This window comes from Acipenser ruthenus, chromosome 3, assembly GCF_902713425.1.
Source record: "Acipenser ruthenus chromosome 3, fAciRut3.2 maternal haplotype, whole genome shotgun sequence".
Taxonomy (NCBI): domain Eukaryota; kingdom Metazoa; phylum Chordata; class Actinopteri; order Acipenseriformes; family Acipenseridae; genus Acipenser; species Acipenser ruthenus.
In genome coordinates, this window is record NC_081191.1 from 21,779,118 (window position 1) to 21,886,994 (window position 107,877).

A 107,877-nucleotide genomic window follows, 5' to 3' on the forward strand; every position below is an offset into this window, starting at 1 on the left:
AGTGACTTTTCAAAAGATACACATTAGTAAAGTAACCTTCAAATCAAGCACTAGAAGATGGCAGTTCCTAAAATAATCTCAAATATGATTAATTGCTTTTTCTTGATGCAATATTTCAAGACAGGATAACTGAGCATGTTTTCCATTTTCAATATTAAAAAAAAAAAAAAAAAAAAAAAAGAGATATACTTTTGAAAAAGAGTGTCATTAGTAATTGCCCTGCGGCTCGTTTCAGAAACAATGTTTCATAGATTAACAAATGTGTTCACAGTTGGCATAGCAACCATTGCTGTAAATTTTCACTTTAAATCAATGTGCTGGTCCATTTTCAATTAAAATATCAAACCCACGCATTTGCTCTGCAGAACATGCACCATCCTGCTGCCTCTTCACATAAAAATTACTACCATTAGTTTCACAAATGAGGCTTGTGACTGTGTTCCAAAACGAAGTGAGGCTAAAATATAACTTATATAGACCACAGTATGTTTGGAGAAAAAAGGTCTGATCATTATAGAAAACTAGTGACTCATCTTCACTCCAGAACTGCTTGGTGCCACAGCTCTGCTACAGGAGAAGATGCACTGCCAGCAAACATGAACATCTATCTTACAAGTGCTTCTGGCACCCGCAGAGCGTCAGAACAGAGAACAAAATAAGGACAAAACAATCTAAGATGGTTGAATCTGGCAATTCAAAAGGTGGTCGGGTTTCCTACGTGATTATAAGAAATAACCGTTTGAACAACCGCTGAGTACCGTGTGTATCTTCAGGGGTTAAAAACTAACAACAGTGTGTGTGTATATATATATATATATATATATATATATATATACACACACACACACACACAGTGCCTTACAAAAGTATTCAGACCCCTGACCAATTCTCTCATATTACTGAATTACAAATGGTACATTGAAATTTCGTTCTGTTTGATATTTTATTTTAAAACACAAACTCAAAATCAATTTTTTTTTTTTTTTTTTAAATTTAGTCGTCGCCAATTATTTTTACCCCGGTTTTCACCCCAATTTAGCATGCCCAATTATTATCTGTATCCCCGGCTCACCGCTCGCAACCCCCCCGCCGACTCGGGAAACGGAGGCTGGAACACGCGTCCTCCGAAACGTGCTCCTTCCAAGCCGTCATTTTTCGCACTGCAGATCCACAGCAATGCCACCAGACCTATAGTGCCGGAGGACAACGCAGATCTGGCGGCTCCGCTGCAGAGCCACAGGCGCCCTATCTGCCACAGGGGTCGCTGATGCGCGGTGAGCCGTGGATTCCCCTGCCGACCTAAGCCCTCCCTACCCAGGCAGCGCTCAGCCAATTGTGCGCCGCCCCCTAGGAACTCTCGGTCACGGTCAGCTGTGACATAGCCTGGATTCGAACCTGCAATCTCCAGGCTATAGGGCACATCCTGCGAGGAGTGCCTTTACTGGATGCGCCACTCGGGAGCCCCCCAAAATCAATTATTGTAAGATGACATTGGTTTTATGTTGGGAAATATTTAAGAAAAATAAAAAAACTGAAATATCTTGCTTGCATAAGTATTCAACCCCCACACATTAATATTTGGTAGAGCCACCTTTCGCTGCAATAACAGCTTTAAGTCTTTTGGGGTACGTATGTACCAGCTTTGCACACAGTGTCGGAATGATTTTGGCCCATTCTTCTTCGCAGATTTGCTCCAGGTTGTTCAGGTTGGTTGGACGACGCTTGTGGTCCGCAATTTTCAAATACTGCCACAGATTCTCAATGGGATTGAGATCAGGACTTTGACTGGGCCACTGTAGGACATTCACCTTTTTGTTCTTGAGCCACTCCAATGTTGCTTTGTGCTTGGGATCATTGTCCTGCTGAAAAGGTGAATTTCCTCCCAAGCTTCAGTTTTTTAGCGGACTGAAGCAGGTTCTCTTGCAGTATTTCCCTGTATTTTGCTCCATCCATTCTTCCTTCAATTTTAACAAGATGCCCAGTGCCTGCTGAGAAGCATCCCCACAGCATGATGCTGCCACCACCATACTTCACTGTAGGGATGGTGTGTCTTGAGGCATGGGCAATGTTAGGTTTGCGCCACACATAGCGCTTTGAGTTTTGGCCAAAAAGCTCTATCTTGGTCTCATCTGACCACAAAACCTTTTCCCACATCACAGCTGGGTCACTCTCATGCTTTCTGGCAAACTCCAGTCGTGCTTTCAGATGGTACTTTTTGAGTAACGGCTTCTTTCTTGCCACCCTCCCATACAGGCCAGTGTTATGCAGAGCTCTTGATATGGTTGACTGGTGCACCATTACTCCACTCCCAGCCACTGAACTCTGTAGCTCCTTCAAAGTGATTGTTGGCCTCTCTGTGGCTTCTCTCACAAGTCTCCTTGTTTGAGCGCTGAGTTTTGAGGAACGGCCTTTTCTTGGCAGTGCCTGGGTGGTGTGATGCAGCTTCCACTTCCTGATTATTGATCCAACTGTGCTCACTGGGATATCCAAACACTTGGATATTATTTTGTACCCTTTCCCTAATCTATGCATTTGTATTACTTTATCTCTAAATTCTGTAGAATGCTCTTTGGTCTTCATTTTCCTTCAGATTCACAGCCTGACCAATGATCCTTCAACAGTGGGGTTTTTAGCCAGAAAATGTGACAGCAACTTTAATGGTTCACAGGTGGAGGCCAATGGTAAGGTAATTGTGTCCTCGTTAGGGCAATTTCTTTCATCGGTGTAAACTGGGAGCTTCCACAGCACAGGGGTTGAATACTTATGCAAGCAAGATATTTCAGTTTTTTATTTCTTAAAAATATTTCCCAACATAAAACCAATGTCACCTTACAATAATTGATTTTGAGTTTCAGTGTTTTAAAATAAAATATCAAACAGAACGAAATTTCAATGTACCATTTGTAATTCAGTAATATGAGAGAATTGGTCAGGGGTCTGAATACTTTTGCAAGGCACTGTATAATTATATATATATATAAATGTGTTTTTTTTGTTTTTTGTTTTTTTTAAAACGTAAGAAAATGGTAACAAAAATATGTAGAATGTTAACCTTTATTTTATTTTTATTTTTTATGTTGGATGATTATTACAGTGAGACCAGATTCGGTCACATTAGACAGAGTGGCCAGAAAGCTACTAGGTAATAAACAAACTGGTACACTAACAAGGCCTGGGTGCACAGTGCACAGCGTTAAACGTTCAACCAGATGTCGTATTGCCGTGTAAAACTGAACGTGGTTGTGCTTTTAAAATCTATTTTTATTGCCGCTTATCTTATGGGCTCTATTATTAACATTGTTACTGGTCCCGATTTTATATTGTGCTGATCAGGGTGTTGATTCAAAAATTGGATATTTCAAATATAACTTTATTGGGCCAGCAGTGTGGAGTTGTGGTTAGGGCTCTGGACTCTTGACCAGAGGATCATGGGTTCAATCCCAGGTGGGGACACTGCTGCTGTACCCTTGAGCAAGGTACTTTACCTAGATTGCTCCAGTAAAAAAAAAAAAAAACTGTATAAAATGGGTAATGTACATAAAAACAATGTTTAAAAAAAATAATGTAATTGTATGTAAAAATAATGTGATATCTTGTAACAATTGTAAGTCGCCCTGGATAAGGGTGTCTGCTAAGAAAGAAATCAACAACAACAACAACAACAACAACAATACACGTCTTGTGCTAAAGAAACTACACAGCAAAGATTGGCCAACTCATTACATAAAGATTTTATGCTACATGTTGTATGGTAATTGGGTTAGTCCATCCTTCTAAAGCCAAGGGGAGAACAGTCTACATGTTGCTAGAAAAATGTAGAATGAAATCTGTTGCTTCTGCATTGATCCTTCAAATTTCAGGGGACACTATTCTACAGTATGTAGAAACTGTAGATAGAATGTTGATGGACAATACAGAGAAGAAAATACATAGATGATATTTCCTATCAAAAGGTGTCCACATAATTTACCAGCATTTTTTTTCAATATAATAAAATACATTTTATTCTTAAATGTAAATACAGAATTGCATCAATAATATTTACCATTACCCTCATCGTTTTTTGTTCTGAATTTGTTATTTTTGGCTTGAATGTTTTTCTGCTGTGTAAATAAACGTGTAAATAGAGAAGTTGAAATGTGATTATTCTAGTTTTTATATGATTTTGAACAGAATTCTTAATGCCAGGTGAGGATTTTTTTTTTTTTTGTTGCTACAAATCAGATATCGGTAACTGTGTAACAATATTTGCAAGCTGCATTTGTTGCACTTCAATGTTCAAACGGCTTTAAACAAAAAGTAGGACTTGCTTTATCCATTACTGTTAAGCTGTATCAAATGAAAGCCTTTATTTGAGACAGAATGACCACTGAAAACACAACTTGGGAACTAAAACATAACATACCATTAACACACCGCTGCACTTTAAAATGAACGCTCTAATGCTTCAGCATCAGTACCACACTGGCTTTAATTAATTTTTTTGTAATTTCCAATAGACTATAATGCCAACACAACATTAAGTTTAAAACAGTTCATCATAGTAAATGGCTTTTTTCAAGGAATATAGTAATAAGGGTGTCAAGTTTAATGCCGTTAACTGGCAAATTGGTCATTAAATAACCAGGATGGACCGATTAACACTTATTTACTTGCCTATACCACCTATAAAAAAAAAAAAAAGAAAGAAAAAAAAAAAACAAAATCGATAAGGAGAGTCTCTCACAATATCCCACACCGGCTTTGCATTCATTTTCTCCATTTGTTTTTTGGTTTTTTTGCCAGTGAAACTAGTCACATGACTTTTTACATCACTTTCATTGGCTGATTTATTCTATGATGTAATGTTGCTTCTACAAAAATCAATAGTCCTTTCATACAGTTGCTTGCAACAAAGTTGCCTGAAACTTGTAGCTTACACATCACTTTCTACAAATATGAAACAGGCAATTAAAGATTGTGTTGTATTTATAGCTTAAGGGGGATTATTTATTGATAGGTACAAAAGGTACAAACCTTTTCTTGAATGTAATGTTTGTCTTTTACATTCAGTTTTACTTCAAAATTATTTCTCCCTTGCATTCAAAACACCCCAGTTATCTTTACTATGGATAAACTTTCTCCAACAATGTAATTGGTGAACCGCAGAAGGTCCCCTGAAAAGGTCCCACAGTGACATGCAGAGCTCTACAAGAACGCATCCAGTTTAACAAGAAATACAGGCACCAATATATCACTATTTGTTTAATTTGTTTCAAGTAGCACTTTGATGGTGTAATTAAAGTAATTATCCAGATTATTAGCTAAACATGCAAGTAGATTTTATTTTTAGGTTGTAGCATTTTTTGTTCCTCACAAGCTAAAAAAAAGTGCTTAAAATGTATTCATAAACATAATCGCAGTCTATGATTTTATGTATCCTATTTCTTCAAGCGATTTACTGTGTGCATATTTAGTTTTAAAAGAAATTACTATTCACCATGTAGTGTCACAGGCAGAGACAGATGGACAGACACAGGATTAGGCAAAGTTGTAAAAAGAAAAAGGCAGACATGATGTTTACAGTTACTGCTAGCAGTTCAAATTGCCCTTCCTGTTGGGCACATCTGTTTTCACTGCAAGACGAACACTGTATATAAAACATATCAATATTTTATAATGGCAACTTACTGCAGAAGCAGATGTACAATAGTTTAAAAAAAAAAAAAACACCTTCATACCAGTATGTCCATGCATCTGAAAAAGCTTTAAAAACATTTGTAATTCTGTACAGTAATTGCAGCTGTGTCCTCCAACTCCAAGATTGGAATTCATTTTAAACATGACAATTAAAACTGTGCATTTCATTTCTTTTTTTTTTAATAACATGATTAAAGGAATATCAAATGTGTGCCTATTTTTACTATGCTGATTTCTTCTTGTTTTGAATCACTGAGCAACAATTGCTGGAGGCAACGTTGAAATGACCGAACAATGAAGTTTTATTTTGCAGTCTGATTGTGTTTCCATTAAAATCCCAGGACAGAGATATGGGACCTGCATTCTAATGTCTTATACCATGTTTTGCTGTGTCTGGTCTGTCATGTTGTATATCTCTTGTGGGTTTACAGTTCTGCATAAAAGCACTTGCCATGAACTGCATTATGCCCGTGTTATAGTATTAATGCAGCTGTTTGAGAAATACCCTTGCTGCTTAAATGTCTAACTGATGTCATGAGCCAGCTCGATCGCCCAAAACAGCGCAACATCCAACAAGTTGTTGATGCTCTCTCCGAACTGACCAAATAACATTGTAAATGAATGTATTGATGGTGTTTTATTTGTTTGCATCATTAATATTTGACACAACAGTAAATCCAAGACAACTTAAAAGAAAGGAGAGAATCTCCGACAGCACGAGCCTCCTCAGATCACTCCTGTCAAATTGTAACTGGCTACTGAGGTCAACTTCACAGTTGCCAAGTCCGCTTAGAAGAAGCAGAATTGGGCTTGTTTTTTGAGAGTCGCTGGTTGGAACTTGCATAAACACCCATACTCTAACATGGGTCGCTTGTTTTGAAAGGCAGTGTTGCTTTTTTTTTTTTTTTTTTTCTCTCGTGAGACTTGGCAACACTGGTAACCTTCCCCGTCTGTCTCACAGCAGGCAGTGCCAATTTTGGGAACGAACTAATGCTGCACTTCAGTCAGTTTCATCAGTATCCGCCACCTCCCTTTCAAGTGCCCACTACCCGTATTTGCCCAAGCGTGGTGTTGAATGCTTCCTCAGCAGCTGACAGTCATCTGGACAGGTAGGGTTTCTAAGCCAGGGTAGTATACACAGCATCACCTGATCCCCTATATGCCATATTGCCTGAATGAAAGGGAGATATTATATTATATATATATATATATATATATATATATATATATATATATATATATATATATATATATATAAAACTGCAGTGTACAAAATTGAAGGCATATGAAAGAAAAGGTTTTTTTTAAATGTACACAAAAAAGTTTAAAAGATTAAAATATCTTCAGCTGTTTAAAAAGAAAAGTAAACAGATATAGAGATAGAGATATAACATCTCCGCCGGTTTTCAGCCATGGTGATCTGCAATACCTGTTGGTCAGTTTCATTTTATACCTCCGAGTTTATTTTTAATTAATGAGTTGTAAGATACATTAGTTGAAACAGTATACACTACTAATGACATTTAAAAAAACTATTTGGGCAAGAGTAGTAAAACACATTATTAACCAGCCAGGCACAAGGTATTTTGTTTCATTACAGCAGCTTAGATTCACTCGTGTACCAGTTCTCTGCGCATGGAAACCGTCTGCAGAGAATTCACGTCTTGACATGTAACTCGCAAGTATTTCTGGGGGAAATCAGTAGTATTTCCTGCCCAACTCATGTGATAATACGGGTAACTCGGAAAAGCATGGAAACGTCACCTTTTTCATCAACTCGAGTTCTGGGAGAATTCATGCCAATTTGAGCCCACTCGAGTTGCCGGCAACAAAACATCTTCATCTCTATTCTTTTGAATACATAAATAAAAAAAAATAAAAAATGGCACAGGATTACATTATCTGGTAAACATGCTTGTGCTTTGCACAAAAATACATTGTCCTTTAATGCAGCCAGGTTGGGGGAATGCACCAAAATTATTTTATGTGTTATACAGTATGTTGGGGGACATTGTTCTGTGGCATATTTTATGTTCAATTACAAAAAAAAGCATACAAATTAAGTTATAAACATGCTCAGTAACTTGTGTTACTGAACTTCCTTTTAAAAGCAAACCTTTTACTGATTACGTCAATTATGTCAAAGAGATTTTGTTTTATCTTTTACTGATTACGTCGATTATGTCAAAGAGATTTTGTTTTTAAGTTTTAGTAATGCCACTTCACTACTACCGTATGATCACCTACCTGCTTATTTTAAATACAACAGTTTTGAGAGCAACCTTTTGAAGATAAGGGTTCTGCAATACTAAACTGCTTGCTAATGTGCAATGTGTCTTAGAACAGGCCTGTTCATTTCAGGTAAAGGGTAATCACTCTCTCAGCCACAAGCATAAGAGACTCTAGAACCAAGGCAGAGAAGCCTTGTGAACAGACAATGATCACCTTTCTTAATGGATGGACACTGGTTTCTGAAATCTTGAATCTTAACACAGTTCTGCTTTCCACTCCAAAGAAAAAGCATTGATTAGAAGGCTAAAACTATGTGAAAGTTGCCGTAGGTACCTGCTGTGCTTTCACAATGTTGTCAGAAATGTTTAGTCAGAAATGGCATGATTCTCCATTTTACAGAAGCATTCAAATGGAAGACCCATTTAAAACTGGGAAAACGTTTAGAACTATGCAGCAACTGAAACCTTTTTGATTTATCTCTGATCTCTTTTGTACCCTTGTTTTCTTCAGAATCAAAATGCTAAACCTGTATGGTGGCTCATCGTTGAGTTTAACAACAGTTCGTTGAGCTCCACCTGTTGACTTTAACTACTAACTAAGCTACTAACAACCAAACAAGCAAGGGCCGAATGGCATCCCCTTGTTTGTAAACGTTCCTATGTTCTTAACAGTTCGGTGTGCACAGAGGCTCACCGGTGAATAAAACAATGCACCCTATATCTGTGTTTATGTGTGTGTGTGTGTTTTTATGTTTAATACTATCAACTGAAAAGAAAGAAAATCACATTCATTTTTTATAGTCAACCTGCGTCTAAATTACAATGTGCGTTCCCACAAGCAAATCTGTAGTCGCGCTGTAGAGCCCTGTTCCTTGGGAGTTCACACTCAACAAATTAAACTTAATGATTATACAGAATCACCCGGCAAACTCGTTTACTTTTTTTATACACATTTATATATAAGTGTCATTAATAAGAGACATGTGTCCGTATGTTGCACTTCAGAGTTTTGCATACAGACTGATGAAACCTGCTATGACCTTCTTTAGAGAGTTACTGAATAAAGATATTAGGCATGCAATGATAAATTATGTAATCAGTGAATCATAACTTTGTGTTCTTGAAACTGTCTATATTTAGGTAGGTTTGTATCTTGATTTGTGATACACAATCAAAACCTCATTGCAATTCTCCAAGTGTTTCTTGAATTAAGAATAAAATAAGTTTTGATAGTTTGTATGAAAACATACTCTCTCTAACTAATTTGAGTTAACAAAAGCCATTATTAAATCAACATTTGATCTTGCTCTACATCACACAAGTAGGCTATCATGACCATGCCATCTAATACATATTAGTTTTAAATCTTTTAAAAGATTTTTTTTTTCAGTGAAACTTTACATGTCATCAGTATAAATAACTTCCATACAGTATCATTAAAAAAAAAAAAACACACACAATGGTTTGAAAACATATTCGTAAGCTTTTCAAAACAGTTGTTTAACATGGTGTTTTTCTGTATAAATTACTTGTATGTTACAGATAGCTTTGAAACATTGTGGGACTAAGTCGATTAGAATATGAATTCTAGAACTATGTCATGGTTTCTTAGAAAGTAATACAGTGCAACACCAAACACACGGATCAGTGTAAGTGAACAGTATTTCTACCCCAATGAATCCATTAAGAATTGTGAGTTTCTAGAGGGCATAACAAAACGCACATCAGCTTTCCTAAAGCTACTGTTAATACGTCAGGCTTTACTTCACTTTCAGACAGTTATGTTTAAGAAAACAAATAAAATCGTAGGCCTATCGCTATGTGTAATTCACGTCATCTGTGAGAATACACAGCTGTAATTAATATAATTTGGAGGAAAATGCATAAACGTTTTCTAGTATTATCACGGCGCAAACAATAAATCATCTATATTTCAATCAGACAGAATACACTTTAAACTGACACACGCTACTGGCATTATACCGGTATCCGGAATATGGGCTGTGTAGAGCAAGAATGGAATTAGAACCACATTTTGCTTCTATGGGGAAAGAGAAGCCGGTTTTATTTTTTTAAAATAACTTTCTCGACAATAAAGCCTGTCCTCAATTTTTTTTTACAGACTACAGTTCAATAACGAATGTAATAATTTACCTTGAATAGTATAACGTTGCATAACACTGTAGATAAACGTTTACTTATTTTTAATTTCTTCCCTCTAAATCCGTAATGAAAACCGGGGAGGTTCCCCAATGCTTTTAAACTCATAAATGGCAAGTGGTCTACCACAAAAAGAAAGACCGTATAATTACATTTATTTTCAGAACAAATAGAGAAGACGGGAAATAATTATCACAAACATTGGAACAATCTACAATAGCCTGGCCACATGTGCAAGTGGTATGATTCTCTAGTCTTTCGCGGCTACTCACCAGCCCTTCAATCTGGATCTGCTTGACGGGGGAGTCGAGGGTGTTACTTGGGGTTGGAGTTGGGGTTGGGGTTGAAGTAGGCGTTGAGGTAGGGGTTAGAATCGGAGTCGGAGTTGATACTTCATCTTCAGGTACAGCAATTGCCGAGGCCGAATCTTTGCAAGCTGCCATCTTTCCTGGTTCAGAAGTTAGAAAGGGGGAAATAGTCACCGGAAAGAGTACCTGTAGATATAGGCCAGACTGAAACAAATGCCTTCAGACCTTATTTAGTTCCTTAATTTAAACTAATTGTACTATATAATATATATAATATGTCCCACCGAAATACTCAGCACTAGTATATTATATTAAATACAGGTAGGACACAGGAAACATTAAAATAATAGTCTATCACTATTACAAATGTGTTAATTATTATTTTACCAATATATTTTCAACCGCTGCATAATTATCATATGTATGTTCTTTTGGTTTAGTCATGGGTTGTAGAAAAAAAAAATCCGAACCCGAGAACTCGAAATCAGTGGTAGGTACTGTATTTACTTTAAAGTATGGTGTTAAAATATTCATATCGTTCAGCCGGGAAATTTTGTCCGAGGGAAGCAATTTGTAGGAGCACAGCGGAAGCACGTGTTTCGCATGCTCGTGTATGTGTGTGTGTCAGTTTCGTGCTGTTTCAATATCTGAAGCAGTTTTTCTCGTTACATTAGTTCGGTTTTAAAAGTTTCCTTCGGTATATGACATGTAAATAATAAGTATATTGTGTATAAGACTATATAAAAACAGTTTTTGTTGCACTGTTTTAATGATTTCTGTCTTTAAAATAACATTATACCGGTAGTTTAGTTTAAGAAAAAATGAAAATAACTCGCCAGAAACATGCCAAGAAGTATATTAGTTTTTATAAGTACAATTTTAAATTCCGACCTCCTTTCCAAATACTGATTGATGGTACCTTCTGCCAAGCTGCGCTGAAAAATAAAATTCAGATAAAAGAGCAGATGCCGAAGTATCTCATGGGGGAAGTGCAGCTGTGTACTACAAAGTAAGTTTGACTTGCGTTACACTTCTTGTCTTTACCTAATAATATGATTTGTTAGTTTTACTTTTAGAAGGTAGGTATTCACCCTACATGTTATGCTAGTGTACCGTATTTCAAATAAAACCGTATTACACTTTCTGTTTATTTTTGTTCATTTAATATTGTCTATAAACCTTAGAAATTGTCTATAGGTTAGGGTTATAATGATTTATTATTATTATTATTATTATTATTATTATTATTATTATTGTACGTCATTGGTTTTAGTAGAACTAGAAGTATTGGTAATTAAGGTGATGTTTGTTACAAATATGTCGAAACATATTGTAGCAATGCATTTTAAGCCAGTTGAGAACTCAAACTCATTAAATTGAGGGTTGTTTATATGTTTTGTAGGTACTGTATTGTCTGTAAAATCTGATGGCAAAAATATCATTTGACTAGTTGTGCTGCTCCGTGAATGTGTCATTTCTGGTCTTTCAATACTGTACAATCTCTATCCCTCAATGAAGACCATGGAGTAGTACAGTAGCAGGATCTGTTTTACTAAGTGTGTGATGTCATGTTTAAACAATAGTTTCGTCTTGCAGCTGTGTTTTAAAGGAACTGGAATCACTTGGGAAGGAGTTATATGGAGCAAAAATAATTTTACAGAGGTTTCAGGTTCGGAACTGTGCACATATTAAGAGTCCTGTTGGTGCATCTCAATGCCTGCTGTCAATGATTGATGACAATAACCCTCACCACTACTTTGTAGCCACACAGGTAATTACATCTTTGTTGTATTGTACTAATTTGTGAAACTGATTTTTTTATGGCTGGTCTGCATTTCTGTCATTAATAGTCATTGAGGAATCACATAGGCATTTTTTTGTATCACCATATTCATTTATTTTCATCAGCAGTTTAAATGTGTTTTTTTATTAAGCTAAGTGTGACAAATGAAGCTGTAGTGTGTTACTTAGATGTCCTTCAACTGAAATTAAAATGGTGCTGCTAAGGTAAGTATTCTTATGTACTCAAATGGTTTACTTTGCATGAGTTTCATGGCTCACTTCAAATATAATTTTTAATATTTCCTTTCGGTAGGACCAAGACCTGACAGCATCAGTAAAGAGGATACCAGGGATCCCTCTGATATTTATCATACAAAACACAATGGTTTTAGACAAACCTTCCCCTAGTTCTACTGCCCACGTCCAGGCTGTGCAAACTGGACAACTGGTGACCGTTCAGCAGAAACAAAGCATTCAAACCCTGAAGGAGGAGCAGGGGTTAGTGAATTCAACAGAGCGCAGGGGCAGGAAACGCAAAAGGAAAGGTGGGCCAAATCCCCTGAGCTGTCTGAAGAAAAAAAAGAAGATCCAGGGGCCGCAGCAGCAGAAGCCTGCTGGGGAGAAGAAGAAAAGGAAACGCCACAGGAAGCGTACAGGAGGGGGAGGTTTGCAGGTGGAAACCATCGCTCAGATTGAAAAAGCTTAATACAGAGACTGGGGATGGTTTTTTTCCATATTATTAAATTGAAAACTCCCAACCGGAATACATTATGAAGACTGCGACAAGCTATGGTTTAACCACCTTTCTGATTTCATGAGACCACTCTAGGTAAACCAAACCACACAAATCTGTAAAAAGCTGATAGGTAAAACTATAAGAAATTAATTCAAGAAGACAAACGTTAAGACTAAAACTGATGAAAGCATTAGGCGAAACAATTGTCTGACCAATGTTCTTATAATGTACTGTTGTGAATGTTTAAAGTTATGTATAAACAGTTGAGAAGCCAAAGGTCTTTATCGTGAAGTAATTTATACAATGCTGCTGTAAAACAACATTACAACCCATAGACAAATAGTGCCCCTATAAGCAGTTGTTGCAGTGATACTTGGAGTCCTTGGATACCAGACCTATTCTTACCCTTTGTGGTTCTGGAATTCTGTTGTGCCTCCACATACCAACTTTAATTTCTGTGCCATGAATAGTTTTTCTTCAATAGCAGCAAGTTGACAACTAATTCTGTAAATCTTTCTAAAGAGTAAAACTCTGTACACCATTGCTGTGCTATTTTAGGGGTAGCAAGATTCCATCAGTTTTTGTATTTGGTAATATCAACATGGGGCTCATTCAAGATGTGGCTAATAAAAGGTGTAATCATTCACCAGATGTGTCGGATTGTAGGAATCAGGCTCATACTAAATCTTCACTGAATTTGTAATCCCTCCATGGTTCCCTGGACCTTGTCCAACATTTAATCAATTAAAGGCACACAGACAAAACTTATTTCTGATCAGTTCAGAGCAGATTTAACTGGAGCCAAGTTGTTTAGATTTAGTAAAAATAATGAATCTCAACAATGAAGTAATAAAAACAGAACATGATTGGGTGCAGGATCTCTGTTCACATGCACTATTTTCAGTTGATCTAAAGTGGCTAATCTAAATATTGCTGCTGTTAAAATATGGAAATAATAAAGGACCCAAGGTTCTGAAAATGAATGATCCAAATGTGCATCTAGTTTCCGTCGTATAAATTATGGCAGTATTTAGGTCAGTTGAAAATACTGTTAACTTAATTCTATAAAATTAAAACAAAATGCTAGTGTCTGAAACCTTTTAGACCAGACACAGGCAATCGAATGAGTGAGTGAGTGATTGGCAGTTCCTGCTTTAGCGCATGCTTGTTAACAAAGCAAGTCATCGATAGGCCGATTCAATCCACGCCCCCTCCTTTCGCTCCTACTGGAAGGGAGGATTTTTTCATATTGTTTTCATCCATGATTTTGATTGACTGTCTCCTCGTGTGTTTGTTGAAATGAAAGCATAAAAGTAAGAGCAGTTTTTTTTTTTTAAATATATATTTGGATGTTTTTTACGTGTTCTCTTTAGTCTAGATAAGTCAGTCTAGTAAGTTTGCGCACCCTCCTATCTTTTCTGTATAAAATGCCTTAAATTCACGCTGATCTAGTTTTACGTTACACCAAGAATGATTGTGTAAACTATTTGAATTTGAAATTCTGAAGTGAAATACGAATTTAAAAAAATAAAGTACTTCAACTTTTAAAAACAAATTGTTATAAACTTTATTTTCTGCTAAATTAAACATAAATAAAGGCTTTTTCCCCCCACATATGCCTAGTTCTTCTCCATAACTATGTGTGTCACTTTAAGAGTGGACAGGTGTCATATGAATGACCATGACATTTTGTGTTGTCACTGGTAAAATATTTAGTGACCAGTCACGGTGACTGGCAGCAGTTTTCTTAGTGGAAACAGCAGAGCCAATCCTTTTGTGGAACCAGCCCCCTTTCCTTGTATCTATAGTAATGTGCAACTGCAGTTCGGAAGAGGTGGCTATTGCCAACTTAAAGAAAATGAAGAAACTAAAAAACTTTAAAAGCAAGTAGATTCCCCTCACCCCGACATCAACATGGGACGAAAGTAGTGTTGAGGTGTCTGTGGTGCCTTATGGTACAGGCAGGGGGGTTCAAAATGACTTTTAAAACATTCTCTGTGGTGCAAGAGTGCAGCAGCGCTACAAGCCATTGAGTTTCCTTGACGCTTGGTTGGTCAGCTTAGACGGCACAGGAAATGAAAAAAAAAAAAAAAAAAATCTCAAAATATCTCTTACCTTAAATAAAATGTCGAAGAAACTGAAGCAACAGTCAAATCTATTTGCATTTGGAAAATCTACATCTGGCCAACTCCCGAGGAGGAGGAGGAGTTAACAGAGTGTTAGTATTTTAGCCAATAACTGAAAAATAAAGAAATGTGTTCACTTCCCTGGATTTTTGATGTAGTTGTCTTCCCTGGCATTTGATTAATATAATTATATTTCCTGGTATTTTATGTATATACTGTACTTTACTCACTGGTATTTCATGCACACAGATATGTTATTTATTGTATATAGTTCCCTGTCATTTTTTGTACAGAATAAAATTGCTGCTTTAGAAGGCAGAGCAGACTAACGTGGATCTGCACCTGGTGATGCTCAATCTGAGGAACACACCAGTGACAGGTATGGAATTCTCACCAGTACAGATGCTTATGGGTTGAGTCTTGAGAAGCACTCTCCTGCAACCTGCCGCACCCAAAGGAATTCACACCAAGCTGAGATATGTCCAAGCTAAACAAGAAACGTACTACAACACGCATGCTAAAGCACTACCAGTGTTACACCTAGGCAGTACTGTGTAAATGGAGACTGCTCAAGGCTGGCGGCCAGAGAGGTCTGAGCCACGGTCCTACAATGTTGTGTCTACGTTAGGTCAGTGCTACAGGAGAAACAGATGACACCTGAGGAAGACCAACACCAACTTCAGAGTGAATTCAAAAGACGAGTGTGACCAACAGGATGTATGTGAACAACAAACTGTCCAAGATGTTGAGCCAAATTCTGAACTAGTGTTGGCGGAGACACAGAGAAATGCAGAACCTGAGGCTTTCCAGAATGCAGGGCCAGTTCAGCACACTATAAGCGGAAGGGCAATGATTCCTCCTTCCAGATTCCATGATTTTGAAATGAGCCAACGGTAAAGGTTGGGCACCAACGGGTCATGTGCTGGCAACCTCTGACCCAGAGGCAAGTGCTAATGGACATTCAGTGAAAGGACTTGTTATGGTCAATGTTAAAGGGTTCATACAGTTGGTAAAAAAAGGATTACAAATAAATATATTAAAGTTGTAAGGGGGAGATTAAAATTGAAAAGGGGGATGAGGGCAATGTACCCCCTATTTATGCCCTCGCTCGATCCCTGTTCCACGCCAATCACTCACATCCATTCCTCCCTCTCCTAGCATGTACTCAAAGTCAGTCACCCCCAACTGCATTTCCCCTACCCCTCAACCACTCACCCCCTCGCACAAGTTAACTCCTGAGGGACCCCCATCCTCCCTTCGATCGTCACAATATATTTAAAACAAAAAAACACAGGATCAACACAGCAGCTCTTGAGCCTCTATTTGAAAGTTTTAGACAGCAAAAAGTAAACAAACCAGAGTATGCTCACACAGGAATAGTGATCTCTATGGAAAGCCATCTGGGTCAAAAATGCGTTGTGGTGCAGCGAGTCAGAATCTCATGGGGCAAAAAAAAAAAAAAGGCAAGCACGTAATTCTGAAATGCTGCGCTTAAACAGTGCCCAACTTGCTGGAAATGTTGTGTAGTGATTTTTATATAGATTGTATATATTACATATGTTTTGTTGCGACTTTCTGTTATGTGGAATGTAATAAACGAGAACCAAAACGGTGAGTTTTTTCCCCTTCATTTTACAACGCCATTTCCACATTTGTTTTATTTGAAATGTTTAACGTTAAATTTCAATTTTCATTTGATTGTTCAGCTACAAAAAGGCACAAGTAAACCTCATGTTATGACTTTGTCAAAAAAAGTAAAAAATAAATAAAATGCAGTTCCTCGTGTTCCTCTGTCGAATAATACTGAGCAAAGACTAATTGAAGACATGTCAGATGATAGAGGTTTGCAGGTGAATCAAAAACTTTGCTCTCCAAATTGATTCTGAACAACAGTATGTATTTATTTATTTATTTATTTGTATTTTTTTATTTAGGATGCCCAATTCTTTTTACCCCCGATTTTCTCCCCAGTTTGAAACGTCCAATCATTTCCACCCTCAACGCAGTGATTCCCCACACAGCTGCTCAGTAGAACTGACGGTTCAGTGGGTGTCCCCCGGTACCATGACTGAACCAGCTTCTACACTCAGGAAATCGAGAGCAGATGTCAGCGAGCTACCGACCTCTGAAGGACAAAGGCCCTGCAGGTGTCTGCTTTTGAGCGCACTGGGCACCTGGCCCGCAGGGTTCGCTGTAGCGTGATGAAGATTAACAGCTCTTGCTAGTTTTGCCTCCCTAACCCACAGGACCGCCAAAACCAATGCAACGCTCCCTTTGGGATCCTTAGTAAAGACTGGCTACTTCTCACCACCAGGATGAGAACTTGCGCTGTATGCACACCGCACAGCTCTGCTTTTACCAGGTGAGCCACTCAGGGACCCCTCAACAGTATGTATTTTTATAGGTACTGTAACTTCACTCTGTTAATACTCAGTACGTGTTTCCTAAATAATACGGTATCCTTATTATTTAGGTACCCCTGAATATATACCAGAATGTTATCAAGATTTGAATGACAAACTTAGTATCAATCCCAGACTTGCTGTGGTGACCCAAATGTGTTTTTTTGGGGGGTTTTTTTTACACACCAATGCAGAGCAACTTAATGGGATATTTGTTCATTATTTTATATGGCCATTGCCAAGACTGTACCAACTTTCCTTTATTCATCAGGATAGTTTACATGGAGCCAATAAAGCTGATTAGGGCAAACATGTATAGTAATTCCCCCTAGAAAAATGCTTTAGATCTTGAATTTGTTTCAGGAAGCTTGTGTGAACGCTCACACTTATATATTTGTTACGTGTACTTGACAATGGCTATCATCGTACAATTAATATCTATGTGCAAGTTACTGTTTCTTTCCCCCAGCTACATAATCAATTGGTTGTCCAACAACGTAAGATGACACAAGTGTAACGGCATGATTATTTGCCATCATGATATTTACTGGACAGCAAATACAGTGCAGTGTTAAGGATGGTGATTAAGTATGACATGACTTGACATGCTGTTGCTTATTTGCAATATACATAAACATCAAATGAATGCTACAGTAAAAACCACACCTTAAGCTTGGTATATTAGGTGCATCATGTAATCATACTCACCTACATATACTAACGTTAAGATATGATATCCACATTCCAGTCCACTTCAGACACCACATATTTTTTTATAAAATGACCATGCCTCAATAAGCCTATTGAAAAATACTGTAATACCCGACTATAATGGGTTCTGACAGGTCGATGGTGAGAATAACCAGGCAGAAATAAATACATAAATAGGAACAAAAAATCCCTTTGACATGACACTTTACAAAAGAAAATGTAACAAATTAACCCCTGGGCATTATTATTATTCTTTTTATGTTCTAAATTACATAAGAACATAAATTACAAAGACTTTTTTCTAGCTTTAGGGACAACAAAGTATTTTACCAAATCTAAGTATTTTAAATTCAAGAATTTTGCTCAAATTTGACCGCTGTCAAATGAGACAATCTTTGAGTTATCGTTGAGTGCAAACACATCTTGATCAACTTCAGTCTGGAAAAGCTACGCTCACCAGAACCAACTATCACTGGAATGAACTTCAGTTAGTTTACGGTTTTGTGTTACAGGTAATATTTTACAAAATGTACCCCGTATCCAATCACATCCATATTTGTAATAATTTGTAAAAAGGAAATTCTGCCGCATCTCATCCATGGCGAAACTCATAGCAGCCTGTAATATTTCTCTCTTGGGGAAAAAAAATAATTTGAAAACAAACATGTACTTGGAGGGAATTTTACATATGGGTACATGTACTTTTATTATTATTATTATTACTACTACTACATTCAGAAAGTGTTGCTGGGTAAAAAAAAAAAAAAAAATCTAAACAAAATGAATAGTATTAGAAACATTGTGCTGTGTATGTATATGTATATGTGTATGTGTGTGTGTATATATATATATATAACATAAAATCTCTTAACACCAAAATTGCTATATTAAGAAACCTTAGACAGCAGACCTGAGTAGCCCAAACATTCGACATATTAACAAAACAATAGCTTGTGAATTCAGCAACATTGAATTGTATTAATGGATTAGATTTACATAGCTGCAACAACGGATTTGGTTAACATAAATCTGATTATATGCATCTAACCAAAGCATGAGCATTTTTTAAACTAATTGTGTTTATAAACTAGAAAATCTTAACTTTCGTGGTAAATGAAAAGGCTTGCGAACACAAAATATTTTACAATGTATTGTTACCTGTTAAGTCTACTATTGCCCACATACCTTTTTGACTTGCGGAACAAAGACTTAATTGATAACTGTGTAAAAGTGTGCTGCGACTTGTTTGCTACCACTTTCCCACACGACCCGTCTCTCCTGTGTATGTGGAAGTCTGGATGGCTCATGTGAGTGTCCAGACCCAAAGAGAAACTATCATCTATGGTTGATAAGGAATAAAAAATAAAACAAATAAAATAAAAAATTAACATAGTCTACTGGCGCCAGATTTTAATGTTGCTTGTGCTATATGGGTACTCCAAATTTGCACCCCTAAGCGTTTTGAGCGCACGTAAGGAGCACATTAAATCTCACGGCAGTCCGGTTGAGTGCAGGGGGCCCTAGGCGGCTGCCTCACTCGCCTTGCCTTAAGGCCGGCCCTGTACATACATAGGATACACTTTGGAGCCATAAAAATCAAAGAAAATGAAGACAAGTATATTGTGAAACTGACCTTTTAAAAAAAATGGATTTAAGATTTTTTTTATTAGAAAAGTTATACATAACACAGCCGCTATTTTAGAAACAGTAAGTTGAGAACTAAATAAGCATTAAAACAACTCCATCTACCAAAACAGTTCTGTCACACTCGCAAATGACTATCCTTTCCATAATTAGCAGTATCTACATGTTCTTTTCACTTGTTTTGTTTTACAACAGGGGGGACATTGTTTACAATTCAAAAGCTGCATGATGTGTTCAATTATTACAAAAAAGTACTTTATAAAACATTACATGGAAAACAATTCCACCTAAAGGATTTTCATACATTTGTGGGTTCTAATTTGAAACTGCTACCATTAAATGATAAGAGTTGATTATCAAAAAAAAAAAAAATTTAAAAAGGTAAGTGCAAATGCCAAGAAAGAACCTTCACTTAAAGTATTTAACTTTCAAATTGTGGAAATATTAAATGGCACTTTACAATGTATGTTTTTCCTCTTAATAAAAATTTGCTGCTTGCTTTAAAATAAAGTACTTTTAAAATATGTATTTAAAAAACACCACGAAACACTGCTGACAAGGAGTTTATATGGAGAATGCAATATTAGAAACAAAACAAACAAAAAAAAATGCTACTTAAATAAGTCTTCTTGAATGTGTAACTATGAAACACAGCGCTTGTCTTCTGCATAGATAAGCGTTTGTGTCTTCATTAACCATGAAGGACAATGTTAAAGCTAGGTTCCATAACCAAGGTACGTTTAATACTATGATCAACTATGTGAACTGACTAGGCAGAAATGTTGTTTAAGCCAGCCATGATCCAGGCCTTATTGACAACCACCTTTAATTATTGTTTTAAAATCCCAATATTGCACACTCCATCTGAGCTACAAAACAAAACACAAAGAACAGTTTTACTCACTGACCATCTTCATTTGAAAAAAAAAAAAAAACTTCCCTATCCAATACTCAGACACGTTTAACAGAGATGAAATCAAATAAAAAATAGAAAAAAACAAAAAACAAAACTTTATACAAACAAATAAAATAACCTTATTAAATCTGCAATGACCTGGAGGAACCCTTCATACAGGGCAAATGCTCCTAGTGTGAAATGTACTAGCCATAAAGAATTATACTTTTATATAATATGGAATCTTGGTCCTGGTGTGGCGACGATATCACTGTAAGGTTCTTCTTGTGTGAGCTCAATGGCCTGCTGCTTTTTAAGTACCAAAAAGCTGTAGAATTTTGCTGCCGCTTGTTTTTTGTTGTTGTTTCGACACAGCTCGAGAAGACTGATTGATTCGGCTCCTGTTTTCGCCAAAGCTCTCTGTGAAAGATAAAATGACTAATATTTGCAACAAAAACAGCAGATGACAAAACGGCTGCAGTGCATGAATTACAATTTATCTGCCAAATCCCAGAAAACTGCACCCTAAGATGTTGGTCTACCTTCTTGGATTAGATATTCCACTTCCTATTTGGTCAGTGCAGCTATTATATACAGGTGACTCAACACTAAATTTCTATTTTCCCCATTTAACTATAAAGAAATTCCATTTAGCAAAACGTTCTCCATTTTATAGGGGATCCACATGTTCCGACTAAAGTGACGCAAAATCTTCAAGCTGACTTTGCAGCACAACTGAAGTTGGTGCAATGTGCCAATTTATTTAACCAGCCATTAAGTGAAAATGCAGTTGTGTTTGAAATACAAATGTTAATAATTTGAATAGCACAGTACTTGCAGTAAATTTGTAGGTGTTCAATGTTGAAATATGGCTGCATTGTCTTAATCTTCAATGTGATAAAATGACTTTTGGGGGGAGGGGATTACAAATCCCAAATACAAGGTACAGTTGTGTAATTTAACATTTGACCATAGGAGCTACAGGAGAACTCACATCCTCAACATGGCCGAGTCAATACGCCATATTTACAATACATTTGGTACTAGAAACTGTGCGATTTACTATAGTACTGAATTACCAAGCCGTATGATGTGTAATGTATTTAGATCTATGCGGATGGCAAAACAAAACTACAGTGAATTATGTTTGGAAGACCAATCACGCCATCATAGGATGTCCACAAGCCAGCACATCTGGAGCACAGCAAATGTAGCCTTACATGTCATTGTCGTTTAAGTCGTTTAACACAGTAGGGATACATTTATATTGTTTAATATTGCACTACTATAAAATGTGAAAATTGCAGATGGTTGATAGTTTTTGCAGGTGGTGTTGGTTTGCACCAATTCTGCAGTTAAATTGTCTGTGATTATGTTAAATATGAAAAAAAATAACACTAGCTTGTAGTATTAGAGATTTGTTATAATTTTAGCAGTGATTAAAAGGTATTTGTTGAATTTTATCATCAAGTTTTTGTTTTACACATTAATAGGCACTGTACTTGCATGTATAGACAACAGTATATTTAAACTTTACTTAACTTTTTTTATTGTAGCCTTTGTAATTTTCATGTTTTTAGTTTTGGACTTTTGTCTTCATGGTTAGGCCATATAATATAAATATAAAATAATGCCATTAGCCTAAATTAAACAAATCTATAGATCCTGCTGTTAATGGTTTGTGCCATATATTTTGACACTAAAGTAATGGTTGGTTTTTAAGTGCTAATCTTGGACTACTACGCAGTGTTAATTTAGGTAAAGCAGTCCAAGACTAATGCTAATCGAGGTCTGTGAAGCCAGCTGTAAGAGTTCAAGTTTACCTGTAAACCATGAAGCATCTGCTGAGTTCTCTTGTTCCATCTTCTTTCCTCTTGGTCCTGGTCACCTCCTTGAACCTCTTCCTCCTAAAATAAATAGACATACAATATTGAGGATTACGACGGTTGGGATAATAAAACGCGGCATTTGCAATTATTGTGGTGTTTGCTAATTTAGATTTTGCTGGTTATACAAATAAAATACAGTAGTCCTTCGCTAAACTGAGCACAGGATACCTGGTTTAATTAAATCTTTGGATTTAAAAAAACAAAATACAAAAAACGCATGCATTAATACTGCTCAATTTATTTTAAATGCATTTCCGTTTTCACTAAAATACCTTTTCTGTAATGTGTTCTTTGTACACACTACATTAACCCTCTGCAGTCCATTTATTAAGTGCGCGTCAGGTCCAATTTATTTTCACACGCGCAGTTTATTTTAGACGCGCTGTTTAAAAGTATTTTTTTTCACAGTAAAACAGGTTTAAAAGGCACTGCATATCAACAGGACACTCTGTAATGCATGTTGGGAAATGAGAGTTCAAAATGCCCAGCCAAAGATAAAATTTTAAAAAATATATATTTTTTAAACAAAATCATTCAGTATCATGATTACCCATACAGAACACCTGATACAATCAACATAACTGAGACACACATTTCCAACATTATATATATATATATATATATATATATATATATATATTTTATATACACACACAGGATCAGCACAACGCATTGTGCTGCTTTAGATCGAGTCAGAATATCATTGGACAGAAAAAAGGCACGCACGATATATATTATCAAGGCTCAAAGTTAACATCTATTTGGTAGCATTTTGCTACCCAAAACGCTTAATTTGCTTCTAGTTTGTTATGCAGTAGCATTTTTCTGATAACTTACGCTGCAATACATGATAGGAGTCCTGCATTGGGTCGGGTACCCACAAAAGCAGATCGGGTACGAATAACGTATCAGAAGATAAATGTACCGGTATTTCCTGCACTAAAGCGGGAGGCGATTAGGAAGTGTCAGCTGACTAAGCAGTTTTGTTCTTGCTTGTTTGATACGTCGCAAGATATCTTTATCATGTCTGCTCAGTGATATTAAAAATGTTTGTGAACGAGGTGAAACAAAAGCTAGTGCTGGGTTTATATCATGTAGTGGATAATAGTTTGAGAGGTAAATCAGAAGTGTGGAATTATTTTGGAATCATAGCAAATTAAAATAATGAACGTGTCTGGATTCGTTGCTTGTAAAACCTGTCATTATGTTTTTGTGAACGACAGCCACAAAACTGGTACATCATCTCTGTGAAAGCACAGGTGTAGCTCCCTTTCAACTGGTGGCACGAAAGGAATAGACAGGTATTTTATCTGTTAGAGTTAAAATATATCCAGACCACTAGAAAAAGCTATCACGCTGTACAGCCTATTGTGTAAACTCAATCTATGGAGAATGGTAGAGATATGTGTGTGAATGTGAGAGGGTGAGAGAGTCAGTTGATGCAGGCAATAGGTAAAGGACAAACACTTGCGGGTTTGGGTCGGGTTGCAGGTCTTATTAAAGCGGGTCGGGTCGTGGGTAAGAAGACGGTGTTGCAGCGGGTTGTGGGTTCGGGTCAGGACCTGTAGTAGCGGGTCCTGGTCGGAAGCGGGTCATAAAAATTGGACCTGAACAGGACTAATATATGACTGACCCCGAGTGAACATGTAGATAATTACCAGTATGAGGTTTTTTTTTGGTTTGTTTTGTTAAACGCCTACATTATTAGTATTTTCCATAAAGCAGGAAACTATTGCTAATAGAGCTTCCCGATTCGTAGAGGACTGAGGTTTGCACCGCCCCATGTAGATACGCACGAGGCCCACAATGCAAATAGTATATTAAGTTTATTCAGTGTCAAAGTCTTTTGGTGCTAATTTAATCTGTGATGGAGACTTTTTTGTTATAATGTTAACCCTGGTTTCACCCATGCTAAAAATGAACACATAATAGGTAGAGTATTACTTTTATCAATTGTGACTACGAAAGAAAAAAAAAAAAAAAAAAACTAGGGGCAAATAGCTAGCTATAACGTTACCATGATCCAAGTAACATCGTCCTTGTTTTTTTTTGTTTATCAGAACGAAGACTAAATACAATCTTGAGGTGCGTTAATTTATTTATTGTTTTTCTTTTTATAATAGATTATCACTACCTTGCATACTTCACCTGTTTAACTAGTGAAACGTGTGCTTTAACACAAAATGTATTTATATATATATATATATATATATATATATATATATATATATATATATATATATATATATATATATATATATATATATATATATATAAAATACATACAACCGTTTATCCGCCATGATCAAGCTCTTCAGCAACGCCACCCATGTGTACAGCGCTAATGCAAAGTGACTACAGGAAAGCGAATTGTGCTTACAATTTAATGTTATTTTTTGTAAACCCATACATTTTGCTACTGTGTAAATTACCAGACACTAATATAAGTGCATAAAAATTCAGCTGTCATTAATTGTAATACCCAATAACGAATTTTTTTTTTTCATAATGCAATTTATCGTGACTTCTGTTCCATACGATATTACCAAGTTATCGTAAATCGCCCCAACCCTACATTATGGACAATATGTATCCCCTTAAAATAAATGCTATTATAATATATAGCCCATACATTACATACATAGAGATGTGACTGTCTGTGGTCACGGAACCCCTGAATTTTAACATTTGTTCCCACTCAGTGTGAAAAATAGAAAAGGAGCTTTTGAATTGGTTTCAGTGCAAAGTTAAAGCGGACAGCAAACGTCAAATCAAGTTGAATATTTACACAGAACTATAAAAAATGTTCCATGAAAGCAGAGGGTGAAGCTTTAATGAGAAACAAACTTCAAAATTAACTGAAGCCTTTTGTGCAGAAAATATACCTCTGCATACATTTGATAATGCAAAACCTAACGGGAGGACGGTTTACAGTTCTGAAGCATGAACCCCGATTTGCAGATCTTGCAGTCGTTCCGAGGTGTCAACCGTGTAAATGCAGAATGATCCTTCTAATCTTGTAATAGCAAAACCACAGCTGTGTTTAAATAGACATTAATGAAAAGTATATTGTAAAATTCAATTTACAACCTAAAAAAAACTAAAAATGTCAGTGTTCAGATTACAACTTTTTTTTTCATGTTAAATAAAAAGGTAAGCGTGTTCCTGTTACGGTTGTTACTAGAAGTGTAAAAGAAAACACATTAAATACATGTTCACTTTGCACAAAAACAAAATTACAGTATATTACATGAATATATTTTTTAAAGTTCAAATCATTGTAGCCGTAACTATTCCATGATTGTCTATTTTTAGCCGTGACTGTGCCGTGATTTTTACCGTGACAAAACACACGTCTCTATTCAGAAGTATCAAGATTTAAAAAAAAAAAACACACACAACCCACTCTAATCTGTTAGACTACTTTTTCACCAACATGGAGGTACACTAAAGGGTGTAGAAGTTCCCTCACTTGGTCACAAGATGGCAGCAGACTACGCTGCTCCAAACAAGGGGTATTCATAGTTGTGTGTATTAAAGCATTAAACAAATATATCACAAAACCCTAGCACACCCGAGGTGACCTTACGTGCACTGGTCTGTTGAAAGATGTGTCACTAAATCTCTACATTTACTTTTTTGGGGCAAGATATCCCTTTAAATCAGGAGGTAGGTAACCTGACCAGACCCTTAATTATTTAATCAACCCTGTTGGAGTTCAATTAAATAATTAAAGGTCCTGTTGGAACAAAGTCCTGCAGTGGGATGGATTGGAAACATGGTTGCCGACCCCTGATTTAAAGGGATACGTTTGTCATACTTTAGTGTTTGCAAAGATTAACAAAAATACTGTTTACTACAATATAAACCACACCAGGAGGTTCCATAAAGGCTCCATTTAAATGCATTTTAGGTTCCAACACCTAAAAACCTAGTTTATAATTTATATTTAAAATCCAAACATCCATTTAAATGAATACAGGGACTGGAGGAGGATATCTGAATATTATTATTATTAATTTCTTAGCAGACGCCCTTATCCAGGGCGACTTACAATTGTTACAAGATATCACATTATTTTTACATACAATTACCCATTTATACAGTTGGGGTTTTACTGGAGCAATTTAGGTAAAGTACCTTGCTCAAGGGTACAGCAGCAGTGTCCCCCCACCAGGGATTGAACCCACGACCCTCCAGTCAGGAGTGAATAAATGCCAAACACCCATTTAGTCTCATTTTAAATAACAGGAAGGGAATTGGGCCTTATTTTAATACAAAATATTTGGATTTACTTCTCTCGTAGAGCACAAACTGCATTAGGCCTCTTGGCATAACCGTTCTTAAATATCAGCAAGTAAACAAAATTTGAACCCATAATATTGTATAAATGTATTTTTCTGAAGACCTCACCTCCTCCTCCTCGTCATCCTTCCCTTTCTCTTTCCCCTTTTCCATCAGGATGTCCAGCTCAGGGATCAGGTCAGTGATGTTCTGTTGCTCCTCTGGGGGGAGCACCACAGGTGGGATCTCTAGCTGTGGTGGTTGCTGCAGTAGTTCTGGCTGTTGTTCGAGAGCACCAAGCTATAGTACAGCATAAACACATGATTTACACAGCAATCAGAGCAAAAGAGACTTACTTTGTGTCAATGTCTATTTAAAAGATCAATTAAAAAAAATTTAAAAAAAACTGATCGCAAGGCACACCACCAGGGCTGCAGAATAGGCTGCGAATGTGCACTAAAGGATTGCCACCACCGCACCCCCTAAGATTGCAAGTATTTGAATGAAATGTGCACGTATTTGCATACTGGGGGAATACAATAAGAAAACAAAAATTGCACCATTGAACAATAAATTGCATTTTCATTTAAATCGTGGGGTGCTGTCTTTCTGTATCATTTGCCATTTAAATGGTCGCCCATGGTATGTTGATATTGCTAAAAACATTTTTAAAAAAATTCAGAAAGGAACTTTTCTTTGGCCCATCAAGTTTTAAACAATTACACTGAGGAAAACAGGAGCTTGTTTACACTCCATTGACTGTGTGGTGGAAATGCAACATGTGCTAACATAAGAGAATCTTTTTTTCTCAACCAAAAGTAAAATATCATGAACTGAACAAAATTACATCTCTGGGGACTACAAGCACTTTTACAGGAAGGCATGTGAATATTTCAAGCTATACAAAAAGCATACAGTGCCCTCACCCCCACCCATCCCATCGCATGCTTTGTGTTTTCAGAAAACTTCTATAATTTTGGCCTGCCCCTAAAACAGGTTTGTGGATTGGTGTTGGTGCTCATATTAGTATAAGCTAACTTAAACATATTGTTAAAACAGGCATCCCAAGTATTGAGCTTATTTGTCAGTTAAAATAAATAAATAAATAAATAGTGTATGTAATGGTGTGTCCCATTCCCTTGGCTGCACAAATGCAGTTTGGTTTTTCATTTTTAAACTGTCATTTCGGTTTTACCGAAAACCGATAGGACAAACAGTTGAAAGAGTTGATAAATAAAAAAATACGATCATAACCAACTTGCGTCCTTACTTTAAATGATTAATATTTTACAAATGGTTGGAGTCTCTTCTTTTCAGTTACACTTACAGGTAGGGCTGGCTCAGACTCAGATTTGCGCTTCTGTCCTCTTTGTTGTGAGGGTGGTGGCAGAACAGACTCATCAAGGGTGGTCCTGCTGCCCTCCATCACAGAGTCCTGCAGACGGCTTGGTTCTTCCAAAATAGTCTGGTCTAAAATTGAAATAAATACTCATTTCAGTTTCATCTTAAAGCAAGTATTCTGTAACAGTCAGTGGAATACATCAAAAGCATGTTTGACGACAAACGTGTCCATATACCCCCAGATTCTCAATAACGTGCCAAGAAATGTCCAAACCAAGTTTCCCATAACGTACAAGTCATAACCTGCGCCATCTTACATTACACATAAAAGTACCAGTAACATTCGCAATGGGACTTGTATAAATAAACAAATCCCCCATTCACTGGATCTCAAACTATTTTGTAGTCATCATGTACCAACTCTTGACAAAAAAAAAAGCTCACTTGTGTTTTGGAAAAATGATCTTGTGCAGAATTAATGTGTTGTTTGAACCAACAGGGAACGACTACTTTTATACCAGTAACCAGAATATTAATACCTAGCAACTTCAATTTGCAATTATACCATTTAGCAATCGTGTTCTCACCAATGATGTCTCGTTGCTGCAGTTGCTCTTCTCTTTGCACCTCTGGATTCTCAAACTCCTTGAGGAATTCATCCAGACTGTCCGCTTCCCCACCCTTTCTCCTCTTTCTCAATTCATCTGGTACCAGTGGAGTAAGGCAGCGTGTAAACATCTAGAGAAAGCATTTTTCAGTTAATATTCAGTTAATATGGGCGTTTTTTTTCTGTCACAATAGTAGTAACTCGTCAGTACTTGCACACTTAGTTGAACCTTCTTTCCTTTGCTGTCTTCCGCAACAAAATCCTTATGGTCACAGGCACATGCGCTTTTGTGTGTCTAGGCATCTTTTTTTACATTTCACCACAATTTGCAATTCTGTTTAAAACTTATTTATTCATTTAGTAAATAGGAAAGGGGTAACGTCAACGTGTATCAAGTAACTATTTCCAGTGATTTTCAGTTGTTTATTGGCTATACACAGATTTTATTTATTGTTTTTGTATCGGGGCGTTTTATCATTTAAAACCGAAAACCAGAAGCCCTAATTATGATTAACCCTTTGCAGTCCATTTATTAAGTACGTGTCAGGCACGTCAGGTCCAATTTATTTTCACACGCGCAGTTAATTTTAGACGCGCTGTTTAAAAGTATTTTTTCCACAATCAAACGGGTTTAAAAGGCACTGCATAAAGCACTCACTAGGCATCTCCAGCCCCGCCCCACCCTTTCGTTCGCTATAGCTTTCACCTATGTAAGAAATAAATAATAATAATAGTCGTACATACCGATCAATCATCTCCTGATCACTCGTTTTATCACCAAACTCCTCAATAATGCGATCCAAGTCATTATTTTACTACTATAACATCTCAAAATAGCTCTGCAAATGTCAGTGTTCTCTGTGCGCTGAGGCACCATCAGCCAGCTTGTTTACTTATGACTGCCCCATTATCTGATACCAGGGCCATGTATGACTATTCATAAGATACGCCTTTTTTTTATTTATTTTTTTTCGACTTGTCTCAGCTCCTGTCGCTCCCACTCGGCCATTGAATGGTTTTCTCGGCTTTTTCCGGAGAAAAAACGACTAGAAACCCGTTTTTTGCGTTTCTATAATGATGTCGGACAGGGTCCGACAATGGACCTGATAGGAATAATTGCAATGTCGGACCAGGTCCGACAATGGACCGCAAAGGGTTAAGGTACTAATAGTACGACACAAGGTTGATATTGGTCAGTACCTTAAGTAGCCTGCAATTCCACAATGGCTGTGCAGGCAGCGAGAACAGCTTCTCAACACCACCAGTCTCCTTCCACATCATAAGCTTCTTGGTTGGAGGAGCAAGGTCAAGTGTTGTGACAATGTCGGAGTAATCGCTGAGCTGTGCACGGATGGATTTGCTGTCCAGTTCCTTTACACTGTCCACAATCAGTTTCCTCTTCCTCTTAGCTTTGGTCTCTTTAACTGTAAAATACAATTCAACTTTCATTCAAATCTGCCTGAACACCTCCAATAAATCAGCAATGTACCACTTATATATTAAAAACTGGGTCCCATTCTTGAAGAATAAATGCTTGGAAGCACTCACCCGTGATATCAATGGGTTCTAGAGCAAAAGCTTCCTCTTCATTGGGTACTAGAGTTGTCTGGTCAGTCATAGTTGGCAGGGGCTCAACTGGATCCACGGAGTCTGGACTATCAGGACCCCCAGCTTGAGGACACACACAAAAAAAATGTTAGTTACATACATTCCACAGCATAGTAGTAAAACAAAATCAGAGCCATCACCGTTGGACCACCATGACCTACATCCACTGTATTCTGAGAACTTGTAATTCGATTTTACCACAATTGGACAAACAGATTTAAGTAAAAATTTAAGTGCAATACATGTACACACATTGACAAAAATGAAGTACCTCAAAATCTGGTAAGCTCCCCATATAGGGGATGTTTTAAAATGTTAAGTATTAAAATCATAGCAATTTACCCATACCTGCTTTTTTGGGAAATATTTAATCTACTTGTCTGCCTCCAATTACATACTCCACAGAAACACTTACGTGACATATCAAAATCATCATCATCATGTGCATGTTCTTGGGGCATCATCACACTTTCTGTCATAGCAGGAGGGTCGTCAAAAATACCTCCGTCTTCATTCAGAAGTTTGTCAACTGTAAAACAAAAGGATAGTTAACACCTAAATAATTTATTTAAATACCCTGTATAGTTTACTGACATCTTGAGAAGAGAAAGAACATATAAAAATAAGTGTTTCCTAATTGTAGGCAGTGCATTCTCTAATTTATTTACAAATGGAATCAACTAATGCTTAGCAACGTTAAGAATTGTATTTGGAGTACATAACTGAAGACAAAGTCTACTCACTTTAGCATGCATTCAGGGGAAGTGGGGATTTTAAATGTTACAAATAGATACAAAGGCCTAAAACCTACCCAAGATCCCGCCATCATTAGTATCCATGGGATTGTCTCCAAAGGTGTCGTCTTTATACTGATCATCATATTCCAGGTGGTTTGTCTTATCGTTCAGCTGACTTATGTTGGGCTCAGGCTCAAGCAGAAGATTGGAGGAAGTGCCTATTATGTCAACTTCAAATGCACTTTCTTCTCGCATCATTTCCCGATCATCCATACCAAAGTCAGCTGCAAAGTGAAATCTGTATTAGTTTCAAGTTACTGTTTTAAAACTGGACAATATACAAATTAAGTTAAAAAGCTGCTATATCTTATTTTGGGCTTGCATGTTAAGCACAATAGTCCACAAAACCTCAGTCCAACCATTAATCTTACAGTAAATGTGTCCTAAAAGTTTAACAATGGACCCAAAGCATAAACTTATGCCAAAAGTCTTGTAAGCAGACAATGTCAAATGAAAACACCCTGTATGTGTTTTTTTGTTTATTTGTTTGTTTGTTTTTAATAAAAAGACAAAAGGCTTAGATTTCTTACCAAAGTCATTTTCTTGCAAGAGATTCACAGTTCCCACTTCCTCTCTCATGGTGATTTCTTCCACTCTGCTCTGGTTCAGTGTAAACTGCTGTGCAACGTCAATATCACTAAAACAAAAAATGCAACAAGTTTCGTCCCTGTAAACCAATCATTCTCAAACTTTTTGGACCTCGCCCCCTTCCTCTTTTCTGTGGTACTGGCAAAATCAGCTCAGTTTTATACGGTGCAGAACTAATTAACCCTTTGCGGTCCATTGTCGGACTGGGTCCGACATTGCAATTATTCCTCACAGGTCCTTTGTCGGACTGGGTCCGACATCATTATAGCAACGCAATAAACGGGTGTTTAGTCGTTTTTTCTCCGGAAAAAGCCGAGAAAACCATTCAATTGCCGAGTGGTAGCGACAGGAGCCGAGACAAGTCGAAAAAAAAAAAAAAAAAAAAAAAAAGGCGTATTTCATGAATAGTCATACATGGTATCAGGTATCAGATAATGGGCGTCCATAGTAAACAAGCTGGCTAAGTGCGTCAGCGCACTGAGACTATCATGGACATTTGCAGAGCTTTTTTCAGATGTTATAGTAATAAAATAATGACTTGGATCGCATTATTGAGGAGTTTGGTGATAAAACGAGTGATCTGGAGATGATCGATCGGTATGTACGACTATTATTATTATTATTATTTATTTCTTACACAGCTGAACGCTATAGCAAACAAAAGGCTGGGGAGGGGCTGGAGATGCCTAGTGTGTGCTTTGTTGATATGCAGGGCCATTTAAACCCGTTTGACTGTGAAAAAAAAAACTTTTAAACAGCGCATATAAAATTAACTGCGCGTGTGAAAATTAATTAGACCTGGCGTGCCTGACGCGCGATTAATAAATGGACCGCAAAGGGTTAAACAATTTGTTTATGGACTTTGATACCTGCATGATGGATGTCTTCAGTAATAGTAGTATCTACAACATATCGACAGTGACAAATCAAACATTTTGTTACAGACTTTCTAACAAGTGTGGCATAAACCATTTTGGCTACTTAATTAAACTAAAATTAATTAATTTTAAAAAAATAATAATAATAAATGCTTAAAACAAAAAAGCAGTCCTATTGCAGTAGCAGGCGTAGTTTACACTGCTTCTGGGTTTCTGATCACATCAATTCCTTTTAATGTTTTCAAGTAAACTGGCTTCATCACTGCCACTCTCATATCCACTTTGACATCTGACACATTATTTCCCTCGTCCAGTGCTTCTTTAGCCTGTTCTATATACCAGTCTGCCAGAGGATGATATCACTACGAGCACTGTATGCAACCCTCTGATTGGTGCAAGTATTATTGATGATCCAATCAAAACCGCCAATAAATCCAAAATAAATTATCCGCCCGTTATATGGTATAGGTTAAGATGTGTGCTGAATTACAAAAAATAAATAAATAAAATCAAAAAAATCCTGAACCTTCCAATGCCTCCTCATAATACAGTCTGCACCCCCCCCCCCCCCCCCCCCCCCCCCGTTTGTGAACCACAGCTGTAAACCATGCATAAAATGGCACACATTTCCCATTTAAAATACCAAGACAAACATTTGGACAAAGTATTTTTCAATGTTGAGTGGTTGGTTATTTAAAATACATGCCAGTCCACAATGTTGAGTGGTTGGTTATTTAAAATAAATGTCAGTCCACTATTCTTTTCCAAACATTCCATATCACTTACTCTAAATCCGGTAAGGGCTGGTCGAAATCATGGAATTCTTCAGGCAGTGTGATTGCATTGTAGGCTGCCTCTCTGTTTTCTTCAGGCAAATCCACCACACCTGAAAATACATAGCGGAGGTTAGATCTAAGGACAAGCTGGTCCAACTGATAGCTGTACTAACTGGGTAATCATATAGACACTTATCGTGGAAAAGTTATATTAACCCTTTGCGGTCCATTGTCGGACTGGGTCCGACATTGCAATTATTCCTCACAGGTCCTTTGTCGGACCCTGTCCTACATCATTATAGCAACGCAATAAACGGGTGTTTAGTCGTTTTTTCTCCGGAAAAAGCCGAGAAAACCATTCAATTGCCGAGTGGGAGCGACAGGAGCCGAGACAAGTCGGGAAAAAAAAAAAAAAAAAGGCGTATCTCATGAATAGTCATACATGGTATCAGGTATCAGATAACGGGGCGTTCATAGTAAACAAGCTGGCTGAGTGCGTCAGCGCACAGAGACTTGACATTTGCAGAGCTTTTTTCAGATGTTATAGTAATAAAATAATGACTTGGATCGCATTATTGAGGAGTTTGGTGATAAAACGAGTGATCCGGAGATGATCGATCGGTATGTACGACGACTATTATTATTATTATTTATTTCTTACATAGGTGAACGCTATAGCAAACAAAAGGGTGGGGCGGGTCTGGAGATGCCTAGTGAGTGCTTTGTTGATATGCAGGGCCATTTAAACCTGATTGACTGTGAAAAAAAATACTTTTAAACAGCGCGTATAAAATTAACTGCGCGTGTGAAAATTAATTAGACCTGGCGTGCCTGACGCGCAGTTAATAAATGGACTGCAAAGGGTTAAGTGGAACTTGCACAGGATTTAATGACCTGCAAAATAAAAAAATTAAAAAACTGTAAAAGAAGCTTTAAATCACTGTCATATGTTACCTGGACGAAAAGCCATTTTGATCTTGATAAATGCTTCATTACAATCTGCAAGGAGGTATTTGGCTTTCCTGTGGTAGATTCTTACAACCCCCAAGAGAAGGTGACCCGAGGTCCTCAGGGCCATTTTGACCTGAAACGTTAAATATACCACGAAACATCTTTTGAACTGTTAAATGTCAACATGTTACTAATGACCAGATCAAACTGGTATCAACAACAATAAATACTGGTCATCAGTCAAAATATGGATTATTATGCATTAATCATATCTGTCAGCTTGTCACACTAAATGGTGAAGACAATAGTGGTGTTCAGCTTTCAAAAATTGTATCCAAACATTTTTTTTTTAAACCCAAGAAATGTAGTCTGAAACTGAGGGCCTCATATGTGTGCATTTGTTTTCCTACCTTGACCAAGTGTAAACATATTAGACAAAATGCAGGCAGCAACTGCAGTATTTTAGTATTTTGTTTTCAAACGCTGAATGTAACACTAATTCACAGACCTTAATACAACTGGCTTCAAAATTACTAAATGTGAAAAACAAAAGGTCTTACCTTGGGGGAGATGATGCTTTCCACACTGCTCTCCAGATTACACTCAAACACATGAGCTTTGGTGAGTTTCTTATCCCAATGGGCCGCTAACCAAATTTTGGCTAACGGCCCTCTCTTGCTTAGGACAAAGTGAGCATAAAACATTGTCCCAGCTCCTTTTCACAGCAAGAGGGAAAACCTTACAAAAGAAGCAGAACATCCATTACTTTTAATTATAAAATTAATTCCATTATAAGAAACATGACAAACAAATGTGTGTGTGCGTGTGTATATATATATATATATATATATATACATATATATATATATATTATAGATTGATAGATAGAGATAGATAGATAGGACACACACAGGTCGCGATTATGCAAAATGTTGCACCCTAGACGCAAAATATATCCATTGGACGGAAAAATATTTTGTCTTGCGTTCAAGGGACGCACAGAATGGGAAAGGGACCCAGACACGCATATTTGTGGCAATCTATTACACTGCAGCTAAAAAACTGTGTCATGCAATATAACAGCATTGATTAAAGTCCTGTCCTGTAGGTGGCAACAATAAGCCTCATATATATGGTTTACGCAGCAATATTAAGGATATATTTACTTTTAGGCCAGGGTTCCTCTCAGGAATTCTGTACAGCCGGGCGGCAGAACATTATAGCAGGGAGCACATTCAACGGAAAAATAAACTTGCCTTCCCCTAAATATATAATACGACAAAAACATTTGAATAATGTGTTGTCTTTCGTTGACTATATCTGGTCGCTCTTTTATGTTCTAATTTTTTTTCATTAATGTTTTTTATTATGGTAAATTACCATGCTTATTTAGGCACTCTACGGTTTGACTCGAGAAGGATAATGTAAGTTTATTGGAATTAACAAAAAAAACAGTAACCTCTTTACTTCCTTTTTTAGTTTAATTATTGAGCTTATTGTTTCATTTATATTGTTTTCTTTAAGTATTCAGGGCATTTTGTTAACACATTTCTATTTTTGTTTTTCACTGTTCTACATTTTTTTTAATGCAATTGTTCATTTTAACCTTTTTTTTTTCACACAACAGCACTCACACACGTTTCGTCACCATCAGAACGGTTGCATGAAACCGGAGTGTAATAATCCAGCACCTCTGCAGCTGTATCAGCTAACAAGTGTTCAGCTGATATCACACCACACCATTCTTCTTAAAGGATTACAGCCTCTATACATGTTTCATATTTTATCCTGGTTATTATAATGCCAGCAAAACATTAAACTTAATTTGTGGAATGCTGTACATAGGATTACTCTCACATGACACTGCTGGTCTGTTACTAAACTGTTTCATATTTTCTATTGTTATTGTAAATGCCAGCAATAAGCTAAACAGGTCTTTTCAAACCACCTTTATTTGTAGATTGAACTAATGTGTTAGTGGAAGACTGTAAATAGGATTCTCACAACAGTGCTGGGCATTTGTTTTCTGAACTGTTAAAATATAATTTTTAGGTTTTCCAGCTTATTTTAATGCCAGCAATGAGCCAAGTGATGTCTATAAACATTGACAGGTTTGAAGTGTCTTCAGGTGCTTTACTTACTATTACAGCAACAAGTCTAACTGAAAAAAAAATGAATTGTGGTAATTTACTAAACTTACTTATTTGATTTTAGCAGCATTATATTTGTTCAAATGCCATATTTAATTATTAATATGTTGATAAAGTGGGAGCAAGTCACTTAACCTCCTTGTACTCCGTCTTTCGGGTGAGACGCTGTTGTAAGTGACTCTGCAGCTGATGCATAGTTCACACACCCTAATCTCTGTAAGTCGCCTTGGATAAAGGCGTCTGCTAAATAAACTAATAATAATAATAATAATAATAATAATAATAATAACAAATGGAATTGGCCATTTTTGAAAAACAGAATTTGGTATTCCCAAGAATGGAACTATTAGTAGCCCTAAAGACGGTTACAATTGAAGGCAGTGCAGACGCCAGTGTTTTATGCAGTCGTATAAATCAATTTTATGCAGGCCACCAATTAAGCATGCAGTCTATAGCTATGATAACTGATAAGGCTGCATAGGATCAAAGGATGTTTCAAAATCAGAGGCAGAGCCACAATAAATGTCTTGTTTAAAGTAAATTGTAAAATTGTTGAGATACTTGTGTTGGAATATTGTTTCAAAATTGTATAATGCAACAAAAAAAAATTATTAAAAGGGTTAATACGTGGCAGAAGGTTTCTCACTGATGATTTACCCTCAAAATGGCAAGTTTCACAGTATCTAAGAAGCTTGAGGGAACACAGGTTAGGAGCATCCTGACACTGCCTATTATGTGGCTTACACAATTTAAAAAAAAAAAAAAAAAAAAAATCAGCAAAGGGAAAAAATGTAAGAGGCTAACAAATAAAGGAAATAAATATGTTTAAGTCTGCAAAATATACAAACTTAACAGTATACTCACCGCTGTCATTAAATTGTTTTTAGGGAAGATCATACTAGAAAGCAAACCCATTATTGTATCTATTCTTTCTGAAAACTGGACTAATATTAGTCAAGTAATTCCATAGTTAAGTCGTGGAAGACCTATACAGCTACAGCTTGCCTTTTGTTTTTTTCTATACATTTTATATGACGCAGAGTACTGTAACTAATAGTGTATATAATTTGTATATTTATAAATACTGGTAAATCAAAGCGTATTAAAAAAAAAAGGCAATTTAATGGGCAATTGGTCCAGTTTGTACGGTATACTACTAGTATGTATAATAGCCCGAACTACAGTACACGTTTGGGGAGACTTGTTTTACATTACTTCTAAACACTCGGTACAGTATGCATATTTCAATAACAGATTTTCATAATAAAGATGTGTTTTCGGCTCCAGATTAACCAATTTCTTATCCGATTTTTCATAACACGTTACTATTACTGTATGTCATGTATTTCATATCGCAAATGTGTTTAGGTCCCGTTTTAACAATTTAACAAAAAAAAAGTTTACAAACGAGAGGAGGCCATCCGGCCCATCTTGCTCGTTTGGCTGTTATTAGTAGCTTATTGATCCCAGAATCTCATCAAGCAGCTTCTTGAAGCATCCCAGGGTGTCAGCTTCAACAACATTACTGGGGAGTTGGTTCCAGACCCTCACAATTCTATGTGTAAAAAAAGTCCCTCCCATTTTCTTTTCATGAATGCCCCTTTATCTCATCTCCATTTGTGACCCCTGGTGCTTGTTTCTTTTTTCAGGTCGAAAAAGTCTACTGGGTCGACATTGTCAATACCTTTTGAATTTTGAATGCTTGAATCAGATCGCAGTGTAGTCTTCTTTGTTCACTGAACAGAATACAATTTGCAACATCAACTCGCTGAGCTTACTCTCAAACAGAAAAAAAAAAGTTTTTCCTCCCTGAACATACTATGAAGTCAACTTGTGTTGAATCGATTATACCGTTACCGAGTTACTTACCTCGCAACAAGATATTTACGAGGAACATCTATAACACACGACTCAATCTTTAAATACGTCAATACGTTTCAAATACAATGCACACACCAACACATAAAAATGTAAAAATTGTATCAGTTGAGCTGTCGCGTAGAAGAGGCCTATATATCCGCGTAGTTTCCTGTCGAATCCAGTCTGGCAAGAAAAGTCAAGTCGCCCACAACAGATGTCAATAGAGCTCGAGGAGCACGCCATAGTTTCTCACACACCTTTAGCGTTGACAGGTTTGAAATGTTCAGTCAAGTTCTTTTAATAATGTTTTTTTTTCTCCCTTTAGCCATGGAAATGTTAACCGAAGCGAATTTAAAAACAAACTGTAAATACGGGATCCGATTATGGCCTAACTACATTCACGCTCAAGCGGCTGTGTAATGCAAAAAAACAACAACAATATAACAATTTTTTTTTTAAAAATCACTAAAGACTACAATAAGTATACAATAAATATTTCAACATATGCATTCCCAGGATAATATTTTAGCATTTTAATACTTGCATTAACTTACAAACCCGTGCAGGCTGTAACACTAACCCAGAATTTGCAAAGCCGTAGGTTTTACGGCAGTATTCAAATCCTAAGATTTTAAACTATTTTTCCAAAATTTCTAAGACGCAAAACTGAAAAGACAGATATTTTGCAATCGATTTTAGGAAAAATACATTTTAGAGAGTAACATACCTGTTTATCTCCAATTGCTGTATTCCTTTTTGTGGTTGTGATGTTAAAACCTACTTACTACCCCCAGCTTCTCCCTGATTCACTAAACAAACAAGATGGCGCTGACCCTTTTTTCCTCTTCCTCCCGCCCAAAATCTCCTTTTAAAATCCACAGGATGTTTACAGTCAAAATCCAACTTCATGAGGCGGGTCTGGTCAACTGATTGACATGAACTAAGAGGCTTGTCGTGAGCCCTGTAATAACGTAGTACAGTAGTCATTTAGATTCAAAGGCAGACGTACTTCAAACAAAGGGCAAAGTGAAAACAACATAGCTATTGAAACTTTTATTTTTATTTCCTTGTTGTTTTTACCTTTTTCATTCTGAATGGGTAAAAAACTGAATTGGGATTTGTACCCAACAAAATAGTTTATATTACAGGTGAGAGAGAATTAGGCTAACATGATAAAACAGCTGCATCCTTGTTGGCATTGTTTTACTCAAGGGATTAGAAAGAAACACCGTGGTTTCCTGAGATGGCCAAATGAAGTATGTCATGCATTAAATAAGGCACATTTTATTGTGTACTGATGCATAAAAATAAGAATAACAGCCATTCTTCTATTACTGTAAGTAGTTAGACCTGAGTATTCACAGACCCTGATTAGCACTCTTGCCTTGGTTGTTCAATAACTAATCGGTCTGTGAAACTACCCCCATTGAGTTATGCAAGGCTGCTATACTTTTAAACTTGCATGCCCAAATTATGCTCCTCCCTAACAGTGATTTACTGCAATAGTTTAAAATAAAACAACAGAAAACATGTGAGAAAATGAGGACACATAAAAAAAGAAACTTAGGAGAAGTGAGTATATTGATGACATACATTTGTCAAATTTGACTAAAAGCTGTAAAAGAAGCTGAGCAAGTCTTTATCACATTAATATCACATTCATATTAATCTTAACCTTTAGACTCAATTTTCTTTGATGGTTAATACTGTGTGTTGTTCGGCAATCTTACATTTCTCAGTATTTTTTAATTTAGCAAAAACACTATCTGCTACATTATTCATTATTCTGAAAATAAATAATTATATGACAAGTAATGCCTCTGACATTTAAACTCACAGAGCTTTAATAAAAAAAGTCACAAAATTATCCAATTGACCACACAAATACTTATTTCAATTATATAATACTGATTAGCAATTAATAATACTATATTTATATAGCATCTTTCATAGTAGACCACCATCACAAAGCACTTTAGAGAGGTAGGCTGTGAACTGTGCATTATATGCAGAGTCACTTACAACAGGACATTGATTTAACATCTAATCCGCAGGATGGAGCACAAGGAGGTTAAGTTACTTGTTCAGGGTCACACAGTGAGTTAGTGACAGAGGTGGGGTTTGAACTGGTGACCTTCTGCTTACAAGCCCTGGACTTTAACCACTGGACCACACTGCCTCCAAGAAACAGTTGGTCTACTGCAGAGTTAAAAATATGCCCACTGGCAGCGCATAGATCTGACGATTAAAAAAACTGTCATCCTGTCATCCTTATTGTATACAAGTTCCCTGGAAAGGTGTTTAAAAAGTAAAAAAAAAGTTAATCATTATACAATACTAGTATTATTATTTATTTCTTAGCAGACGCCCTTAGCCAGAGCGACTTACAATTGTTACAAGATATCACATTATTTTTTACATACAATTACATTATTTTTTTACATACAATTACATTATTTATACAGTTGTGTTTTTACTGGAGCAATCTAGGTAAAGTACCTTGCTCAAGGGTACAGCAGCAGTGTCCCCCACTGGGGATTGAATCCACAACCCTCCAGTCAAGAGTCCAGAGCCCTAACCACTACTCCACACTGCTGTATATAATATACCTGTATTTTTTTAAATATACAATACACTTTAATAAATGAACAACAATCATATGCAGAAATAATAATAGCATTACCCTTTTTTATCACAAAGCAGGCGGCTTAAGGTTCCTCTTAAGACCTTACATGTCATGTATTGTACACACATCACTGAGTCAATGCCACTTGAGACAGAGTTGTCCATCCTGCATAACTTCCCGACTGCTGTGGTTAGATATCACAACTCTCAGCTGTCATTGTCTTCCGCTATCAGTTGCAGCTGCATATCAGCAGATCAAATGCAGCCTTTAAGTATGTTTGCCATTTCTGAAATATGCATGACACAATTGTCCTTGATTTCCCGGTTTCAGTTTTCCAACATGGAAGATAACTTTATTTCATAAGAAATAAAAAAAAATATGTATACATTTAAAATGATAACTATTTTATATTATAATGTTAACCCTCTGCAGCCCATCAATGAGAGTGCTGGCAGGGAAATGTCTTGTACTGTATAAGCTACAGTATCATGCCAGGTTTAATAGCCAAACTGCCCCTTTTTCAAACCTAATAAGTATGTCAGTTACATATATCTCCCACCGCTGCTGTAAATTCAAAATGAAAGATATCTGTATGATGAAAAAGTCAATAACCATGAAATATATCAACAGTACTACAAAATATTATAGCATAAGCATTAGCAATTACATTTTGAATCATATTTGATAAGCGATTCTCCAGATTCATGAAAAAATCTTAAGTGTGGCAGACAGACGGACAGATGTATTGACAGACACACTCCCCCATGTATCCACAGGATCTGATATTCTCAAAAACCTGCTAAATAATGTTAATACCAAGTTTCATGACAATTGGATAAGAGATTCTCCAGATATGTGTGACATACGCATATACAACCACTTCCACTATATCATCTTTGCAGGGGATACAATTTGGCCCTCGGACTTGTGCATTAAATGCATAAACTTGGTATACTTGTCAGTCATCTCCTCGATATCTGCCTAATGCTAAACAGTGGTGGTAAGATGTCCCACTCCCTAGTTAACGGTACCTACCATCTTATCCTGCATACCTGCACCAAAAAGGATATCTATTTGGACAAAGAAAACAATTCCTGCAAAACATTTAAAGTTACATTCCAAAATAAGCTCTGGTAAAAAAATAAAAAAAAAAATGTGTTGAATTAGTTATTCTATACTAGATCTTTCAACAAGTGTATAACATATTGTATGTAATTAACTGTTATATTTACAGTATAGCCTACATTTCCAATGCTTCACGCTTTTGATTTTATTTTCTAAGGTGGTAACACCCTTAAGAGATGTGAAGAGCATTGTCCACATTTTGTAAGTTCTTGCAGAATTCATGGAAAATGAATGTACATGAAGCTCATTGCTATATTCTCATGTATTCTCAGCAGGAAGACACATACACTGCTTTATGGTAAAAGTAAACCACTGTACAGCAATTTATTGAAGTACTTCATAAATTGTACTGAGACTCCTGTAGCCAAGCTTAAAAGTAGTGGGTCAATAATGAAGGCACACTACTACATACTAATTAAATCATTTTAATTGAACAACTCTCCAACCTCTATTAATAACCTGAACATCAATTATGCATAATTCCTATTTTCTTCAGGAAAATAACTCAATGGGGAACATTAATGTACAACTTTCATTAAACAGAGGAAGACTAATTTGTGTATTAGAAAATAATTCAGAACCAGCAGTCTTCCAGCTCTAACAGGCTTCTTTCAGACAGTAGGCACTAGCTGGAACATTACAGCATCTGGGAATCAAACTTAAAATCAATCCACCCAAGTGCAGGCTTTTACATTTTGACTTGCAGTAATGAAAACACGGTTCACATCTATTGGACAGAAAAAAAACTAAAGAAAGACACAATTGGTCCAAATTTTATTGTACTATCCATCAGAACTAGCCAATCAATACTTTGCACCGATGAAAGCAACCAGTCCTGTACCCACAACTGTCGAATCAGCCAATCACAGCCTGTCAGCTCGACTGGAGCTCGGCACCTTTCAGATACGGACCATTCAGTAATATTGCTCCATACACATGACTGTCCAGGTAAAGTATAAACAGCTCTGACAATTAAAAAAAGTTAATTTATTTAATAGTTATGTTTTTCTCTCTCTCTCATTAAGTATGTCATCTTTTATAACATTTTCGGGGCTATTTTCATAAAACGTTTCTCAGTGGAAGGGTACGAGACAAATCATTACAGTTCAAGGTAAATCTATGTTTTAAAGTGTTTTTGTAAAGAAAATAATGAGAAAAAGTATTTTCTAATAGCAATCGTGCCCTCTTGATGAAGGCTCAACATTGTGGTATTTGACCTTGACGCGTTAGCGCTCTCGCGTTTGGCTGGGGACACATACAACTCACAGTAGAAGAGCCTTCATCGACGGGCCCTGAATTGTCACAATATCAATTTTCATAAAATCAAACATGTACATTTCACAGAAATATAATGATAAATAGAAATATTACAGGAAGCAATCTATTCATTCACATAACAGTCTAATCAAGGCATTCTTATTTCTATGACTATTTTAGGAGCTTATAGTTAGGGTTGTAATGGTGAATAATTGCTATTTCATGGTCTTAAAATAAGTATTTCAAGATATTTCACAACTAAACATAATATTTATTAAAACAGAAAAATAGTGTCACATTCAAAATGTATAATTTTCTGTAGAAATGCTAAATGCTAAATTGTAGAATATTTTGTTTTTTATGTCTACCTTCTATCAAACAAAATAAAAACATAAATACATGTAAAAGTAACAACAGATGCATGAAATGTCCCCTTCTTCTACTGCACAGAGGGATCTTTAGCAGAAATATTTCCGATTTTTGATGCAGTTGGTGTCTTTTTTTATTGAAGACATTTTGAAGAAATTGTGCAGCCCTGTGCAGTGTGTTAAATAATTTCACGGAAGCAAACTAACTGGCTGCCACGTTCATCATTATTATTTCTTTCTTAGCAGACGCCCTTATCCAGTGCGACTTACAATTGTTACAAGATATCACATTATTTTTACATACAATTACCCATTTATACAGTTGGGTTTTTACTGGAGTAATCTAGGTAAAGTACCTTGCTCAAGGGTACAGCAGCAGTGTCCCCCACCTGAGATTGAACCCACGACCCTCCAGTCAAGAGTCCAGAGCCCTAACCACTAGTCCACACTGCTGCCCTTAATCATGGAGTGTTACAGGTAGTTCCAACGTTTGCCATATTTATTTTTAAGTGATAAAAAAAGATGGGTACATTTCGAAATCATGGAATCCGTGATAACCGTGATAAAAATACAGCCTTTATTATCAGCACAGTCCTCCTTAGCTTTGCTCAGGGCAGGCCTACTGTATTTACTAAACCGATGCCTTTGCTATTTTATGCATTAAATAGTACAGCAGCTGTGCGCTTGATGGACCACAGCGATAATCTAGGATTCAAAAGTGTGGTCACTAGCATGTTCAAGGCTGACTGGACTGTTGTTAGTCCAGATGGTTTCCTGTGACATATATTAAGAAGGCTTTGATTAATTATAATGTTATTATTACATTCTTGTTTAGTTAAACCATTGAAATGGGTTTGTTTAAAGCTTGACATTTCAAGCCTGCACAAAGTTAGAGGGCTCTATAGTTTTGAAATAACTTAAAGACTAAGACTAAGCTTTGCGGTGTACTGGTTTTGAAAAGAATGTTTTACAGCTGACAGAATTTTCAGACACTTTTGTTGTAACTGCTTCTAAGGAACTGCTCTTCAGATAACTTTCAGGAAAAAGATTCGGCCTGCACACCTTTTACAAAAAAAACAAAAAAAAACATGACTTTCACCACTGGGTAGCAGCAGCACATTACTTCAAAAACTATTTTTCCTCTCTTGTCTCATTTTTAAGGGTAAAACCCCAACAAATAGTAAGCGTTTATGATTCATAAAAAAATGTATGAGCAGGGTTAGTATTGTTTAGTAATGCGTATTGAAAAATAAATTACATATATCCTGCCACAATCCCACAGGTTTGAGGGAAGTACTCTATTACTTCCTGTGTTCATGCTAACAGTGATCATACTGTACCAAGGTTATGAAAATCAAACATCTACTAGTGCATGTGAATCTCTTTAGGATATATTTATCTGTAAAAAAAAGTGTAAAACACCAGGGAGAGATTTTAACGACTTAAAGCAAGCATTATATTTGGATATTATTAGACTGAGCAGTGTCCATTTAAAAAAAAAAAAAGTTAATCAGGAGGTCACTTTGCTTGCAGTGCAGACCATGCAGCTTAGTCTTTGTAAAATGTTATTTGAAGTATAATTTATAGCCATATTTAAAAAACAGTACAGATCATACATTCCAAGTGGTTGCAGCCTCTCAGTCCTACACTGTTCTGCAAAAAAAGGTATCGAGAAAAAGTGGGAAAACTACACTGTATCATAAAATCAAACACTCAATCATAGAAAGTACCAGTAAGTCAAGTAGAAGACAAAACATGTAATGAACATGTAGCTAAATACCTTATCTATTCATAGCAGGTCATGTTTAAGTATTTCCTGTTGTAAGTATACTTTTTTTTAAAAAAAATTCACAAGTTTGTGAAACTTTGTTCACCTTGTTGGTCAAACCTTTAGACTATTTTAATTAATGTTTTTATAAGGACTTTTTTTTAAGTGTTTATAAACATTCTATTAGGTTAACCTTGCTTTGAAAAAATGAAAATAAACTAGACTTGATTCAATTAATTCAAATAAAGTCTTGTAAATAAGGCCACAAAAATGTATTATTTATAATTCAGATTGCCCCCACTGGAATTTCATGTTGTCATATATTTGATAAAACTTGCCCATAAAGGGTCCACAGAACCACGCTTTACACAATTAATGTGGCCCAGTTCTTTTAAATGTGAGAACATAACAATTGTGATCTAACTTTAGCCACAAATAAAGCGTCTCTAAAAGAAGCAGCAGTGTTTAACAACCACTCACTGACATTTGCAGCTGTTTACAAATAATGAGGATTTTATGACAAAACCCCTAGCAATGTAAATGCTTTCTTCTACATTCGAATGGAAAATAGGCCATAGCAACAAGGAGATTTTATAGAAAGGCCAGACCTATTACCAGAAATGATGAAGTACATTTTGTTTCTATGGCTTCGGTTCCATCTGTGTAAGGGAACTAACAGAGCAGTGATGTATTGCTGTTTCTCTACTTGATGTGAAATAAGTGGGTTTCTGTGGGATGCTGTGAATCTTTAGAACGTCTACATTTTGTAACTTAGAATCTTCATCTAACTTCAAAACACTCAATCAACATACATTTTACAGTGTTGTGGCTGTTTTCCTAAGTGGGATCATTGCTTACTCAATGGGACATATACTGTGTAAAGTTACAATACACACTGTAAACCCATACAAAGGTCAGCATCCTAATTCTTAATCTTAAATGAATTGTTACATTGAGATATTGTATCTGCAAAGGCTGCCCCATGCATAACGTTTGTTAAAGCAACAGCAAAACTACCAATAAATAAAACAATTACATTTCTCTATCAGTAAAGAACAAGATTGCAGTCTTATTGTCCAGAACTGAATTGGCTTGAGTAAAAGAATAAAAAAGCTTAAAAGTTTAATGTCAAAGCCAAGACTGTGTGCACAAAGAGTAGGATAAATAAATGAGTGTCATTATGTTGATATAAAGCAGTGATATTGTTCCCAGACTATAAACTGGCACCCTGGTATCTCACAGTGTGGGGGCTTTGTCTGCTTGTGTTTTTTAGTTTCCATTATTCTTCTGCATGCTTGCATGCCTTCCCGAGTACACAATGCTTAAGGGATCCCAGCAATGTTTGAATCATGTCCTGGTCTTACAAAACTGTTCTAAGAACCACTGTTTAATGTCAAAGTCACCAGTGAGTATCTGCTAAGGCAAATTTCACTGTGTTTTGCCATGAGGAAAGACATTATCACTAGCTGAATGCTGTCGTTTTTCAGTTGTTGGCCCTTCTTCAGCTCATACGCATGTTCACACTTGAATGACCACTACTCAAATGGAGCGTTGCTGTAGTCAGCTTTCATTTTGACACTGCTTGTAGTCAGCCCCACAGCCGCAAACCACTTAGGTAGTTTATAAAAAAAACACTTCCAAATCAAGATTTCTATATTGATATTTATGTACCTAAACCCTAAAAGAAAATATTAAAATGGGCACAGCAAGTCATCACAAAAGGTATTATTACAGTAACAGTAATCTCTCTTTCGTTAAGATATTGCCAGTTAATTTTAAATTATTTCATTTTATTATCCTTAAAGGGTACATAAGGACCTTTTTATTTTATTGTGTTACATGTTCCCATGTGTTGATACAACTGTTTACGTAAGGTGTGTGTATTGTTTAATTTTTTTTTTTTTTTACATTTTGACCACTTTTTTAAACTTTTAAATTGCATTCCCTGCCTCAAGATGGCTTCCCATGGACCTCTCAGAACTATATTTCCCATCATCCTCCTGCTCACATATATAACTGAGATGGATTTACCAGTGAGCAGGAGGATGATAGGAAATGTAGTTCTTAGAGGTCCATGCGGGTACATGGGAAGCCATTTTGAGGCAGGGAATGCAATTAAAAGTTTTAAAAAGTGGTCAAAATGTAAAAAAATAAATAAATAAACAATACACACACCTTACGTAAACAGTTGTAGCAACACATGGGAACATGTAACACAATAAAATAAAAATGCACCCTTTAACCTCATCAATATAAACATAGATAAATAACTACTTTATTAATTACCTTATTAAGATATACCTTTTTATGTTTTGCTACCAGGGATTAAAACCAAAAATAAAATCCCTTTTCACAAAACTGTTATAAGGAATGTTTTGTTGAGGATTATTTTGAATAATTTAGTCAAGTTAGCAGTTCACAAAACTTCTAAACATCTCTAGAGCAGTGGAAAAACAGTTGCCAAGGAAACATGCCTCAAAACATGCCAAGTTTTGGGAATAGGGCCTGTGTCATTCAAAAAAAATGGGATGGGATGCTACGAAATGCAATTTAAAAAGAAAATGTATCAGCTTGCATCATAGTATTTTATTACACATTAAACTGAAAATGTCCTATTTTTGAGTATCTTACATTTACTTTACATAAAAACTCCCACTAATTAATAACAGATCTATGCACATAAGCATTTCATTGGTGTGATTTGCTGTGTTGGTCAAATACCCTTTTAGTAGTTATTATTTTCCTAGATTGAAAAGAATTTTCATATTACTAGTAAGTTACTGATTTTCTGAAAGCAATGTCCGAAATGTGTCTATAATTGTTGCAAGAAGCATGTGTTTCACATCTTTAAACTCTGCTACAAAAGCCTGTGTACTTAACCATGGCGACCTGTCTGTCAGTGGTACAAGTGACCTTTTATTGGTGGTGCCAGATCCACTGAGGAATTGAACATAAATTGACACTGTTTAAGCACCCCACCCTCCTGCCCACATTCGCACAACAGTGACAATCTCACCCTTTTCAAATGCTCAAACCAGTTTTGTTGAAAAGAGAGAGGCATAATCTTTCACTCCTGGGAGTAACAATAGGCTTTGTCCCAGATTTTCCCACCACCACTCAATAGGGTTTGGCAGGGGGTTTTCCATAGTAACAATTACAAAAAGCAGCCAGTGCCATGAAGACAAGTACAAGGCTGTTAAAACAAGTCTCTCCCAGCGTAAAACTCTTTGTTCAGAAAGTTTGCATGCGATAAGAGTTTGAGAAAAGATTGCAGAAGCAGAATCAAAGGGACTTTTAAAAGATTCAACACATCAATAGCAGCACATCCCGGATTGCCATACAGGCGACTTACACCAGACAGTAATTCACTTCAGGATCTGAACTTTCTCTCTAATTTTTATTGCTATTTTGTTGGTATGAACAATGAATTCTGAGACTCAGTATGAAGATTCCGTTTCTACACTGATGTTAGAGAACATAAAAAATAAACTGATCAACGCTTTCAGAGACTCTGGACAGCATGCAGCTGCTTCTTGTAGTACTAACGATTCTTGTAATTTGGTTGCAAAGGACATCCAAGCAAATGAGGAGCTCAGGAGAGCTAAAATAGATGGAGCAATAACATGGCTACGGACAGAATTGGTAAGCACTAAAGGTCTTGTACTATATACACATTGGCATGCTGCTTATGTGTTTATTACTGTAACTGTGTTGTTGTATTTCTTTATTTAATTGTTTAGGTCTTCAAGTTGTATAGTACTTCTTTCAAAAACAATACAAACATTATCATAATTTATCAAGCCCAATACCATAGATGATTTTAATACCAATTGAGCTGTTAACTATATCTAAATAGATTCATGTTGATATAAACGATACACATACACGTACAGCTAAGATATTGTAGATAATTACCTATTTATTCAATATTTTATATTTGATTTAATGTTATGTCCCGCTGTCATTAGTCGTTAGTGTAAAAGGTATATCATAGGCACCAGTGAGATATTCGTCATGAAAACTATTAGGTTTACATTACACGCAAACATTTTTTAAATCAATATACTGCATTGCATTTCATGTTTTTCATAGCTATAAATAAATTTGTATAGAGTTTAATACTATTTTTGAACTTCCTTATATTACTCCCTTGGGGGTATAAACATGTTAAACTTCTTATAGCCACTAAAGTAATGTTCCCTTCCACTGGACCCAATAAGGACACTGAAAACAAAGTTGTGTTAGTTGGCCATTCAGGCACTTTGTGGTAGCATCTCCTGGCCTTAGGTATACATTTGCATTCTTTTAACTAGTAAATCAGGTAGGTTCAGGAGAAAAGATATATAACATATACAGAATGTAGACCACAAGTACTAATCTCAGTGGCTGTTTGTTTCATAGAGAGGATATGCTTTGTAGTGATGGACAAGCAAACACCAGCTATATGTTGACATTGAAAATATATAGCAGTTTTCACAAGTGCAAAATGCCTAACTAATCAATCCTTCATAAACGTCCGGTCTGATTTGTTTCGTGCCATCTATGTTATAATGTAAAGTAATGTGTGTGTTTGTTTGTGGATTGACAGCTGGAGATGCGATCCCAGGACAGACAGCTTGCTAAAACATTATTGGACTTAAACACAGAGATACAGCGACTAAGACAAGAAAATGAATCATCAAGTCCAGACAAGAAACCAAAAGCTGTGACTAATAACAACGACCTTAAAACACCTTTCCATGGCAGTGAACTTCAGTGAACTGAAGAAACAGATGCTCTCAAGCACCTGAGTTTTTATTTTTTCTGCTGAGTCATCTTTTCCAAATATCAGCATGTTATCTCACAATGGACTACCAACTGTCAATGTGCCTGTAAAACAGGAATACAAAATGAATACAAAATGTTGTCTTATATTAGACTATCGTATGTTAACAGTAGCACACTGGCAACCTAACAGAAGGCCTACGTTTTGCACTTGAGGATATGAGAATATTATACATATTGAAATAAGTGAACATACTGTACTGGAACATACTTAGAGTCACGTATTGTAAAATAGGTTTAGAGAACTTGAGCCGAGTTTGAGGAATACATGGAAAAAAGTGTTTGATTGAAATGTTTAAATGCTTATTTTGAAGGAAGTGCAAGGGCAAGTTATTGGGAGGAACAGAATCATTTTAACGGCATAAAACTTGCACAAAACCTTTAAAGGGTACAGTTAGTGTGTTCATTCTGAGTTCATTTTCTCTAAATCTGCCCTTACCTTTGAGCTTGTCTAGAGAATCCTAAATGCCAAGACTGAACAACCTTCTTCATTCCATTTAAATCATGTGGCAATGTGACCTTTCAAACAAGCTCAAAGCCAGGTAAATGCAGATGTAGAGACAACTGATAAAAAGAACCTGCAGAAACGGAACCCAGAACCACTCAGCACGATTGCAAACACCATCAAATAGTAAAGGAAATTGAAATGATTTTTGAAGCTACATAATCTTTAAGAATAATAATAATAATATAGCTGCTCCCTCCTATTTCTTGCAAGTTTTAAACTGTTAGAAGTGTTGCTTTCAAATGAAGGCCCTTTGGATGAATTCACAAAGCCATTGTAATATATATATATATATTTTCCACTCAGACAGTAAATGGCTTTTTTAATAATTGCAGATGTTAAACTTAAATTTGAATACAGAGCTTTTTATTTCTGTTTTTAATAGCTTCCGATGTGATTTCACTGCTCTTTTGTATTATTTATGAAATTACAAAAGGGAAGTGAATTTATAAACCTGAGGGATCTCCCACCATATATTAATTTTTAAATATAATTTTTAAACACATTTAAAAAGCAATGTAATGTGAAAATGCTTTATAAAGAAGATCATATTTAAAGAGTTGTTATGGTTATGAAATTATGAAAGAGAACACTTGACTGACACAGAATTTAAAGTCAGTCCAACCTCCAAATACAGTGCTACCTCTTTATTTTGCTATCTGACTTAAATAAACGTAAAGATTGAAAACAGTAAATTACACAACGGGCCGATCAACAAAATATTTCCACTGTATTAAAACAATAGTTTTTTTCTATTTCATTTATCATGCACAGTTGCTACTGTTAACTTTATACAAATAAAGCATGTCAAATGTAAAGTCTGTCTTAAAAAAATAAACAAATATAATTTGAGGTTATTTTTTAACCATTTTTTAAAACTTTATAGACAGTGGAATTCTGTGTATAACTTTGTGGTAACTTCATACACTACCAGTACTAAAGATTATATTTTACTCAGTCTGAAAGATAACCTGTACTGTATGTGTATTCCCATACTTATGAATTGAGAGCTTCTGATTGACATCTGTATTAGTGCTGCACTATTGAGATGCACCTGTGCTGGCCCTGTGGGCACAAAGTGAATAAACTAAACAGTTGTTGAAACCTCTGTGATGGTTATTGGTGCATAAATGCTCTGTCTGAACAGTGTGGTATGAAAGCCTGACTCTTTTAGAGCAGCGGTTGCGTGTTTGCTGTGGAGCCCTGATAACCCAGGTTTACATCTCTTCCCTGACATAGGACATTCATTACACCTTGATTCACACAGGGTGTGCTTTCTTAGTGCTTACCTTTTAAATTTCTATCAATTGTACAGTCTATTTACATTTAACTTCTGTAGACGTATATAGTTCAGAAATTGTTTACTACTGAGTTAATTAAAGTGAATATTGATAGGCACATGTGTATGCTTCACCTTTTCTCGTATGTAATGTTTAGTCTCTTGCTGTTTAAACATTAAAATACACTGCATCTAAACACCCCAGTTTTCATTATTATTATTATTATTATTATTATTATTATTATTATTTATTTCTTATCAGATGCCCTTACCTAGGGCGACTTACAGTCATACAAAAAATACATATCAAGAATTACAGGACAATTAAGAGTAAACTTTTACTAAACTTTGCAGTAAACTGTAGTTTTTTCTTCTGATGCAATTTCCTGGTACGCCAAAAAAGGTCTCCTGAAGAAACTGTGTTTTTCTCTGTCCAGACCAGAGTGACATGCAGAGCTCTGGAAGAACGCTTCCAGTTAGACAAGAACTACAAGCACCAATATATCACTATTGGAGAATAATTTGTTTCAAGATTTATTTTTAATAAAAAAAGTCTTTTTTTCCCATATGTATTTTTTGCTATGACGTGCCCAGCAGATTTATTGCTATGATTCGACATAAGCACAAATAACATGGTTTATCTATGATTATATATATAAGAAAAAAGTATTTGTGAACTCACAATTCCTTCTTCCAGTTTTCAAGTGAAGTCCACCAAGACAGGTCGCACTCTCAAATATTCGAACAGGACCACTGTGATTTTATATTTAAAAAGGTTCTAAGTTTATTTCATTAAAAACAAGCAAACAAAAATGAAGCAGCAAACAACGCGTTTCGACAACATGTCTTCATCAGGGTCGCATCAAAAAGTCTTTACTTCATGAAATATTGAGATTTGTAAGTGCTCCTAACATTATAATCCCATTTACACAAGCAAACACATAAATATGGCTTTGAAGCTCTTTATTAAGTGGCATACTCAACACCTGCAGTGATACAGTGAGTATCTGTCAAGAACTAATTAGAAATGGCAGTGAACAAATGCACCTGTCAAACATAGATGGGTTATCACAATAGAACACTATTCAAACAAATACCCTCAAGTATTTTCTTGTAAATTACAATTCTTGATTTGCTGACAGCATCTCATCTTTGGAAAATTTACAAAATACTCACTCCCGTCACAAATTACAGTCTAATGAATTTGTTTGTTAGCCATGATAGTATTATATGACTATCGACTATTGCTTTAGGCCCATTATTTGTATTTGTAATATGTACATAGTTGGGCTTTAAATATGGATTTCTTTTTTTAATTAATCAGAGTGTATGAACCATCCATTAATTACATAAATCCTGCATTATACTGAATTTTACAAACAGTCTACTGAAAATGATTAAGTAAAATAAAAACTCTTCCTTAGACCCTACATGCTATAGGACACAGTTAAGGCATTGAGCTTCTTCTGCTTGAGGTCTTTCTGCGGGAGATGTACAGTGCCTTCGCAGAGGAGGAAGGACTGGGGCAAACATCTCCTGAGCTGGAATAGATGCTGTCTTCAGTATCGCTTTCAGAGTCCACATCACTTCCATCAGTACACTCCTGTTTCAATTCCTGGATGCCACTATGAAGTTCCATCAGCTGTTTAATAAGCACCTGGTCCTGGGAGCGCATATCCATCTGGCAAAATAAACACAACAGACATTCCAGTAATGGTCTTATGATTTGCTTTTGGGGTAGGCACGCCACATGGCAAGATGAAATTCTGAATTCAAATTTATAATGGAGTACTTATTAATATTAGACAGAGATAATCACTGCCCTCAGAATAGTTTTTAAAAATGTCTTGCTAGTTTTTAAGATGAAATGTTTGAGGCTTAATTTTCAAAACTACAGTTAACTTTTACAGGATCAGGAAAGACACGAATTTTGTGTTTTAGAACATATTTGTTACTCAACAAAATGGAGGAATTTTGTAACAAAAGTAATGGATACAAACCCAGCACGTAAAAATCTAAAAAAAAAAAAAAAAAAAGACATTGAGAAGGCAGTGACGATATGGCAAGGCAAATTAATATTAAGGGTGTCAACATTTCCACTGTGGCACAGTTAAAAAAGGATGTCAATTGTAATGATCCTTTAATAATTGGTTACTGTACCTTTAAGTAACGTATAGTTAATTTGCGCCACCTACTGGGCTGTACTCTGTGGAATATCTCTCAGTTAGGAGGAGAGAGGAGAGCTGTGTTGAAGTGTATCAAGGGTAACGTGGATTACTTAACTAAAATCTGCCCTACTTATGTTTTAGGAGGATTACCAGACAGATCAGTCCTGCCCAATGCACCACCACAAAAACTACACAATAACCTTAACAAATCTGGCATGATGAAAGCACAGAAAGGCAGTCAAAAGTCTGGTGTATAAAAGCTGCTTTCGTGGGATCTTAGTAAACATACCCATTTAAATCTCCATTACAGTTAATCATCAGTCATTATGATACCAGCTGACACCCTTAATTCTACAGGTAACCACAGACACATGCCAAACACCATCTGCAGTATCCAGGTTTGACAAATTACTCACAAGATGTGTCAGCAACTAAACAAATTTCAGCTACATGTCCAAATGATGACTGAGATTATTTAATTAGACAGATGCATGTTTGTGACATACCCAACCCTCCAACAAGCATTGGGACATGCACAGTATCATCAGAACTCCTATATTCACTTTTACAAGGCTAATTTCAAGTGTTACAAATGCTTAAGCACGCAGAATCCACCTTTACCAATGTAATGCTTAACTGCTACTTGGCTCTTCAATGAATGTTATTTCCACACTTGGGTTAGCAATTAGTTGCAGGATATTTAATGGTGGTCTTTGATCTGTTAACAATTCCAAGGCTTTGTAATTGCAAAACTATTAATCTCTTGAACGTTTCATTTGCACTTTTCAATTTAAGAGATTTAGCTGCATGCAATAACAAGTTCCAGTAAGCAGTGTTAAATGCACGTTTGAGGCTTAAATATAGTGTCAGTATTCTCAAATAGAAGATGGCAGGGCTTGATAAACAGGTTTTGTTTGTTTGTTTGTTTGTTTGTTTGTTTGTTTGTTGGTTTGTTTTAAATCCCGTGACCTATGAAATGTGTTGAGAAACATTCTTGTGTTTAACTATCCTCCTTAGAAACAGTTACAGTATCTCTTAATAATACAAGCTCACTGCTGTGGAAGGCAATTGTCCATCTGGTACCCAGAATTCAAGTGTCCTAGGAAACACACATTTAATTTTAATTCAATATTATAGCCTTATACCTGGTTATGTTAAAGGCAGCTGTGAAGAGTAATTGGTTACTAACATCTTTATCATGAAGAAAGTAACATTTGTTTTTCACAGTATGTAAACATCAATATAATAAAGAGAAAAATAGATCGCTGGAATTATTATATACTAAGTCAAGGTAATTTGATGGAAATATAAAAAAATATAAAAAGGACAAGAATGACTTACTGAATTATACAAATATACCTACTCATTTTGTTGGACTGAACAACCTTTTCAAAGTGTTGAGAATCTAACTCTAGATAGTCCCATAAATAATAGGTACGATTTTACATATCCTCTGTATCGATCATAACTAATCTGATCATTCACTTAATTTTATCTAGGCAAAAATATCCAAGTTTTTACCAAGCAGAATGATTTATTACAATAGTTGAAATTACTAGCTAGAAATATAAACATATTAGACATAAAATCTATATTGTGAAATCTAAAATCTCAGCAAAACTGTTTTTACCAGACTTAAAAAAAAAAAAAAAAACTTTAAAGGCTGGTTTTGCAGACCCTAATCAGCACTCAGGTAAGATAGACCACAGATAAGGCAACATAGTCAAGGACAGATATGATTTCTTCCAGGTGGTATACTCAACACCTTTCTGGCTTGTGTGTATTCTTTCCCAGCTGTTGGGAATGTCTTCTATATTTTTAATGGAACACAAACAAGATACTAACTAACTTGTTTCAGTCCAAATGGACCATCATTAGGGCAAAACATGTCTGCAGTTGCTGTGGTCTGACTTTGAACGCTGTGAATATAGAAGCCTTTTGGCGACTTTCACTTGGTTTGATTGGCTCTTGTAATACTGAAATTTGCATATCCTGATTACCTATAAATCTATGTCTACTGGTTTTTCTCACCTGAACTCGACAGCTACTTTTATTTTTGTACATGAAAATTCAACTTCCTCCAGTTTTTATTTATTTTATTTTATTTTTACAATTGAAAGCTACAGTACAATTACTACAGTATATTTTTGCTGCTTTTTTCAAACAAATGATTATTAAAAAATAAATAGTATCAACATCTTTATTAAATATCTAATTTCCAAACTGGCTTCGATGTATATTTGACAACACATTATTTGATTTTAGTTAAAGTAAATTAAAAACTTGCCAAAAAAAAAGCATTATTATAAATGATGAAATCTCACACTAAAATAATTTTATTGGAGTGCATGAGCTGATTCACTAACAGCACAACCAGTCTTACCAGTTCTTTTCTGAGCCAAGCCAAGGCACCCTCAATGTCTAACTTCTGTTGCCTGCTCTCTTCCTCGTCATCCCGGTTATTTCTGAAAGAAGGAACTTCTGCTGATTTGCAGTCGTTGAATGTGTAAGACTTCAAAGAGAAGTCTTTAAGTCTTGTCAGAACCAATTCCATTTTGATGGTGTCTTTTCAGCTGCAGAATATACAGCTTTGTCGGTGGCAAACTCACAGTGCTGGTGTGCTAATGGTAAATGCAGTGACTGGAACCTAAATCCAGGGAAGCTTTTAATGAGCTGAAAACAACTAATGTGATGTAAATTGATTGATGTCAGCAGAACCAATTGAAATACTAAAATCCCGGTTTACAGTGCTTTTTAGATCACCCAATGATTCAAATCAAGGGGAGGGACTACGCAGTAGCTTGTCGGTGACTATGTCAAGTGGTTAATAACAAAAGGTGGAATTTTACCAGGCTAACTTTTGTGTAACAAAAATACTTCAAGGATTGCAGTATAATACAGTGCAATCCAGTAGTTTAAAAACAGCAGCTCTGCAATTCAATTCATTACAGTTCTGCCTTGTTACTATGCAATACAATACATATTACAATCTGAAAGGAAAACAAAAAAAAAAGTTTATTTATTATATATTCTCTTGTTTGTTAGCTGCTTGCCAAACACACCTTAAAAAGTTTGTCTTTTTTTATAAATACAATACAGGTTGACGTTCATAAAACAGATCTGAACTAAAATTGGCATTACAAAAGTTTAGAACAGGTTCATACATATCAAACTTTATTAATAAAACAGACATAACAGCTTTGTGAATAGTCCCTTAAGATGGTGTTTTACATAGGACTATAGCTTGACCAATGCCAAGGCAACTTCCAGCATGGAGACTTGATCTGTAAGAATGCTCAAGTAACACAAGGGGTGTTATTTGCCTATTCATGTGAACTGAAGGACCCAGCATGATTTGTAAAGTTTTTTCATGCTATTTTTTTCAGGTGATTTCACTTTCATGGATATGAATGCTTGATCTGAGTAACAGTCTAATTTAGGGTTTCACTTGTGAATGGTCAACTATTGAATTTAGTAATACATTGCACACAGAAGTACCCTGTTACCAAGGAGATGTGGCTCCGCATTACACACTTTTTATGGAGATTTAAAGTGGGAACTTGTTTTATGGTTTCCTGAAAATAACCAGGAAAATGAAAACACCTTGAAATGCAGATAAGGTTGAAACACACATTTTTAAAAAGGCTTTGTGTCGGTGGCATATCAAATAGAAACATAATGTTGTTTTCAAATATGTATTAAGCATTTTACAGCAATTTCAGTATATACGGAATGTCAATATTTTCTAGAGAATAATACATGTGTGTATGTGTGTGCATTTATTATTATTATTATTATTATTATTATTATTATTATTATTATTATTATTATTTCATTTTGGAAAAAAAACATGGGAAACTTTGCACTAATTTCAAAGTTACAGGGTTATGTAAACACAAATTACATAAACAGACGCATTTATTGGTGCCATTGACCTTCAGATCTGATCTAACACTGCAGTTTTGTGGCTTTTAGCCTTTTGGATGACTGACATCAAATGCTCCAAGGTATTTGGAGCACTGATGTATCCCATGATTCACTTGGTCAAGTTTTATAAATGGCCCAATATAAATGGACTATGTCGCAGTTTTCCCATTTTTGGTTTCCTGATCATAGAGACTGTGACAGGAATGGCTGACTGGTCTGACGTCACGGCAGAAGAAGGCACAACAACAACAAAAGGTATGGTGCAGTGGCGCGTGCGCCGTTTTATTTAAAGAATCCAAAAATAAATAAAATATTTAAACAAAAATAAACTTTGCGCTCACAGAGCTAAATAAAAGGTTTCAAACAAAAACAAATCACGAACACAAAATAACTGCAACACAGGTCAGGCTGGGCAGATTGCCTTCACTGTTCCTATGTTTACTTTCTTTCTCTCGTTTCTCCATCACTCCTCTCGCACACTCTCTCCTTCTGACACCCACCCCGAGTGCCGAGAGCTGCAGGCTTTTATTAAGGTGAACCATCTCCCAATTAGCAACAAAATTAATCCTGTAATTAATTAGGGAGATGGTTCACCTTCTGCACGAGTTTTAATTGTTGTGGATGGGGCTACCCATCCACGCTAAACAAAACAAACCGGCTACGCCGTCAAAATACAAAACAATAACAAAACATACGGCGCTCGCCGACATAAATACAATAAATCATAATAAACAAAAACAATAATCTGCACAGGGGCGGAGGATGAACCCTCGTTCTAAAATAAATAAACAAAACAATGTACAGGGCTGCTCGCCCTGTTACATATCCCCCCCTTGTGCGAAGCACACATGGCCCCAACGGCCACCTCCCCCCTGAGTCTCAATGTCCTGGAAGAGGGGGAAGCAAGTTGCTTCTGGGGGGTGGCCATGGTGGAATCTCCGGCACCCCCCAATTCTTCGTGGCCGGCAGCTCCCTCTTCCGGGGCTCCCTCCACACTCTATCCTGCCGCGAAATTGCGGCTGGAGGAGCTGGTCTCCTGACCTTCCCCCTCCTCTTCATGACCAGCAGGTCCCCTCCGTGGGGCTCCGACCACACAATCTCCTGCCACGAAAATGCGACTGGGTGAACTGGTCTCCTGACCTTCCCCCTCCTCTTCATGGCCAGCAGGTCCCCTCCGTGGGGCTCAGACCACACAATCTCCTGCCGCGAAAGTGCCGCTGGGGGAGCTGGTCTCCTGACCTTCCCCCTCCTCTTCATGACCAGCAGGTCCCCTCCGTAGGGCTCCGGCCATAGCGTAGTGATCCCAGGCGAAACCGGATCCCTGTCGACCCCAGGCGAAGCAGGATCCCTGGCGACCCCAGGCGTCGGCGACGGACCCTCGGGAGGCGACGGCGGCGGACCCTCGGGAGGCAACGGCGGCGGACCCTCGGGAGGCGACGCAGGACCGGCAGCAACCCTAGGAGACGCAAGGGAGACACAGGCAACCCCAGGCGATGCCGACGGCGGGAGGGGAGCCCCTGGCCATGAAGGCGGCAGCAGGAGCTCAACTTCTCCCAATGCTGGTGGAGGTAGAGGTAGCTCCTGCTCCTCTCCTCTTGACGGCCAAGGCGGCAGGGGCTCCTCCTCCTCTTCTGGCGGCCAAGGCGGCAGGGGCTCCTCCCCTTCTGGCGGCCAAGGTGGCAGGGGCTCCTCCCCTTCTGGCGGCCAAGGCGGCAGGGCTTCCTCCCCTTCAGGCTGCGAAGGCGGCAGGGCTTCCTCCCCTTCAGGCTGCGAAGGCGGCAGGGCTTCCTCCCCTTGAGGCTGCGAAGGCGGCAGGGCTTCCTCCCCTTGAGGCTGCGAAGGCGGCAGGGGCTCCTCCCTTTCAGGCTGCGAAGGCGGCAGGGGCTCCTCCCCTTCAGGCTGCGAAGGCGGCTCGTCCCCTTCTGGCAGCGAAGGCGGCTCCTCCCCTTCTGGCAGCGAAGACGGCTCCTCCCCTTCTGGCAGCTAAAGGTGGCTCCTCCCCTTCTGGCAGCGAAGGCGGCTCCTCCCCTTCTGGCTGCAACAGGGAAACCAGCAGGCATGTTCCCTCTGCTGGCGGTGGTGGAAGCGCCACGTCGTCCCTCCACGGCGGTGGAGGTGGCACCAGCAGGTATGTTCCCTCTGCTGGCGGAGGTGGGAGCGACACACAGTCCTCCCATGGAGACGGAGGTGGCACCAGCAGGTATTCTCCCTCTGCTGGCAGAGGTGGGAGCGACACCCAGTCCTCCCAGGGCGGTGGAGGTGGCACCAGCAGGTATGCTCCCTCTGCTGGCGGAGGTGGGAGCGACTCACAGACCTCCCATGGAGACGGAGGTGTCACCAGCAGGTATTCTCCCTCTGCTGGTGGTGGTGGGAGCGACACGTCGTCCTCCCATGGAGACAGAGGTGGCACCAGCAGGTATTCTTCCTCTGCTGGCAGGTACCTGGGCTGTGGACCTTCGGCCTTCCCCTTCTTGGGCTGTGTACGCACCGACTCCCCCCTCTTGGGCTGTGGATGCACCGACTCCCCCCTCTTGGGCTGTGGACGCACCGACTCCCCCCTCTTGGGCTGTGGACGTTCGGGCTCCTCCCACTCAGGCGCAGGACGTTCGGGCTCCTCCCACTCAGGCGCAGGACGTTCGGGCTCCTCCCACTCAGGCGCAGGACGTTCGGGCTCCTCCCACTCAGGCGCAGGACGCACCGACTCCTCCCTCTTGTCTCCCCTCCAGCAGCTGTAATCCCAGTCTTCAGGGAGGGGGCAATTAACCAAGTGTATTACCACAACAGAAATAAACATTCTTTTTAGAATTATAATTGTTCTTTTATCCTGTAAAAAAAATAATAATTGAAAAACAATCCTCACGCATTGGGCAATTGGTGTGAATGACCTATCTTGAATATATAAGGAGAATATGGGGCATTTATTAATAGAGGGATGCTTCCGAGACAAACAATGGAGAATGTTAAGTGGCAGCCTTGGCCCTTTTTGCTATTCATAAAAGTACTTGCCGATTGTTCTAATTAATCACATTTTATTTAAAACTAACAAAAGTCGTCCATATTGATATTCATAAAATGATCTGTGCAGATGGGCGACTGTCGCTAAGCTATTTATGAATGGGTATATAGTCGTTCAAGAATTAAATCTGTGTCCTTTTGATGACATCATCAGCCTTATAAATGTTCCCTGAGAGCCCTGTTGAAAACATAGTCTAAAGGAATCTACCGACAGCAATACAGAGGTACATGCAGGCACGTCGAAGAGGGAAAGGAAGGTGTGTTTAGAAATGTTATGAGTTTAAAGAAAATCTGGCCTAAATTACAAATATTTTTTTGTATGGTTTATTTTAACATTTTTTGGGGGATGACCTTTTTTAAATGTTCAGATTACTTGTTTTGACAATGGTGATAACTTTACATTTTTAAATAAGGCTGTTGTTAGTTTAGATTTCACCGCACCAAGCGTTCAATAACACCTAGTTGTCGATAGCATTTTCCTGTTATTATGATTAGCAGGTTGACTTTCAGAACCGATGAAAACGTTATGCTAATGAGGTATTGTGACAGAAATACAATGATTCTTGGTTGTAAATTTCCCTCCCGACCTGTGAGGGCGCTAAGCAGTGAGAACAGAGTTCTTTGGACGGGCTGGTCTGACAGTTCTTTCCCAGGGTCGGGAAGTCGGCCAGTCTGGATGAAGGCGAGACTCTGTTGCAAGAACGCATTGATGGAAACGACATGGCAGCTGCAGATTGGAGAGATGGTTGCGCTCGTTTACCAAGGGGTCGTGTGTGACGGCATAAAAGGGGGCGGAGAATAGCAATCCGTTCCTTCGCTTTGGTTTAAATGTGAGTAGAACCGAGAAGGGCAGTGAAAATAATACGGAAACTGAAATTGTGAGTGTTGTGTATTGTTTGTTTGTAATTGTCTTGTCTTGTACATTGCTTGACGGCTAAACACGTTTCCGGAGCTGTCGCCAAGGGCCAGCACTAAACTGGAACATCACCTCACCACTGCCACTAAATAAACTTGTATCACCCACCACGAGCACTACTGCACACACCCAGGACTGGTGACCTAGTTAGTATATTGTGGGACGTTTTGTGTTTACTATTTGGGACTGCAACCCTGTTGTTATATACTCCGTGCACTACACATTGCTGTGTATTGCCAGGGATTATTATTTGGTCACCAGACCTGAATATAAATAAAAACTGTTTCCAAACTGGATTATAAATCTCTGTGTGTTTCATTACTGCACTGTATCACCCCTTCACCTGCATCCACTCAGCCACTTTGCCACAGGTATTCATTAACCTTTATCTCAATTTGTTTAAAATATTCTTTCAGGAATGAATGTCCTTAGGGCTTAAAGTCACATGTCAGTTGTCCCTTATGAATATGCAATGGTCGTTAAATAAGCGACTATGGTCAAAATCCGATCATGGTGGGAGGCAGCGAGTGGGAGGGGGTGAGTGCTTGTGCTTGTGCTGTGATTTTTGAACTGTTTGGCAACTTAGTAGTGAAGGCTAATGCCCAGCCAAAAAGTGTGTTGTTCTTTTGTTTAAACCATTCATGTTGGCCCTTGTGCCATGCTTTGCTTGTTCCTGTTTGCCTGGGCCGTGACGCTAACCTCTCACAGTGTCATATATGGTGATTAATACTCCTCCACATTTACTTTCTGTGACAAACAACCCTTGGAACACATCACTTTAATAATTCAAGCTGACTTGGATAATGGCATCTGCCAAATAAATAAATAATAATAATGAATTAAAGTCCTTCACTGCCATCTTGTGTCCTTTCTTAGAAAGATAACATAAACATGATATTGTTTGTGTGGAGTAATAAACCATACATTCTCCAACCAGTCATTTCTCAAGAAAATTAACTTTTTTAATTTGCATACATCATAAAACTATTTTGTGCTGTACTACAGCACAGTATGATAAAGAAACCAGGTACGTTTGGGGGAATGCTTACTGGATGCCTTGAACCGCTGGTTACAGAATTGCTAAGCATCATGCTCCCTGGTAGTGAGAGAGAATGTAGCAGACTGGTGAATTGTGTTAACTTGCCCCCCCCCCCCCCCCCCCCCCCTTTGTTACCTGACTAGTTGTAGTTGTGTAAAATAAAATTCTTAGAAATGCACACATAAATATTTGGAAAGTTAGATTATCATCATAACCCTGCTTCCCTGAAATAGAAATGTAACCATTACCATATGGGTATTTACCTTGTAGAGACTCGAAACCTGAATAAGATATATCAACGCTGCTCTCTGAGCCTGTGACGCAGTCATGGCCCGCCCCTGAGGACACAAAAGGACTGCGCTCACAGATCTCATCGTCGTTTTTCCTTCTCAAGCATGCTGCAATCATGGACGCAGCAACCTTGAAGGTCAATGGTTACATTTCTATTTCAGGGAACCAGGGTTATGCTACATTTCAAGTATGAAATGTAACCTTTACCGTATGGCTGAGTGTACCAAAGCCGTCGGCAAGGGCAATATTGCAGAATGAATGGAATGCTAAAAGTCTAAGATGAGGAGCTGCCTTGTGTGTTATCATACAGAACCCCGGCAACAAGTAGCTAGGGTGAAAAAATTGAGGTAGAAACTCACCTCTATGTGACTGGGAAGCCACCCTTAACACCAGTTTCAAAACCATGGTTTTGAGGATCTGATAGAAACTGGGTCCTTACCCGTTCGGTGACTTTCGCACCAGGTCGGTACGGGTACAGTACCGTGTCGGAACCATGTGGTTTGGTACCGGTTCAGTGACTTTACAAGGATAGTACACACTGCTTTCTTATGGAATATTGTTCTTTTTAATCATTATTTCTGACATTTTTTGGTGGCCAAATTATTATTATTATTATTATTATTATTATTATTTTCTTAGCAGACGCCCTTATCCAGGGCGACTTACAAATGAGCACATCCTTAAAAGTTTTGGAAACCCAGTTTATGAAAGCTGTACGATATCAGTCTTCACACCAGTCCAAATTGGAAGTCAGAGAAACATTTATAGCCCCCTGGGTGAGGTCCAGGGGGCCAACCTCAGTGGTAGAAGCACTGTCCAGCCTGACGCAGCTATCAACAAAATGAAAAAAATAATAATATAAAATATTATAGAAATAATATTAAAATAATATGAATATACTGTACAGTATATTTAATAACTGATTACCCTAAACAGGCAGTAGTAATCAGTAAATTAACAAAAAATAAATAAAACTAGAACTGCCAGGCAGTTTAACGGCTTCCAAGCTCAGTACCAGTTGGACATTTTGGCAAGCTGTAGCATTGCAGCTCAAATGTCAGCAACAGATCAGTCTTATGGAGCAGTTTCAATTCAAAATACTGCATTAGTTCATTATCTCACGATGCTTTAAACACCATAGTAACCATGACCCTATCTACACACTGTAAGAAGTTATACAAGCTATTTTTACATTTAACCTTAAGGAGAGGTCAAAGGTCACGATCAAGGTGATTTTTTGATAGAGCATATATATATAGTAACCATAAACCTATGTGCACTGTAAGGAATTATAAGATAGTTTTACATTTGACCTTAGAGAGGTCACAGGCAATGTCATTTTTTGATAGAGCATATATGGTTTCCTATATGTGTTCCATAGTAACCTTAAAGAACACGGTTTAAAGTAAAACAGTAATAAGTACTTACTTGTTTACCATGTTGACATCATTTATTCCTTATAGAACTTAATGCAAAAGAGGAAAAAAAACTTGGTCTGCGATAGTTGCAGATGGGTTTTTGTGGGGGGGTGTTCACCAGCTGGATTTGTTTGTGTGTGTGTGGGGGGGGGGGGAGTTATTGTGCACAGGTTTCCTAGTAACTGTAATATTATTTGTGTAATAGAAAATAAAAAAGGACTCGTTGTTAATATCTCCGAGTCAAGGAGCCTAAATGTTCGAGTCCGAGTCACAAAAGGTCGTGTCTGAGTCGTGTCCGAGTCTTTTGCGGCCGTGACTTGAGTCTGAGTCATGAAAAATACTAACTAATTGAAAGAAAAGATTTTTAAAAAATATAAAGTATGAACATCAAAATTAGCTTTTGTCTGTTACTTGTTATTATTAGACGGCTAACAAGTTCCGGAGCTGATGCCAGAGGCCAGCACTTACCCTGAGGAACATCACTGCACTGGAGCATGATAAATTGTATTTACAGCACGAGCACTACTGCACTCACTGAGGACTGGTGACTGTATATGTGTTTTGAATACAGTGTACATTGTTTGGTAATTAAATATACAGAGCAGTACACATCATTGTGTATTGCCTGTATCTCATTATTATTTCTGTTGGTCAGTTTCGACTCTTGGATTATAAATAAACAATCATCACTTCATCAGAACTGTGTTGTTTGTCTTTGTTTGGAGCACTGCATCACCTCTGCACCTGCACACTGCAAACCACTTTGCCACAAACGGTTATTGTCCCTGATAAGAATATAAGATTTTTTTTGTAAATTCTTCACCGGAACCACCTTCTAAAATCAGATGGTCACAAATGCCGCTGACGGGCAACGCTTTATGGAGCAATACTAAAAACACAGTTGCCCTATTCCTGTAAAGGAAACTCCTGTCTGGGGAAATAAGCACCAAATCCCTGTGAATGCCGAAAGTAGAACTATGCAGCAAAGTTTTAAATAACATGTTTACACAGATAATCATGAATAAACTAAAATAAAAAGGGGTAGCGCCTCGCTTTCATCTTGGCAAATATGTGAATTTCTCTTTTCTCTTCACCAGGTGGATACATTGCAGGACGTCTGGCCATGGTGACTGATGCAGCCCATCTTCTAGTGGACTTTGCCAGTTTCATGATCAGTTTGTGTTCATTATGGCTGTCCTCCAGGCCTGCCACAAAGAGACTGAACTATGGGTGGCACAGAGCTGGTACGGCAGCAAACAGTGTTTTTGTTTTATTTGAAACCATCAGTGCAAGTGCATTTCATATTTTATTATCAAAGTTGTGTTAAACATCATAATGTTCATACAAATTATTTATTAAGAGGTGTGTTTTCAAGACCTGTTGAGAATAAAGGATAAATATAGGCAAAATAAAATATTAATGATAATGTCTAGTCTACACAATTCGGGTAAAAAAAAACAGTTATATGTTGTTGCCTTTTAAAATAATATACACTTTAAGGGATGTTTTTCATAGTTGGATTATATTAAAATAAAATGCGTGTTTGTAAGTAGGCTACTTTTTTCTGTTATTACAGCAGCGTTACTGTAACATAAAAAAGGAAATCCCGCCTATAACTGGTTCTGACCAGAGTGATCTTGGTATTTAATTTACATTGCTGTGGGCATTTTAAGAACATTTTAAAATGACGGATTAATGGCATCTAAAAATACCAAAATAAAACATGTCAAAACAGATAGACTGTTGAGTTAATTCCAGATTACACTGGTGCACAACTGTATCCTAGCAACCTGAGCAGTGTTTATAAAGTGTAGCTCTCAAGTTAGTGACTTTTATTGTGGTGCACTATGCTGGGAAGGATGATGGCACTAATTCCCGAACTAAAGGCAAAAAAGTAAATATACCATCAGGTCTGAGTTGCCTGAAGCAGTTCATAAAACTACTGAAAGTTATTTCAAGTAATTTGGGAAAACAGGCAACAGCAAGGTCCAATACATCTTAAAGGAACTGTTATAACATATAGACGTGTGTGACAGGGTGGCTGGGCGTGACGTCAGGTCAGATGCAGGAAGGGAAAACACAGACACCAAGTACTGCAGTTGAAGGCGGCGCCGTTTTATTTAAATACAAAAATAAATCAAATGTTTAAACAAAAAGAAACTTGCTCACAGAGCGAAAATAAAACAGGTAAACAAAACAAATCTCGAACACAAAATGTCCCTGCTCCTGCTCCTGCTCCTGCTCCTGCTCCTGCTCCTGCTCCTGCTCCTGCTCCTGCTCTCCCCGCGCTCTCTCTCTCTCCTCATACACCCACCTCGAACATGGATCGCTGCAGGCTTTTTATACCGTGGCCGAGGGGTTTAACTAGCTGGCAATTATTCTATTACCCCTCGGCCACAATCTGCACGAGTTTTTTTTTTAATTACTGTGGATGAGGCTACCCATCCACACTACTAACCAAAACAAACAAAACACACGGATATGCCGTCAATACATAAATACAAATAAACAATAACAAAACATACGGCGCTTCGCCGACAAATATAAACATAACAACACGGCGGTACGCCGTCACATAAATATAATAAATAAATCATAATAAACAAATACAAAATAACACAGAGGCGGAAGGGGAAACCCCGTTCTAAAAATAAACAAATCAATGTACAGGGCACCTCGCCCTGTTACAACGTGATACTGGCTTTTTAAATAGTTTTAGCACATGACAATGCATCTTGCATGTTTAATTTATGAATCATTTTAGAAAAAACAAAGAAATCATTGGTGCCTTGCTATCAATTTTTGCTATCTGGCTTGTGACGGGTGTACCTGGCCTGTGAAAGACTGATAAGTAATAATTACACCATAGATAGGACAGTAAGGCTTATCACCTCAGGCTGTGCTGTATTAGCGAACATTATGTAAGTTTAACTTTTTAATTATTTTGTGTACAATACTTTGTTTTTATTTATGTGTTGCAAATTTCCATCTTTTTGTGTTTATGTGGGCTTTTATTTTTTATACTGTCTGAACAGTAAATTGGCTGTAGTTATTTCAGCTATGGCCTCAAAAGTTGTGGAGTCTGATGTATTGAAGCATCCTGATAACTGCACAAATTAATATAACACAGCAATGAATGGAGTATTTACACAAAATACTTTGACTAAGATTTCTTCTTGAAACAATTGTCAAATTTAAATTTGTGTCTGACCATTGAATATTTTGTAACGATATTAGAAAATGCTGTGAAAGAAGAAAAACTATGAATCCTCCTTATAAAAATAAATTGAATAATTAAATATCAAATCCTTACTCAATTGATCACAACATTTAAACAGTGTTCTGAACAGAAATTCTGGCTATGCCAAGGTATATTTTTAATGAAAACGTTGATAATGGTCTCCTCCAGAATGGGATTAACACTTCACCAGCCATTGGCATGGGCACAGCCATGGCAACGGAAGTAAGGAAGAATCAGATCACCTCCCCCAGGCTAACGCCAGCATGAGAGCAGCTTTTATTCATGTGTTGGGCGGCCTTTTACTTCAAGGTCAGTGATAAATTGGAAACCAAATTGTCAGAAATAGGGGCTGTATTAGAAAGCATGAAAATGCCACAAAGTATTAGTATCACCCTTTGTTTTAATAAATAACATGAGCTAGTCAGTGTTTTATGATGTGGTTCTCATTCTCTTTAATTACTGTAGATACAATCTCTAGATAATAAGTGATCAAGCAACCCAAGTGGTAAAAATAGTATGCACTGCAGTATACAATAGATAACTGGTATTTTTGGAGGGTACTATAGCATCATATGGGTTGTTACTTCAGACTGAGGTGTCACTATACTCTACCTCTCATATAGGATCCTCAATTTGAGGTAATTAAATACTTTAACATTAATTTTATATTCTGTGTTCCCTAGCAATAACGTTTTTAATGTTTTCTTCAGCCAGAATACAAAATAGCAGATCCTATTTGCACATTTCTATTCTCCCTTTTTGTGCTGGTGACAACTTTTACAATTCTTCGGGATATCTTACTGGTTTTAATGGAAGGTAGGTTCTTGCTCATTATAGATTGTTTTAACTTGCTCAAGAAAGTACACTATTCAGATTTGTTATGCGATGAAATGCACCACTGCAGTTAACTGAACCATTAACGTTGTACAACTGAAATACAGATTGGGCCATTCCCTATATTATTTGTTTATTTAGGGTTCCGTATCTCCTTGATTAAACAACAGTGCAAAATAAAATAGTCGGACCTGAACAGAAAACCCTCCCGAAACGCTAGATGTCACTGTAGGTTTTTATACTCGGTGCTTGTTTTAGTAGCAAGTACAGTCAATCTCGCGATGTTCTGTATTCTACAGCTGAGCGCTGACGGATATATGGTGACTGCTGTAGTTACAGAAGTAGACTTGCAAAAAGACTGCAACAGGAGGTAATGTAAAATGCAGCTGTGTGAATGAGCATACCATTTGTTTTCTTATTAAAACGATTGCATGGTGGTTTAAATAAATAAATAAACACACGGCCATAACGGTTTCATTTATTGTGTTTACATACCCGGTAAAACAACATACTTTAGTAGTACAGTACGCATTCTTTATGAGTATGGTTATTTACATAATTTAAATACAGGCTATATGATATATTAACTTTAAAAGCTGCAACATACATACATCTCCTAATTAAGCACTATGCTTTATAAATCCAGTTGGACAGTGGCAAATTAAATGTGTGCCGAGTTCATACAAGGAAGTCTGTCATTTTCCTAGGGTTGCCACCTGTCCGAGTTTGACCCGCACAGTTCGGGAATTGGCATTTGTGTCCGGGTGGCAGGAATTAACAAGCATGAGTAACATCGATCTCCCTTTAATGTTTTCTTTGACATAAACGAGTTGCTTAAAGGATTTACACTATCTTATTAGAAATGTACCGTTTAGCACTGATCTGTATATTGTACTTTTTCATTTATGTATGTGTTATAGTTTGCGATGCATGCATGTGACATATCAAATGAAAGGCCACAACATTTCCGTTAATGTTATGTAAGTTGCAACAGGATCAGACATACTATATGTGGTAGCGATGAGAATATATGGGGATTTGCCATGACATAACGACTGTAAAATAATTCTGACCGTCACAAACGGGCTTTTCAGGCTCAGAAATCCAGTGACTGTGGAAAAAATGTTTGTGAGAATAAAAACAAGTAGACAGCATCGTTACTTCAGAAATTACATTGACTTACCACGGCGTTACTCGTCACCACAGCTACTTGTCTCGGGTAAGATTAACATAACATGTTAACGCTACTATTTTTCTGGATTGCTAGAAATATCAAGAGCACAATACTGTGTATACAGCATATTTATTGATTTGTACCGAGATCTGGTGATTATGTGTTAAACTGTATTACAGTATAATACTGTACTGCCGTTTTGATAGACTAGGCTGACTGAGAAATAACTTTGAACACAGTTCTGGGTTCCTAATACTGTCTTTGGTGGATAAAGCACAACAAAGGATGTGTTTAAACATGACTGTATCTTTTAACAAACAATACAAAACAGAAATAAATTCTAGCTACTGCTTTGGAACGCAAACTAAATTTAACCGGATCCCAAACTTTCACTCAGTCAGACCGCTAATCTGGCTTACTGACTTTAAATATATATTCACAAATCACAGCTTTACTGTACTTTGTTTTAAGGACACTGTACACCCCCAGTCAATTAGTGTTCTTGCATAGCCACAGCATTCTGGGAGATGTCGTTTTTCATTCCTCATTTAAACAGCAAGAACTCCAGGGTAAAGACTGCATACTATTTGGATTCCTGTGTATCTCCCTTCTACAATTTTACCCCATATTCTACCATAAAATTAATTTCCACATGAACACCCCCCTTCTAATTTTTATTTCAGATATATTCTGGGCAGATTCAGGAACAACAGCAATTTTATCATCACTTTATAAATCTCCATCAATTACACAAACGTTAGATTTAAACTCAGCGTTTGCATTTCTTTCCTGGCTTTAACCATTGTTCAAACGCTTACAGTCCACTTCTCGAAAACTGATCGCTGGCAATGATATTTGTGTTTTTTAGTTTAGGAGAAACGATCAGTAACTGCGGATTAAATGACATTGTTTTGCTCATTTTCTTTTTACCTTGGAACAGTATGTGATGTGGTGATACCATAATTAGAACATGGCTACACCTCCAGTCGCTGGGGCAGGGTTGCCCTCAGGACCTTTTCCAGGGCAGCAGGGCCAGGCAGCACGGGAAGTGAACACAGCCTCCCTCTGTCGCATTGGGCAAGAAACAGTGCAGGATATAGTCTTCAGAACCATGGAAATCTTTCAGCTTTTAAGGAACATGCAGGTAGGTGACATATCACCCTGGACAAGATCATATGTTTGCTTCAGACAAGCTGAGACAAAAGAAGAAAAGATAATGGTGAAATATATAGTCATATATTAATTATAATAATGCTGATATTTTCCACCCAAAGCTGATAATAACGGGGTAGTCACTGCTGCACAGAAAAGTATATTAAAAAAATCTTGGTGTTTAAAGAAATGTGTTTTAACTCATTTATTAATATGCCACAAGTGAAAATGGGTGATGTAATATTTATTGTTGATTTTATTATTTGAATATTTCAGCTGCCCAATGGTGTGTCGTACCATGCAAGCACACATCAGGACAGGCTGGGAAAGCTTCAGGAACACCTCCGCCAGTTGTCAGTCCTTTTCAGGAAGCTTAGACTAGTGTACGACAAATGCAACGAGAATTGTGGCGGGCTGGATCCTGTCCCTACAGAGGCAAGAATTGTCTCCATTTAATTGTCTCTGTCCATTTAATGTCGTCTATGAGCAACTGACATCAGCAGAAAGCAAAGCATAATGACACTTAAACCAAAGTGCTGGGGATTAAACAAAGCATCTGATAAAAATGACTTTGACTTAGTGCATATATTTATACATAGGGGCATGTTTAGCTTTGATGAGCTTAAACTGCTCATTGTGATATTAGCCGGAATGAGCTTTCATTCACTTATCTTGGCTTGCCAACACTTTCTTACATTTATCTAGGGGTGGAAAATATAGTTACTTCAGTCAGCGGAAACCATGAGAGACCATGACCACATGATCATCTGAGCCAAAGTCATTTTTGTCGCCCATGCCTGCAGTTTCCATTGAGGTTATAACTTACTTAAGTTGTAACCACATGTAGTAAGTTTTTAAAATACTGTTTTTTGTGTTTGACGTTCAATTTCTTTTAAAGGAAATGTGTGTTACACAGTGCTGTTGTGTAATACCTATGCATTCCCTGGAGCAGAGCTCTCCAACCCTGGTCCTGGAGAGCTACTGTGGCTGCTGGTTTTCGTTTAAACCAATCTCTGAATTACTTAATTGAACTAATTATTGTCTTAATTAGCCAAGATTAACAGGTGTACAGGTGTTTCAGATCTTTAGCCAGCAATGATGTAAAGACACCTATAAAACCTGCTGGATAGGGGCACTCCAGGACCAGGGTTTGAGACTCCTGTCCTGGAGTATCTGTTTGCTTCTATACAATTGTTCATTGAAAAAAAAAAATAGCTAAATGGAGTATAACATTATTCTGCATATTTAAATGCAGCTTTATATCTAATAGTAATAGTTACTGGATATTACTATATTTCCAGCAGATGTCAGTATAAAGCAGGGGAGTACACATTACAATTGTGATTACAGCTCCAGCATTTAAGTATGCAATTGTCATAATACTAAACACAAGATTAGCATCAAACTGCACACGAAAGCGTATTACAATATATTTTCTTTGACAGCTCAGTCAATAATTTAACTACCATTTCAGTTGCTGCTGTTTTTCTTTTTTTTTACGTCACTATAGTTTGCTCTACTAGACCAGGGCCTAGAATATGGTCAGCTACTCTGATATATTTAGCCTTCAGTGGCCTGTAGGTCTTGGGAAAAAAAAAACTTACTATGATTAGAAACAATTCAGTACATTATATTTAGCAGTCTCTGCTAGTAGAGGTTGAGGACTAAATAACAGGAGTGGTTTATTCAGCTCAGTATAGTACGGTACATCACGTACAGTAATTAGGTGATCTTTTTTGTGTGTTCTTAAAAGGATAAAACAGTAACCCCTAATAGGCCTAATAACATGGAGAGATAGGCCTACATGATCTGATGCTGGATGATTTGCTATATTTGAAAGATGAAAAAAGCTAGTATTACGTAATTACTTGCCCTATTATATGGCAAAAAGTATTAAATGTAATTTTCAACTGATTTATGTCATTATTAAATATCTTATGCTATTCGGTGGATCGATAAGTCATTGGACAAAGAGGAGGGTTTTCCTGTTGTTTTTCATGTCAAAGGATACCATGTTAAACACCTTGGACTAGATTATCTGAGGAGTTTTTAATGTAATATAGGGGCTTGTATTTGTTTCTTATTTGTTTTAGAATTGTAATTGTGTTGCTTTCTTGTCAAGGCTCCATATAAAAAGAACATAAAATACGTAATGATGGTAAACTCAAGTAAATAAGTATGTTGTAACCCTGGCTATTGCAATAATACAACAAAGTGACTCTTCTAATGCACCTTCCATCACCAAGCCCATCCCAAAGCGCTTCTCAAGAAGCTCCGCTGAAGTAACTTGACTTACCATTTCCAATTCTAAACTCTATAAACACATGTTTTTATCAAGACTTAAAGTTGTGAAGCTCAGTCAAAATCTATAATTTTCCAGATCCCATAAGCACTACAAATGAATGATCTGTCACCTGTTAAATCTGTGAATATGAATGTAATAAAATCACTGCTTTAATATGGAGCCAGTTCCCTTCAAATGATTGTAGCTTACAAAATAATTTTGTCAATTTTTCACGGCGCTCACATACCTTCGCTATATAGGTCTCTTGTTTTGAAAGAAATCTTTTTTAGCAAACGTGTATTTTCATTTTAAAACATGACATCTGGAACTACACTATTTTAAAGAAACCTCTGTTTTCAGGCCTTGCCTTCTGATAGTCTTACACGTCCATGTTCATTTCACCTAGACCGTGAATCTCCACACCTTCAGAGCCTCCTTTCCTGTTAGTAACCAACCAGCTCACTGACGTGCTTAGCAGCCGCCAGTGAGATGATTGACCCCAAAGACTCTGCTGATGTTAAATGACCCAGGCAGTGGAAGGATAACATATTTCCTGGAAAGGAAGGCAAACAAACTGAGAACTTGTAGTGCCAGATGCCATGTTTTAAATAGATGCTTGCGATATCATGTTTCCTTCTAAACTGCACATCCAAGATGTATATAGTCAATGGAACTGCATGGCAGGTAAGATTTAGGTAAGTGTTTTGTTAACTACAACCACTTAAACGCCTTGCACGTTTAGTTCAGAATCACTCTTGGGTTCATTGCCTAATCAACTGCAAAAAAGTGAGTGTTATTTTGTGGATCGAACCTGATTCTGAGAATTAGAATTATAATTCTTGCCTTCACCACATCCTAATACAACCTTAAGTTCACAGACAAAATTATGGTAGCATAGCAAAATGGCAATCTGTGTTTTATATAGTAACAGCAGCTTCTTAAACCCATGAACTACTACATTTAGCTCAAGTTGTAACAAATTCTGCTGGAACCATGTTTTTATATCCAAGAAGCAAATTGAAAGTACATACTGTGTAGTCATAGATAGTTGAATCATCAACCTAAAGGTGGTGTTGAGTCATTTTCCAAGAGGTAAAATAAGCAAAATAGCATGGGGGCCCTGTAAGGATGTGTTAGCATAACAACTGCTTTGGAAGTGTAACTTTTTACTTAACTGTTACAGCAACTGATACCATACATGGAAGAAGATAGCTCCAAACATGACGATCGCTCCACGAACCAGTTCCGATGTGCCAGTGAAGAGAGACGGGAGGTGATGGAGGTAAATAAGGTAAAGAGACCACTTTTGTGATTCTTTTTATTTCTATTTTGTAAGAAATGCAACACTACATTCATGCTGCTTAATTTGGTATAATTCAATGGTTATATTTTAAATATCTCCCCCAAAAAAGAGAATAAAACAAGCAAGACTAAAAGAAATTCAGCACACGAAAAGGAGGACCAGTGATACAACTGATTGTCCTTATAACAAGTATCGATTTTAAAATCTTGGTTATCACTCCTTCAAGATCAACTAAAAATTGGAACATCTCTCAGAAAAAGACCCATTTATAGATGGTTCCTGTGAAACCGGTTGGAAAACAGTATGGCTATGCTCCTGTTTGCCCCATAATGTTATTCTACTAGCACTTTAATTTTCTTTATAAGGCATAACAAACAATAGCACAGCCTCTTAATTATGGCTCCTGATTAAAGCATTATACACGGGGAGCACAGTATTTTCTATCAGTCAGTATACACGTGTCTGTATACCCTTATTGACTTGTCATACCGCCATTCGATGACTATTTAAGCATTCAAAATACGGATAAAAAACCTTTTTGAATCCCAAGGTGCTATTTACCTTGTATATACCTGATATTACATAGTGACAGGTTCTGTTGCAATTAGAGGTCTGCAGTGAATAAGATGTAGAATCTCAGAGGGATATCCGAAATACAATGTAATCTCCATAGCAACCATAACTGACATTAGTAATAGAACGCTGCTGAAATAGTATCCACATACTGTGTCCTATTGGGAAGCTCACAAAAACAGACTGCTAAAAACATTAGAAAATAGCATTAATATAGAACCATGTATTTCCTAGCATATTGTTTGTGTGAAAACAAGTATGTGTTGTAGAGTGTTGAAAATTTCTGAGACATATATTTGAATCTGTTTCAGATTGGACATTTTTCAAATTTAACTAAAACAAATGGACCAATCGCTGTGCTTTATTAACTTTTAAAGCAAAATGGATTTCCTGCAAAGGCTAGAGCAGAACATCTCAAGGTACTATAAGAAACACATTTGGTGGTATCAACTTAAGCCCCCAGTAATTCTCCAGGACTGTGCACGTGACGTTCTTAAAAATGAGTGTGCTGGCTGTGTCGGATATGTAAGCCTACATTTTATCCCTAATGCTCCGTTAAATCATGCACTGTTTGTGTTTCGTGTCTGATAATTACTATTCTGAATGACCTGTGATCTGAATTGCTTTATTAATTAATACTGGTGCATTGGGATTCAGTACTGCAGCCAGAAGTTCCATTCTTAAAAGGAATTGACAGCATATTCATAAGCAAAACCCTTTATTCCCTCTTCATCGCTGTACTAGTGCTTTTCCTCCTTGCCAACTTTAAAGCTTAAAAGTTTGCCTGACATGTATTGAGACTGCAAAATGGCATCAAGCACATTTGTGACAATTAAGAGCTTGTTTGAGATATTGTTCAGGGCCTATACTAGGTTTGATTGGGCAGTTCAATCTGAGTGCAGGTTGGTTAGTTTCATAAAATGGCTTTGGAAACAGAGTGCTCTGATTGGCTGAAAAGGATTACAAACCATGTTAATATGTCAATATAACCGTACAGTTTGGAACTCAGCTTCATCAAAACAAAAGCACTTTTAATTGTAAAGCAACAATGATCCATTAAAGCCTTCGGCCTTGTGCCTGATGAAGCACCTGAAGCATGCGATTACAGTATGTATCCAAGATCAAATAAATTTGAGCATACAGTAGTCCCTTGCTAATGCAGACACAGTTATACCGTTCATTCGGGTATGCTAGACGCAACATATGTGCCCCAATAATTATCAATTTAGTGTGACACAAGGTCACTGTGAATTGCATGATCCAAAGAGAAAATAAACGGAAGAACAGATAGAAGCCTACTCAAAATTATGAACAGGATTAAATGAGGGCACATAAACTCAAATTCTACAGTTTAAACTAAATGAGTTGGAAAAGCGCAAGAAACTTTCAGAAATACTGATGGACTCCACTGGTTCGAAAATGCAAGATGTGGACTACAGTAATTAAAACTCTGAATTAGAAGTCTTCAATTTGCTTTTTTGCAATTCTGATTCATACCAACAGAAAACAAAAGTAGCAGGTAGGCTATGGGTTTTACTTGCAGCCACATGTACACTGTAAAGTTGTCTGTGTAAATTAAAATACAATTTATTTCTGTAGTGTATATATAAGGTACTGTATAGTATCATAACGTCTTAATGCGGCACCAGGATCTATTTTGTGTTAATAGTGTATTAAGGGCCTGATTTACTAAGCGGCTGTAATTTGGCCAGAATTGTGGGAGGAAAATTGAGATGACTGCACATGGTATTTCCTAAAGTGTCACGCCCGATTTACTAATTAATTAGAAGCTAAAATACTGATAACAAAATAAGATAAAATTCTAATTAGCATACAAATTGTGAGTGGCAACAGTTCTGAAGTTGCGCATCGTATTTATTCTATTGGCAACAGGTGAGGGAGCTTACTTCCTGGCGGCGGCAGGGATAAGAATGAGAGACAGAAAGAGAGAGATCGGTAGAAGAAGATGGAGGTAAAGGAAAACAAAACCAAAACAAACAAAAAAACATAATGAATCTTGTAACATTGTGTCAAACAGTTGAAATTTGCTTCCAACACTGTCAATAAAGGTATTTAAAGGTTGGTTGGGTAGTTTTTTTTTCAATAGTATTATGTTATAGTCACTTAGTTTTATTATCATTTTCATCCCAAATGGAACTTTGGAACCGAGTGTTGCGGGCGGTTTCATGAGAAAGGTAGTTATTTAACGTAAGGCATGTGAAATAAAGGTCGGTTTCGGTGGGTTTTTCGTCAGCACTATGGTGCTCTCGCCTGTTTATAATAATAATAATGTATTTATTTGGCTGACGTTTTTTTCCATAGTGAGTTACAGTTAGTTATTTTACATACATCATTAATTCAATGCAAATGAGGCAGTGGCGCTATTCCGCCCCTTTCATTTTGCATCCGCTAATCCTTGTTTTCCGCACGGAAATGGGAATAGTAAATAGGATGGGGACAGAACTGCACGCGGTAATCATGTTTTGCGTATGGTAAACGCTTCGTAAATGAGGCCCTAAGTAGGCTATGGTAAAAAAGAAAATACTCTTAAATCATTTAGTTTCAATTAAAAAATAACCTTTCATTATTTCCTCATTGCACAGTGATGTGTACAATGCAGCAACATGATTTATTTTGTGTTAACAGTAACCTATAGGCTAAAGTAAAAAGTGCGTTAGGTATTCATTTGATTTTACTACTGTACAGATTTCTATTTTTACATAATGTAATGTGTACAGAAAACAACAATAATGTTATTTCAGTGCAATGATTTATACATTTAAAATGAATTGAGCACTATAAATGTGTGTGTGATTTTCATTTTTTTAAGCCCGACACCTTATTTTGGACAACCTGACTGTCTCTAGACATTTCTGGTTTAGCGAGGGACTACTGTATCTCAGTACAGCCACACGCCTATGAGTGTGTTATTGCTTACTGAAAGCATATGTCAATGCTCCAAATGAACTCTGCCCCCCCAGACTTCATTTTAATCCAGCAATGGTGGTCTCAGTTAAGTTTGTTTGGGCACACAGACTGAAATTGGTCTGTTGTTTCTGTGCAATGTGAAAACAAAAATATGGACGCAAACTATTTATTTTGCACTTAAGTATGATTGGAATTCAAAAGGAACTGAATTCTTAATTATTTTTTTCAGTTAATTTCCATACACATTTAACTAGATTCATTTGGGAAACAACTTATGTGAAAATGCCCTCATTTTAACCACAGATTTAAAATAAATAAATAAATAAAAGTTTACCAAGCACTATAACTATTGTTTGTGTCATTTCTGTGGCCATAACTACATTGAATTTGCATTTCTGGCTTTATGCATGTGTGGGTGGATGGATGGATTCTGTAATGTGTAGCTCTGTAATATGATTTTGTGACTTTCTGTATACTTGCCGAACAGCTTTGACAAAGTGGGTTAGTTTAAATGTTGTGTTTGCGTCATTGCAGGGTCAACTTGCGCTGGTAGAATTTTACAGATTTCTCATTAAAATTCCATTAAAATGTTGTTTTTTTTATTGTTTTATTTTCTTAAATCCAGTAACAGGATTTAATTGTGGGATGTTTTAAAAAATTGAATATGACGTTATTCAAGAAAATTGAATTAGATGTTACACACAAGGAGAAAATGATGTGGATGATCATGCCAACGTAAGTAACAAAGCCAAACAGGTTCAAAGCAAGACAGACAATCACATAGTTCTTTAAGATCAGTTCTGAAAATGTTTGTGTTATTAAAGCTCATGTCATATTTTACTTCTGAGCTGAGTCACAAATTATGCAGTATCTATTTTCAAGAATCTATTTTCCTCCTAAATCGTTTTTTTTTTTTTTTTTTTTTTTTTTTTTTTTTTAAAAAGACAAGATACAAAGTCACTGAACCTGGTTATGGTTCTTTGTTTCATTACATTACATCTTACTATTTCTTAAAATAATTCACAGAGTTTACACTTACATACTGTAGACACTTTTATTGTTTTATACCAGGTGTTTTTAATTATTTTGTTGTCCAACTCTGTATTTACATACATGTTTCAAGAAGCTTCACAGTGGTGCAAATGATATTGGTGTGTAACAGGGGGATTTGTTACGTGTGTGGGTCGTCACTGAATAATAATGAGGTAGACACAGAGCATTGGGTGTTCAGATTTAATAAGCAACACAGGCCGGACACTAGGGTACCAACAATGGTAATCCTAGTGCCGGATTTAATAAAGAAAACAAAACAAAGCTAAAAATAAAAGTTGGCCACACAAGGCAAGCACTAGTCCCACTAAAAGGAATGTACCGCTCCATTAACCTACTACACTATGCAAACCATCTCTGTACTATTTGGGATCAACATCCACTAAACTGACCTACTTATGCGCTCCCGGAGTCCTCTTGCCGACTCCGACATCTTCAAACGGTCTTTTCAAACGGCCTTGGCTGGGCAATGCCTTCACGAGCACCTACTTGCAGTGGAAGGGTTTCGTGTAGTTAATCCTGTAGAGCAGACGCTGTCCTCCTTGATGTCAGCAAAGCACTCCTTTGTGTAGCACAGTCGCCTTGAGCTGTGGCGCAGAGGCCCCCCAGCCAATCAGTACCTCCTGATCAACTGCACCGGGCAAACCTATCTGCTCAATTAGTTGCTTAGCAACGTGTCTCCTGTTGCGCGTCTCAGCTGCTTCCATAAAGGCACACATACACCCAAGAACCAGCGAGAGGGTCTCCCTGTCACATGGTGATATATTAATGTATGTGAAGAAGATAATGCTGCTTTTTGTATTTATACACTTGAACAAAATAGGTTAATAATTGGAAATACCTAAACCAATTTCACTTGTTTACCCAGCCAGATTTTAACAAGATTATATTTCACATAGTTTTTATAAACAAAATTTATTTTAAAAGTATCTGTAACAGGGATGACGTCACTGGGATCTTAGGTGCAGGAAGGAGCCAGATGCTCCACCTGAGATGTGCTGCTGGCTGTGTTTGTTTACAGGGCATGGCAGCCGGGGATTAGCCAGCTGTGAATCCCTGACCGGCCAGTGGGTGTGTCCCGGCAGAGCGTCTCCCTATAAAAGGGAGCTGCTGAGACACCCTCGGGGCTGATGGGCCAGGGAAATCCTTTTGTGATGAGTGACCAGACAGCAATGCGGCCGCCGTGTGTAAACCGGGGTCGCCGTTGTGTAAGAATAGTGTTTCGTTTAGGTGATATTTATACCTACCAAAGTATAAGAAGGGTGTGTCATGGAGAAGGTTCCTAGAGCGAGACCTCTTTTTAGTGGGAGCAGCACTTGGCTGATTGGCAGCTTTTAATTTCTAGTTGTGTTTTTTAGTTTGTGTTTTTGTATTTATTTTTGTTTATACTTCTGATTGTGTATTCACAGCCGTGCACTGTACCATTGCTGGTCTCCGTCTTACCCCATTGCTGGTACCTCTAATTTTTCTGGAAAACAATACTTGTGAATATTGTAAGTAAATCGTGGGTACTTATGTGGCGTTGGAACGTCAGCGCTCCATGTGCCAGTGGATACCCACAACCCCCTTTCACAGTATCCCTTTTTTTCCCTAAATATTCTTTATGTTCACTTCAAAGTTCCTTTCTGGATGAGCTTCCAGAATTTAAATTTATTTTCTTGGCTTGTTCCCAGTATAAATGGTTGCTTTCAGTCATGCAGATGTGTATAATATCTGCTGGGCAGAGTAAGTATATGAATACATTCATGTTGCAGATCATTAATACGAAGCCCCCGAAAAAAGACTGCTGTCGAGTTGTATAATTCTCCCTCAGCCTTTTTCATTACCAGCATTTTAAATATGCTGTTAATTAGAGTGAGCACTCTTTAATTAAATGAGTAAAAATGGTTCATACTTTGTAACAAGATATCCAAGCAAATAACACTCTGTTTATAGATTACAGTGTATTGTGGTGACAGCTATCTGATCCACAGCATTAGCTTATAGGCATTCTCTTATGACAAGTCTCAGATGTGAAAAAATCACATGCTCTTTGCTGGTATAAATTAGAGGAACAGCCTGGATTAATAATCTATTCACAAGCTGTCATTACTTACTTTATCGTTGTAGCCGAAAGATTCAGTTTAATTGCAGCCCTTGGAATGAATGTAGAAAAACCCAGGTCAAACTGTTCATCAAAGCATCAAAGAAGCATTTAAAGTGCTTGACATTTGAAAGGCCCTCGGGTTCGGAGTTACAGTGTCATGCTAATACATTCAGCGCTTATAATTGGTAGTCTCACAATTAATGAAATGCAGCACTTTCTGATGTTCTTACAAATGAAGTGTGATATTGATGCATAATAGTAGAAAAAAATCATTCTTGTTCGAAGGATGATAGGCTATTAGAAATACGTATTACAACATGTTTTGCCACCTTGCCAGAATTTGCACAAGTTTCTAAAATGGAAAGAGAAAAAACAGCTGGCCTGATGTGTGAGATTATATATATATATATATATATATATATATATATATATATATATATAAAAACATGATCAACAAAGTGTTGCTTCAGATTTGACAAGTGAGTCAGTGATTTTTAGTTTTTCCCATTGAGGGTCCAGGACTCTCAGCTAAAAATATGTCCCAGAGGAAATTTTGAGGCTCCCAATAAAGAACAAAGTTATGGTACACAACTTGTTTTTTCCTTCAATTATTAAAGTTTTGAAAAAAAATTACAATAATAAACAAACACTAAAAGCCACAAACAGAACTTTTTTTCTGTCTAAGACTGCATATATTTTTGCTCATTCAGTATTGAAAACTATGTGTGCTCTGCTGTCCATGCCAGAACACTAAGCTCTAGAAAGTGTTTTATTTTTTTATAATCTACCTTTTTTTTTTTTTTTTTTTAAATAAATGATGTTAACTTAGGTACCCTGGGGTAAACTAATAATATTATGTGGAGTAGTGGTTAGGGCTCTGGACTCTTGACCGGAGGGTCGTGGGTTCAATCCCTGGTAGGGGACACTGCTGCTGTACCCTTGAGCAAGGTACTTTACCTAGATTGCTCCAGTAAAAACCCAACTGTATAAATGGGTAATTGTATGTAAAAATAATGTGATATCTTAACAATTGTAAGTCGCCCTGGATAAGGGCGTCTGCTAAGAAATAAATAATAATAATAATAATATTATTATTTGATTGTATTTTTTTTTATTTTTTTTATTTTTTACAGTTTAACATTAATCATTGAACAATCTATAATTACTATACTCAACATAACCAATTTCACAACATGGTAAAATATTAAGCAGCTGCAATGAAAATGTCAACAGGTTGCGTAACTCTCTCTCTCTCTCTCTCTCTCTCTCTCTCTTTCTCTCTCTATATATATATATATATATATAGTGTAGCAAACCTCAGTCAAAGCAGGGAGGCGCACCACACAGGCGGAGGGCGGGCCTGAACCCAGGACCCCTTGCACTAAAGCATAGCGCCGATACCGCTGTACAAAAGAGCCGGCTCCTTTGCAAAGAATGGATATCGCGATTATGTCTCTGTGTGTGATTATGTCACCTACCAGCCCTCCTGCTGCCTTCCCCCATGCATACTACAATATATATATATATATATACACACACACACAGTGCCTTGCATAAGTATTCACCCCCCCCCCCCCTTGGACTTTTCTACATTTTGTAGTGTTACAACCTGGAATTAAAATGGATTTAATTGGGATTTTTACCATTTGATTTACACAACATACTTAACACTTTGAAGGTGCAACATATTTTTTATTGTGACACAAAAGTTAATTAAACAAAAAAAAAGACATTTGTTGGTTGCATAAGTATTCACCCCCGAGTCAATACTTGGTAGAAGCACCTTTGGCAGCAATTACAGCTGTGAGTTTTTTGGGGTAAGTACCAGCTTTGCACATCTGGATCCTGCAATTTTTGCCCATTCTTCTTGGCAAAATTGCTCAAGCTCTGTCAAGTTGGAGGGGGACTGTTGGTGAACAGCAATTTTCAAGTCTTGCGACAGATTCTCAATCGGATTGAGGTCTGGGCTTTGACTGGGCTATTCTAAGACATTCAGGTTCTTGTTTTTAAACCACTCCAGTGTAGCTTTGGCGGTGTGTTTAGGTTAATTATCCTGCTGGAAGGTGAACCTCCGCCCCAGTCCCAGGTCTCTTGCAGACTGAAAAAGGTTTTCCTCTAGAATTTCCCTGTGTTTGGCTTCATCCATCTTGCCCTCAATCCTGACCAGTTTCCCAGTCCCTGCCGATGAAAAGCATCCCCATAACATGATGCTGCCACCACCATGCTTCACCGTGGGGATGGTGTTCTCAGGGTGATGAGCAGTGTTGGCTTTGCGCCACACATAGTGTTTTGCACTAAGGCCAAAATGTTCAATTTTGGTCTCATCAGACCAGAGAACCTTTTTCCACTTGTTTGCTGTGTCTCCCACATGCCTTTTGGCAAAATTCAAACGGGATTTGATATAGGTTTTTTTCAGCAATGGCTTTCTTCTCGCCACTCTTCCATAAAGCACAGCTTTGTGGAGCGTCCAGATTATAGTTGTCCCATGGACAGTTTCTCCCATCTCAGCTGTGGATCTCTCCAGCACCTTCAGAGTTACCATTGGCCTCTTGGTTGCTTCTCTGACTAATGCCCTCCTTATCTGGTAATTGAGTTTTGGTGGACGGCCTTTTCTAGGCAGAGTCACGGTTGTGCCCTATTCTTTCCATTTTTTAATAATGGATTTAACGGTGCTCCGGGGGATGTTCAAAGTTTGGGATATTTTTTTATAACCCAACCCTGATTGGTGCTTCTCCAGAAATTTATCCCGGACTTGTTTTTGATAGCCCCTTGGTCTTCATGATGCTGTTTGTTTAGATATGCTCTCTAACAAACTCTGGGGCCTTCCAGAAACAGGTGTATTTAATCTGAGATCATGTGACACTTTAATTGCACACAGGTGGTCTCCATTCAACTAATTATGTGACTTCTGAAGGCAATTGGTTGCTCCAGAGCTTATTTAGGGGTGTCACAGGAAAGGGGGTGAATACTTATGCAATCAAGACTTTTCAGTTTTTTATTTGTAAATCATTTTGAAAAATATGTTGATTTTTTTCCCCACTTCGACATTATGGACTATTTTGTGTAGATCAGTGACAAAACACTACAAAATGTGGAAAAGTCCAAGGGTGGGTGAATACTTATGCAAGGCACTGTATATATATATATATATATATATATATATATATATATATATATATATATATATATATATATATATGTATAGATATACAGGGCTCTACGTTTAGATTTTTAACTGCTCGCCCCCTGGGCCACTGAGCTAGTGTTTTCACTGGCCCGGATGCAATTTTATCTTACCCAATATATTTATATATTTTTTCATGACAGTTTTTATTTTCAGTATGTTTCTAACTATGTATGGTAACCAAAGAGAGCCCACGTATCTAAAGAAAGTGGCTAAACGAAGCCTTTCAATATATGTTACTTCAGCCATTTAACATGCACACATTTGTGTGCTTGTCGGAAAATGAAAATACTGTATTCAAGATTTGAAAATGTATGTATACAAGTGATACTCATTTTTTTCACAAACAAACCCACAACCAAGCTGTTACCATATGGTCACAGCAACGCTAAAACTGAATTATAATAAGCTTAATTAGGGATGGGTCTGTGCAGTGTAGTCAAATACACGATTACAGGAAAAAAAAACACTATTATAATAGCATATTACATATTCGAATACACAAAATAAACATTACACATTACCTACTAGTAGAAGCAAACACGTATATTTTATTTTTTAATGCTGACACTTAACATGTGTTATGTCAGTCTTAAACCAGTTGTTATTTGCATATTAAACATAAGGACCCTAATTAAATTTAATTAAAACTTTGAATGTGTGAACTGAAATAAAATAAAATTATGTATATAGCAAGTGCTAAAAGAAGTAATCCAAACTTGGATAACATTGAAATTAGACAGGTAATTTTAATGTTATGATGAATATAAAGACATACTAAATGTTAAGCAGAACAACGCAGTGACTAATAAGCAAGATACTTGGCGTTGGAAAGGAGTTATTTTTTTAAACTATGGACTGCAGTTCAATGTAAAACATCTACTGTTGACTTTCTGTGAATGGATGGAGTAATGTCAACATTTGCACTGACCATTAAAAGTACAACCAGGTGTCCTTGTTTTGAATTATTTACAGGTTATTGAATAAACAAAGTAACTTGACTTAGATTCATCTGATGTCAGTACTTGATGGCTAGTTGTAATTAGTAATGTTAAATTATTGTAATGTTGGAATGTATTTTCTATTGTTTTTGCCAGGTTACAATATTTAAACTATTAAGATTATTTTATAAATATTATTTGTTAGAATTAAACAGATGTACAATATTTAGGTTGCTATATGATATGTGTTATTTTATTCTGAATACACTACAGCAAAAATTATTATTTGGTGGTTTGAGCAATATTATGCTACTGTTGCTTTAATTGGAAGAGATACACTGTGACGTTGCTGCTCATTGAATTCTGTATTTTAATTCAGTAAACAAAAGGAACAACTTGTGCCTAAGGAAACAGGGTATTGAACGAAGAAATCTAGTCTTGGACATTGTTTGTACACTTTGTGAACCCGGGTGAACTTTACCGCTTTACACTGTTATGCTGTCTGCTTGTACACACGCATTTGCCTTCTTGGGAGTGTAAGGGACCAGAGTTCGGGTAATCGAATACACAAAAATGTTGCACCCTGTATATTCAAATAGGAAACTATTCGAAATTCCCATTCCTGTAATAAACACTATTAAAACAATATTCAAAAAACAATAAACAAAATAATATCAATCCTTCTCAGAGCGTTGTCGCTTGTGTAGCCTCTCCCAGCCAGCGGCAGTCTTAGTATGAGTGTGATACCAACGAGTCCTGGAAAGATTGCGAATGGCATTTTTGACCTGAACACATCGGATCCTGAATCAAAAAGTTAGACAATTCGATCGCATATCTAGGTATCCATCGGGACATCTACTGTGAGACTGGATATGATGTAAACGAAATGTTGAATTCACAACAAATAAAGCTGCTGTTCTATCTGCAAGCCTGGGAAACTGACGCCAAACAAGGCAGAACATTACTTTTTTCCCACTGGCATAATGAAGCCTCCACTTCATTTTTTTTTCCATAATTACCTTCTTTATGATTTATTGATTTCAGCGGTTTTCTTTGGCTAAGTAGAAACCCCGATTTGTAAAAGATTTGCCATGTCTCGGGAACAAGTACCAACACAGCACTTCGGTACGTAGTCTCTCGATTCTGAGTGTACAACAAATATGACGTGCGGCGGGAAAATGAGCGCGTAGTTATGTTTTAAAAAAATAGTTTGTAAATTAATTTTCAGCTTTATAGCACACAGGTTCATTATCCTATATTCTTGAAACTGAAGCCATGTGCACTATATATATATATATATATATATATATATATATATATATATATATATATATATATATATATATATATGGGCCTGTGGTGCTTCATAACTATCGGCCAAACTGCGACCTCTCTATATATTAGTGCTCCCTCGCTATAAGGCTCTCGGTTATAACGCGCCTTGGATATAACGCTCTTACAGCATGTCCCCCAGTTCCCAGTGTTTCATGCAATATTTCTACAGTAAATACAGTACTGGTGTTTAAACTATAAACAACTTCTCAGTCTAACTTCTGTTTCTGTCTCTCCCTTTTGATACGGTATCTGCTGATGAAAACCTGCGCTGGCACTTAATTAATTAACATAACATAACACAGACATCTTATTCGTTTTATAACTAACTAAATAAATATTAGGCCTATTGCGTGGTTATCTTTCCTAATGTATTTACTTATTTTGCTGCGAGAGGAGCTGCGCTTTCTCCTAAAGACGAGCTGTTTCAGCCCCGCTCCGGCAGCCGAACCTTGGCCGAGCCCATTCCCTCTTCCCCTCTTCCCCTCTTTCCCTCTCCCCCTCTCCCGACCTGCTCTCCTTCTCACACTTGGTTTACATGTCTCTCGCTTCGAACTGAACTCCCGACCGCCGTTTAGCCAGGCTGTTTATAGTTTAAAAACTGCTAATTAAAATGATCCACGAGTGGGAATGTTACCTTTTTTTTGTAAAAAAAAAAAAAAAAAAAAAAAAGCGTTGATTACATGGTGCTTTATGCATTGTTAATTCACGGGAAGTTACATTTTTGCTTCACTATATGTGCATTTATAGACAGGGAGTTATTTTATTTTGTATTCTAGTCAGATATGTATTGTTATGAGTCCCACGGCGCCCCCCACCCCCTATCCTCCCCTCCCCCGCTTATAACGGTCTTTGGTTATAACGCTCATATTGTGTGCCCCCCGAGACCCGCGTTATAGCGAGGGAGCACTGTATATATAATTTGCTTATAGTGTCACTCCCTACCTAATTATTCAGCAAACTCATTTACATATTTATTATAGTACAGATCTATATATAAAAGAATAAAGTAACAATATGCATATATATATATATATATATATATATATATATATATATATATATATATATATATATATATATATATATATATATATATAATAAAACACCATCCCCTACTTTCTACATTTAGTACAAATGAATTGTCAAGACTGTTTCTCCTTATCATTTAGGAGGTTGTGTGGTCCGATGGTTAATGAAAAGGGCTTGTAACCAGGAGGTCCCTGGTTCAAATACCGGCTCACTGCGTGATCCTGAGCAAGTCACTTAACCTCCTTGTGCTCCATCTTTCAGGTGAGATGTTGTTGTAAGTGACTCTGCAGCTGATGCGTAGTTCACACACCCTAGTCTCTGTAAGTTGCCTTGGATAAAGGCATCTGCTAAATAAACTAAGAATAATAATCATGTTACAGTGGGACCTGGCCCTGGTTTGCTGAAGAGTGCTGGTGTTTTGTCTTTCAGAGGCCGACATTCCTCATTTATGCTTCTGGGTGTTAAGAGGCAATTGGCTTGGTCATAGGCTTGGAAAGTGCTCACTGACTTTCAGTTCTTCTAAGCTGTTGTGGGGAATTGCTGTGGTCAGGGAGTGTAATTGGACATTCTATATTGGAGAGATGACTGGAGAATAAAATAACTGGACAACTAAAATAAATAAATAAATAAATAACATATTTTATGGCTGGTAAACACAGGTGGCCACTTAGTTCAGCTGGCCATTAAGACCAATTGTCCTGTATATTACTGTTTAACCCTCCGTCAGTGGCACTAATAGGGTTCACACAGACGGTGGAAATGGGTGCAGATGCATCCCACATACATAAACACAGTTAACTTATAATTTAAAGTTAAAATACAGAAACATCATTTATATTATTTAATCAGTTCTTTATTGAATAAATGTTGTTTTGATGTGCTAAACATTTTTTAAACTTACTATAAACAGTAAATGTAAACTACAAAAATCTATTTAATATTGCACATGGAAACTCAACATATACAAAAATGAGTAAATAACCAAACAAACAATTTGTCAACACATACCCATATGAAGTTGCATTACGCATAAAAAGGCAGATGGTCTTTTCGTCAAAAATAAAAAGTGTGCACAAAAAGAATTTGCACACGGAACAGAAAAAGAAAGATACAAAATGCTCGAGAAAATCTTTAAAGTCCACTAGATTGGGGCACATGCCAAGAGAGACTGTGCAATAGTGGCAGACTACAGTATATATATAAAAAAAAATTTAACTCAAAGAAATGTTTATTTTTCTTCAATAATGTACTGTAGGGGATAATAAGCAGGGTACTGTAAATAATGCAGTTATCAAATACAGTGCGGGACACAAATGTATTATACACACATAGACTTTGATTCTAAGAGCATAGGGCTAACGTGGTGGAAACATAGGGCTAAAAGATGAATCTCTAGGGCTAAATCAATCATTTTAGGATACACCATTTCTACTACTATTCCACCTCCCTACAAGTCCTGAGCAGCGGCACATGGTAGCCTGCCTATACATTATATGAAAGACACACCTTTTTTACAGTTTCCGGAAGAATGAAAAAAAAAAGAAAAAACATTATCAGTGTGGACTGTAGCAGGTAATAAGCAGGATACTCTAAAGAAAGCAGTTATCAAATACAGTGACAAACAAAATAAAACCATCTCCTAAATCTTTTATGCATCTCCCCTAGCTCTCCTGTAACACCCAGCAACCTATTCTGCCAGTAAGAAGGAGCTGTTATTGCAGTATGTATATTTTTTGCAACCCTCAGAAGACACTTTACACATTTTGTAGAAAGATTACTCCCGTTTCCCAAGTCAGACAAAGATGTGCTTGGTATCAAAATAAAGGTTATTGTTTAAAGTTAAAACACATGTAAGAATATCCATAGATCTTTAGAGAGGTGTAAAATATGTTCATTTGTAAACATGGTCACTGATAGTGGTTTAAAAGCCTTCCTTTGAACTGCTATTATTAAAAAGACTTAATATATTATCGCAGTGCACGCTTCTGTTCTGTTCACAATTGAAATAGCGGCAACAATTTTGCCTGAAGAAGCAAATCTACTAACTGGAATAATTTTCCAGAGTAACTGTATGTAGGCTGCTGGCAATGAAGTTGATATTACTGTTTGGATAGTGTTGTTCAAGCATATTTAATCCAAATACTCTTATCCAGGATTTTTCCCACTAACATCTGTCGAGCTGGACTTGAAAACAGCAAGATATTTTTAAGTTTGTATGTATTAAACAGGAGTATCATTTTTTTGATGGTAGTCAAATACTGCAGAGGCCTTATTTTGTATCTTTCGATAGATATAGAGTTCTTTGTGTTTCAACCGGGTCAGAACAGTTAGCTAATTATTATTACAGTATAATATTTATGATTTATGGTATTATTGTTTTAACTTACCAGTAAGTGTATTTGGAAGACTTTTAGTAGACAATAGTGTTCAGTTAAAAAATAAGATATTCCATTGTTGCTTACAAGAGCATTGCCTGTTGGAAGAACACTGCTGATCTTAATCATTCTTTTTTTCCATACATTCGTAAGTATGGAATGAGTCAAATTCCTGTTGAGGACATTGGCTTGGTTTATATGCACGTGAAAATCGACTCTACAGTCATGACTGTGTGACGTTGTCACACGAATACATCGTGAAACAGCAAAAGGATGTCCTCTTGGCAGCGCGACTTTAAGGGCAGGGTCAATCGCTTTCTCACGAGAACAATAGCTGTACAAACCCATGGAAACCGGAGCAGGAATTGTGCTTGTGGCTCAGGAGATTTCAGCAGTCAAGATCCCTTTCTTCTTACTTAATCTCACATAGTGACCAGCAGAAAGGCTGTACAAAACACACACACACACACACAAAATGTGCATTTATGGACTACTTTAACACTAGAAGCGCCGCGGTTATACTCATACCTACAACCGCCAACCGCAGTCATTATCACTGTGTAATAAAATAAACATTTCAATTTTTTTTTATCTAAAACGAAAGTAACATATGATTTCTCTTGTGTGTGTGTGTGTCACTCGCAGCACAGAATCCAGGTTGAGCTGCTGCAGCCTGCAGCATTGCAGTTTTCTGATCGAAATGTCTCTGCTAAATCTCTGTGGCTAGCTTCAAGATGAAATCTCACCTACTGATATTTTCCTCAGTGCATTTATTGTACAAAACGAAGGAATTGATGGCTGCTAGGTCTAGTAGAGATAACAACAGGCTTGTATATATATATAAAAAAATATAATTTTGTAGGTTATATTCAAAATAAAAACTTGTATTGTAAAAGGCGGTTCTAGTGTAATTGAAATGTAACTTTTAGATGTTCCACAAACACACACAAACACACACACAAATATAAATTCTAAGTAGTATAAATTCTTAGTAGAAATTATATTTTATATAATTGTGTGTGTGTGTGTGTTGGAAAGGTAACCAGACAAACAAGTAGCTAATGCGCGGCGTAATTCAGAATGTGCGCGACAACACGTGAATTCATTTCTCTGGTAAAATGTTTTTATCTTCATGGCAACACATGAAGCTCTCCTCACGATATTCAGAGTCGTTCCTTTCCTACTTAGTAAGCAGACACGGACATTTAAATATCCCCTCCCCTAAATGACTATGAATTGAGTAATCTGCATTGGTATGGCCGATTTTTTTTCCTAAATCAGAACTGCATAGCAACACATTTTCTGAAAAGTACAGCAAACAGGTCGTGGGGAAAGCTGTCATGACTTGTGCATGTAAACACCGCCGTTGTTTGAAAAGAAAAGGAAACAACTCAAGATAACAGCATTTGAATCAGGCTTAACCTTCTGCTTCTGAAACCTTGTGTTGTGGAATTTAAACATATGTTGGCTTCATAAACTTTGGAGGTCACAATGTGAAAACTGTTTGCCAAAAATGCCAGCGCTATCATGTATAATATAGTTAAACAATGAATTTGTGGAAGGAGACATCATCCCATATGTTTAAATATCAGATATTATTGTCAGTGTTAATTATATGGTACTTGCCACACAAATCTGTGGCTAGTGACTGTTTTGAGAAATTAATTCTATAGCGGGATTACAGTTCTTTAAATAGCCCCAAAAATGTAAGAATGAGAAAGATTCTAATATATGTTTTCTGAATTTCTTTTATAGAAGCTAAAACAGAAGAACCAACAGCTGAAGCAAATAATGGATCAGCTCCGGAATCTCATCTGGGAAATAAATGCCATGCTGGCTATGAGAAACTGATGTGCAAGCAGCATCCGCGTAATCCTCAAGAAAGCTTCTACAAGTTCATTGCAAGTGTTTGAATACATAGAAGAAATGCTCTGGTTCAAAGGAAAATATGTAATTTATATTCAAGGAGAGACTGATGTGTAAACAGTGACATGAAGAGGTGTAGGCATATCCTTTTATATTGTTTTTTTCAAGCAGCACTAAGAGCATGCGTATAATATGAAGAATGTGTAAATCTTAGTCTGTTTCAATAGTGGTTTTATATTATGTTGGTATATAAAGTATTAGAATGTCAATATCAGTCTAAAGTTGTTAAACTGTTACTACTTTTAATTATATTTTTGTTGTCTGTGCAATTCCATTATTGTTTTTTTTTTGTTGGTTTGTTCAGGAAGTTCTACCCACCAGTCGCTACATTTTTAAGTGCAGGAAGAAAGGTTTGCCTCATGTTCGCACAACATTTTGATAAGTCGTTTTTCATTTCCTGTACCTTTTTTTTCAGACTTTGTTTTCAACTTAGAGTAAGTAACTGGGTTCCAAAAAAATATAGCATTACACGTCCCCACATGTAGCTACAGATGTTTAAATAACATATCTGTAATTTTTCTTATCAGTGTTAACATTCTGACATCGTTTTACACTTATATCTTTAAAATCTGTTTTAAAGCTATTTTCAAAATGGCTGTTGGGATTTGAGATCGGTCCTCTCTAAATTACTGCAGGAAGAGTGATTACATCTAAAAAAAAACATAAGTGCTCTGGCTATTCTGTTCCAGCATTAGCATAGATATTGTTCCCAAATGCACTTATTATTGGTGTATTTAACACTAGAACCTTCACGGCAGTCATTTTGACAGTTTGAGGTTTTTAAATTTAAATTCTGCGTGTCTGAAAGTTATACGTTTGTCCGTTTGTGACTTTTCCTAAATACATGTATTAAATACCCTGACGGTGTTCGAAAGGCAGGATCACGAAAATAAAGAAGTTATGATCCTGCTCATGTAGAACCGCCAAAGCAGTCATTTTGACTGCCTTTTACAATACATGTTTCTATTGTGAATATAACCTACAATATTCTATTTGTTTTTATATACAAGCCTGTTGTTATCTCTGCTGGACCTGGCAGCCATCAATTCCTTCATTTTGTACAATAAATGCACTGGGGAAAATATCATTAGGAGAGATTTCATCTTGAAGCTAGCCACAGCAGGCTGCTGCAGCTCAACCTGGATTCTTTGCTGCACCGAGTGACACACGCAAGAGAAAACATATGTTACTTTCGTTTTAAATTTTAAAAAAAAATAAAAATGTTTTTACAGTTTTGTATGTACATATACCTGTTTACTCACTAGATTATTTTAAAATGATTATTTTATTATAGTTTTTCATTTTTTGAAGTAGTGCTTTATACGTGGCAAGTTAGAAAATAAAGCATTTTATGTTTAATTATTCATTTAAATACAGTGTTTCAGCTGTGCAGGTGTTTGATATGACGTGCTTGAATAAAACTTTTGAGTTGTATCCGATAGTTTGTCTTTCATTTTAATACTGATGAGGTTTAAAACGTAACCGTCATAATGACTGCCGGTAGTTCTAGTGTTAATGAAAAAAGAACTGCCTTGATGTCATTTGGTTGTTTTCTGTTATCTATGAAAAGTAAATTGATTTGGCTATTTGCATTTCACTTTTACTCTTTATTTATGCTAGCTTGCTTTCATTTTATAATAACTCTTGCGTCTGCACGTCTTTATTCTCTATTAACGTATCTAAAGAGTGTTTTGCTAAAGTTGTTTCTCTCTTTCTCCTGTATCTGTGGCTGAGAAGAGTTTTAAAGTCTATGCTAAGCTATCCACAGCAGGGCTTAACCTGTGTGACTGGGTCACTTGTTGCTGTGTTACCTGTTTGACAATGTGGGCAATATTCCTTACACTATCAGCGCATTACAGCAGACATTTTGAAAATAGCTTTGAAAGTTATAAGTGTAAAAAGTTGTCAGGATGTTAACAGTGAAAAGAAAAATGACAGGTATATTATTTAAACAGTTGTAGCAACACGTGGTGACATGTAACGCTATATTTTACTCTTTAAGCCAATGTATCCTACCACCATATAATAAATGTATTTCCTGTGCAGCAAGTATAACAAATACAATGTGTAGCAAAGAGTTTGTGGGCTCCTGCTGTGCCTTACTATATAGTGTGATGGAAAGTAAATTGCTCAGTAAATTATGAGACTACAGTTATGCAAATTAAAGTATTTATTATTATTACAGTAGTATTACCCTTTTAATGACGCCCCCCCCCCCCCCCCCCTCCCGTAAACCATCACATGCCTTTGGGTTAAAAGTAGCATTGTGTTTTATTTTTTTAATCTATCTATATCGAGAGAGTGAGAGTGTGAGAGAGAGGGCCTTCCTTCAGTCTAGTTTCAGCCCATTTAGCTGATATTTGTGCTAGCCAACATCCAGGAAGGAAACAGCTTGGTTTCTTGGAGATTTTTCTTTTCCAGAAGCAGCTGTCTGCCTGCATCTGCAGAAGGTCAGTTGGGGGATTTCTGCATGAAAATATTTTCAAACCTAGCGTTATGTATGGAACAGTGAATACCAAGAACGGTGTTAGAATCAATTTATTTTAAACCACACCATACCAATTGAATTTATTTTGCATCCTTTGTGTACAAGCATGCCTAGACACTTTGCAAAGAAGTTAACCCAAGCTCTAAATGGCTTGCTAAGCAAAGACTGTGTACTCCAGATCTAGAACTGGACACCCTAGCGTCAAGAACAACACAAAAACACACATTGAAGGTCCAGTGTGTAATATTACATTAATGCTGAGGCACTACCAACAGTGTCTGAGAAGCCAGTGAAAAGTCTTGGGAGATGGTACGACGGGGATCTAAAGGACACAGTTCATGTGGGAGAAGTTAGACAACAAGCAGTGGAAGGGTTGAAGAGCATAGACAGTAGGGCTTTACCAGCCAAACTAAAACTCTGGTGCTTTCAGTTTGGTCTACTGCCGAGGCTGCTGTGGCCACTGACTGTGTACGAGGTTTTTTTGACAACAGTAGAGAAGCTGGAAGCTTTAATCAGTTCATACATCAGGAAATGGTTGGGAGTTCCACGTTGCACCAGCAGAATGGGACATTATGGTAAAGGAATACTGCAGCTACCAGGCTCCGCTCTAACCGAGGAGTTTAAGTACGTCAAGGTCCGACTGTTAATGACATTAGTTGAGTCACGTGTCAAATGCCTAAGGGAGGCAGCACCTGTGTTGAAAACTGGAAGAAAGTTGGCGGCAAAGAAAGCCGTGGAAGATGCAAAAGCTGCCCTTCAAATCGGTGATATCATGGGGCAAGTTCAGCATGGAAGAGGGGGTCTTGGTCTCAGTTCAGCTCCTCCTACATGGCACAAGGCAGCCCCAGCTCAATGGAGGAAGCTGGTAGTCAACGAGGTGCAAAAGCAGGAGGAGAGGATGAGGTGTATAAAGGCCATTTCCCAGGCCAAGCAGGGAGAATGGATGAGATGGGAGAGTGTGGAACAATGCAAGATCAGCTGGCAAGCCCTATGGACAATGGAACAGAGCAGGATCAGTTTCCTCATCAGGTCAACATATGATGTTCTCCCATCACCACAGAACCTAAACCTCTGGGTAGGAGAGGATCCCTCATGTCCTTTGTGTTCATCACCTGCAACATTAAGGCACATTTTGACACGATGTAAGGTGGCTCTTAGTCAAGGACGGTTTACTTGGGGCCATGACCAGGTGCTGCAATGTTTGGCCTTAGCATTGGAAGACAAGCGTAACATGACCAATAAGTTGCCACCAGTTCCATCAAAACATTACACACAAAAGACAACATTCCTCCACCCAGGAGAGCAACTGCCAAGAAAAGGTGGTAAAACCAAGCATCGCCCAGGACAACTGGAAGCTGCTAGAGACAGGAAAATGCTGGCAGATGTTGGTCAACGGGTTATTTTTCCACCTGAGATTGCCACAACTAACCTTCGACCAGATATTGTCTTGTGGTCTGGATCAGCACGCCTGCGGTATGCTCAACTAGCCGCTGAAGTGGAACAGCGAGGATGGAGAGTCTGGGTTTACCCAGTGGAGGTGGGTTGTCGAGGATTTGTGGCACACACTACAACCAGGTTTCTCAGAGACGTCGGATTCAGTGGCCAAGAGTTGAGTCGCACAGTGAAGAACTTATCTGAAGCAGCACAGAGGCTGTGGTTGAGATGGAAAGATTCTGGTTGGGGAGCTCAAGCACAATAGAAAGAAAGAAACGCTGATAGATCACATTAGTTTACTGTAAAGCTACGTCTTAGTTGGTGCTTATCTTGGCGAGAGCTGAGTTCAAATCAGCATGAAGTTTGAACATCTACTCTCATGTAATGGAAATCATTATAAACTTATGAACATTGTCATTGCATAAACCTTTTAATAGTAAACCGATTAATAGTAATTGTTAGAAGTATTATATTCTTTGGATAGCACAAGTCTATGTGAGCACTACACGTTTTGAAATCTAAGGAATTAATCAGAATAAGAATGAAAAACAAGCACTTTTTAATCATATACAGTAGCCCCAAGGTTTTTCTGTTGTACAGATCAAAACATTAGCTATTCAATAGTGCATGTTCATTCTCATATCTATTCCTAGCATGAAGATAGTGGAAACACTGGCTTTAGCAACCATATCTCTTAAACTGCTTTATAATTCATATCCGCATGTGGTAAAAACCCAATTATTAATTACCTGTACTATTTTTTTTAAGTAATAGAAAACGTCACCTCACAGGTCTAATAAACAATGCACAGCACATACATAAAACTAAAAACTACAAACCAATATATATGTAAGACTTGAACAGCAAACTTAATTCAGCAATTAATGTAATTACACAATCCTAAAATTTGATAACATTTACCGTTGGCATTCAGCATTTTAGAAGTTTGTGATACACTTCAGTAAGCCTGCTTTAAAGATGGACAGGTATTCTAAATAATAACCCACAGTGCAGTATGTCAAATTTTTTAACTAAACTAAATGTTTTCATCACAAACAGAACCACAAGCTAGAGGTAACATTACATAGTCCAAGATTTGTGCTAATCAGGGTCAGTGTAACCAGCCTTTAAAGTTATATCCGAAGCTAGAAAATAAAGATTTTATTAAATTTTATTTTCTTGTGTTTTGTAAGGTATAATAAAAATAAAAGCCTTATCAAAGACTTTTGGGGACCTAAATTAAAAGAAAAATACACATCAAAAGAGAATAAGTGAACAGAAGTCTAACCGTCGATGCATGCATATAATGTTGATCTTATTAAGCTAATGATACTAATATGGATCTTGTTATGCCACTAAGAAGTCTACTAACAGCATTGTTTTAATCCAAATCAGCACTAACTGTGCCACTGACTCCACAGTAATGAAAGTGTTACAAGTAAGAGATATGAAATAAATTAGCTAGAAACCAACCATTTACATCACTTGAAAGAAAAGTGTTTTGAGTTCCAGTGAATTTGTGTTGTGTTTTTAAAGAAACACAAGAAAAATTAAACCTAACTGCAAGTCTGGTTTATAGCAAGCTCCTGTCCCCACCCCCTAAAATAAGCAAAGGAGAATACAATTTTAAAAAGATAATAATTAAAATATCAACATAAAAATACCAGCCTTTTTTTTTGCATTCTTTTCAGACTTCAAAGCAAAACTGTAAATCAATTGTAAGGGCTGGCCAGCTTGCATCTGTTGTCATGGTGGAATCAGCTTGTGTCATACATTCAAATAGAAAGATATGGCTGAAATGTCAATTCAGAATTATATTATACCCTTCAGAACCATTTTTTTTTTTACTTGGCCCTTCAGTTATACTTATTTTAAGGAGGGTCATATCAATTATTGTCCAGACTATTATTGTCTAGACATTGTCCTGAAATAGCTGAAGTTCAAAATGTATAACACACACTCAGTTTAGCATACTGTGAAAAGTATTTTTAAAAATCATGTAACCATGTATTTCCTGCTGTTGAATGCAGTCATGGTCTCTTATCTAGATGGCATGCTAGTTTTCAAGTGCTTTAAACCTGAAAATCCCTGTTTTATTTCCCTAGATGCGATAGAGCAGTTTCACACGTGGCAGGATGACCTAACCGGCACAAATTATGGCAGCAGCATATGATTTTCAGCAAGACTAGGGGTGGGGATTGTATTGCCCATTTTTCCTCACTCAAGACTCTTTACTTACTAAATATCTTGGCATCCCTGACTAGATAATCACCTCTTTAAAAAAATATACTAAATATTTTAATGAGCAAGACCTCACCAATAGAATAGTACCCCGAAATGTTCTCCTTTTTCTGGGAAAGCAGTATGTTTCAGCCTCTAAAAATATGTTAAATATTTTAATGAGCTCACAAGTTCAGTGGTACCCTAAATATGATTAATTTACTAACAATGCTGAATGACTATATAATGTTTAATGTACGGTATTTTGGGAGTCCCTCTATTGTCCTCCCAATACTGAGATTAATTTATTCCCCTTCAGAATAGTACCCTGTAAAGTAATTCTCAAATAAATCAAAGTTGTTTTGAAATTTGCTGTAGGTGTTTCCATTAGTTTGTTGCCTGCATTATTAAACCCAGGGCTCTCAAATCAGGATACGCATTTGGTTTTGTACAGTATTGGGACAACACTTGTACACAAAAATAAAAATCTACTTGAGAATGAAATGCTGCACACTGATCAGCTCATATTGGTTAATGATGATCGCATTTACATGCTCTTGTATCTTTAGGTCTGGCTTTAAAATTCAGAGGAGCATAAGTCAAGCTTCCTGCATTTCAAGAGCAGGTTTATATGCCAATTAATGGAGGTTCTTTTTATAATGATGTATAATCTGATATTATTTGACCAACTGTGTTTGTTTAAACACTGGTGATAAGTCTAATTGCTTGTACTCAATTTACATTAACCGAGTGGATCCAGTATTGAACTGTAATGCTGCAGTGAAGTATCTGTGCCTCCAGAGGGAGCAGACAACTCACCAGGGAATAGTGGTTTAAAAAAACAGACATTAAAAGAGCACTCTTGTCATGATCCTACGTTGTGGGTAAAACCCCATTGTAAACAAAATGGATCATCTCGGTTATCTGGGAAAAGTGATTTCTAAATAGATACAGATCGATAAGACTCAGCTGCCAACAGTACATTGCTGTTATCCACAAGGTGAATGTCAAACATGCAATATGTGACTGTTATCAACAGAATGAAATGTCAGGAATGATGAGGCGAAGTGAAAAGTATTCAAGAAAGCGCAAACTGCACACACTGAAAGAATCTTGTCTGAAAGAAAAACAGTCCATAAAATGACAGATTATAAAGCTAATGGCCAAAAGTTTTTCATCATCTAGACTTTTAAAATTGAAACATTTTTCAATTTATGTCAGTAAATTGAAAGTATATATGGAAAACTACAAAGCGGTATGTAATTCACTGTTAACATAACATTATTCAGCAGGTTTCATTCGACTATGAAGCAAAATGAGTTAATTCTATGGGGTGATTTAAAACTTTTAGCTGTAGGTAATGGAACATCTTCTACCCGAGTAGACACCTTTCCTATTTTTTTCGCATCTGTCGTGTCTGTGTTGCTTCAGTGTCTACCGTCGCAATTGCAGGCAGTGTGAACGTCTTGTATCAAAAATATATGTTTTATTTTTTTTGTGGCGTGTCGTACGACACATTGGCTTGTCTCATTGTGGCCGGTGTGTGGAGCCCTTTAGTAGAACCGTTTCTTTAGCTCAGTGGTAAAATTGTGTTTTTTGGTTGCAGATATGGTTGTGTTGCTGGCACTAGACCATTCTTCTCAGGTCTTGTACTTTAATTTCAAAACGATTCATGTCATCCTCCTATATTTGAATGGATATGTGCAGTAGTGTTGTGTAGCACTTGTGACAGCTTGGTCCCTTGACACTAACTCTCTCTGATGCAGGCTAACACTGTGTGTGCGACAAGAATTCTTAAGATTGCACAAGACTCCCTAAATAATTGGATAATAAATCTGTCAACAAGTACGTACAATATCATCAAAAATCTCCCATGGAAGAGGAAATAAATAAATGCAACCAAGGAACCCCATAAATAAATAGAGAATGTTGAATGATTCAACAGCAACAAGAAACAAATGCCAAGATATAGTGAATCCTTATCTCAACCCCACTCGCCTATTTTCAATTTTGTTATTATATTCCTGGCTCTCCATAGTGAAAAACGATGTCTTAGGAGAGTGTAGAGAAACTACTATTGGAACTTAGATGCTTTGGCCATGACCTTGCAATCACTTTGAAGGAGAACATGGGACAATCAGTCTCAACACAAGTAGGGCTGTTAAATCAGAGATTTCAATGAAAACCATCCAATCGTGGTTGTCTTGCACTCTACTAATGAGGAGGCGGGAAGTGTTCAGATTATCTTCTGTATACCAAAGTAACACACACAAAACAGCTGAAAAGACTAACACTGTTAGGAAATAATGTATTTGTAGGAAGAAACAATGAAATTAATGTTCTGAGTAATGCCTTAGTTTTATATTGTTAAACTTAGTGTACTTATATTGCCAACATAGTGTAAATTAACCTTTGCTAGTCAAATAAAGGGCCCACAAATACTTGCTGTATATAAGAAGGTATTTGGGTATTAAATCAGCTTGCAATTGCAGCCTTTAACTGAGATGTAAAATAAAGGAAATGTGACAATTCGATTTCCACACATTAATCATGGAGCAATCAATCCAATTGAAGGGGAAACCATCCCTGTGGAAGGAAGCACTCTAGATAGTGTTAATGATCACATCTAATTAGATTAGTTGATCAATGGTGTGAATGACGACACAGAAGAAACCAGCACAAGAAGAAAGGATTGAGATCTTTTGGAAGGCTAAGTAGCCAAAAGAGAATGCCTATGTATTTGATGAATTGCAAATTGTACCTTTAAATGTATGAACAGCAAATCAGAAAGAGGTGCTATTTGCATATTCCGTTTTTACTTATGTATCATTGTTTATTGGATATTATGCAAAGGATAAGAATAATATACAAAGGTAACAAACCAACACAGAAATGAGAGGTCTCTTTTCTGCTGACAATTCTATTTTGAGTTTGTACTGGGGAAAGTTTTATTTTTTATTTTTTTTGTAATACAGACATTTTCTCTAAAGCCCTTCTCCTAATATCCCTGATTGGTTTCTTAAGCAAACAGTCCCTTGTTGGCTCAGGTACTTTGTATGGCGTGTGGCTTCTTCTTTAAAACAATATCCAAATCCCGCCTCCAACTATCACTGATTGGTCTTTCTGTTATGCTTGACTTTGGCATTGATTGGTGTTGCCTGAAGAACCAACACAATATAATAAATCTTAATAAATTAATACACAACTAAAAGGTTTGTGTCTGAATAGCACAAAAAGGCCTTTCACATTCAAATAAAACACATTTAAGCCAAGAAACCAGTTTTGAATAATACATAAAGAAAAAAAAAAAGATTCCATATAAAAAGAAAACATTCGATTTCCATGGAAAAATAAATGTATTAATATGAAACTGATGGGGAATGATCAGTCTCAGAAGTCATATAAGTAGACTTGTACACCTCTAAAATGTTTCCTGAAGGTTATTATTATTATTATTATTATTATTATTATTATTATTATTATTATTATTATTATTAATAATAATAATAATAATAATAATAATAATAATAATAATAATAATAATAATAATAATAATAATAATAATAAAAAAAGATGAATCAAACCTGCTGGATTAATACTTGACTAAACTTGAACAATCAAGATGGTAAATTATAGCGAAGTGCCTCTGGCAGCCTAGCACTTCAATTGTCATTGGAGATCTTTTGAGGTCAACTCAAATCCTCTAATAGCTTTTTAAGACTACAGCGAATGACATCCTGCTGTAGTGTTCCAATCAAAAAAACACTTCTGCAATCATATCTTGACCACAACACTTGACCCACCCCCTTCACTGTCAGTGGATGCTTGGGATTTTACAGAAACAACTTTTGAGACTTCAGTTTTTGGTTTGATGACAAGCCTTTAATCCCTGAGAAAAATGAACAGGATTTTTGCCATTTTCCAATAAGACCGTAGTGTTCTATAGATATATATAGATATCTATTCTATGAATGTGATATTTCCTATTGCCTAAATTAATTTGTGTTTCCTCCTTAGTTTGCATAATTAGCATATGGTGCAAATTGCATTGTGTGCTACGTATTGAAGTGAAAATCAAATACATATTGAAATATACAAACGAATTAGACTTACGAATGTTAGTACATGCTGAATGAATTTTATAGGCATCAAAACCAATTAAAGCTGCCGCAATGCAGCTGAGTAAATAACATGCAGTAATAATGTGACAAATTCTAATTACAAAACAATTTTATAGCAACGCATATATATAAATAAACTAGGCCATTGTGATAACACATTTCAAACCAAGATACAAAGCTTTTGGCTTTGGTCATTCAATTCTGATCCATGCAATGGTTCTGTACCGCAGCACCATGGTACCATTCTAGTGTCATACAATACTGAATATATATATACAGTACTGTGCAAAAGTTTTAGGCAGGTGTGAAAAAATGCTGTAAAGTAAGAATGCTTTCAAAAATAGACATGTTAATAGTTTATATTTATCAATTAACAAAATGCAAAGTGAGTGAACAGAAGAAAAATCTACATCAAATCAATATTTGGTGTGACCACCCTTTGCCTTCAAAACAGCATCAATTCTTCTAGGTACACTTGCACACAGTTTTTGAAGGAACTCGGCAGGTAGGTTGGCCCAAACATCTTGGAGAACTAACCACATTTCTTCTGTGGATTTAGACAGCCTCAGTTGCTTCTCTCTCTTCATGTAATCCCAGACAGACTCGATGATGTTGAGATCAGGGCTCTGTGGGGGCCATACCATCACTTCCAGGACTCCTTGTTCTTCTTTACGCTGAAGATAGTTCTTAATGACTTTCGCTGTATGTTTGGGGTCATTGTCATGCTGCAGAATAAATTTGGGGCCAATCAGATGCCTCCCTGATGGTATTGCATGATGGATAAGTATCTGCCTGTACTTCTCAGCATTGAGGAGACCATTAATTCTGACCAAATCCCCAACTCCATTTGCAGAAATGCAGCCCCAAACTTGCAAGGAACCTCCACCATGCTTCACTGTTGCCTGCAGACACTCATTCGTGTACCGTTCTCAAGCCCTTCGGCAAACAAACTGCCTTCTGCTACAGCCAAATATTTCAAATTTTGACTCATCAGTCCAGAGCACCTGCTGCCATTTTTCTGCACCCCAGTTCCTGTGTTTTCGTGCATAGTTGAGTCGCTTGGCCTTGTTTCCACGTCAGAGGTATGGCTTTTTGGCCGCAAGTCTTCCATGAAGGCCACTTCTGACCAGACTTCTCCGGACAGTAGATGGGTGTACCAGGGTCCCACTGTTTTCTGCCAATTCTGAGCTGATGGCACTGCTGGACATCTTCCGATTGCGAAGGGAAGTAAGCATGATGTGTCTTTCATCTGCTGCAGTAAGTTTCCTTGGCCGACCACTGCGTCTACGGTCCTCAACGTTGCCTGTTTCTTTGTGCTTCTTCAAAAGAGCTTGGACAGCACATCTGGAAACCCCTGTCTGCCTTGAAATTTCTGCCTGGGAGAGACCTTGCTGATGCAGTATAACTACCTTGTGTCTTGTTGCTGTGCTCAGTCTTGCCATGGTGTATGACTTTTGACAGTAAACTGTCTTCAGCAACCTCACCTTGTTAGCTGAGTTTGGCTGTTCCTCACCCAGTTTTATTCCTCCTACACAGGTGTTTCTGTTTCAGTTAATGATTGTGTTTCAACCTACATATTGAATTGATGATCATTAGCACCTGTTTGGTATAATTGTTTAATCATACACCTGACTATATGCCTACAAAATCCCTGACTTTGTGCAAGTGTACCTTGAAGAATTGATGCTGTTTTGAAGGCAAAGGGTGGTCACACCAAATATGGATTTGATTTAGATTTTTCTTCTGTTCACTCACTTTGCATTTAGTTAATTGATAAATATAATCTATTAACATGTCTATTTTTGAAAGCATTCTTACTTTACAGCATTTTTTCACACCTGCCTAAAACTTTTGCACAGTATTGTGTATATATATATATATATATATATATATATATATATATATATATATATACACACACATATATACACACACACACACACACATATATATATATATATATATATATATATATATATATATATATATATATATATATATATATATATATATATATATATATATATATATATATATATATATATATTCCCATTATACCAAATGTGGTGTAGTCTGGTTCTTATAGGGTTTCTTCAGTGTAAAACACCCAATGGCGTGTGATGTGGGAAAACAGTGTTGTCCCACACAAGAACCTTATATAAGGACCTTATATTGATTCAAGTGGATGATTCATAAAAAAATTTAACCCATGTATTGTCTCTGTGCCTTGCTTTTTAAATATATACCATGGTAAACATGCATGGTAATTTTGCAGTTTTCCCATGCTTCTTCCATGGTTACACTTTGCATTTACCATAGATTACCATAGTATGCCATGCTTTTAATATGCTTTACCATACCTCTCTTAGCTTTACAACGCGTACCTATGCTTTACCATTCTTTGACAATGCTTTATCACACTTTGCTATACTTTCATACTATGGTAAACTTTTATAAGGGCTGTCTCTTAAATGAATTGAAAAAGTGACATTAATTCACATTACAAAATGATATTTACAGAAAATGTAACACTTTGTGCTTTATAAAATCCCAGTTTTATAAAATATGCAAGCAACTCCTTCCATAATTTTGCTGACAGCTAGTTCACGTTCCCTATTAGCTTGCCAGTTGTTACATCTGGAAATTGATATTCCTGAGTTGTGTCATTTTGGTTCTTGGGTTGACAGTTTGAGGTTAATTATGAAGTCTGATGTTTCTCAGGTTACCATCGTATGTTGAGCACATTACTGTTATTACATCTGAATTGATGTCCATTTCAGTATCTAACCAGTATTTTTTATTTTTTTTCCAGCACATGAATCAGTCTCTGGATGCTATAAGAGCCTGGACAGTACTATAATGATACATTTGTACCACGCATTGCTAAAGGTTACTAGAAAGTATGTGCAGCAAGAAGGCAAGCATACATTCACATGACAATATACAGTTTAGCATTAAAGAGAAACATGGTAATTATATTAAATATCACAGATGTCTTAACTAATGTATTATTCTCCTTGTTTCGATTCACTTTGAGTATGTGGTATTTTCTATTGCAGTCATCAAATTCTGGTGACTTTTTAAATCTCAGAAGCTGAAAGCCTCAATGTGACCTCAATAGACTTTGCAGAAAGTGTCTAATCTCTATTTGGCACACCAAAGTGTAACTTTTAACTTGTCCTCCTATAACATGCTGCATGGGGACAGGTTAATGGCTGCACCTATAAAATATGGCTTTATTCTACATATAGCATTGTATAGAATGTTTTAACGAGTCCATCACCATTAAATCCTGAAATGTCCACAGTACACTGCTCTGCTCTCTGCTGCCTAACATCAAAGCCCTGTCTTTCTGAATGCAATAGCAAGCACTCATAGCTAGCCAAGTAAACCTCATTCCTCTCTTTCCACCTGCATAATCATGTGGCCGTTAAAAATAGAGAGATCTAGAAACAGAGAGGTCTAGATTTAAGCAGAAGAGAAACAAATACTTCCTATCAGGGTATCGGTTAACCATCAGCAGGCTGACACTCAGAAAACCACTTCTGGTCTCAGGCTAATAGTCAAAACACACCCTGCTGCTGTAACACTTGAGGCTGGAATCCCACTGGCTTTTTAAAGGTATCTGCCATCACACAAATGATGCGGTTCCAAAGCTTATGAACATGATGTCCGGTACTGATTAACATGATGATCAATGGCTTTGTTATAAGATTCCTTATGCTGGCTGTACATAAAGCTCATGAAACACAATATTATTAAAGAGCAAGTAGCCTCATATGTCTTTTTAATAGATTTCTAAAAGATGTTTGCAATCATTCTGAGTGGTTCTCTTTCCAGTAGAAATGCCACCATAACCTCCTAAAGACCCAAATACTGAATACTTTATACCAAAGCTGCTCTTTGAGCCTTTGACGCAGTCATGGCCCCGCACACGAGGGCACAAAAGGAATGCAGTCACAAATCTCTGTGCCATTTTTCCTTTCAAGACAGGAAAGCCTTGTTCAGATAAGTACATTGTTGCTTATATCTGTATATATTTTGCAAGTGATGTTTTTACACATTTTGTATGTGATAATGAAACAAATCGCTGTAATAGTTGTTCTATTTACGCATATTTGTGTTCACTACAGCCTGTTGCTAGTTACGTCCTGCTGCAACCTTGTGCCCCACGTGAAGCCAGCTGCTTGAGTCGCTCCTTCCCAGGGATCCAGCAACATAAGTCGGCTGACATTGTGCTCTCCCCCCAGGCTGCATAGCTCCGGCTGGAGCTTATTTTATTTCGTTTTTGCTTTTTTAGCACTATACGGGACATTTTATATTATTTATGTACAGTGCCTATAGAAAGTCTACACCCCCTTTCAAAATTGTCACCTTTTGTTGCCTTATAGCCTGGAATTAAAATGCATTAAAATAGTTTTTTTTTCATTTATCTACACATCCTACCCCACAACTTCCAAGTGAAAAAAATATTCTAGAAATTTGTAGAAAATGAATTAAAAATAAAAACTGAAATAGCTTGGTTGGATAAGTGTCCACCCCCCTTTTTATAGTGATCCTAAATTAGCTCAGGTGTAACCAATCGGCTTTAAAATTACACACCAAGTTAAGTGGCCTTCACCTGTGTTAAATTGTAGTGATTCACATGATTTCAGGATAAATTCAGCAGTTCCCGTAGGTTCCCGCTGCTGGGTAGTGCATTTCAAAGCAAAGACTCAACCATGAGCACCAAGGAGCTTTCAAAAGATCTCTGGGACAAAGTTGTTGAAAGGCACAGTTGCATGTCTTGTAACGACTGTTACATACCAGGTGCAGTACTTGCGTTGTGTCTGCTTAGGATGCAGGTTACAAGTAAAATACGTCTAGTTTTATTGGTAGGTTTGTAATTTCAGTACCCAACAAGCTAATTCATTGTGGTTTATTTGTTATTTTTTAGTTCAGCCTCTTTGTGGGGCTGGGTGTCCATTGTTACTTTTGGAAGGAAGGAAACGGCAGTAGTTAGATCCTTAGCTGCATGTTGTTTTGGATTTTATAAAATCCTATGAAGTGCAACTTCAGTTTATTATCTTTTCATTTTATGCTTCTTGTTGAATGTGTCCCTCCAGGGGATATGTTTTTTGTGAAGTAAAACATATAATAATATCTATATTATATATATATATTATATTTGCCCTGCCCCTCCACCCTCTCTGTCACCCCCCTGGACCTCTCTGATCACTATTTCATTTCTTTTTCTCTGTCTCTCCCATCTCTCCTTGCTCCTCCTATCC

At 37.0% G+C, this 107,877-nt stretch overlaps 6 protein-coding genes across 12 annotated transcripts in view; 3 read left to right on the plus strand and 3 right to left on the minus strand.

Moving 5' to 3' along the window:
* Window positions 1–10,549, minus strand: part of LOC117394671 (eukaryotic translation initiation factor 3 subunit H-like) — a 114,937-nt gene extending 104,388 nt beyond the window's left edge. Inside the window, exon 1 of the mRNA XM_033993092.3 lies at window positions 10,343–10,549. Coding sequence (XP_033848983.2) covers window positions 10,343–10,513 — 171 coding nt within the window. The 5' untranslated portion in view covers window positions 10,514–10,549. The remainder of the gene's footprint in view (window positions 1–10,342) is intronic.
* A 288-nt stretch (window positions 10,550–10,837) lies between these two features.
* Window positions 10,838–14,510, plus strand: utp23 (UTP23 small subunit processome component). The gene is made up of 3 exons (XM_033992210.3): window positions 10,838–11,387; window positions 11,975–12,149; window positions 12,474–14,510. Exons 1-3 carry the CDS (start codon window positions 11,200–11,202, stop codon window positions 12,864–12,866), a joined length of 756 nt encoding a protein of 251 aa, XP_033848101.2. The 5' UTR covers window positions 10,838–11,199; the 3' UTR covers window positions 12,867–14,510.
* A 5,271-nt stretch (window positions 14,511–19,781) lies between these two features.
* rad21b (RAD21 cohesin complex component b) lies at window positions 19,782–39,277 on the minus strand. The gene is made up of 14 exons (XM_059012712.1): window positions 39,131–39,277; window positions 34,954–35,131; window positions 34,397–34,526; window positions 33,453–33,552; window positions 31,731–31,837; window positions 31,215–31,424; window positions 30,819–30,932; window positions 30,344–30,466; window positions 29,996–30,219; window positions 28,776–28,926; window positions 28,175–28,317; window positions 26,977–27,147; window positions 22,498–22,581; window positions 19,782–21,094 (listed from the first exon to the last, which is right to left on the minus strand). The coding sequence occupies exons 2-14, from the start codon at window positions 35,095–35,097 to the stop codon at window positions 20,903–20,905; spliced, it is 1,893 nt and encodes a 630-aa protein (XP_058868695.1). The 5' UTR covers window positions 35,098–35,131; window positions 39,131–39,277; the 3' UTR covers window positions 19,782–20,902.
* Window positions 39,278–43,002: 3,725 nt separating this feature from the next.
* si:ch211-153f2.3 (alanine and arginine-rich domain-containing protein) lies at window positions 43,003–52,352 on the plus strand. Of its 2 annotated transcripts, none has more exons than XM_059012713.1 (3): window positions 43,003–43,102; window positions 49,118–49,189; window positions 50,136–52,352. In XM_059012713.1, exons 1-3 carry the CDS (start codon window positions 43,091–43,093, stop codon window positions 50,304–50,306), a joined length of 255 nt encoding a protein of 84 aa, XP_058868696.1. In that variant the 5' UTR covers window positions 43,003–43,090; the 3' UTR covers window positions 50,307–52,352. The 2 variants fall into 2 exon arrangements, 1 of the variants encoding a protein (XP_058868696.1); XR_009315088.1 differs by lacking the exon at window positions 43,003–43,102 and adding an exon at window positions 43,117–43,265.
* Window positions 52,353–52,921: 569 nt separating this feature from the next.
* On the minus strand, window positions 52,922–57,010 carry LOC117435288 (protein FAM167A-like). Its single transcript, XM_034058335.3, has 2 exons — window positions 56,707–57,010; window positions 52,922–53,836 (listed from the first exon to the last, which is right to left on the minus strand). Exons 1-2 carry the CDS (start codon window positions 56,875–56,877, stop codon window positions 53,603–53,605), a joined length of 405 nt encoding a protein of 134 aa, XP_033914226.1. The 5' UTR covers window positions 56,878–57,010; the 3' UTR covers window positions 52,922–53,602.
* A 12,235-nt stretch (window positions 57,011–69,245) lies between these two features.
* On the plus strand, window positions 69,246–94,523 carry LOC117394971 (mediator of RNA polymerase II transcription subunit 30-like). 6 transcript variants are annotated; one of them, XR_009315095.1, is made up of 6 exons: window positions 69,735–70,223; window positions 71,119–71,322; window positions 71,607–71,765; window positions 74,798–74,905; window positions 75,802–75,909; window positions 92,174–94,523. XR_009315095.1 is itself a non-coding variant. In XM_059012714.1 (6 exons), the coding sequence occupies exons 2-5, from the start codon at window positions 71,149–71,151 to the stop codon at window positions 77,417–77,419; spliced, it is 477 nt and encodes a 158-aa protein (XP_058868697.1). In that variant the 5' UTR covers window positions 69,741–70,223; window positions 71,119–71,148; the 3' UTR covers window positions 77,420–77,462; window positions 92,174–94,523. The 6 variants fall into 6 exon arrangements, 3 of the variants coding, with proteins under 3 accessions (XP_033849655.3, XP_058868697.1, XP_033849656.3); XR_009315093.1 differs by lacking the exon at window positions 92,174–94,523 and adding an exon at window positions 77,384–77,462 and having other exon boundaries at window positions 69,736–70,223; XR_009315098.1 differs by lacking the exon at window positions 75,802–75,909 and adding an exon at window positions 88,184–88,304 and having other exon boundaries at window positions 69,738–70,223.
* Window positions 94,524–107,877: the final 13,354 nt, after the last annotated feature.

Excerpts from the sequence above, each read along its gene's own strand:
- si:ch211-153f2.3 (XM_059012713.1), top strand. Across the intron at positions 49,190-50,135 it reads CATGGCTACGGACAGAATTG|CTGGAGATGCGATCCCAGGA; the intron begins GTAAGCACTAAA and ends GTGGATTGACAG.
- LOC117394971 (XM_033993764.3), top strand. The coding sequence starts at position 71,149 with ATGGCTACACCTCCAGTCGCTGGGGCAGGGTTGCCCTCAGGACCTTTT. Across the intron at positions 71,323-71,606 it reads AGCTTTTAAGGAACATGCAG|CTGCCCAATGGTGTGTCGTA; the intron begins GTAGGTGACATA and ends TGAATATTTCAG. Across the intron at positions 71,766-74,797 it reads TGGATCCTGTCCCTACAGAG|CAACTGATACCATACATGGA; the intron begins GCAAGAATTGTC and ends TAACTGTTACAG.
- LOC117435288 (XM_034058335.3), bottom strand. The coding sequence starts at position 56,877 with ATGGAATTGGTTCTGACAAGACTTAAAGACTTCTCTTTGAAGTCTTAC. Across the intron at positions 53,837-56,706 it reads CTTGGCTCAGAAAAGAACTG|ATGGATATGCGCTCCCAGGA; the intron begins GTAAGACTGGTT and ends TTATTTTGCCAG.
- rad21b (XM_059012712.1), bottom strand. The coding sequence starts at position 35,097 with ATGTTTTATGCTCACTTTGTCCTAAGCAAGAGAGGGCCGTTAGCCAAA. Across the intron at positions 30,933-31,214 it reads TAATGATGGCGGGATCTTGG|TTGACAAACTTCTGAATGAA; the intron begins GTAGGTTTTAGG and ends TTTGTTTTACAG. Across the intron at positions 28,927-29,995 it reads GGAATTGCAGGCTACTTAAG|ATGTTTACACGCTGCCTTAC; the intron begins GTACTGACCAAT and ends TGCTTTCTCTAG.
- utp23 (XM_033992210.3), top strand. The coding sequence starts at position 11,200 with ATGAAAATAACTCGCCAGAAACATGCCAAGAAGTATATTAGTTTTTAT. Across the intron at positions 11,388-11,974 it reads GTGCAGCTGTGTACTACAAA|CTGTGTTTTAAAGGAACTGG; the intron begins GTAAGTTTGACT and ends TTCGTCTTGCAG. Across the intron at positions 12,150-12,473 it reads ACTACTTTGTAGCCACACAG|GACCAAGACCTGACAGCATC; the intron begins GTAATTACATCT and ends TCCTTTCGGTAG.